This window comes from Oncorhynchus gorbuscha, linkage group LG04, assembly GCF_021184085.1.
Source record: "Oncorhynchus gorbuscha isolate QuinsamMale2020 ecotype Even-year linkage group LG04, OgorEven_v1.0, whole genome shotgun sequence".
NCBI classification, from domain to species: domain Eukaryota; kingdom Metazoa; phylum Chordata; class Actinopteri; order Salmoniformes; family Salmonidae; genus Oncorhynchus; species Oncorhynchus gorbuscha.
Window position 1 is genome coordinate 54,526,348 of NC_060176.1, and position 144,179 is coordinate 54,670,526.

Here is a 144,179-nt window from a genome sequence, read left to right on the forward strand (position 1 = left end):
GACCACCAAACACCGCCCGAACAAGGAGAGGAACTGACTTCGGCAGAAGTTGTGACAGTAATCCACAATGACCTGGTGATGGAAGTCTAATAATTACATTATCTTCCATATTCCTACGGATACCTTGCAACTGGAGATCCTTTCAAAACGATTGCCTACAGTTACTGTGTAGGGCACTGCACGGTTGGGTGACCAGGGCCATCTGGGACTGCCTCCTGGGGGCATTCAGGTGTGTGTGAAGGCTACCTGTGTCCTGCATAACTTCTTGAGGATGGAAACTAGGACCAGGATGGCATCTACAGCTTTGCAGACGTGTGCTAGAGGAGAGGTCTGCTGCTCTGCAGGATGTTGCCAGGATGGGGGCCAACAATGCAACACAGGAGGCAATCCGGGTGCGCGAGATCTTCACCTCCTACTTTTTCAAAGAGGGTGCTATTCCCCGGAAACAACAGACTACACTATGCACAACCAGAATACTTTTTTAAGAGCCATCCACATATCAATAGGAATATTCTTCCAGTCATTAAATTCCCAGTTCCTTTCCCTTTGATATCTACTTGTCAGGTGAGGGTGCTGTTCAGGTAAGGTTGATGTGTATACAAAACCAAACAGGCTCTTTTAAGAGTCACCCATATTGAAAAAATGTTGAACATGTAGACACCCCATAACCCACACCTACATACTGGTGCATTAATCAGAAAGCAGGCTCAGGTGTGTAGTTGTGGCTCCTTCCACACACATATTCTTGTTGAACACTGTTATTGAAAAAATAAGGTAGTTAAATGGACAGTCTCTCCCTAAATTATACTAGCCGTTTCGGTGAACCCCTTCCGCATCTAAAACCCTCCCGCATCTGAACTGGCTGAGACATAGAGGGCACAGCATGATTAGAGGTGAGAGGTCACTTGGTCGGATCAACAGGAAGTATTATTAAAGAGATGCTTTACATTGAAATACAGATAGAGATGTAGTAGTTCCAGAGTTAATGATCCAAGGTCAGTTTAGCATTTCACCTCCTGATGATTATGATGACTGAGAGTGTTAGAATAAAAAAAAACTCCATCTGCCTCTCGTCTGCAGGTATGTTTTGATGTGAGAGAGGATGCCAACCCCCAGTCCTGTCATCGCCAGCTCTTAAGATAACCTTCGGCTCAAGGCTGGTTAGGAAACACAGCTAAATACAGTATTATGTAATTGTAATGACATGAGAGAATATTAAGTTTAGTAGCACTATAATTAATTAATCATATGTTGTCTTCCCTGTTCTTACCTCTTTCCCTTTTTGTATTTTACACTCACACCTCTCTCCCTACCTCCTCTTAATTCCTCCGATTTTATAATGCACACCAGATGTGCATTGAAGTAAAAATTGAACTTCTATGTATAATATATTATAGTTAAAATATTTATAATGCATGTATTATGTATTTATAACACTTGGATAATGAACTTCTTTCAATAAAGCAATTCACATTATCTACTGGAATGGGTCCACATTCTCTACTTGGTTGAAATTAAGTCTTTCATTTGATGAAATACTACACCTATCATGTGTCCTCAGATCAGTGCTGATATTGAAGAAAGTCTCTGGCGATGGTTCGCATAGTGTCAAATTCATCATGGGAACCACTCGATATGATTGACTGGATCGGACTACGTTTGAGTTTGTCATTGCCCAGTGGTCATAAAGTTGGGAAATGTTGAACTTTTTCACCCCCCCCCACACCACGTTCACCCACCCCAACGGTCCCACCCACTCCGCTTCTCACCGTATTTAGCAGGTAGAGTAGGGAACTACATTTACATTTACATTTAAGTCATTTAGCAGACGCTCTTATCCAGAGCGACTTACAAATTGGTGCATTCACCTTATGACATCCAGTGGAACAGTCACTTTACAATAGTGCATCTAAAACTTAAGGGGGGGGGGTGAGAGGGATTACTTATCCTATCCTAGGTATTCCTTAAAGAGGTGGGGTTTCAGGTGTCTCCGGAAGGTGGTGATTGACTCCGCTGTCCTGGCGTCGTGAGGGAGTTTGTTCCACCATTGGGGGGCCAGGGCAGCGAACAGTTTTGACTGGGCTGAGCGGGAGCTGTACTTCCTCAGTGGTAGGGAGGCGAGCAGGCCAGAGGTGGATGAACGCAGTGCCCTTGTTTGGGTGTAGGGCCTGATCAGAGCCTGGAGGTACTGAGGTGCCGTTCCCCTCACAGCTCCGTAGGCAAGCACCATGGTCTTGTAGCGGATGCGAGCTTCAACTGGAAGCCAGTGGAGAGAACGGAGGAGCGGGGTGACGTGAGAGAACTTGGGAAGGTTGAACACCAGACGGGCTGGAACATTCAGGGTTGTGAGGTCGAATGCACAATATTTTGAAAAATTGTTTTATGTGAAACCACACTCTCGGCACTGTTGTTCAAATAATTGGTTTTGTTTGGTATTGTATAAGCCTCTGTCTTGTGCATCTGAAATAATACTATAGATTCAGTTTTGAATAGCAAACTTCAAGGTAAAACAGTGAAGCATGATGTAAACCCGGTCTTCCAACTGATTGTAGGCTCCTAAAGCCAACGATTTACCGCTGCGCCACGAAATGTAAATAAAAACAGCGGAGAAAAAAAAACGATCTGATAATCAAACCTATTGCTGTCTAGCACATGTCATGTGCATTGTGAACAGACAATGACGCTCCAAGTACTGAACCGTTTCCCGGAACAATTTGCTGAAAGCATGGAAGCTTTCAGAAAGCCTCGGTTTCCCATAAGGCCCAACAGAAACATCTCTTGACCGACAAATTACTCTCTTGCTACATGTGCAGTTAAAGGGGAATTATACGCAAATATAGTTTTTTTTATACCTTAAAAAAACATGGATTCAGAACATAAGTTCTCGATGTTTCTCTTTGAACAATTTAAATCATGAGAGCAAGCATATTTCTTTTTTTCCAAAACCAGGACATTTTTTAGTGAGAGAACCGAGTTCAGGAAATACTACATTTAATTGGGCCTACTTTGTGTTGTTTTAACCATTATTTTACCAGGTATATTGACATAAAACACCTGTTGTACACCAAGGGCCCGGGGAAGAGTAGCTATCATGCTAGAAAAGGTTAGAGATCCCTGTTGTAGGATAACCTGCAGTGTATGCTGGGAACTGTTGGCCTAGGAAACATGGCGTCTCAGCTGTGGTATTTCGAATATCTATCCGGTCACTAATAAACAGGGGTTGGACCATTAACGGAGCCATTTTTCCTGCTTTCTTTTCGTGTTGTGGTTATGCTCAGACTTTGTGTTCAGCAGGAGAAGGCAGTCATTTATGAAACTTCGCTCTAAATATTACGGTTTACAGAGTGTCACATCCACTCTGCACTGTAAAGACGGTACAGTACGGTTGATAGCTAGCCTCCGCTAGATAAAGAACCTGTCCCACACAGTGCAATCAGCTGGCCGACCTATGTTAGCCAGCTAGCCACTGTAGTAAAGCAGTACGAGTGACATTAGTTAGCTAACGTAGCTGGATCGGACTACGTTTGAGTTTGTCATCTGACTGACAGCATGTCTGTCGGGTAGTGTTGTTGTCATTTCGGATATTGAATTTGTTTTGATGTTCGACCTCTCTGGCATTTTTCTCGGGGGAGAGAGAGATGGGCTCCGGGGCCGTGGATTCGTCCCAGTGGCTGTCAGTGAAGGAAGAGACTATTTTCCTTCACGATGGACTGATTCGGGTCACGGATCTGGCTGAACTTCCCAGTGAAATCGGGGTGTCTGAGCAGGGGGACACTGAGCAGGAGGTGAGTCTACTCTGCATCAACGTTTGCCTTTCGAATGTTTTCTTGGCAACAACAGAGTGTAGTTAACGTTAGCTGGCTAACCGACTATAGTTAAACTAAATAGCCGAAAGCTAACGTTACCTAGCTAGCTCAACATTTGATTCCATAAGAATAAAGTCACATTTGGCTGTAGAAACGGATTCTATTTTGAGCTAACAATGTTCATGAGTAAGGTGCCAACCCCGGCTTGACAAGCAGGTCATGACGTTAACAGTAACAATAGCAGGCTAACTGTTAGCCAACGTTAGCAGACAGTCTAACGTTACCTTTTGAAGAGGTAGTTAGCTATAACTAGGTACGTTATTCATGTGAATTGAAATTCTTATTGCCAGCTAATACTCAATGTGGTGATAACGTTGTTTCCTTTCCTGATTGATCTGAACCAGCTGCTGTAACGTTAGCTACATCTCACTGTATAGGCATGATGACTCACGACGTAGCTAGCTAGGTAGACTTAACATGTCCTGGCTTTTAAATCCCCACCCTTTGTGGGGAACCCCTTGTCATTTTTGGCCTAGACATTGGGTGCTCTTGAGTGGTGGCTGGCTATGGTTGTTGTGTTCATCAACTTATGCATTACATTCTTCAAAGCACATTGGCATACAAACTAAACAAATATAATTGGAAAAGTAAACAAGGTATGCTTGCAAGCTCCTCAAACCAGTATGTAGCCAGGGGGTCTTAACGTTCAGAGTTCAGCACATAGAAGCACAGTATACTTCCTCATTGGCACACTTGACAGTATTTAAATGAACTGCCACAATTCAATAAATTTATTTTTTACTTGTGGCCTTTTACTCAACCATAAACACAAAAATATTGACTATTAAGCTAGCTAGCCTATGTGTGTGACTCTTAAAAGGCCTTTTCTGGTCAACCTTGACATTAAGGTTCAGAATAAGTACTGGATGAATGGACGCTTGAATGATCAATCCCGTTAGCTGTAGGAATCCATTGACAAGTGTGCTAGGCATATCAGAGACTAGGGCGGCAGGTAACCTAGTGGTTAAGAGTGATGACCCTGTAATTCAAAAGGTTGCAGGTTATGCATTCTTATTCCAGATTAGATTTGACTTAGATTTGTGTGTATTAGGTATTTGTTGTAGATTTTTTTTTTAGATATTACTTGTTAGATATTGCTGTACTGTCAGAACTAGAAGCACCAGTATTTTGCTACACTCACAATAACACCTGCTAACCGTGTGTATGTGACCAATAATGATTTGATTTGAATCCCTGAGCTGACTAAGTGAAACATATGTAATTGTGCCCTTGAACAAGGCACTTAACCTATAATTACTCCTGTATGTTTAAAAAAAAATGAATATGGACTTTCTCTAGTTCCACCTACTCATACTGGAATATAATTGTGTTAACAACCAGAAAATGGTGGAACGGGGGAATAGAGAAGGTGAGAGCAAGTCAATTGTGGTTTGCAACTGAGGGTGCACAGATGGAGAGTGATGTAGATAGATAAATAAAGGGGTCACAGATTGATGGATGGTAAATGAGTGAGTCAGACAGATTACATGCTACAGATGGACACAGAGAATCAATCAACCTGAGAGGACTAGACTTTACTGTGTACATTTCCTGCTTGTGAAGTTTTCTTATTTTTTGTAAGAGTGGAGCAATGACTGGGGGGATAGAGCAGCTGTGCCAGCTATCCCTGTGCCCCAGGTGCAGTAGTTTGGCATCCTGATTCTACTGCTTCATAGTGGAACAGGCTTAGCTTTGGATCTGAGAGGTGGAGGTCAAAACAAAGGTCTTATTGCCCGTGTCACTTCTCAGAATAGCCCGGTACCATTAGTTCAATAGCAGTACAGGACATGGAAGTGTTGCTTGTCCTTTCTGCAGTGGAAGGATGGATGGCATGTAACCTGAGCATCTGCAGTGTGCCTCTAGTTATTGTACTGTCACCACCATCCACCCTTCCCCCTGCTCTCACTAACCTTATTCTTCTTATGTAGGGCTCACGAGTGGCACAGTGGTCTAAGGTGCTACATCTCAGTGCTAGAGGTGTCACTAATCCTGGTTAGATTCCAGGCTGTATCACAAACGGCCGTGATTGGAAGTTCCTTAGGACGGCGCACAATTGGCCCAACATTGTTAGGGTTTGGCTGGGGTAGGCCGTCATTGTAAATAAGAATCTGTTCTTAACTGACTTGCCTAGTGAAATAAAAATGATGTGAGGAGGTAACGTAGTGCAAAACTCATTGCTGTAGGATGTGTTGGGGTTATTAGGGGCTCTGTGGACATTGTAATTTCCCTATCAGAGAGTAGTAGAAACATTAAAACGTGTGGTTTGGTTAAGTTCTCCAGCCTCTCCAAGCAGCTTCCTCTGTCTTTATGGAGGCCATCTACAGGGGCCATTAGCACAGTGGGAATGTTTCCATATGCATGTCTCTTTTGGGTTAATGTAGCCAAACTCACGATTGATCATTTCATCCAGCAGCCCATGGGCGCTTCGATGCAGGCTATTTTTATCAGCATCACTAACCACGTTTCCATCCACAGTTTTTTATGCGAGTAAAGTCATACTGTTTAAAAAAAAAAGACATCATGACAGCTGTGATGAAAACAGGAAGTTTCGGTACAATTTTGTAAAGATAATTTGTTTGTTCAACATAGTGGGATACATTTTGTGTCTGTAAAATTAATTATGCATAAAATGGCGGTGGGAACGCTTTTATGTGCAGATATTGATATAATAACCATCATATCGAAGTAAATTTGGAGTCACACAATCATATGGTGTGTGGACCTCTCACTACGACTTGGGAAACCATGCAGTTTATTATGCTACAGATGAAATACATTACGATGAACTTCACAGGGTGGTGGAAGTGCACGGTGATGAGCTTGATGCTCCTTTCCAATATCTATGGTCTTATTCTGGTGACATGATGATCGATGCTTGACTGCCTTTTGACAAATAAAATATTTTTGCTCTTATCCATAATAATGTAGACTAGCCCACCCACACTATATCTGTATCTGCGAGCTGCTGAGTAGTCACATTTGGTATTTAACGTAACAGTTTTAGTGACATGTATCGGTGCAGTTGAAAATGTGTTGGGAACATATTGAAAATGTGAGTTTTTTGGGACATGAAAACTTAAACGAAAAAGAAAATGTTGTGCCCTATGTTGTCAGGCACTGATCTTTTTCTGCAACAAGTCCATTTGGTGAAACACCACTGGTGGAAAAATTTGCATATTTTCTTTATGCAGCTTCTAGAATATTTGGATGAACATCTTTCTCCAATTGGATGGAAATCTAGCTGTAGAGGAGCATCCTTTCTGCAGAGTAAGGTGGAGAGTGTCGGTGAACAATCCCAGTCTCCAATGAAGGGATTTTACCGTAACATTAGTCACATATCTAAAGAAAACAACGTGCCTGCTAAATGGTGTTATGGAGTCTTAGAGTAGACACTGTAATCGATACCTGGTTGAAATGCTGCATAAGTGCAGATGATGCACACCTCTTCTGAAATAACCCCACAATCTCTCTTTTTCAAACTGCTTATTTTGTTCTTTATGTAATGCTGTATCTGTCTGTTTCTTTTGGTAAGAACATCTGCACCATGAATACAATTTAAATGTGAAATGACTGTGGGTTATAAATACAACAAGGAGTATCCCAGGTTATTTCCACACATGTATTTTGATTCTTTAATGACTATCATTAGAATTAAAGGGTCTAACCTCCTTTTCCTCCCTCATATTCAATTTAGCTACACATTATCTCATAGTGAAGCCGTGCTCTGTTGTAAATTGTATTTTAGAGGTTGCCAGACCCCAGCTAGATGGTGATTTACAGTCAGTGCACTATACTGGATGCCGTCATCGCTTTGAGATCTCCACCCATTGTCTCCCCAAGGATTAAACCAACTCCTCTTAGTTACAGATCTTCATGGCTATTTTCTGTATCCCTCACATTTTCGCACTCTTCCTTTCTATCTCTTCTAGATCCTCACATTCGAGACAAAGAACCCTGCAGAGCTAGCCGAGCGTCTCCGTGCAGTCTGTGGTAACCAAAGCAATGCGTATGCCCGCCTGTTGGAATACCGTCTGAATGCTCTGCGGGGCCTGTGGGGGGCTCAGCGTCAGTTGGCCCTGGAGGAGCAGCAGGACCGGGAGGGGGCTGGAGGGGGCGATGAGGAGGCCCTGGCCCTGCTAAAACGACAAGGTCTGCTGCAGCAGCCTGAACAGGCTCCTTTCACCTCCCGCATGGGGCTGCTACTGGTCTTCCCCCTCCTGCAGTCCCAGACACGCAGTGACCCGGCGCTCTGTGGGGTCACGGCGGAGGTACTGCTGTCTTGCCTGCGTGACTGCCAGCCCCTCAGCCTCAGCAAGGAGCCTGCTGACTGCCTCAATGGCCTAGAAGGGCTGCTCTGCTCCTGGCTGGAGGAGGGGGTCCAGCAGACAGCACAGACTCAGCAGGGCCAGGCTCCTACATACATGCTCCACGCACACAGGCAGAGGGAGAATGCTGCCGCTGCCCTGGTAGCTCTCGCTTGTGCCAGGTGAGACCACACGCTTAACGGAGCACACCACACATAAAGACGAGAGAATAGTATGCCGGGTCACTTGAGTCTGCTTAGCCGTCTGGCTCATTTACTCCAGCTTCCTAATACTGCTCAAATGGTGATTAGGCAAGCCCTCAAGTGTCATCCCATTTCTGTTTCCACTTTCAGTGACCTAGCTAGCCACAGTTTTTCACTAAATATAATCTTCTCTTTCTTTATCTTTGAAAAAGGTCTTTCAGTTTTTGTTTGCTATGTCAGTGATGCTTGTTGAACAGGGGTCTTGTTGGTCACCTAGGTCAGGGGTTTTCAGACTTTTCTTTCCTAGGGACTCCCACCCAGGCAAACTGGCAACCCAGGGACCCCCATCATATTTTAGCAAAAAATATATATAATCCCGTATTGTCTCAGGTGAATGATAATGGCAAGTAGCAGTAATCCACATTTTAAAATGAATAGATTTGGAAGACAGTTTCATTGTTTTAACCTCCCCACAGTTCATTGGAAGAGGAAGTGTAAACTCTCATAACATATTCTAGCTAGAAATGTAAAGGCATCATGGCGACATAGACAACATTTAGCTGTTGTAAAGAACCTTTTTGCAATGCTACTATTTTTTCCTTTTAGCTGAGAGAAAATGTCCTGTCAATTCTATGCATTTTGCCATGGCTATTGCTGTGTTCCTATGCTCAATCATCATTGGTGTGCCCTGAATGCTGGGGTATTAGAATGTTCTATTCCTCCTGACTGTCTAGCTTTCATTTGATTGTTAGTTCTCAAAGATGCTATTGCTATTATCAAAATACAATCTAATTTTCTGGTCACCTACACATATTTACATACCTACACATATTTGGGGCGACAGGGTAGCCTAGTGGTTAGAGCGTTGGACTAGTAACCGAAAGATTGCACATTCATATCCCCGAGCTGACAAGGTACAAATCTGTCGTTCTGCCCCTGATCAGGCCCAGACCCACTGTTCCTAGCCCGTCATTGAAAATAAGAATTTGTTCTTAACTGACTTACCTAGTTAAATCAAGGTAAAAAAAAAATAATATATATATATATATATATATATATATATACCTACACATATGAACCGAGCAACGTCGGAGTGGCATTGACTAACAGTAGAATATTTACAATTATATCTTTTCTGCATGCTTTCTATCTGGTTTTGGTTGTTTATTTAAGTTGACACACACTGTTTTTCCATCCCGAAAAGTGAACAGTATACAGAAAAACCCCTGTTATTAGCTACAATGAATGTAAATAGCATCACACTAGCATCACATTGTTCCTGAAGACTTAGTCATTGCGCTAACGCTATTGGCTTGTGAAACAACCTTTTTAACTTCCTTCATACTGGACGCAGAGACATGAACATGGTATCCGTGGACCCCAGTTAGAAAACCCCTGACCGAGGTCACAGAGGAAAGCACTCTTTTCTTTCACCTGTGGCTGCAACCCGGCTTCTGCTGTTGACAACTGAGCTTCACTTGTTAACCAGAACCCTCTGCCCTTTGTGTGCCCTCTGTAGAGGCATAGAGCCCATTGTGTTGGGGAACCATCCAGCTCTGGTGCCCTCTATTTCACCAACAGTGGTGGGAAGTTAAAGAGCTTGGCTATCCTCTGTCTCCCCTGATGGTTCGGGTGTGCCTTATCGCTGCGTTCTTTTTTTTTTTTTTTTATGGTCAAAGTAGCTTAACTGTTTCTTGTCAGTGTGATGTCACCAGCTCGCCACACTCACAGGCATAAACACACAACGTCAATGACAAATGGAATGTCTTTCAAATATATTATATGATGACGACACTAAAGCAGAAAGTACATGTGATATTATACTGTAAACAACACACAAACTGAGTCTGGTAAGAGTGCTTAACTATGCTGTCCCATCGTCCTGGAACACTTTCCAGAAGGACTTAAAATTAGATCATTTTATTCCAATTGATTTTAAATTCTGGATTGGAGGGCTGCTGACCAGACTGCACATGTTTTTAAACCTGCTCTCTTTTGCACCATTTTATCTTCCATTCATTTTATATATTTTTTTGTCTATTGTTGAACTATATGTAAGCTTCTTTCTTGGCCAGGGCTCAGTTGTGTTAAAGGGGAAGTTTCTTTTGGTATTTGTTTAATTTGTCCATTGTTGATATACACTGTGTACAAAACATTAGGAACACCTTCCTAATATTCAATTTCACTCTCCTTTGCCTCCGGACTTGCCTCAATTCATCGGGGCATGGACTACAAGGTGTCAAAAGTGTTCCACATGGATGCTGGTCCATGTTGACTCCAATGCTTCCCACTGTTGTGTCAAGTTGGCTAGATGTCTTTTGGGTGGTGGACCATTCCTGATACACAAGGGAAACTGTTGTGTGAAAACCCCCATTCACCCTCTGAATGGCACACATACACAACCCATGTCCAAGGCTTGGGAGTCCTTCTTTAACCTGTCTCCCCCCTTCATCTACACTGATTTGAAGTGGATTTAACAGGTGACATCAACAAGGGATCATAGCTTTCACCTGGATTCACCTTGTCTGTCATGGAAAGAGCAGGTGTTCCTAATGTTCTGTACACTCAGTGTAGTTCCAAAAAGTTTTCAAGACATACAGTACCAGTCAAAAGTTTGGACCCACCTACTCATTTCAAGGGTTTTTCTTTATTTTTGACTATTTTCTACATTGTAGAATAATTGTGAAGACATCAAAAAAATGAAAGAGTTAAACAAATCCAAATTATAATCTATATTTGAGATTCTTTAAAGTAGCCACCTTTTGCCTTGATGACAGCTTTGCACACTCTTGGCATTCTCTCAAACAGCTTCATGAGGGATGCTTTTACAACAGTCTTGAAGGAGTTCCCACAAATGCTGAGCACTTGTTGGCTGCTTTTTCTTCACTTTGCAGTCCAACTCATCCCGAACCATCTCAATTGGGTTGAGGTCGGGTGGTTGTGGAGGCCAGGTCATCTGAAGCAGCACTCCATCACTCTCCTTGGTAAAATAGCCCTTGCATAGCCTAGAGGTGTGTTTTGGGTCATTGTCCTGTTGAAAAGTAAATGATACCCCCACTAAGCGCAAACCAGATTGGATGGAGTATCTCTGCAGAAGGCTGTGGTAGCCATGCTGGTTAAGTGTGCCTTGAATTCTAAATAAATCACTGACTGTGTCACCAGCAAAACACCATCACACCTTCATCCTTCACGGTGGGAACCACACATACGGAGATCATCCGTTCACCTACTCTGCGTCTCACAAAGACACGGCTGTTGGGACCAAAAATCAGATTTCCACCGGTCTAATGTCCATTGCTCGTGTTTCTTGGACAAGCAAGTCTCTTCTTCTTATTGTTGTCCTTCAGTAGTGGTTTCTTTGTAACAATTCGACCATAAAGGCCTGATTCACGCAGTCTCCTCTGAACAGTTGATGTGACTGTTACTTGAACTCTGTGAAGCATTTATTTGCGCTGCAATATCTGAGGCTGGTAACTCTATTGAACTTATCCTCTGCAGCAGAGGTTTTTTATTAAATTTTTTATTTGACCTTTATTTAACCAGGTAGCAAGATAAATAAATACAGTATAGGGATGAGGTAGATTGGATGAGCTATGTGTAGTGATCTGTGAGCTGCTCTGACAGCTGGTGCTTAAAGCTAGTGAGGGTGGTAAGAGTCTCCGGCTTTAGTGATTTTTGCAGTTCGTTCCAGTCATTGGCAGCAGCGAACTGGAAGTAAAGGCGGCCAAAGGAAGAATTGGCTTTGGGGGTGATCAGTGAGATATACCTGCTGGATCGCGTGCTACGGTGCTATGGTGACCAGTGAGCTGAGATAAGGCGGGGCTTTACCTAGCAGAGACTTGTAGATGACCTGGAGCCAGTGGGTTTGGCGACGAGTATGAAGCTAGGGCCAGCCAACGAGAGCGTACAGGTCGCAGTGGTGGGTAGTATATGGAGCTTTGGTGACAAAACGGATGGCACTGTGGTAGACTGCATCCAATTTGTTCAGTAGAGTGTTGGAGGCTGTTTTGTAAGTGACATCGCCAAAGTCGAGGATCGGTAGGATGGTCAGTTTTACAAGGGTATGTTTGGCAGCATGAGTGAAGGATGCTATGTTGCGAAATAGGAAGCAGATTCTAGATTAATTTTGGATTGGAGATGTTTAATGTAACTTTGGAAGGAGAGTTTACAGTCTAGCCAGACATCTTGCTCTTTGTAGTTATCCACATATTTTAAGTCCGACCCGCACAGAGTAGTGATGCTGGATGGGCGAGTAGGTGCATGCAGCGATCGGTTGCATTTAGTTTTACTTGCATTTAAGAGCAGTTGGAGGCCACAGAGGAGCGTTTCATGGCATTGAATCTCGTCTGGAGGTTAGTTAACACAGTGTCCAAAGAAGGGCCAGAGGTATACAGAATGGTGTTGTCTGCGTAGAGGTGGATCAGATAATCACCAGCAGCAAGTGTGACATCATTGATGTATACAGAGAAGGTAACTCTGGGTCTTCCATTCCTGTGGCCGTCCTCATGAGAGCCAGTTTCATCATAGCGCTTGATGGTTTTTGCGACTGTACTTGAAGAAACGTTCAAAGTTCTTAACATTTTCTGGGTTGACTGACCTTCATGTCTTAAAGTAACGATAGACTGTCGTTTCTCTTTACTTATTTTAGCTGTTCTTGCCACAATATGGACTTGGTCTTTTACCAAATACAGCTATCTTCTGAATACCACCCCTACCGTGTCACAACACAACTGATTGGCTCAAATGTATTAACTTTTAACAAGGATCACCTGTTCATTTAAATTAATTCCAGGTGACTATCTCATGAAGCTGGTTGTGAGAATGCCAAGAGTGTGCAAAGCTGTCATCACGGCAAAGGGCTACTTTGAAGAATCTAAATAATAAAATATATTTTTTTATATATTTGTTTAACTTTTTTTGTTAGTACATTTTTCATGTTAGTACATGTGTTATTTTGTAGTTTTGATGTCTTCACTATTATTCTACAATGTAGAGAATAGTAAAAATAAAGAAAAACCCTTGAATGAGTAGTTGTGTCCAAACCTTTGACTGGTACTGTATATAACTTTATACAGAAATACAGCCGGTACGATACATTTTGTATTTCCAAAGTTTGTCTTAACTTGATTGCTGACATGCAAAACATTTTGTGACTATATCAATGATGGACTAATGAAACAAATACCAAAACAATCGTTTTTGGATGGAATTTTTCTTTAACACTATTAGGCCTACCTGGTACCTTAACTTCACTGACTTTCCCTCCCTCCCATTCCATGGTTTAACACGTTTTGTGTTTCCAGAGGGTCCCTGAAGACCTTCATCCACACAGTTCACCTGCTGCAGAAACAGACAGACCTGGGCCAGCTCCCCTGTGGCTGATGTGCTCTACAGGTGAGTCTAGTATCCTTATGTCTGGATGTGCTTGGTGAGACACCGTTGTCCCTTTTCTGTGTTGTCTTCATTGTGAACTCTTTCTCTCCCGATCTGTCCCACCCAGACTCCTGGTACTGGAGGGGGGCCCAGGCTCCCCGTCCTGTCTGCTCGGGGGCAAGCACAGGGTCTCCTGGGGCTTTGAAGACATGCTGCCTACACCTGACAGCAGCGCTGGAGGGGCAGAGAGCAAAGGTGTGTGTGTGTGTGTGTGAACAAGAGCTCCATTGGTCTTGGGATAGGGTCAAACTTCCTTTGAACCGGACCTGGGGGGGTTTCAACGGAGGTTGCTTTTTTTTCTAAATATATTCCAGTCTAGTGATCATATTTTATATATATATATACCGGGCCACCTCATTTTCACAGTACCATTATAGAGTCATGTGTATGTGAGTGCACTGCAAGTGTAGTTGTAAGTAGTAGTGTTCTGGTGATAACAGCAACCAGCCTAAGTCCTGTTGGCTCTGATAATCCTTCCTCTCACTTGGATGATGATTTATTCATTCACCTCTAGATCATTTCTATTTGATCCTTTGTCTGGAGCCACTTAGTACTCCCAACATTAAGCCAAGGGCAGACATGGAGTCATCCTTCTGTCTCATTGGCTGAGTCTTCTGAGGAGGGCATCATGTGTTGGTTATAGGGCAGGGTAATGACTAGCAGAAGTTTGAGGGAGAAAGAGGGAGGGTGGGTGATGGCTTGTTTCCTCCAATCGATGGGCTGACCTTGGAGAGCCCTGTAAGGTGATAGGACCTCATCAGCTCTCCTATAGGAAGCCAGTTGAGAGGCAGAGAAATGGCAGCTAAAGAATCTAGTAGAGCTGGCAGGCTGTGGGCTGAGGGGCTTATCCCTCTCACCTGCCAAGTGCAAACTACAGGCAGGTTCAGCCAAAAGTATTTTTCCCTACCTTGTTGATTGGCTGACTAGTCTCCTTTGAATCTGTTTGGCCAATGCTGCGGGTGTGTGAGACCATGTGTACACTTACTATGCTATCTTTCAGTAGCTTAATCACACCCCTTCTCCTGTTATCCCCTCTTCTCTATACTGTCCTCCCTCTCCCCTCCGTTCCTGTTTGTTTTGCTCCCCCTTCCATTTGTCTCCCCCTCTTCTGCTGTTCCTCACTCTGTCTATATCCTCCCTGCTGTTGCAGACACAGACCTAGGGCGCTGCCTGGCCACAGATGGGCTCTATCTCTACACCACTAACTCCTTTGGGAGAGGGATCAGCAAGCTGGGCTCCGGTTTGCATGGGACACTGAGGTAACATGACACCCCTGCCTATATCTGCAGAGAGAAAGAGTGAGAGTGCCTCACTTAAAATACCCTCAAATCCAATTTTACTTGTCACATGCTTCGTAAACAACAGGTGAAGACTTACAGTGAAATGCTTACGGGCCCTTCCCAACAATGCAGAGAGAGAAATTGAGAACTAATAGAAAAATAATAACATGAGGAATAAATGAGTAACGATAACTTTTCTATTTACACGAGGTACCAGTACAGAGTCGATGTGCAGGGGTTCACTGTCATTCAGCCACGAGCATTAGTGAGGTCGGGCACTGATGTTGGGCGATTAGGCCTGGCTCGCAGTCGGTGTTCCAATTCATTCCAAAGGTGTTCGATGGGATTGAGGTCAGGACTCTGCAGGCCTGTCAAGTTCTTCCACACCGATCTCGACAAACCATTTTCTGTATGGACTTTGCTTTGTTGTTCCGAGACTCCCACTTCACAATAACAGCACTTACAGTTGACGAGGGCAGAAATATGACGAACTGACTTGTTGGAAGATTGGCATCCTATGACAGTGCCACGTTGAAAGTCACTGAGCTCTTCAGTACGGCCATTCTACTGCCAATGTTTGTCTATGGAGATTGCGTGGCTGTGTGCTCGATTTTATACACCTGTCAGCAACGGGTGTGGCTGAAATAGCAGATTTCACTAATTTGAAGGGATGTCCACATATTTTTGACATGTAGTGTATATACTGTACATATAAGTAGGGAGCCATCGGGCTACCTCATGTCCTGTTTTAACTCTCCTGTTCCCTCCTCCTGACCTGAACTTAAAAACCCCTCTGCCCTACTATATTCCCCCTCTGATTTATTTCACTTTTTGAGCAAAATATCAGTGGAAATGGAGATCATTATTTTGTGTGTTTGTGCAGGGGGTTTGTGTACTGTCGGAATGAGGACTTGGAGCCCGGCTGGGTGGTGTTCAGCAGTGGCCGCCTTCTTCACCGCTCCGCCTCCTTTGATGCCAAGCCTCATCAGCTGTGCCAGGTCATCGACCCCTTCACCCTGCAGGTACAGCAGCTGGCACCTAGCAACAGGCCTCAATTACACTAACTCAGTCCAGCACCACACATTGGGTGATCCAGTACTGTATCTCTTCCAAAAGACTGACCTTTCTACCTGTCTCAGGTGTGCCAGGTCGTTCTCATGCCAGCCCACCACTTCCCCGTGGGCAGCAGCATGTCCACGCTGCACCTGTGCTCAGATGGAACCTACCTGTACTGGGTGTGGTCTCCTGCCAGCCTCAACGAGAAGACCCAGAAAGGCCACTCGGTCTTCATGGATGTCTTTCAGCTATCGGTGAGGATGTTTCTCCAAGCCTTTCGACCATGCTCAACAAGGCTCTCCCTCCTTCCCATCTCTCACCCCTCTCTCCCTCCTCCCTCTGGTGCAGACAGAGACAGGATTGTGTGTGGCAGACGTCCTGCAGGAGAGAGTGATCCTGATACGAAAGGAGGGCGAGTCGTCCAAGTGTCTGAACGAGCTGCTGCTGAGCCGCATGTCACGCTTTCGCGCCTCCCACTCCGCAACGCTTGCCGCTCTCACCGGCTCTGCCATCACCAACACTGTCAAGGAGGAGCAGTCTGGTAATGACCTCACACTATTTAGATATATAAACCTTTTTTTTACCCTGTAAACTCCCAGTCCTTAACAATTTAAAGCATACCCATAACATGATGCAGCCATCACTATGCTTGAAAATATTGCAAGTGGTACTCGGTAATCTATTGGATTTGCCCCAAACATAACACTTTGTAATCAAGAGAAAAAGGTAATTGCTTTGCCACATTATTTGCAGTATTACTTTAGTGCCTTGTTGCAAACAGGATGCATGGTTTGGAATATTTTTTATTCTGTACAGGTTTCTCCTTTTCACTGTCATTTAGGTTAGTATTATGGAGTAACTACAATGTTGTTGCTCCATCCTCCGTTTTCTCCTATCACAGCCATTAAACTCTAGCTGGAAACCATTGGCCTCGTGGTGAAATCCCTGAGCGGTTTCCTTCCTCTCCGGCAACTGAGTTAGGAAGGACGCCTGTATCTTTGTAGTGACTGGGTGTATTGATACACCATCCAAAGTGTTACAAATAACTTCACCATGCTCAAAGGGACATTCAATGTCTGATTATTTTTACCTATCTGCCAATAGGGTCCCTTTGCGAGGCCTTGGAAAACCTCCCTGGTCTTTGTGGTTGAATCTGTGTTTGACTGAGGGACCTTACAATTACCTGTATGTGTGGGGTACAGAGATGAGGTAGTCATTCAGAAATCATGTTAAACACTATTATTAAACAATTTAGTATGTGACTTGTTAAGCAAATCTTTATTCCTAAACGTATTTAGGCTTGCCATAACAAAGTTGTTGAATTCTTACTGACTCAAGACATTTCAGCCTTTAATTTATAATTAATTTGTACAGATTGCGAAAAACAAAATTCCACTTTGACATTATGGGGTGTTGGCCAGTGACGACATCTCAATTGAATCTATTTGAAATTCCGACGAACACAACAAAATGTGGAAAAAGTCACGGGGTGTGAATACTTCCTGAAGGCACTAACACAACAGTTTTTGTATCACCCCCAGTTAAATGTGTGATATCCAGGCAGTGAAAAATATGATTGAATCTTCATTATCCTCATCACATTGCTCATTGTGCGATTCACATTTCACATCCCTCATGTCTGTGCTCCTCTTCCACAGCAGTAAACACTAGCTGTGGCCTCCCTCTAAAGACACTGAGGAAGACTCCCATGTATGTGTGTGGGACGTCCCTGGTGATGCTGGCATCTCCGCCCGGAGTGTCTGGCAGCTCTGCCACACGCTCCCTGTTTGGAGGGACCAGCGGCTTGTCCTCCCTGAAGAGTAAGAGCAGATGTTCCTCGCCACTGTTTTTCTCTGTTGTGTTTTAGGCAAGTCTCCTTTTGGTATATTTGTTGACTGTTTTCCTTTGTTTCCCCCGACCAGTCCTCTCATCCAGTCTGGCATTCAACCTAGTTGACGGTCAGTTCAGTAGCCGGGCAGATCTCATTGATGCACCTGGCAGTTCTCTAGGCAGGGGGGCCCAGGTGGCAGGGCTGGGTAAGCTCCTGTTCAGGAATTTGGCTTTTTAAAATGTATTTCTAGATAAGTGCACCGTTCTCAAAGTAGACCTTGTGACATTTGTGTTGTAGGAGCCTGCTATGACTCCCTCAACAACTTAATCTGGAGCTGCTCCAGTGACTACATGGACCAGTGGTCTAACCCTGGCAACCAGGCCTTCCATCACGTGTGCCATAGGCTTGGCGTCAGTCATGTCATCAAGGAACCCAAAGGTAACCAAAACAGTTTTACTCTTGTTTAGAAAACAATGCTGACCTCAAATTATGTGCTGCAGAATTATAGGCTGAAGAGTGTCTCAACCAGCTTCTTCCTTTTAAGTCAAATCATACCGTTAAGAGTTGACTTACCCCTCGCTCCCTGCTGCAGAGGAGACCGTGGCCACCGGAGAGGTGATCAACCAGCTGCTTCACCATGTGGGCGCCATGTGCATCCACCAGCTCAACCTTCTGGCAGCCAGCAGCAGCAGCTTTCCCCTGGGCGCCCTCATGGGCAAGCAGCACCCCATCGAGGCTCGCCACTTCAGCAGCATCTGCGACATCATGGAGAAAGCCATGGTCAACAGGGACACCTGCATCATCCGCTGCATCCTGGTGGTGTTCCAGGTACAGTGGAGCTGGAGAATTGATCACATACACGTGTTTAGCAGATGTTATTGTGAGTGTGGCAAAATGCTTGTACTTCTAGCTCCGACAGTGCAGTAATATCTAACATTTTCACAACATATACCCAAAATACACGTAAATCTAAGTAAGGAATGGATTAAGAATATATACGTATGTCAGAGTGGCATTGGACTCCGATACAGTGGCGTAGTATAGAATACAGTATATACATATGAGATGGGCGATGCCATATTTACACACAATTAAAGTGATTAAGATACCGTAGAAAAGTATAGAGTGCAGTTTATACATATGAGATGAGTAATGCCAGATACCAAGACATTATTAAAGTGGCCAGTGATTTCTAATCTATGTCTATATGCAGCAGCCTGTAATGTACTGGAGTTGGCTGTTTAACAGTCAGTGGTGTAGTATACAATACAGTTTATCCATATGAGCAAATTACTCTCGCTGGAGTATCTGACACAGGTGTTGAAAAATCTCCCATGAATAGGCTACCAGTGTGGCAAATGGCTGGTGCTGGTCAGCTTTCATGACTTTTCCATTAATTTTGCCAACGCATGGTTAAACTTTGTTCAAACAGCTGAACAGCTGATATTAGTGAAAATGTGTTTGGAGTTACCTTTCTAGCTAATAGGCTAGGGTAGAGTACACTTCCTCTTCCAATTTATAATATGGGGAGGTCCAAATAATACATCATATTGGTTACTTCTCCTTGCCATTATCACTGATAAGACAAGACGTGATTTTATTCATTTATTGTTTTGATTAGCTAATGAATGATTGGGTCCCTGGGTTGCCGGTGTCCCTTGACAAGTTCAGTTTTAAGACCCCTGTGCTGCTATGATGCTACATGGAGTCCAACTGATGTCTAAATCATTCATTTTTACACATTGGTGTTTGCCGTTCAGGTGGTGTTCAGGTTCTTCAACCCTCAGTCGGAGCAGAACAGGGAGAGCGTGCGGCGTTCAGGTCTGCTCCTGTGGCAGCTGCTCATGGCTCCTGTGGATCAGATCGGACCAGAGATCCAGGGAGAAGTGTGCCTGGCTATCAGGTAAACACAACTCCGTACAGAACAAAACCATAAACACAGGACACACGTAAAGACATGATCTTACAGATGTGATTGACACCTACTGTCATTGTCTGTCTATCCATTCCTCTCTATAGCTCGGGTTTGAATACTTTGTATCAGGGGGAGTCTGAACTCAGCAGCCTGCTGAGGCTGGTCCTGACAGAAGGTGATAGTTGCGACCTACTCGTTGGGTTTTATGAACACTCTTAACACAAACATGATTAGAGTGTGTATCTCAAATATCTGATACACTGGAAGTATTGAAGGAGTTGTGTGTGTGATCTTCAGGGGAGAGGAACAGTGGTCTGTCTCAGCTCCGTGATGTCATCCTCACCAACCTGGCTGACCAGCTGCAGAAAAATAGATTTGGGAGCGACGAAGATGACCACTACAGGTAGAGTCCAGCTTTTGCAGACATTTTCTCAACAGTTTTTCCAATGTCATGTATTACTGCTTGAAAAATAACTCTCAATTCCTCCCCTAACCAGAGCTGAGTGGTTTCACTGAGTAACCTGATGCCATAAAATGTAGCCATGATGAATAATAATGCAATATGACTCTGCTCTCTGGTATAACAGGGTTGTTCAGCTGAATCACTCTCATTATCTCGCCTGTGTTTCCCCTCCAGACTAAGTGATGAACTCCTGCACTGCATCCTGAAGACCGTTGTCCGTGAATCCTGCCTTCTTATCACTAAATGTCAGACTGTCGCAAGGGATGACTTCCAGAAGCTCCTCTCCACTGTGCCAGTATGTGTATTTGGCTTTGTCTGGTCAGACTGTCTGTTTAGCAATCAGCAGTAGATGAAGTGTGTTAGCTGTTCCATACTGACTTTTAGTCCCCCTCCCTCCTTCCCCTCTACCAGGTGGCCTCATCAAGCCTGCGCTACCTCATGGCCGTTCAGAACCACCTGCTTAGCAACACTGTTCTGATACGCCCCGACGACAATGACGACAGTGACAGCTCCCTACAAGGGGAAACAATGAAGGTACAGGTAAACACCCCTTTTAAATATCCCTACTGCTGTCTGTCCATGTGGTGTGTGTGTCTGTCTCTCTGTCTCTCTGTCTCTCTGTCTCTCTGTCTCTCTGTCTCTCTGTCTCTCTGTCTCTCTGTCTCTCTGTCTCTCTGTCTCTCTGTCTCTCTGTCTCTCTGTCTCTCTGTCTCTCTGTCTCTCTGTCTCTCTGTCTCTCTGTCTCTCTGTCTCTCTGTCTCTCTGTCTCTCTGTCTCTCTGTCTCATTTCAATTCAAGGGGCTGTATTGGCATGGGAAATATGTGTTAACATTGCCAAAGCAAGTGAGGTAGATAATTATACAAAAGTTAAATAAACAATACACATTTATAGTAAACATTACACATACTGAAGTTTCAAAACAATAAAGACATTACAAATGTCATATTTTATATACAGTGTTGTAACAATGTAGAAATGGTTAAAGTACACAAGGGAAAATAAATATGGGTTGTTTTTACAATGGTGTTTGTTCTTCACTGGTTGCCCTTTTCTTGTGGCAACAGGTCACAAATCTTGCTCCTGTGATGTCACACTGTGGAATTTCACCCAGTAGATATTCTTTGTGGATCTGTGTAATCTGAGTGAAATATGTCTCTCTAATATGGTCATACATTGGGCAGCAGTTTAGGAAGTGCAGCTCAATTTCCACCTCATTTTGTGGGCAGTGAGCACATAGCCTGTCTTTTCTTGAGAGCCATGTCTGCCTACAGCGGTCTTTCTCAATAAGCAAGGCTATGCTCACTGAGTCTGTACATATTCAAGGCTTTCCTTAAGTTTGGGTCAGTCACAGTGGTCAGGTATTCTGCCACTGTGTACTCTCTGTTTAGGGCCAAATAGCATTGTAGTTTGCTCTGTTTCTTTTGTTAATTCTTTCCAATGTCAAGTAATTACCTTTTGTTTTCTCATGATTTGGTTGGGTCTAATTGTGCTGCTGTCCTGTGGGGTGTGTTTGTGAACAGAGCCCCAGGACCAGACTTTATCTCTGTAGGTGATGGCTTTGTCATGGAAGGTTTGGGAATCGCTTCCTTTTAAGTGGTTGTAGAATTTAACGGCTCTTTTCTGGATTATGATAATTAGTTGGTATCGACCTAATTCTGCTCTGCGTGCATTATTTGGTGCTCTACGTTGTACACGGAGGAATTTTTTGCAGAATTCTGCATGCAGTCTCAATTTGGTGTTTATCCCATTTTGTGAATTCTTGGTTAGTGAGTGGACCCCAGACCTCACAACCATAAAGGGCAATGGGCTCTGACTGATTCAAGTCTTTTTAGCCAGATCCTAATTGGTATGTTGAATTTTATATTCCTTTTGATTGCATAGAATGCCCTTCTTGCCTTGTCTCTCATATCGTTCACAGCTTTGTGGAAGTTACCTGTGGCGCTGATGTTTAGGCCAAGATATGTATAGTTTTTTGTGTGCTCTATGTCAATGGTGTCTAGATGGAATTTGTATGTGTTGTCCTGGCGACTGGACCTTTTTTGGGACACCATTATTTTGGTCTTACTGAGATTTACTGTCAGGGCCCAGGTCTGGCAGAATCTGTGCAGAATATCTAGGTGCTGCTGTTGGCCCTCCTTGGTTGGTGACAGATGCACCAGATCATCAGCAAACAGTAGACATTAACTTCAGATTCTAGTAGGGTGAAGCCGGGTGCTGCAGACTTTTCCAGTGCCCGTGCCAATTCATTGATATATATGTTCAAGAGGGTGGGGCTTAACCTGCATCTCTGTCTCACCCCACGGCCCTGTGGGAAGAAATTTGTTTGTTGTTTGTGTACATGGATTTTATAATGTCGTATGTTTTACCCCCAACACCACTTTCCATCAATTTGTATAGCAGACCCTCATGCCAAATTGAGTCGAAGGCTTTTTTGAAATCAACAAAGTATGAGAATACTTTGCCTTTGTTTTGGTTTGTTTGGTTGTCAATTAGGTTGTGTGTAGGGTGAATACATGGTCTGTTGTACGGTAATTTGGTAAAAAGCCAATTTGACATTTGCTCAGTGCATTGTTTTCATTGATGAAATGTACGAGTCTGCTGTTAATGATAATGCAGAGGATTTTCCCAAGGTTGCTGTTGTCGCATATCCCACGGTAGTTATTGGGGTCAAATTTGTCTCCACTTTTGTGGATTGGGGTGATCAGTCCTTGGTTCCAAATATTGGGGAAGATGCCAGAACTAAGGATGATGTTGAAGAGTTTTAGTATAGCCAATTGGAATTTGTTGTCTATGTATTTGATTATTTCATTAAGGATACCATCAACACCACATGCCTTTTTGGGTTGGAGGGTTTTTATTTTGTCCTGTAGCTCATTCAAGGTAATTGGAGAATCCAGTGGGTTCTGGTAGTCTTTAATAGTTGATTCTAAGATTGGTATTTCATCCTGTATATGTTTATGCTCTTTATTCTTTGTTATAGATCCAAAAAGATTGGAGAAGTGGTTTACCCCATACATCTCCATTTTGGATAGATAATTCTTTGTGTTGTTTGTGTAGTGTTTTCCAATTTTCCCAGAAGTGGTTAGTCTATGGATTCTTCAATTACATCGAGCTGATTTCTGACGTGCTGTTCCTTCTTTTTCCGTAGTGTATTTCTGTATTGTTTTAGTGATTCACCATAGTGAAGGCGTAGACTCAGGTTTTCCGCCTCTCTGTTTTTGGTTGGATAGGTCTCTCAATTTCTTTCTTAGATTTCTGTATTCTTCATCAAACCATTTTTCATTGTTGTTCATTTTCTTCGATATTCTATTTGATATTTTTAGTTTTGATAGGGAAGCTGAGAGGTCAAATATACTGTTAAGATTTTCTAATGCCAAGTTTACACCTTCACTATTACAGTGGAACGTTTTACCCAGGAAATTGTCTAAAAGGGATTGAATTTGTTGTTGCCTAATTGTTTTTTGGTAGGTTTCCAAACTGCATTCCTTCCATCTATAGCATTTCTTAATGTTAGTCAGTTCCTTTTGCTTTGATGCCTCATGACTGAATATTGCTCTGTTCAAGTAGACTGTGATTTTGCTGTGGTCTGATAGGGGTGTCAGTGGGGTGACTGTTAACTGTGGTCTGATAGCGGTGTCAGTGGGCTGACTGAACGCTCTGAGACTCTGGGTTGAGGTCAGTGATAAAGTAGTCTACAGTACTACTGCCAAGAGATGAGCTTTTGGTGTACCTACCATAGGAGTCCCCTCGAAGCCTACCATTGACTATGCACACACCCAGCGTGCGACAGAGCTGCAGGAGTTGTGACCTGTTTTTATTGGTTATGTTGTCATAGTTGTGCCTAGGGGGGCATATGGGGGAGGAAATGCTGTCACCTGCAGGCAGGTGTTTTTCCCCCTGTGTCATGAGGGTGTCAGGTTCTTGTCCAGTTCTGGCATTTAGATCACCACAGAGTAGTTCATGTCCCTGGGACTGGAAATGATTGATTTCCCCCTCCGGGATGGAGAAGCTGTCTTCATTAAAGTAGGGGGATTCTAGTGGGGGGATATAGGTAGCACACAGGAGGACATGAGTGCCGCTGGGCTTGGGGTTCTTCATTTGTCTGTTCTGCTGTGATGTAGACTCTGGTCAGTGTCTGGTGTGGACTGTTCTGCTGTGGTGTCGAGACTTTTGTCGGGTGCTGAGGTGGGCTGTTCTGCTGGCTTCTCTGCGGGGGGTGGCCACCTCTCTAGTGGATTGTTCTCTGTCACACGCCATCCCCCTCGACCTCTCCTCCAGCGATCTGATCCTCTCCTCTAGTGCTCTGTTCTACTCCTGCTCTTTCTCCTGTTGAAGTTGTCTCACCTTTGTCCTGAGTGCAGATGTGTCTCTCTCCACCTCCAGCACTCCGGGTCTGGTGAAGAGAGTGTTGTTGTGCTGGACTGTTGTCTGGGTCTGTGCTGTCTGGAGTGTAATCACCTGATGTTCCAGCTCCACCTGCCTTACCTCCAGCTGGGTAAATGTATCCTTCATTTCAATGAGAGGGTAGTACTCTGTGCTGGGAGGTTGACTTTTCGCTGGTGGTGGCTCGTCTGTGGGGTTATGTAATGAAGAGGTCTGGTCTGACCCTCTCGGGGTGGGGGTATCTTTCTCAAGGTAGAGCTTCACCTGCTGGTCTAATTTTTTGATAAGGTGAAAGTCCAGCTGAAACTGTTTGGGGTTGCCCTGTACCATTACTGTTCCAGACTTATAGAGATTTATATTAGCGGACTCAGAGTTTCCACCCCTTGTTATAACACCCCCTCTCTTAACAAAGGGGTAGTGTGCTAATATAGCGCTGTGCCGTGCCAGGGGATGGTTTGTGTGGAAGATAAGGTTGCTGATATTCCCATTTTTGTAATTGTCAGCAAAAAGTGTCTCTTGATTTTCCATAAGGAGCTTCATTTTGTCATCTTTTCTTGCCTTATCATTCTTTACATACATAAGAGTACTGTATTTTAATTACATCTGAACAGCAGGAGGCAGCTTCTAAGGCCTCTCCATTTGGTTGGAGTAGACTATTTGACTCTCCTGCCATTGTTGGGCTAAAGAGCTTTGACACCTCTCACGTCAGTGCTAATTGAAGCTGTATCAAGCTTGGCAGAATTATGTTAGCGTTCAGTCCTTATAAAGTAATGTAGTATATTTTTCTTCTTGGCTTTTGGAAATAAAATATAGTTTCAGACTAAACATTACTCACTCAGTTCCAGGTTGGATGGTGTTTTCAGGTTTCTGTTGTTTTCCAGAGAATTTGCTGTATAGAATAATAATCATTGGTAGTTGAAAACCTTCCAGGTGATTCTGTAATTCCATCCCAAATCAGGTTGTAGGTTTTGAGTTTTGATTTGGAGTGAAGGTTATGGTGTAGAGGGTAGCATCCTGTATATGTTCCTGACAAAAAATCAAATTTATCTAAATCTATCTTTTTTAAAGAAAATGCTGAAAAAAGCAGAAGCTCATCTGATCATGACCTCTAGCCTTCTGTCTCTGTGTCTTGTGTCTTTCTCTCTCTCCTTTTTTTCTGTCTTTGTGTCTCTCTCTCTTTTTTTTTTCTCTCTCTCTGTCTCTCTCTGTCTGTCTCTCTCTCTCTCTCCTTTTTTTCTCTCTTTTTTCTCTCTGTCTCTCTCTGTCTGTCTCTCTCTGTCTGTCTCTCTCTCTCTCTGCTTTTTTTCTCTCTTTTTTCTCTCTGTCTCTCTCTGTCTCTCTCTGTCTCTCTCTGTCTCTCTCTGTCTCTCTCTGTCTCTCTCTGTCTCTCTCTCTGTCTCTCTCTGTCTCTCTGTCTCTCTCTGTCTGTCTCTGTCTGTCTCTGTCTGTCTCTGTCTGTCTCTGTCTGTCTCTGTCTGTCTCTGTCTGTCTCTGTCTGTCTCTGTCTGTCTCTGTCTGTCTCTCTCTCTGTCTCTCTCTCTGTCTCTCTCTCTGTCTCTCGCTCTCCCTCCTTTTTCTGCGTCTCTGTTTTTCTGCGTCTCTGTTTTTCTGCGTCTCTCTCTCTCTCTCGTTCTGTCTTGTGCCTCAGTTTCTGCAGCAATAGAGCAAGGATATTAAATCATGACAGCATAGCCACTGTATTTAGCATGTTCAACAGTAAGCCCTTTTTTATTACAAACACCTAAACTTGTTTTTGTTTAACATTTGTTATAGTGTTGATTGTAAACCAGTTTAGTTGTGTGGTCGTTTTCCTGTTAGAATAAAGTTAGCACTGTTACGGAAGCGTTGCCTTTTCTCTGTGTGTGGTTCCCAGGAGTTGCAGACAAGCATCCTGTCGCTGGCCACCAAGATCCTGATGGGCTGTGACGAGGTGCTGGAGACCCTGCAGCAGGTGACCGCCACTCTCATCAACAGTGACATCACTGACCGAGAGACCAGGTGACCCTCACCCCTCTACCATTGCTTTTCCTGTTACCTGTCAACTTGTCATTTTACGTGTTGTATGCCTACCCCTAACTCTCTTGACCTTTTGTCTGTGTATCTGCATGTTCCCCTTGTATGCATATGAATCCCTTTCTATGCATTTCCCTCTCTGTCTGCCTCGAACTCTCTTCCACATACCTCTTATCCCACTTCTCTCTTCTCCTCATCCCACCTCTTCCTCTCACCTTCCGGTCCGCAGGCTGAAGGGCCTGGAGCAGATGACCAAGGCCACCATGCTGGGCCACCTGCTGCCAGTGCTGCTCACCTCTCTGATGCACCCCAACCTGCAGACACTCAATCTGGCTGACGCTCTCATGCCCCAGCTAGTGCAGCTCGTCCTCTATACCAGCCAGGTGGGGGCTCTCAAACAAACACCCCCGTCTCACCTCAATGTAGATATTCTTCTCTAGTTTAGAACGTCTGTCTGTCTTTGCTTTCTGTGGTGGATGATGGGTAGACGTGTTGTGCTTGTTAATTGAAAGTTGATGATAGTTTGGAAGGAGAATTAGCATATATATTTATAATATGGGTTTCTCCTGGTTATTTCCCAGACTGCTCTGCTGTTGAAGACCCAGTCTCCTCTCTTCACTGACAGCATTCCACTGGTAGGAGGGCCGCTGGGCCAAAAGGCGCCTGCTGCTGATGATGACCGGTAAGAGTACACACGGTCCTCTGTAGGCAAGATTTATCAGGACCTTAATCCTGGTTTTCCAAGTGTGTTTGTGTTTCTGTCCCTGATGACTTACTGACTTCCTCTGTCCTACTCCAGCTTTAGAATCTTAGATGAGCGGGAGGAGCCAGGCTTCCTGACAGGCCTGAAGATCCCTGCCCCATGGGCTGCTGGGAAGACGGTGGAGACGGTCCACCCAGTGCGAGACAACTATAAGTTCAAAGAGACGGTACACATCCCAGGGGCACGCTGCCTCTACCTGCGCTTCGACTCCCGCTGCTCCTCACAGTACGACTACGACAAGGTGACCAATCCCTGCACCTCTCCACCCCACATCACATTTCCATGTTAAAGCTATGTCATAACATGTCTAATCTAGTTTATCATTGCAAAGCTCTATGAGGAAGATATTGACTTGGTCTTTTCTCGCTGGTGTTCCAGTTGGTGATGTATGCCGGGCCCAACACTAACAGTCGCAAGGTGACCGAGTATGGAGGCAACACTCTGGGCTATGGCAGTCGTAGTGTCCTAGGGACAGGTTGGCCCAAAGACCTGGTCAAGGTGGAGGGGGACACAGTGACGTTCTCCTTTGAGATGAGGAGTGGGCGCGAGCACAACACCCCAGACAAAGCCATGTGGGGGTTCTCCTGCACTGTCCGAGCGCAGGTACACACAGCTGTGGAGTTAGATCACTGCACTGTCCGAGCGCAGGTACAGACAGCTGTGGAGTTAGATCACTGCACTGTCCGAGCGCAGGTACAGACAGCTGTGGAGTTAGATCACTGCACTGTCCGAGCGCAGGTACACACAGCTGTCGAGTTAGATCACTGCACTGTCCGAGTGCAGGTACACACAGCTGTGGAGTTAGATCACTGCACTGTTGTGAATACAGTATGTTGCTGCCATGTTTAACATGCACACCCAGACATTGTTACGTAGAATCTGTCTCTGTTTTCCCGCTACAGGAATCATCAGAGGATGTCTCTGGGGGTCTCCCCTTCCTGGCAGACCTGGCGTTGGGTCTGTCTGTACTGGCCTGCTCCATGCTCCGCATCCTCTACAACGGACCTGAAGTAACCCGAGAGGAGGATGCCTGCCATGACCTGCTCTGCTCCAAGCTGCTCCAAAGGTGACTCGGCATATATGGCGAATGATACAGAGCACACACTATAGATGGCACGAATGCACTGCAATGTCGCAGCACAATCATATACAGCTATAACCAACTAAATAGTAACACCCTAGTAAAATAACACCGGTGACACCATGGCAGAGAGCGGTTACCAGGACAGCCGAGACTAAATGCTATCCATTTCCTCCAGGTGCCAATGGCAGGTGGAAGCTAATGGTGCCATCTCTCCAGCCCTAACCCCCAGTCCCTCTCCGCTACCCCTCACCATCGAGGAGGACCGGGAGTTCACCTACCCCTCTGACGTGCTCATCCCTCCCCCGGGCCTCATGCCTGGGGCCTACTTTGACCTGCCCCGCATCCGCCTGCCTCCAGGCATCATGAGCCGGCTCCGAGAGGTGTCCGGCAGGGGGCGACCACAGTTTCGTCCCAGCATCAAGTAAGAGGTGGTGACCATATATACCACATATTCAACTGCCATTCCAATTCTATTTTAACCAGTCATTACTGCCCATCCTCTCCCCCTTTTCTCTCTGACTTGCCCGTGTCAGGGAGGTGATCAGGCCAGACGTTATGGAGGAGGTCATAGTGTCGTGTGTGATAAAGCACCTGACGCTGGTGGATGCTCTCCAGTCACTCGTCAACTTCCAGTACCGCGAGGAGCACGCTGAGGAGTACGACCTGCTCTGTAAGATCATGGCCGAGACTTTCAAGAAGATCAACGCCATGGAGCGCCAGCTGCAGGTACACAAGTGGCTATTATAGTCTGCTTTTCCCTCTCCGTGTGTGTGTATGTGTGTATAACTGAGTTTTTTTTGCCATCCATCAGAGTGTAGCAGAGCTGGAGCAGAAGTGGCAGAACGAGGTGGAGGAAGCTCAGCAGGGAAAGCTGGAGAACAATGCTCCTTTCTTCCACGACTATCACTTCTTTGAGGTACACATCGCTTCACCTCCGATTCTCATAAAGTTATACACTGTTCAGCAAATATAATTAGTTTTTGTTTTCCCAGAACAAAATGAAGGAACTAGAATTGCTGTGTTCACTAAAGGAGGTCCCACTGGACTGGGGTGATTTGGAAAATGTTGTCCTCACACTGAGGTAAGACATTGGAGAAGAGCCACGTGACAATGCCAATGTTAAGACTGCTGAGACTAACATCTCTTCCTCCGCGTTGTCTTCTGGTTTGTGGTCTACGTTTGTCCACAGGGAGAAGTTCTTCCAGGAGGTGAACTCTGTCCACCTGAAGAGTGGTGTGCCGCTGGCCAAAACCAAATCCCTGGTGAAGAGCCTGATGAACCGCACAGAGCTGCTGCTCCACGTCACCATCGCTCCTCACTGCAGGAGCCTGAACACCACGCCTGCTGGCACGCCAGGTACCCCTCAGCTTACACTTCCTTACATAACTACCTCCCCAGTCTACTCCACCTCCCTAGCTTACACCTGCTTCTCTGTACCCCTCTCCTGATTTACTTTGGCTGCCTGGATGTAGTTTGATAAAATAGAGGTGACTGATTCTGTCTTTTTGTTGTTGTGTGGCAGCCTGTAAGTCTGTGTCAGACACTAAGACGGTGGTTCCCGGGGTGAAGCAGCCAGTCTTTCTGCGCAGCATGTCTGCGCCCTCTGACCTGGAGATGATCGCCAACCAGGACCTGGAGTTCCCACACAGCAGCCAAAGGTTCACTGTCCACAAAAATCTCTTTGATACAGAGAAAGTGTATCACAAGCATAACAACACTAAGTTGATGATGGATTGAGAGAGTACTCACCCCTCTACGTTATTCTTCTCTATTGCAGGAGGCGACACCACCCCACCAGTCACCGCAGCAGCTCCTTCACCCTGCTGCAGTCTCTAGCCATGGAGGACAGCCGGGACAAGCCAACGTACAGTGTGCTGCTGGGGCAGCTCTTTGCTTTCATAGGGACCTTGCCCGACCAGTCTGTAAGTGCAGCCGTCCGCCACAGTCACCGCACATTGAATTCTGTGTTTTTGGTGCCAAACAATTAGAGAAGTTGAGTCTATTCATATTTTACCCTAGTTCTGCCTCCTCCAGGTGTCCAGCAGCAGTTTCCTGTCTGCGGCTCAGACACGGTGGAGGCGGGGCAGCACGAGGAAGCAGGCCCTCGTTCACATGAGGGAGCTGCTCACTGCCGCAGTCAGGGTAGGTGGGGTCACTCACCTGGTGGGACCTGTTACCATGGTGCTGCAGGGAGGGCCCAGGTAAGGCATGGACACACACTCTCACACAAACCCACCATTAATATATCTTCATGGTATGTTTACATTTGGGAGAATTTATTTTACAATTATAATTGTTTCCTTTCACAATATAACAATGCGATTGAATTATAATTAACACTAAACAATAACTTGACAGACATTAATATACAGTTGAAGTCGGAAGTTTACATACTCCATAGCCAAATACATTTAAACTCAGTTTTTCACAATTCCTGATATTTAATCCTAGTAAAAATTCCCTGTCTTAGGTCAGTTAGGATCATCACTTTATTTTAAGAATGTGAAATGTCAGAATAATAGTAGAGAGAATGATTTATTTATTTCAGCTTTTATTTCTTTCATCACATTCCCTGTGGGTCAGAAGTTTACATGCGCATACTTTTCCTTCCTCATGACACAAGTAATTTTTCCAACAATTGTTTACAGACAGATTATATCACAATTCCATTGGGTCAGATGTTTACATTAAGTTGACTGTGCAGCTTGGAAAATTCCAGAAAATTATGTCATGGCTTTAGAAGCTTCCGATTGGAGGTGTACCTGTGGATGTATTTCAAGGCCTACCTTCAAACTCAGTGCCTCTTTGCTTGACATCGTGGGAAAATTCAAAGAAATCATCCTAGACCTCAGAAAAGTCTGACCTCCACAAGTTTGGTTCATCCTTGGGAGCAAGTTCCAAATGCCTGAAGTTACCACGTTCATCTGTACAAACAATAGTACGCAAGTACAAACACCATGGGACCACGCAGCCATCATACAGCTCAGGAAGGTGACATGTTCTGTCTCCTAGAGAAGAACGTACTTTGGTGCGAAAAAGGCAAATCAATCCCAGAACAACAGCAAAGGCCCTTGTGACGTTGCTGGAGGAAACAATTACAAAAGTATCTATATCCACAGTAAAACGAGTCCTATATATACAGAACCTAAAAGGCCGCTGAGCAAGGAAGAAGCCACTGCTCCAAAACTGCCATAAAAAAGCCAGACTAGGGTTTGCAACTGCACATGGGGACAGAGATCGTACTTTTTGGAGAAATGTCCTCTGGTCTGATGAAACAAAAATAGAACTATTTGGCCATAATGACCATTTATGTCTGGAGGAAAAAGAGGGGGGCTTGCAAGCCGAAGAACACCATCCCAACCTTGAAGCACGGGGTGGCAGCATCTTGTTGTGGGGGTGCTTTGCTGCAGTAAGGACTGGTGCACTTCACAAAGTAAATGGCATCACGAGGCAGAAAAATTATGTGGATATATTGAAGCAGCATCTCAAGACATCAGTCAGGAAGTTAAAGCTTGGTAGCAAATGGGTCTTCGAAATGGACAATGACCCCAAGCTTATTTCCGATGTTGTGGCAAAATGGCCGAAAGACAACAGTAACAATGTGATGAAAGAAATAACAGCTAAACTAAATCATTCTCTCTACTATTATTCTGACATTTCACATTCTTAAAATGAAGTGGTGATCCTAACTGGCCTAAAACAGGGAATTTCTACTAGGATTAAATGTCAGGAATTGTGAAACTGAGTTGAAATGTATTTGACTAAGGTGTATGTAAACTTCCGACTTCAACTGTGTGTGTGTGTGTGTGTGTATATCTAAATCTTGTAGATTTAGGACAATCACTTCAACCTTTTTATTATTATTATTGTGTTTTACTGTCTTTTTTTGCCATGTATGAATTTGTTATTCAATGCGTTTCTATGGGCTTTCGTAGTGAAGGCCAAAACCTATATTTGATCCCCCTAAAATATATACCTAAAGGGGTCCTCAAAATCAAATAGCTAAATGATCCCATATTATGACAATCTTAAAACAATTCCATTTGCCATGCTTCGCCTTTCCCTTCCCCAATGTCTTAGACTCTAAAGAATGAAATTGAAGAATCAGCGAGGACTGGGCATCTCTCACGGGGAGGAGCATCTGTTGCACTTTTTTGTTCCATTCCTCCTCTCAAAATGTAACTTCAAAGTATTTTTCCCATACAACCTTTAGGCCCTTACAAGTTCCTGCGGTATGTGGTAATTTGCAGAGGATTTCTATCTTAACACTTATATTAGAATGTACAGGGAATTTGTTTTTCTGTCTATCCTTTAACATACAATCTCTAAGCTGGAGATATCGCCAAAAGTTTTGTTTCTGTAAAATCTACTTGTTCCTTAGTTGTTCAAAAGAGGTTCTTGATATAGACACGTAATGTTCTTTATCCCTTTTCTATACCAATCTTTCCAGAAAACCACGTGTCCTCTTATTTTCAATTTAGGGTTATTCTATAACGAAGCAGAGTTTGTCAAGAAAGGTGACATTGTTTTTTCCTCCTATGAATCTGACTCCATATATTTTTTTGTATGGGACATTCTGTAGTGCCACCTTTTTGTTGACTCAAATAATCTGATGCTCCAAATGGGGCATTAAGTTCTTCCATGTCCACCTACATTGGCCTCAATAAAGAGGTCTCAATAAAGAAAGCATATTTGGGCAGTTATAAAAGGCTTCTTGATATAATTTCATGTTGGGCATCTTTAATCCTCACTCCTCAGTCTTTGCCTGTAAATCTCACTAGTTTCATCCTGGCCGTGTTACCGGCCCAAATAACCGGAGTAATAATTTTACATCCACAGGTACAGACTGGCATGGACAGCATGCTGATGACGTAATTGAGTTTAATGACGTAATTGAGTTTAACCTGTATCGTAACCCATAATGACATTTATATATTATCCCAGTTCTTAGCTTTTAGGTTTTTAGGGACCCATTGAAATCCCAAGTTGACGAGGTCACTTCTCAGACAATGTTTTGATGGGGCATTGCCTTTATCTATGAAAATATATTTACTAGGTCCAGTAAAGGCAATATGGAGAGTTGGCGGGTCTGACATTAATGGTAATATATTGTCTGCATAAAACAGTTGTTTATTCTCCAAACCTCCCATAGTAACCCCTTTGACTGATGCAGCCTAAAAGCTTTGGCTAATGGTTCTAGTGCTATAATAAATATTGAGAGACTGTGACCTTCGTGCTTCGCCCTACTGTAAATGGAGATGATTGTAATCCGTTAGTGACTACTATGAATGAGGGCCCGTTGTACATAAGTTAAAAAATATTCTGAAAGCCCTGTCCAATATCCAAATGTATTTTAGTGTATAATGCAGGATAAATTCAATTTTCTAAATGTATCTGTGTCCTCTGTGCAGGATCGAGGAGCTGACCTGTGGGGGAATGGTGGAGCAGGTGCAGGAGGCCTTTGGGGAGACTATGACGTCTGTAGTGTCACTATGTGCCCGCTTCCCCATCGCTTGTTCCAACAGTATTGGCATGCTCTGCACCATCCCCTATACTAGGCAAGACAATTATTCTCTATCTTCCGAAATCCTCGTGTTACTCTTGGAAAACGGCTTTGTTTGTTATCAGGAACAAACAATTCACCTCATTCTCCTGGCACCCAAAAATGACTGACTTCCTAGAATTTCCATTCTCTAAACCCCCACACGTCTGCCCATGTGTTCCTGTAGGAGTGAGGAGCAGTGCCTGGTGCGCAGTGGTCTGGTCCAGCTCATGGACCGCCTGTGCAGCCTGAGTGGCCAGAGGGACTGCAGCTCCAATGAGAAGCAGACCAAGAAGCAGAAGGTGGCCACCATGGCCTGGGCTGCCTTCCAGGTGCTTGCCAACCGCTGCATCGAGTGGGAGAAGGTGGAAGGTATGCAAGATCGTTTTTTTGGGGGAATTTATCAGCTTGTGAAATGGGTAGCCCACTCCAAGAAATGAAGAGAACCTCAACGCTGAAGCAGAACATATGAGAATCATTTTCACCCAGACGTTTCCAATGTCTTGATAGTGCGCTGTGCCTTTTAGCTAAAGAGGAAGGTATGAAAGGCTGTCTTCATGTCTTCAGGGTCTACTAACAAAGTGAGGACAAAACACAGAAGAATAGTTGGAGGTTAAAGTTAGGCAAGCTTGGCAAAAGTAGATTTTAGGCCAATAATTCAGAAACCAGAGGAAATATTGGTATTTTCATGACCTTTGAATATAGATAATCAGACTTTAGGATGCAACCTCACATCTGTGTTTTCTACAGAGAGTACAGTGTGCGATAATTCTTACTACTGCAGAAATCCCTCTCCCCCTCTCTTAAGGTGGTTCAACAGATGCGGTGCACTCAGGTCTGGCCCGGCAGGTGTCCAGCCTGCTGACCAACCACCTGGTCAGAGCCACAGAGTGCTGTGGGAACCAGGCAGCAGGGAACGATGCTCTGCAGGACGTCCTCAGCCTGCTCAACGACCTGTCCAGGTAACCACTAGCAAACAACAGGTCAAATACACATCACCGTCAGTCTTCTTGTTCTGTGTTTGTGAAATGACCGTTGCCGCCTTCTAATTTTCTATGATTGTCTGGCGTTCCTCCAGGAGCCACATAGGGAAGGCTATCCTGAGCCAGCCAGCCTGTGTGTCCAAGCTCCTGTCTCTGCTGCTGGACCAGCGGCCATCTCCCAAGCTGGTGCTGATCATCCTGCAGCTGTGCCGCGCTGCCCTGCCCCTGATGAGTGTAGAGGACTGTGGCAACGTGGCGCTGCCCGCCTGGAGCTACTCCATCAACACCCTAGATGCTGAGCAGCAGGACGCCACCGACCCCGCCTCGCGCATCGCCGCTCTGCTGCTGGCCAAGCTGGCTGACTACGTAGTACCAGGTAGGACATTTTATTTCATTTTGGTCATGAGATATCTGGCTTCTGTTAGACTGCTGTCTCTAACACCGTGTCCCTCACCAGGTTGCCAGACCCTGCTCTCCCCCAGCTCCTCAGAACCAGACACCAGCCTGAGCCGCTCCAGCCCCAAGGGAACCCTGAAGTCAGATAAGGACGCTGGGGAGGAGGGCGAGGCTGTGGATGGCAAACTGTCCATCTTTATCCACAAGCGGGAGGACCAGTCCTCTCATGAGGTTCTACAGCCACTGCTCAGGTAAGACTCATCGTAATACCTCCTGAGACCTTGTAACTTCATGTGTGCCAAACCAACCATGCAGTCTCTCTGACACCTGTGCTTTTCCTCCCTGGTGGCCTGCAGCAGCTCAGAAGGCCGGCCGTTCCGCCTTGGAACTGGAGCCAACATGGAGAAGGTGGTGAAGATGGATAGAGACATGACCAAGGTCAGGCCTGTTTTTAAAGTTTTCATGTGGCTGCAAAAGTCATTGAGGTGTCACCAAGTGAAAGAAGAATAGTGAAGAATTAAACCTAGTCAAGGCATATGTTCAAGAATAATAACATTTATTCCTGGCTGATCTGCTCCTTCCTCATTCACCTCACCAGAGTGGTAGCTGTGAGGTGATCACAGAGGAGGCTGCTGCCGCCCTGAGGAAGGCCAATAAGTGGGCCCAGTCTGGGCTGATAGTGAGCGTGGGCCCGCCTGTGGAGGCTCTGGTCCCAGAGGCTGCTGGAGGAGTCACCACGGGGGACAAGAAGAAGAGCGCTCAGACCGCTGTGTGTCGGGACAGGAACTCTGAACTGGCCAGGTTGGTGTGACACTCAACCTGTGCAAGATTTATATTATTACTTTTGTATAACCGTAATACCAGTGGAATTGAATCTGCTACACTAGTTCTAGTTAACCAGAGCGGAGAACGGTTCTAACGGGTCTCCTTTCTCCTTCCACTGTTCAGGTCCGACCCGATCAGGCCCTTCATCAGTGGACATGTGGCCAACAGTATGGCTGCTGAGGTCATCGCCCTGCTGCACAGCCTGCTCACAGCTCCTGAGTCCAACACCGCCCAGATCTGGACCAGCACTGCAGAGAAGGTAAAGCACCATTAGAATGCGTAGGTTTTAGAGGCAGCTGCAGCCATTCTAAGGTCTACTTGCAGATGCTAGAGCCATGTAATTCTAAGAATATACTGTATATGAAGATCATAGTGATAACACATGGACTTACCACTACTGATGACTGTGCCAGGTGCTGTCCAGAGCACTGATGTTCATCCCACAGCTGGGGAAGTATGCTGAGAGCATCCTGGAGAACGGTAGCAGCAGCGGCAGGAAGCTGGCTAAACTCCAGGCCATCGGCAGGCAGGCTGTGGCGGCACTCTGCGCCCTTGGAGGCTTCAAGGAGACCATCAAGATTGGCTCAGAGGTCCAGGTTGGTTAGGAGAGGAGCACAAGTTGATAGATCCATTAGAAGACTTAGCAGTACACCCTTAGCAACATGCATTGTACCTGTCTCTGTGGTGAAATTAACATGCTGGGTACCTACAACACTATACCAGGCCAACAGTGCTGTGGGCAGGAAGAGCTATAGCAGTGATTGGTCAGTGCATGTTTCTCATCATGGTCCCTCTGCTCTCTCAGGTGGTGGGTAAAGGAGTGCTGGGCAGCGTGGGTGTGGTCATGTCCATCAACGAGCAGGAGGGCATTGCCACGGTGAAGTTCCCTTCCTGCGAGTACAGGAAGGCCTGCAAGGCCTCAGACATCCTGACGGTGCCCATCTCCCGCCTCTGCACTCCCCGCTCTGAGGTAAGAACAGGGAGGGTGAGGGAAGTCAGACACGCATAACGTAACTTGACTGAAAATGATGAAAGTGCTTTAATGTTCGCTAGTAGGCTAATTTAATGTTCTCTTCTCATCCCTGTCCCTCTCCCCTTCCCCTCTCTCTCTCCCAGGCGATGCCCCTCTACAAGCTGTCCATCACAGAGAAGGTGGTGCAGGCGGTACAGTCCATGCTTCTGCCACAGGAGGGCAGTCTGTCCATCCACTCCTCCCTCCCCGCCTCAGGAGATGGCTCCAGTCCTGTTATGGCTGCTGTTCGCCTGTTGGCTGAAATCAGGACCAGGTAAATCACTATCGAGGACATTATCTTGGTCATAATGTTTTTGTGCTCCGAAAAGTGTGTGTCTGCACTAGGGCTTTGGCGGTCGTGACATTTTGCCGGTTATTGTCGTGCAAAAGAGTGCCGGTCTCATGGTAATTGACCGTTAATTAACGTAAACACGTTTTGCTTTCCCAGGCCTCCACGCATACAAGCAGCATACAAGCAGCATACAAGCAGCATACAAGCAGCATACAAGCAGCATACAAGCAGCATACAAGCAGCATACAAGCCGCTGAAGGCGCGTTTGGAACATCTTAATTTAAAAAAAGTCTAAATCAATTTAATAATATACACATCACAATAAATCCATTATTGATTTTAGGCAGGTCTAAAGAAACATTATGATATGAAGAATGAACAGAATATGAGTTGGCCAACTGTGTGTTATCTGGCTATGCACCATGCTGTATGCTTGCTTGTTCATTTAGCAGACAAAACATGCCTATGAGTTCTGTGCCTTTATTTAATATTATATGATTTTATAGTAAGAACAATATAATTGAACTTAAAGGATATTTTTCCCATTCCGGAGCAGGTGCACATATGAAGTGGTTATGTTGTGCGTAAAATACATCATTTGAAACTGGTCCAATACACTAGATTTAGAGTTATTTGTCAACTTTAGTTGAATGATACAAACCTTAGAATGTGAAATAACACATATATATGGAATCATGTAGTAACCAAAAAAAGTGTTGAACAAACCAAAATATATTTGAGATACAAAGTAACCACCCTTTGCCTTCACAGCTTTTCACACTCTTTGCATTCTCTCAACCAGCTTCATGAGGTAGTCACCTGGAATGCTTTTCTAACAGTCTTGAAGAAGTTTCTACAGCAGTTGTTGGGATAAGATTGTGTGATTGTGGAGGCCAGGTCATCTGATGCAGCATTCCTTCACTCTCCTTAGTCAAATAGCCCTTACACAGCTAGGAGGTGTTTTGGGTCATTGTCCTGTTGAAAAACAAATGATAGACCCACTAAGCGCAAACCAGATGGGATGGCGTATCGCTGCAGAATGCTGTGGTCACCATGCTGGTTAAGTGTGCCTGGAATTCTAAATAAATCACTGACCGTGTCACCAGCAAAGCACCATCGCACCTCCTCCTCCATGCTTCACGGTGGGAACCACACATGCAGAGATCATCCGTTCACCTACTCTACGTCTCACAAAGACACAGAGGTTGGAACCCAAAATCTCAAATTTGGACTCATCAGATGAAAGGACAGATTTCCACCGGTCTAATGTCCATTGCTCTTGTTTCTTGGCCAAGCAAGTCTCTTCTTCTTATTGGTGTCCTTTAGTAGTTTTCTTTGCATCAAATCAAAATCAAATAACATTTTATTAGTCACATGCACCGACTAAAATAGTGAAATGCTTACAAGCCCCTGAACAACAATGCAGTTAAAAAAATACAAATAAGAGTAACAAGTAGTTAAAGATCAGCAGTAAAATAACAATAGCGAGACTATTTAGAGGGGGTACCAGTACAGAGTCTATGTGCGGGGGTACCGGCCGACCATGAAGGCCTGATTCACGCAGTCTTCTTTGAACAGTTGATGTTGAGATGTGTCTGTTACTTGAAGTCTGTGAAGCATTTATTTGGGCTGCAATTTCTGAGGCTGGTAACTCTAATGAACTTATCCTCTGCAGCAGAGGTAACTCTGGATCTTCCTTTCCTGTGGTGGTCCTCATGAGAGCCAGCTTCATCATAGCACTTGATGGTTTTTGCGATTGCACATGAAGAAACTTTCAATGTTCTTGAAATTTTCCGGATTCACTGACCTTCATGTCTTAAAGTAATGATGGACTGTTGTTTCTCTTTGCTTATTTGAGCTGTTCTTGCCATAATATGGACTTGGTCTTTTACCAAATAGAATACCAAATCTTCTTTATACCACCCCTACCTTGTCACAACACAACTAATTGGCTCAAACGCATTAAGAAGGAAAGAAATTCCACAAATGAACTTTTAACAAGGCACACCTGTTAATTGAAATGCATTCCATGTGACTACCTCATGAAGCTGGTTAAGAGAATGCCAAGAGTTTGCAAGCTGTCATCAAGGCAAGGATGGAATCTCAAATATAACATATTTTGATTTAACACTTTCTTACTACATGATTCCATATGTTATTTCATAGTTTTGATGTCTTCACTATTATTGTACAATGTAGAAAATAGTCAAAATAAAGTAAAACCCTGGAATGAATAGGTGTCTACTTTTGACTGGTACTGTATATAGATAGAGATGTGCAAATTGGTGTTTTGAATGAATCATCAACTTAAAAAGCACGGTCAATTTCTTTCTTAGGCATTGAAACAACATCCAAAATGACCATGTTTTCCGATAGAGCCTTGAGTACCAGGCCATTAGCGACCTGATGGTCATTAGCGAGTTGGGTAGGCTACGACCAACGCATGTCCTGAGTGCATAAGAGGAGGTTACCGTGTCTCAATAGTCATGTGGAATTTTGCTGCGGTCATGACTCATGACTGCTGGTAATACGGTCACCTCAACAGCCCTACTCTGCACCTGTGTTTCATACAGTGCCTTCGGAAAGTATTCAGACCCCTTGACTTTTTCCGCATTTTGTTACATTACAGCCTTCTAAAATTGATTAAATATTTTTTCCCCCTCATCAATCTACACACAATACCCCATAATGACAAAGCAAAAACAGGTTTTTTGAAATATTTGCTAATTTATAAAAAAAAATTAAATTAGTATTCAGACCCTATACTCAGTACTTTGTTGAAGCACCTTTGGCAGCAAATACAGCATTGAGTTTTCTTGGGTATGATACCACAAGGTTGGCACACCTGTATTTGGGGAGTTTCTCCCATTCTTCTCTGCAGATCCTCAAGCTCTGTCAGGTTGAATGTGGAGTGTTGCTGCACAGCTATTTTCAAATCTTTCCAGAGCTGCTCAATTGAGTTCAATCTGGGCTCTGGCTTGTCCCGAAGCCAAGACAATGCAGGCCAAAGAGTTCAATCTTGGTTTTTTTCAGACCAGAGAATCTTGTTTCTCATGAACTGAGAGTTTTTGGCTGCCTTTTGGCAAACTCCAAGAGGGCTGTCATGTACCTTTTACTGAGGAGTGGCTTCCATCTAGCCACTCTACCATAAAGGCCTGATTGGTGGAGTGCTGCAGAGATGGTTGTCCTTCTGGAAGGTTCTCCCATCTCCTCAGAGGAACTCTGGAGCTTTATCAGAGTGACCATCGGGTTCTTGGTCACCTCCCCCACTAAGGCCCTTCTCCCCCGATTGTTGCTCAGTTTGGTCGGACGGGCCAGCTCCAGGAAGAGTCTTGGTGGTTCCAAACTTCTTCCATTTGAGGGTGATGGATGCCACTGTGTTCTTTGTGACCTTCAATGCAGCAGACATTTTTGGTACCCTTCCCCAGATCTGTGCCTCGACACAATCCTGTCTCTGAGCTCTACGGACTGTTCCTAGGACCTCATGGCTTGGTTTTTGCTCTGACATGCACTGTCAACTGTGGGACATTATATAGACAGGGTTGTGCCTTTTCAAATCATGTCCAATCAATTGAATTTCCACAGGTGGACTCCAAGTTGTAGAAACTTTTCAAGGATGGTCAATAGCAACAGGATGCACCTGAGTCTCATAGCAAAGGTTCTGAATACTTATGTAAATGTGGCATTTCTATTTTTAATTTTTAAAACATTTGCAAAATTTCTTAACCTGTTTTGCTTCATAATTAAGGGCTATTGTATGTAGATTGCTGAGGAAAATGTTTTATTTAATCCATTTTAGAATAAGGCTGAAATGTAACAAAATGTGTAAAAAAGTACTTTCCCGACGGCACTGTATATTTGTTTTGTTTAGTTAACATTGAGGGTTAAATGTGTGTGTTCCAGGGCATGTCTGGTGATGGCCCAGCTCCTGGAGGACAGCTCGTTCTGTGAGGAGTTCATTCAGCAGTGTCCTGCTGCTGTGGAGGTGCTCAACCTAGTGGCCCAGGAGTGCAGTCCTGGTGAGTGACCACCCAGTAGCATAGTGCTCAATTACGAGACCACTTCTGCAATGCAGCATGACTTTACTTTCCTATATTACAGTAGTATTGATTGTGTGGAAGGAAGTAGGGCTGCTGTGTGTAACAGTGCGCCTGTGTTGTGCAGGGGAGCGTCTCGGCATGGTTGAAGCACAGTGTGAGCGAGTGAGGATGCTGTACCGAGACTGCGCTCGCCCGCCACCCCCTCCCCTCCAGACAGACAGGCGCCAGGTGGGTGTCACTGTAGCCTTTCGACTCATTTATCTACTAAGTTCTACTGATTTTTAATAACGGACATAAAACCGTATTAGGAATTTTTGATTGATGAAGGGATTCTGATTGAGATTTGTAGGGCCAGTCTCCTAACTCTCTCTGTTCCGCTCTGTACCTCTCCCTAGCCCAAGGAGATGACGTGGTGTCCATCTAGGGGGTTCCCTCCAGTGCGTGCCTGCGTATTCTCATCCCGTCTCACCTCCGTCACCTTCCTGGCCGACCCCAGTGCTGGAGGAGGCCTGCCCAGGGGAACCTTCATCTATGCCACCTCACCTGTTCCTGTTCAGGTGGGCGCCGCTACGCTAACTGGATGTCTTGGGAATGGCACTGGGTTTTATATGAATGAAAATTCAGTTTTGCGTGCTTATGAAGCAGGCTGACTAATTTGGAATCTTAAAATTCCTCTCCCTCTTTTTCCTGTAGGCGCCTTCCTTTTACTGGGAGATAGAGATAGCCTCCTATGGAGACTCAGAAGATGACAGTGGTCCTATTGCATCTTTCGGCTTTGCCACAGAAGCAGAGAAGAGAGACGGAGCGTGGACCAACCCTGTTGGCACCTGCCTCTTTCACAAGTATGTGTTCATATGGATTTTATAGCTGTAATCTCAGAGGTTTCCCACTGCCTTGTCTCTGACTGAGTGCTGACCTTTCTCTCTTTCCTTTCTGTTTCATCCTACCTCTGTCTCTGTTTTTCACCCTTTCAGTAATGGTAGGGCTGTGCACTATAATGGTTCCAGTCTGCTGCAGTGGAAGAGTGTGAGGCTGGACGTGGCCCTACTTCCTGGTGAGATAGGAAACAGTCCTTTTTATCTAATTTCATAATATCACCTACGTCCTATTTTTTCCTGTCATTCATTTTACTTTTTTATTTATTTATTTTTGACACTTATGCCAACCAATGTGTATTGCATATTTAACAGATATTGGTGAAACATCTGATTTTGAACTCAATGTATCTTGCATGGTGACCATTCTCTTACTGCCTATAGGGGATGTTGCGGGCATTGGCTGGGAGCGCTCAGAGGGCACCCCTCCACCCCCCGGCCAGGCCCCTAAAGGGCGGGTCTACTTCACCTACTGTGGCCAGCGCCTCAGCCCCATCCTCGAGGACGTAGCAGGGGGCATGTGGCCTCTGGTGCACATTCAGAAAAAGGTGGGCCTTTATGCCTGGACATGTCAAGTAAGATTTAAAGTCTAATGAATGCAGCTTATGTTTGTCATGGTTTGTGTTGTATTTTGTTTAGAACACAAAGATTCGTGCCAACTTTGGTTGCCGGGCGTTTGCGTACGCAGAGGGCCAAGCACACCGCAACGCTGCTGACCTCTGTGTTGACTTGGCAGAAGAAATCAGCGCTAACTTTGAGGCCCTCCCCTTCGCCATGGCATCTGACAGCGACAATGATGCGGGTGCTAGTGTGGCATCTGACTCTGGCTCCCACGGACCCCCATGTCGGATCGCCGCAGTAGCAGTTGCCCAGCAACGTATGTTCCTATCACCTTCCCCCTTCCTGCACCAAATGAATGTGTCTTAGTTTAATCCTTTTACCTGGTTTGGTGTGCTTGATGTTCTGGTCTCATCCGTTCACCTAAAATATATTGTTTTACTTAAACTGGTGTTATTTCAGTCCTCTGTTATGTTTGCTGTTTGGTAAACCCCACTACAGCTAACCCTCACCCTCCTCACTGTCTGGTCTGTGTGTATGTGTGCGTCCCAGTTGGTAGCGTTTGTAAGAACTGGCTTTGTTGTTTGTCCTCCCCTGTCGGGACAGAGTACAACAGTGACTCATCATGCCACTACAAGGTGGAACTGAGTTACGAGAACCTGGTCACCTCAGGGCCTGACGCACACCCCCCGCCTATTCCTGATGACGAGAGTGATGACGAAGATGATGACGATGTCCCACGGGTGAGTTGAAAGTCAAATACCATATTTGCTTATCTTTTTGGTATCCAGATTTTTCAGTGGGCATGAATGTACTGCTGTCCACCCCCTCCCAGGAGGACCACTATGCCCTGCTGGTGAAGGCCTGGGAGACAAAGGTGTTCCCCACCATCCGCCGACGCTTTCGCAACGAGGCAGAGAGGAAGTCTGGTCTGGACCAGATCAAGGGAGCACTGCAGCTGGGTGATAATAATATTTTTTTCCCCTCACCCATCTACACACAATACCCCATAATGACAAAGTGAAAACATATACATTTTTTTTACATCTTTGCAGATTTATTGAAAACAAAATATAAGTATTCACACCCCTGAGTCGATACATGAGTCGATACATGTTAGTCTTTCTGGATTTGTCTCTTAAGAGCTTTCTACACAAGATTGTACCATTTTTTAATTTTTTTATTATTCAAGCTCTGTCAAGTTGGTTGTTGATTATTGCTAGACAGACATTTTCAAGTCTTGCCATGGATTTTCAAGACGATTTTAATCAAAACTGTAACTAGGTCACTCAGGAACATTCAATCTTGTCTTGGTAAGCAACTCGAATGTATATTTGGACTTGTGTTTTTAGGTTATTGCCCTGCTGAAAGGTGAATTTGATTTCCTCTAGGGTTTTGCCTGTAGTCAGCTCTATTCTGTTTCTTTTTATCAACAAAAAAAACTCCCTAGTCCTTGCCCTGTCATGTGGCCTCATGGTGAAATCCCTGCTCGGTTTCCTTCCTCTCCGTCAACTGAGTTAAGAAGGACTTCTGTATCTTTGTAGTGACTGGGTGTATTGATACACCATCCGTAGTGTAATAACTTCACCATGCTCAAAGGGACATTCAATGTCTGCTTATTTTTACCTCTTCTACCAATAGGGGCGGCAGGGTAGCGTTGGACTAGTAACCGAAAGGTTGCAAGTTCATATCCCCGAGCTGATAAGGTACAAATCTGTCGTTCTGCCCCTGAACAGACAGTTAACCCACTGTTCCTAGGCCGTCATTGAAAATAAGAATTTGCTTTAACTGACTTTCCTAGTTAAGTAAAGGTTAAAAGAATAGGTGCCACGCTTTTCGAGACATTAGAAAACCTCCCTGGTCTTTGTTGTTGAATCTGTGTTTGAAATTCCCTGCTCGACTGAGGGACCTTACAATTATTTGTATGTGTGGGGTACAGAGAGGAGGTAGTAAATCATAAATCATGTTAAACACTTATTGCACACATGGTGAGTCCATGCAACTTATTATGTAACATTTTTACTACTGAACTTATTTAAGTGTGCCAAAACAGAGGGGTTGAATACTTCGTGATTCAAGAGATTTCAGCTTTTTCATTTTGTATTAGTTTGTTCAACTTGTGTCGGCCAGTATCACAATAAATTCAGGCTGTAAAACAACAAAACGTGGGAAATGTTTGGGACACTCACTGAAAACTAGGTGGTGAAAGAAACCCTGTAGCTCCGTTTTAAAGGGCAAGTCCCTATTGACTCCACTGTTTGACCTTTTTAAAACAAAGTGAAAGATGTTTAAAAAAAATTTTTTGTGGTGTTTTTATTCTAAATGTTTTGCAGGCATGGTTGACATAGCCCGGCAGACAGTGGAGTTCCTGTATGAAGAGAACGGGGGCATCCCCCGGGACCTCTACCTCCCCACCATCGAGGACATCAAGGAGGAGGCCAACAAGTTCACCATCGACAAAGTCCGCAAAGGTCCCCTGCACTTGCACCCAACGCAATGCTAGAGGCCTTAGTTATTGAATCATTTCAGTTTTTTTCCTTCTGGATCAAAAAGGGACTTAGGTGGTGGGTGTGGCAGGGGGCGCGGTACGGCGGGTGAATTTTAGAGAACATTTTAGAGGCCCTCATCTTGGAGATGTAGAGAATTATTTTCATTTTTAAGACTATTTTCCTGCAGTTTTACACTTTTCCATGGAGCGTAGAGAAAATGTGGCAGTTCTATGCATTTTGAGATGACTAATGCAGTGTTTTTTTTATTGCTCAAATTTAATAACAAAGTCAATACTGCTAAATTCCTTGTTTTGGGAATTTTACGTTTTCCCTGATTTGTCTAGCTTTTATTTGAGTGATTCTTAGTTCTCAAATATTTTATTATAAAATAATATATATAGGTCCATTTAATCTTTTCTACATAATTTATATCTTGTTTAAGTTTACACTGAAATAGTAAAAAAAAAATGTTTAAAAAAAATGTTTGCACGGTTTGTTCTTAGATGACGTAGGCGGCCCACCCAAGGATTTCAATGGCAGAAAAACCCCTGCCTTTATCTAACATTATCTTTGACCCTTACTTTAAATACATTAGTAAACACAGGAATTTTCCCGATAGCTGGTTTAAACATGTTTTTTTTATTCAACCTTTATTTAACTAGGCAAGTCAGTTAAGACATATTCTTATTTACAATGACGGCCTACACCGGCCAAACCCGGACTACGCTGGGCAAATTGTGCGCTGCCTTAAGGTACTCCCTATCACGTCCGGTTGTGATACAGCCTGGAATCGAACCAGGGTGTCTGTAGTGACGCCTCAAGCACTGAGATATGCAGTGCCTTAGACTGCTGCGCCACTCAGGTCCACAAAGAGTACTATTTTATTTTTAGCAATATAGATGTCTAAACATTCATTATGTACAATGATATGCTCTAGTGTTACCCGGCTTTGCCTTACATATGTGTCCTCTTCTCAGGTTTGACTGTGGTCATCCGCTCTCCAGACAGCAACAACACCAACAGCACCACAGGTGGAACAGCCCTGCCCAAGTTTGCCATCCGAGGCATGTTGAAAACCTTCGGCCTGCACGGAGTGGTTCTGGATGTGGACTCTGTGAGTGTAGAACAGCCGAACTTCGCAGTTCATAGAAACAAAACGATGAGAAGTTGAGCTTTGTCTCTTTTGACAGTGTGTCAATGATCTCTCTCACTCTACTGTGTGTATGTCCAGGTGAATGAGCTGGTGCAAGTAGAGACGTACCTGCGCAGTGAGGGGGTGCTGGTGAGGTACTGGTATCCCATTGAGATGCTGGAGCGCCCCCCTGTTGGATCCCGCCGTACTGCTGCCAATGGCCTTGTCAATCTAGACAGCAGTAACATCCAGATCCACAGGTAACACGCCATCACTTACACTCCTACACACATCCTGAAATAACACGGCTAAGAACTATAAATCGTCCTCCATGGCCTGCTGTGTTTCAGGGAGCTTCTGCGCTGTGAGAGTGCCCTGGCTAGGCTCTACTGTCGCATGGCTCTACTTAACATCTTTGCCCCCAAAAGACCCCACACCTTCACCCGCCTCTTCCATATCCCAGCTGTTCGAGACATCACCCTGGAACACCTGCAGCTGCTGTCCAATCAACTTCTGGCTCCTCCTCTGCCTGGTAAGTGGGCTTTCTCCAGATGAGATGATAATCCACAGAAAATAATGGTTTAAATAGAATAAAGTTAGAGCAATGAATGGAATAAGGTCTACAGTGAAATAGATTTTTAAGTGTATGTTGTGATTTTGAGGAGCTCTTTCCATGATCAGTGTGCTATGTTGTTCTCTTTGTCCTGCAGATGGCACCATCAGCTCCAGCTCCATCCTGCTGGCCCAGTCTCTACTCCACAACCTGCAGGGCCAGAGCTGCTCTCCCACAGACCTGTTCTACCAGGGCAACGCACAGCCCATCAGGGAGTGGCTCACCGTGGCCATCACCCGTGCCCTGCACCAGGGGGAGGAGAGCCTGCTGGAGCTCACCAAGCAGATCTGCTGCTTCCTACAGGTTAGCTCCCGATTCTGTGGCTCAATGTATGTTTCCCCAGGGACGAAGATATTTAGCTTTTAACGTAGTTAATCTTGGTTTCCCTTGTTCCATTGTGTAGAATTCACCAGAGCAGTTCATCTCAGAGGACTTCCCAGTATCAGAATCAAAGGTCAGCATGGATGTCAACTTCCCGGGTGCTGCCTTCGTGATCGTCTCCTGCAAAGAGACCCAACTAGGCTGTCGTAAAGAGTAAGCTAATTTAACACAATTACCTTTGTTCTAAGTTAAACCCATTAACCTTTATGCCCCTAGATGCCTTACAGTGACCCATTTTCTGCCTCTCTACCTACACTAGCTCCTCCCTGTACAAAGCCCCATGGGCACGGGTCATGGTTTATGGCCTGGGTCACAAGGTGCGCAGGAACGGCCAGCTCAATTTAATGGAGGCGGTGTGCTACCCTCTGGATGCCTCGCCCTCCAACACAGGCCTCACCCCCCCTCCCACCACCAACCAATACCCCACTGTCATCATCCCCACTGACAAAGTGCACATCAAACTGGGTAAGTGCTTGATCTCCCTTAGTCCTGGCTTACAGTATTAGCTTCTTTCAGCTTGTCTATGTTCTAATTAGGGCTGGCACAATAATTGCGTAACTGACAATTATGGACAATAACCGGGAACATAATCATCTTAATACATAAATTTTAGGCGAAGGGGGATTCAACTTCGTATTCAAGTAGATATTGTTTACCCAATAGCAGTTTTACATTTTTACATGAAGTGGGTAAAGTGGGTCATAATTTTACGAGCAGAACGGCATGGCCGGGAGGAGAAGCTTGATTTCCAAGGGTTGCAAAAGGTCAAGACTATTTGTTTTTTAAACTGGGGTGTCACCAAAGCTGTGTTGTATTCATTAGGTGTGTCGTAGCTCATTTTCAAAGATGTATTACAAGCAACAAAATGATGACAATGACCGTGGCCATTTCCATGACAATCACGACCCAAAATTCCATAATCGTCACAGCCCTGGTTCTTATGGTTTCTTTCTGTTTCACATGATTACCATGTATTTCTAATAGGTTGTTTTACCGTCTCTCTCTGTCTCTCAGGGGTGTCGCCCCCTCCTGGTGCGGTGCTGGTGCTGCACTCCCTGCCGCTGGAGTTCCCCCTGGCCATGGCGTTTGCTGAGCAGCTGCTGACGTGGAAGCTAGGAGAGAGCAGTGAGTGCTCTGAGGAGGAGTTAGACACTGTGCCCTCCTCTGTGCTGCTGCAGGTAGTGGAGCTGCTGGGTAAGTGCTACACTTCCAGAAAATCTCTTCTCTTTGAAATGTCTGCATCCATGGCTTTAGGTGTCCAACATGTCTGCACATTTATTTCCATAACCCTTGTTGTGACTAATTTTGCATCCTGTTTTGTGCTTGACAACAAGTTGGTCTCCATTTTCAAATAGTTTAATTTACCCCTCTCCCTGTCTGTGGTGTTTTAGGTGGGCTGCTGTGGACCACAGATCTGGCACCCTGCATCAAGGAACTCTCCTTCCACCTGCTGGCTGAGCACTTCCGTAAGATTCATCACCTGGAGCAGCGTAAGAGCCCTGCAGGCCTGTCCAGCTCCATCGCCCTGCTGCTCAACCCCTGCCTGGCCGTGCTCATGGCCCTGCAGACGGAGCTCCGCAAGCTGTACGACCGGGAGACCCAGGGCTGGGTGGCTGCAGGGGCCGGAGCAGGGTGCTCCTCTGGTGGTGGTGTCCTGGCCTTGGGGGCCGAGCAGAGCAGGTTCTCCACCTACTTCCACGCCCTGATGGAGGTGTGCCTGGCTGTAGCTGAGGTCACCCTCCCCCTCAACGTGGGGTGCTCAGGAGTGGGAGCTCTGTCATCCACCAGTGCCCCTAATCTCAGCGACTCCTCCTCATCCTCCTCCTCCTCCCCAGGCCAGACCCCCCAGAGCCCCAGCCTGCTCTCTAAGCGTAAGAAGGTGAAGATGAAGCGAGAGCGTGCAGCAGCAGTGGCGGCGGCCTCAGGGAAGAGGGGTTCTGCTGGAGGGGCTCGCCTGTCAGAGAGCGACAGCGCCCTGCTCAACATGGCCGGTAGTAAACCTGAGGACATGCTGTGGTTCCACCGTGGCCTCACCCTGCTCATGATCCTGCGTCACCTGGCCAACAAGGACCCCCAGGGGCTGAGTGTGACAAATGATGCTGTGACTGACGCCTGCCAGGCCCTGGTTGGACCTACCTCTCACAGCCGTCTGCTGGTTCTCTCTGGCATCCCCACCCACCTGGAGGAGGCTGTGGTGCGCAGCGCTATCCGCAGGGCCTGCAACGCCCATGGGGGGCTCTTCAAGGATGAAATCTTCATCCCCCTGCAGGAGGACGAGCCCAAAAAGTCCAAGGCAGGAGCTGGGGTGTCCACCCCTCTGGATGGCAAAGCAGCCCCCGGGCCTGAGCGTCCCTTCCCGAGCAACGAGAGCCCAGACAGCTCCAGCAGCGTGACTCCAGCCATGAGTGTCTCAGCCTCGGCCTCCACGAGCCAGACCTCCATCTGCAGCTCCTTGCAGGGGGGCGTTTCCCGCACTGCCAGTGAACTCTCTGTGGACCAGGAGCTGCTGGCTGCCCCACCTCTCACCCCAGCGGCTGCAGCATCGGCTGTCCCCTCCCCACAGCAGGGTCTACTCGATCCCCACACGGTGTCCAGCCAGGAGAGCCTAGATATCTCCCTGTGCAGCACAGGGAGCCTGGGCAGTCTGGGCAGCCTGGGGGAGCCTTTGGACAGTGCAGAAACAGCCTCTGTTTCAGACGGGGGCTCCATGTACACAGTCACCTCTCTGGACAACAACGCCATCTTGGCCCGGCCCATTAAGGGCTATGCCGTCATAGAGGTGGGTCGCAAGTGCATTTTACACTGAAAATGCAATATATTGTTTATAATTTCTTTCTTTGCGCTTTGATGGAGACAAACTTGCATTGTCCTTCTGTTGTGCATATGCTGAATGTAGGTTCGAGCCCGGGCCAAAGTGGAGAAGATTCGTGCTAGCCTCTTCAACAGCAGTGATTTAATTGGCTTATCCACCCTGGAGGGTGAGGAGGAGCTGATGGAGCTGACTAATGAGGAGATCCTCACAGCCTCCAGTGTCAACCAAAGCCTGTTTGACACACAGGGTAGCTCCGCCCTCGAGGACTACTTCCTGGACAAGTCTCTCAGAGGTTTTTAGTAGTATACTCTCTACCTATGTTTAACCACCTGTACTCTACCAATACCGATTAAAGTGGTCATCATCTTTTCTCCTCCTGTGTTACCAGGGGACAAGTTGGTGCCAAGTGCGCGAGACCTACTGACGGACATCTATAAGAGTTGTGTCCACTCAGAGCAGATGCTGAGCCTCACGCCAGCCAAGCCTGTCAAAGTGTCAGACATCTACCTGAGCAAGGAGCAGATCAACTCCCAGACCCCTGGAAACCTCCTCCATGTCTTCTTCACTCACATACGGCCACCTAAGAAGATGCTGGAGGACCAACTGACGCAGGTTGGTACACCACCCATGAGAGTGCTTGAACACACAAACTTGAAATATAGAAATTATATGCTTAATTGACCCTGCCTCATCCACATGATTACACACATACTCACATCTATATGCATCTGCATCCATGTTTGTCTGAGCATTGCTATATGTTCCACAGATTCTGCGTAAATATGGCACCACCAAGCCCAACAAGAACAAATACAGCAAGGTGGGTAAGGAACAGCACGCAGTCAAGGTGGTGAGCACCAAGAGACCCATCACCAAACCACCCAGCAAGGAGAAGTCTGTGCTCAACAGCGTCAGGTGAATTTTAGCCCTCGCCACACACACAATGCCACCCTGAAAGCCATTTTCCTAAATAGTTTCCACCCACACTTTTAAATTAGAGGCTTTGTAATTGCAGAAAGTAATGGGTTTCAATAATTATACTCCCCCTAAGATGCTTTTCTCAACGCTTCCCACGCTCAAATGTGTTACTTAAATAGCGAGTTTTTCAAATTAACTTCTCATATTTAGGAACACGAATTGCAATAAAGACTATAACCTGTGGTTTCTTCATCCACTTACAGAAGGAAAGTTGAGTGACTAAAGTTGGCTTATTATGCATAATCATCATATCAAGATTCATTCAGTATGCTGCCATGTCATCCATGACATTTGTCAGTACTCATTTAGACAGACATTTTCCATTGGCCTCTGTCCCTGACTTCTTTCCATGTCTCTATCAGGACTGCACTGAGTGAGAAGAGTGTACTGAAGCCCAAGTCCCCTGAGAAATCCAGGCCTGATGAGAAGGACACAGAGAAATCTCCTGCCAAGAAGCCTGAAGGTACTGACGCTCTGTTCCCTCTCATGTTACCTACATGTATCTCTCACTTGAGTTGATTAAAACCTGTAATGGCAAGGCGATCCCCAAGGGGAACTCCACCCCCCCATTCAGCTGAAAAGGTGGCGCAGGGAATTCTAAAATATTATTTAGAAATATTTAACTTTCACATATTTACAGGTCCAATACAGCAAATGAAAGATAAACATCCTGTTCATCTACCCATCATGTCCGATTTTTAAAATGTTTTACAGCGAAACCGCAACATATATTTATGTTAGACCACCACCAAATCAACGGAAAAACACAGCCATTTTTTTCCAGCCAAAGATAGTCACAAAAGCAGGATTAGAGTTAAACAGCGTCCTGCTACTCATGCCAGGAATATAGAATATGCATATGATTAGTATGTGTGGATAGAAAACACTGACGTTTCTAAAACTGGTTAAATCACGGCTGTGACTATAACAACGTGTGTTTCATCGAAAAGCGGAAGAAAAACTGATCACCAAAATCTGGAAAATATATCAATGCGCCATTTGCATGTATTGTCTATTGGAAAGCAAATGACATGGGGCTGAGATTGCAAGTCCTACAGCTTCCACACTATGTCGCCAGTCTTGTCAATTGCCTGGGCTTTGTTTCTTGGTCAAACGAGTGAGAGAGAGCCCATTCCTTCCGGTCTCCGACAGGATGTTTTGGATGAGAAATTTCCGAACATGATTTCAAGACGTGGAGCTATTGAATACACATCGCCCCATGATCAATTTGATAGATTATTAACGTTTACTAATACCTAAAGTTGGATTACAAAGGGTATATATGGACCGATTTTAATCGAAAAAAAGACCCAATAGTGATATGTATGGGACATCTAGGAGTGCCAACAAAGAAGATCGTCAAAGGTAATGAATGTTTTATATTTTATTTCTGCGTTTTGTGTAGCGCCGGCTATGCTAATTATTTTGTTTACGTCCCCTTCGGGTATTTCGGGGTGTTGCATGCTATCAGATAATAGCTTGTCATGCTTTCGCCGAAAAGCATTTTAAAAATCTGACTTGTTGGCTGGATTCACAACGAGTGTAGCTTTAATTCAGTACCCTGCATGTGTGTATTAATGAACGTTTAAGTTTTAACGAGTGCTATTAGCATTTAGCGTAGCGCATTTGCATTTCCAGATGGCTAGATGGGACGCATCGATCTATGAAGAGTCTGTGATCCAGGAAAACGCAACGTCATTTTTTAAAATTAAAGTCGATGATAAACTTTCACAAAACACTTCGAAATACTTTTGTAATCCAGCTTTAGGTATTAGTAAACGTTAATAATCTATCAAATTGATCACGGGGCGATGTGTATTCAATAGCTCCAAGTCTTGAAATCATGTTCAGAAATTTCTACTCCAGAACATCCTGTCGGAGACCGGAAGGAATGGGCTCTCTTACTCGTTTGACCAAGAAACAAAGCGCAGGCAATTGACAAGACTGGCGACATCGTGTGGAAGCTGTAGGACTTGCAATCTCAGCCCCATGTAATTTGCTTTCCAATAGACAATACATGCAAGTGGCGCATTGATATATTTTTCAGATTTTGGTGATCAGTTTTTCTTCCGCTTTTCGATGAAACACACGTTATGTTATAGTCACAGCTGTGATTTAACCAGTTTTAGAAACGTCAGAGTGTTTTCTATCCACACATACTAATCATATGCATATACTATATTCCTGGCATGAGTAGCAGGACGCTGAAATGTTGCGTGATTTTTAACAGAATGTTCGAAAAAGTAGGGGGTAGACTTAACAGGTTAAACATATTGCAAATGGACAAGAGTCGCCAGCAAGTCACCGTCCATCAGTCAATTGGATGTCATTCTGACACCAAACTGATACCAATTGACACCAAACCCACTTTTTCCAACTCATTTAGAAGCCAACTATCACATATTTCAGAGCAGGCCCATAATTCACAGCGCCTTCAGTTTAAAACATAATAAAAACGTAAAACACATAGTTACGTTCTAGCTGCGGGTCCAGTTCGGACATTATGTGTAGGCCTATGTGAGGCGACCCCAAATCCCGAGTTTCGGATCGATAGGTCATTCGGTGCCTGAGCAAGACCCTAATTGGTGAAAATCCACTTTTTTCCATGCCTTGCTACGGGTTCTTTGAATGAGCTATCGGACAGAAACATTGGGGTCCGTCTCTATGGGCCGAGCCGGTTTCAATGCACCTAGTCTTGCGTCTCTGAGACTTTTCTAAATGTCGTCATTTTCGTAATGGTCAAAATGAATTGAAGTCATTGCAAATGTACGAGGCTGTTTCTCGGTCCGAGAACCTTCTAGAGCCACCTAACTGACCGCCACCTAACTCACCACGCACTATCGACTTGAGGTCTAGAACAGGTTTCTAAAGTTTCAGAACTCTAGGACTGACAGTTCTTTTTTTAGCTCGAACAAAGGTAACTATTGCAGACACGGTCTGTCTCTACGCACCCCAATGGGTCCCTCCTACTAAGCTGTGTGTGTGTGTGTGTGTGTGTGTGTGATTTTAGTTTTTCTTTGACATTTTATGGGTCATGACTGATTTACAGTTCATGGGGGGTTGCCTAATCACACATATGAAGCTTTGAAAAGGTCTGACCATTTTAACCCTTCAAAACAGCCACTATGACACCATTTAAGGCACTTCCGGTTGGCACAGGAAGCTATAAATAAACTCATATCCTGATTGGGGTATGCCTTTACAGAATCCTGAGTTTGAAGTCTTTACGTTAAGAACTGAGTTATTTATGGAGGGTTTAGTGAGTGTGTGTTATTTCAGAAAATCACAGAAATCTCGCAGAGCTCCACAGCACACTTTAAAAAGATTCGTATGAACACCCTGCAACTGGATCTGTAACTGTGTAAAAAATAAATAAAAAATTGTGAACCTCACCAATTTGACATTGTACGATAGATAAATGTCTGGTTCTTGTTTTATTGACACCGTAGGTTCCTTTACTTTGACGTGAAGCGGAAAAATTATTGCTCTATTTTCATTTTGAACCTTTAATCCCAGAAAAATGGCCATAACTCAAAAACCGTTGAGGCTTAGACGCCATCTTGTTCGGGGCCAACTGCCCATTATGCCAAACCTACACTCACCAAGTTTCGTCTTCGAAGTCTTTTCCGTTTTGGAGATAAGGCCACGTCGTGATTCGTTATGTTTTGTACATTTGCCCTCTTGTGGGATTTATCGGGACAGCGGACAAATGACCAAAATTTGATTATTTTATAAAACGGAAACCGAATGTCCGAGAGTTCGTTTGATGACTTCCCGGTAGATCCGGCCCTGCCGCACGGCCCGACGCCGTCCACAAATTTTACAAACGTTTTCGGATGTCTGGTAAGGGACCGTACATTTGCAATATGGACTTTCTCACTAACCATATGGCGAATGTCAAAATGTTCCCTTAAGGTATGTTAAGATTTCCCTCAAGTTATAATATACATGTGCAAATTCATGTATTTATATATTTCTTATATCCTCCCTCGCCCATCTCTCTGACATAGTCCCAGAGGAGAAGTACCTGACTCTAGAGGGATTCCATAAGTTTGCTGTGGACCGGGCCAAACAGGACATCCGTAGCATGTGGAGGGCCATTCTGGCCTGCGGTTACGACCTCCACTTTGAAAAGTGAGCTTGGTGACACACCCCCTTCTAGCCCCTGCAGTCAGCCTATGGTAGATCACCCCCCCCCACCCCCAAGCCCCTGCAGGCAGCCTGGGGATGGTAGGTCACATTCCTAGCTGAGTGGGGAACCGAACACACATGGCTGGAGCAGGTTGTACACATTCAGAGCATGGAACACACTGTGACTATTACGTCAACACATCACATGTTTACACATGATGTACTCTAAGAAAATATTTATCTGCATCACACTACTACACTGTATAGTGCGTAATCAGAGAAAGTCAACTGAGGTAAGATTAAGACATATGTATGAAGAGGGTCTTTTCATATTTAGTGGCTGTTCCCCTTCTCTTCTGATTTCAGGTGTACCTGTATAGACACGCGTCACGCCCAGAAGGCCTGTAGGAGGTGGAGTCTGGAGATGGACGTAGCGTTGGTTCAGTACATCAACAGGCTGTGTGGTCACCTGGCCATCACACCTGCCAGGCTGCACCCGCACGAGGCCTACCTAGACCCCAGTGACATCGCTGATCCACGCGTGGCCTGTCTCCTCAGTATGTGACCTACTCACTGACAGACCGCGTCATCAGTTTACATGTTTGTATGGTATCGAATGTCAGTAAATTAGATTGTGAGTGTGTGTGTTTACATGTACATGGTTAGTGGGTGGGTGTGTGGATGGGTATGTGTGTCGCTGTGTTCACATTTCCCTTCTCTCTGATGTATGTGTAGATGTGCCTGTGGAGAGCTTGCGTCTACGCTTTGCTCTACTGCAGTCTCTCAACAACACCCTGGAGAGTTTCTTCCTGCCCCTGGTGGAGCTGAGACAAACACACACCTACCAGAACAGCATCGCAGCACTGCTCTGTGGGGCCAAAGGTGACACACACACATAACAATAACTTCTCAGCACAGCTTTGTCAGGTCAAAGGCACACTGTGTGCTGTATGTGGGTCATTAAGGACTGGTTTTGTATCAGGGCATTGACCTGTTGATAAATCTTTTAAACGTTTTACATTGTGACTGCCTCTGGGGGTCGAGGTGGGGCATATGAACTAGAGGTCTTCATGGGTCCAAAAAGTTCCAAAATGGATCCGTAGCTTTCCCACCATACCCATAAATAAATAAATAAAGTTAAATGGAGAGCTGTTCCAAATGGACCCGAGGACAGTCCGACATGTTCCGAAAAGGACCACAGAAAACAGACCCGTGCTTGTTCAGCTCTGAGAGTAGAAAAAGTGTGAGAAAGAAACCTCCAACTGGGTGCTGCCAGCGCCATCAATTAAAAAAAACGATATTGGCCAAAATATCCACAGTTAATTGTCTTTAAAAAATACTTGTTTCGATGTGTACCATATTAAAAACTTCAGTCTTATTGTTTTTCTTCCTAAAACAATAATTGTTCATCTGTCAAAGATCTGACCACTAAATGCATCAGGGCATTGCATGCATTATAAGTGTCGACTATATGGTATTCATATGGAAGAAAAAAAATATATATATACATACATACATACATACATACATACATACATACATACATACATACATACATACATACATACATACATACATACATACATACATACATACATACATACATACATACATACATACATACATACATACATACATACATACATACATACATACATACATACATACATACATACATACATACATACATACATACATTAACCCTCTAGTGTCTAAGCCGGGGGAGGGGGGTCTAAGCGAACATGGAATTGTTTTAAGATGGTCATACCAAGGATTATTTAGCTATTTAATTTAGAATTTTAAGACTCACTAAGGTCTAAAAAAATATATATATTTACAACAATTATTGGATGAAACATTGAATTTGGCATTACTGCTATTAGCTAACATAAACGCATTGAATAACAGATTAACTACAACAGATAGTCCCCCCCAAAATCTAAAGGAAGTTTGTTCTGAAGTGTCTGCCATATACAGTGCCTTGCGAAAGTATTCGGCCCCCTTGAACTTTGCGACCTTTTGCCACATTTCAGGCTTCAAACATAAAGATATAAAACTGTATTTTTTTGTGAAGAATCAACAACAAGTGGGACACAATCATGAAGTGGAACGACATTTATTGGATATTTCAAACTTTTTTAACAAATAAAAAACTGAAAAATTGGGCGTGCAAAATTATTCATCCCCTTTACTTTCAGTGCAGCAAACTCTCTCCAGAAGTTCAGTGAGGATCTCTGAATGATCCAATGTTGACCTAAATGACTAATGATGATAATTACAATCCACCTGTGTGTAATCAAGTATCCGTATAAATGCACCTGCACTGTGATAGTCTCAGAGGTCCGTTAAAAGCGCAGAGAGCATCATGAAGAACAAGGAACACACCAGGCAGGTCCGAGATACTGTTGTGAAGAAGTTTAAAGCCGGATTTGGATACAAAAAGATTTCCCAAGCTTTAAACATCCCAAGGAGCACTGTGCAAGCGATAATATTGAAATGGAAGGAGTATCAGACCACTGCAAATCTACCAAGACCTGGACGTCCCTCTAAACTTTCAGCTCATACAAGGAGAAGACTGATCAGAGATGCAGCCAAGAGGCCCATGATCACTCTGGATGAACTGCAGAGATCTACAGCTGAGGTGGGAGACTCTGTCCATAGGACAACTATCAGTCGTATATTGCACAAATCTGGCCTTTATGGAAGAGTGGCAAGAAAGCCATTTCTTAAAGATATCCATAAAAGTGTTGTTTAAAGTTTGCCACAAGCCACCTGGGAGACACACCAAACCTGTGGAAGAAGGTGCTCTGGTCAGATGAAACCAAAATTGAACTTTTTGGCAACAATGCAAAACGTTATGTTTGGCGTAAAAGCAACACAGCTCATCACCCTGAACACACCATCCCCACTGTCAAACATGGTGGTGGCAGCATCATGGTTTGGGCCTGCTTTTCTTCAGCAGGGACAGGGAAGATGGTTAAAATTGATTGGAAGATGGATGGAGCCAAATACAGGACCATTCTGGAAGAACCTGATGGAGTCTGCAAAAGACCTGAGACTGGGACGGAGATTTGTCTTCCAACAAGACAATGATCCAAAACATAAAGCAAAATCTACAATGGAATGGTTCAAAAATAAACATATCCAGGTGTTAGAATGGCCAAGTCAAAGTCCAGACCTGAATCCAATCGAGAATCTGTGGAAAGAACTGAAAACTGCTGTTCACAAATGTTCTCCATCCAACCTCACTGAGCTCGAGCTGTTTTGCAAGGAGGAATGGGAAAAAATTTCAGTCTCTCCATGTGCAAAACTGATAGAGACATACCCCAAGCGACTAACAGCTGTAATCGCAGGAAAAGGTGGCGCTACAAAGTATTAACTTAAGGGGGCTGAATAATTTTGCACGCCCAATTTTTCAGTTTTTGATTTGTTAAAAAAGTTTGAAATATCCAATAAATGTCGTTCCACTTCATGATTGTGTCCCACTTGTTGTTGATTCTTCACAAAAAAATACAGTTTTATTTCTTTGTTTGAAACCTGAAATGTGGCAAAAGGTCGCAAAGTTCAAGGGGGCAGAATACTTTCGCAAGGCACTGTATCTAAGAGAAATATCCCCATATTTTAGGCTCTAAACTATCTCCATATATACTTCCATAATTACTTTAAACTGGTACTGGGGACCTTCAGACGAGTCTTGTGAGGCTTGTGGGCGTCCTAGAGAATACAATTGTGTTTCAGAGTCTCGTTTTTCAATCCAAACTTTCAATAGTCCAAACTGTTTCGACGCTACATGCGATTTAGTGAAAAGACCAATTTTCGTAGATGTCTCAAGGTCTGACAAACACCGCTCTACAGTTGCTCTGCCACCTTTCACCGCAGATGCGGAAGGTCGATATCGGTGGATGCGGTTTATTGAGACGCAGGCCCATGCAAAAAATAACATATCTCCAGCTTAAACAGACAGATTTTGATGGGTATTTTTTATGTTAGTTAGATTTTCGCGGGGGCTAAGGGTTAAGGGAGACATGCTTACGCATAGCCCTAGAGTGACTGAAATACAGATGGAGATATGCCAGCGCTATATTCCCAACATCGACAGATTTCTTTATACTTTTCAGATATGCTACTACTGCTGTACATACAGTGCCTACCGAAACTATTTAGACCCCTTGAGTTTTTCCACATTTTGTTACGTTACAGACTTACTCTAAAATGGAATAAATTCAAATTAAAATCCTCGTTAATCTACACACAATAACCCATAATGACAAAGCGAAAACAGGTTTCAATTATTTTTTGCAATTGTATGCATAAAACATACAAAGAATTAAATGTATTATTTACATAAGTTTTCAGGCCCTTTGCAATGAGACTCGGAATTGAGCTCAAGTGCATCCTGTTTCCATTGATCATCCTTGAGATGTTTCTACAGCTTGGAGTCCACCTGTGGTTGTTTCAATTGATTTGACATGATTCGGAAAGGCACACAACTGTCAATATAAGGTCTCACAGTTGACAGTGCATGTTAGCGCAAAAACCAAGCCATGAGGTCGAAGGAATTGTCCGTAGAACTCCGAGACAGGATTGTTTCGAGGCACAGATCTGGGGAAGGGTACCAAAACATTTCTGCAGCATTGAAGGTCCCCAAGAACACAGTGGCATCCATCATTCTTAAATAGAAGAAGTTTAGAACTACAAAGACTCTTCCTGAAACTGGCCGCCTGGCCAAACTGAGCAATCGAGGGAGAAGGACCTTGTTGAGAGAGGTGACCAAGAACCCGATAGTCACTCTGGCAGAGCTCTAGCGTTCCTCTGTGGAGATGGGAGAACCTTCCAGAAGGACAACAATCTCTGCAGCACTCCGCCAATCAAGCCTTTATGGTAGAGTACGCCAGACGGAAGCCACTCTTCAGTAAAAGGCACATGAAAGCCCGCTTTTGTTTGCCAAAAGGTACCTAAAGACTCTGACCAAGAAGCATGGTGGTGGCAGCATTATGCTGTGGGGATGTTTTTCAGAGGCAATAGAATAAGGCTATAACCTAACAAAATGTGGAAAACGTCAAGGGGTCCAAAGAGCCTTCTCTTGTTAGATTAAAGGAAACTGTCAGAGTCAGTTGGAGTGCTGTTGAGCACGCATTGCCTTCACAGGCCTGCAGTAGCAAAGGCTAATGATAGCCATAGCACACCAAACCTTCACCAAGTGTCTTAACTATATATAATACGAACAGGTTATTTTATTGTGGCATTCAATTAAGTTTAGCATCTTTTGGTTTTTCCTTTTCATGGTTTGAATCCGAGTAGCATAGTGGGCCTACTGGTAATTCTATTATATTGTGGCAAACACATTACAAATGGAACTTAATTTGGCCAACAAATGTCTCAACAGAATAAAACCGTCTAAAAAGTTTTAACAGGCTAGGCCTATATTGCGGCTATAACCAACAACAGCGATTGCTTACTGTAGGCCTACCTAACAAATGACAGCAATAGGCTACTACTACTCATTTTACAACAAGCCTGCTTTTAACCTTAAACTAAATACAAAGCACAAAATTAAAAAGACAGAACATGATTTAGCCAACGAAAATGTCTCAAAAAATGAAAAACACTTTTTGCGTAGGCTGTTTAGAGAACTGGTTTAGATTATTAAATAGGCCTATAATAATAATGATTTACAATGATGATGATGATAGTAATGACTAAACATTTGACAATAAATAAAAGGTAGAAAATTGCATAAAACCTGAATTGCGAGTTGTGCACAGTCCATTTGGCCGCACCAATATTCTTCTCATCTTTGTCCACTACAATATTAAAACATCCCCGGGGACATTCCCTTTGTCGGTTTCTTTTCACTCTACTCTTTCTTTAACTTTTGGTTTTACATCAATGAAAAAGCACTTGGCAATCAACAGTAGCCAAGGCCCCTTTTAGTCTTCTTTCTACCCCCCCCCCCCCCCCCAAGCAGTAGGCACACATGAGGTGAGCATCCGGAACCAGTTTCAGCTGGGCATAAGCTATATGTTTTATTGAATTACAATTGACTGACACTGATAATAAGGCAGTTGTCATCACACAAACACTAAATTAACAGAGTACAGGGCCAATTGGGTCCAGTTGTTAAATCAATTTGATTTGCACATACCTGAGGCTCATGGTAATTATATCAGACCAAATACGAGACATAATTCTGAATTTATTACCCGGACCTGCTCTGGTCCTTGGTCGGATCTCGGAATTTCGTGTTTGTTTAAACCTTGAATATCTAATATGAACTGGATTAAAGCTTGCTTACCTTCCACCCATTCTACCTCCACCCTATCTCTATGCAGGATTGGTGTTCTATGATACCAAAGTGATAGTGATGAACCAGGTACTGAACGCCACAGTACAGCGGACTGCAGACCACGCTGCCCCCGAGATCACACTGGACCCCCTGGAGATTGTAGGAGGTGAGCTCATAGTGCTGTTTTACGTTCATTCACGTTATGCCCTCTACTTTGAGTGTTGATGGTGTGTGTGCTTCTCCAGGAGAGATCCCTTCGTCAGAGAACACCTACTTCTGCCAGGCGGCACGCCAGCTGGCCTGTGTGCCCTCGTCCCAGCTGTGTGTGAAGCTGGCCAGCGGTGGAGACCCCACCTATGCCTTCAACATCCGCTTCACTGGAGAGGAGGTCCACGGCACCAGTTAGTATTAACCTTCTTCCCCTAACTTTGTCCGCTTGGATCAGACTGCAGGTGAAACATTGTCTGATCCCTGACCTCTGTGTCTCCCCAGGCGGCTCTTTCCGTCATTTCCTGTGGCAAGTGTGTAAGGAACTCCAGAGCTCTGCCCTCTCCCTGCTGCTCCCCTGTCCCAGTGTAGCAGCCAACCGCAACAAGGTATTGTAGTGACACGCCAATCTGCCTTCTCCCTCAGTAAGCCCTGGTTGCAGCACCATTTTAACACCAGGGAGAAAATAATGTCCAAATAGTTTGTGTACATTTGTATTAATCCTGCTCCCCACAGTATATACTAGGAGTATGAACCATGTCTAGATTGCAAACCAGTTGAGCACTGCATGAGCAATGATCACATCTTTACTGATAGGCTAGAAGGGTCTAACTTGATTGTGGTGCTTTTGTGCCGATTTCTTCCAAAGGGGAAGTATATTCTGACGCCCTGTCCGATCAGCTATGCGGAGGAGCAGCTGCTGCACTTCTTTGGCCAGCTGTTAGGCATCGCCATCCGAGCAGACGTGCCCCTGCCCCTGGACCTGCTGGGCTCCTTCTGGAAGGGCCTGGTGGGTGAGCCCCTGGACCCAGAGCAGGACCTGCAGGAGGCCGATCTGCTCACATACAACTACGTCAAGAAGATTGAGAGTGTAAGAGACATTCGTCATATAGACAGTCATTTGGGCAGTGTCATTGATACGTGTAATGTAGTGACTCCTCTTTCTGGAAAAAGGGTGATTTTGAAAGCTCTGACCAGAAACAAATCAAATGTATTTATATAGCCCTTCGTACATCAGCTGATATCTCAAAGTGCTGTACAGAAACCCAGCCTAAAACCACAAACAGCAAGCAATGCAGGTGTTGAAGCACGTTGGCTAGGAAAGGCCAAAACCTAGGAAGAAACCTAGAGAGGAACCAGGCTATGAGGGGTGGCCAGTCCTCTTCTGGCTGTGCCAGGTGGAGATTATAACAGAACATGGCCAATATGTTCAAATGTTCATAAATGACCAGCATGGTCAAATAATAGGTCTGGGACAGGTAGCACATTCGGTGAACTGGTCAGGATTCCATAGCTGCAGGCAGAACAGTTGAAACTGGAGCAGCAGCACGGCCAGGTGGACTGGGGACAGCAAGGAGTCATCATGCCAGGTAGTCCTGAGGCATGGTCCTAGGGCTCAGGTCCTCCGAGAGAGCGGAAGAGAGAATTAGAGAGGGCATACTTAAATTCACACAGGACACCGGATAAGACAGGAGAAGTACTCCAGTTATAACACACTGACCCTAGCCCCCCGACACAAACTACTGCAGCATAAATACTGGAGGCTGAGACAGGAGGGGTCAGGAGACACTGTGGCCCCATCCGATGATACCCCCGGGCAGGGCCAAACAGGAAGGATATAACCCCACCCACTTTGCCAAAGCACAGCCCCCACACCACTAGAGGGATATCTTCAACCACCAACTTACCATTCTGAGACATGGCTGAGTATAGCCCACAAAGATGCCACGGAACAACCCAAGGGGGGGCGCCAACCCAGACAGGAAGATCACATCAGTGACTCTACCCACTCAAGTGACTTACCCCTCCTAGGGACGGCATGAAAGAGCACCAGTAAGCCAGTGACTCAGCCCCTGTAATAGGGTTAGAGTCAGAGAATCCCAGTGGAAAGAGGGGAACCGGCCAGGCAGAGACTGCAAGGGCGGTTCGTTGCGCCAGAGCCTTTCCGTTCACCTTCACACTCCTGGGCCAGACAACACTCCATCATATGAGCCACTGAAGAGATGAGTCTTCATCTAAACAACTAATCAGAACTGGTGAAGCAGGTTTTCCATGGTTCAGCAAGTAGCTAGCCTATTGACCAATCCCTTTCTACTGTAACTCTATACTGTCCCTACGGTCACTGCTTTCTACAGTTCACATCCAGACTGTAGTTTCTCCATTCCACTGTCCCCTCTTGTCCCCAAGGTCAGTGTTCCATTGACCTCTACACAACCCTTGCCCTCTGCCCCCAGGTGAGTGAGGAGGATGATCTGGAGGCCCTGTGTGCAGAGATCTCGTCCCAGCACCACTCAGGAGAAAGCCCCGACTCCCCCAGCCGGCCCTGCTGCACCTTCACCTACATCACCATGACCGGAGAGGAGGTGGAGCTGTGCCAAGGGGGACACAACCTCAGTGTCAGGTATAGGGACATTCTGCCTCTATGGCCAGGCGATTTGTTCAGTTCACATGGGTCTCTGTTGATGTACTATGATTCCCTTTACCCATCAGTTCTTCTCTAAAAATAATTTTGCTCATGTGGTCTACTTTCTGACTTTGACAGAATGTGTTCTCTGTTTAACCCCTCTATCCCTCTACACTGTGTGTGTGTGTGTGTGTGTGTGTGTGTGTGTAGCTGGGAGAATAAGGATGTGTATGCGCGAGCAGTGCGGGGCCTGCGTCTGCAGGAGCTTCAGAATGTGGAGTGTATGACAGCGGTGCGAGCGGGCCTGGGCTCCATCATCCCCCTGCAGCTCCTCACCATGCTCAGCCCCCTGGAGGTGGAGCTACGAACCTGTGGCCTGCCCTACATCAACCTGGAGTTCCTCAAGGTAGCTGACTCATACACCTTCCAACTCAAACCTGCTGTACAACACCCCCTTCTGAAACCCTAGGACGCTCCAATCAACACCCCACTGCCCTCATCCTTATCCACCAGTAAGAAGTAATAGTCACAGCCAGGGCTCTAAAGTGCGACCAATTTGGTTGCGTATGTGACAAAATATTTTGCTGTGCGACCTGTAGTTTTATATTGGGACGCCAGTGTGACTTACAGAAAGTCCCCCAAAAATTCAATGCGTAACAATATTTGGCCGCAACACTCTTCTCTAAACTGCTAAAAAAAGACAGACTGCCTCCCACGGCTGCTTGCTTCCAGTTCCTGGGCCACACACCTGAGCCCCGCCCCATGGCAGTCAAGCAGCCAGCACATTTACTCCTTACTGTTTGTTTTCTCAACATGTTGTCAATTCATGCAATCAATATATTTTTCCAAAACAAGAATGATGCTGCTTTCCAAGTTGCTTCTAAATATGAATCTACATGTTTTCTCTATCTCTGTTAGTTGGCATGTGCCTAAAATAATACTAATCACAAATGCTTATTGCTAACTAGCTTTTGGCTAACTAAATGCCATTTAGATAAATGTACTAGCTAGTGCAAAGCAAATGTTAGCTATAATACAGGTTGCTACCGGTGGTGGTGTAGATCAGTGTGTTTGTGCAAAGGCATGTTCTGAATCTGATAGATTATTCTAAAATGTTTGTCTAAATGCAAAATCTATTCAAATGTGTTTAGAGCCCCCTGGGAAACACTGACCAACACTTTGGTTCCTACCCTCCTATCTGGCTTTTTCATTTGTTGTCATGCCAAACAACACCAACCATAGAATTAGAATAAGCATTCTATTTCTATGATTTCAACAGTTCACCAAAGTGTTTTGATCTATATCGCAAATCAAATCGCAAGATTTGGTTAAAAAAATCAGTTCTATTTTTTTGCCCATATCGTGCAGCACTGGTAACTTTTATAAGTATATGCAAACTTTTGGTGGCACAGAAAGAAAGGAAAATTAATATTTTCCTCAGGAGATGTGCTTTAAAAGTAAGCAGGATTCATATAGGCCCAATGTCGGCTATATCTCAATATTTTTAATTTAAATTACTTTTCTGGTGCTCCTACATTTTGTGGTGCTCCTAACTTCTCTAAGTTAGGAGCACCAGTGCTACAATTATTTGTATTTTTTTTACCCTGGTCTCGGTATAGAGAAATGCGAAGAAATCACTATATTTTTGGACGGCAGTAATAGTGAATGTCTTTACCTAGGAGAGTCTCATCATTGGCCCTTTTGCCTGAACCCCTGTTCTCTCTCCCTTCGTAGGCCCACACCATGTACCAGGTGGGTCTGATGGAGACTGACCAGCACATTGAGTTCTTCTGGACGGCCCTGGAGATGTTCACCCAGGAGGAGCTCTGCAAGTTCATAAAGTTTGCCTGCAACCAGGAGCGCATCCCCTTTACCTGCCCCTGCAAGGACGGGGGCCCGGACACCGCCCACGTACCCCCCTACCCCATGAAGATCGCCCCTTCGGACGGGGCAGCAGGTAAGTGCTGGGAAAAGTCTGCGTGTGGTGTGTGTGTGTCATAGAGAGATACAAGTCGGTCACTCGTGTTACTATCTGATCTGTTGTCTTCAAACCTTGGAATTATTGAATAATTTGTTTGCTATTTTTTACCCTTCCTGGATTTATTATGTCTGGAAATTAGTAGGGGTTGTTCTATGGGGAGAAGATACAGAGCGGTTTTCTTAAAACAAATTACCTCACAACTCTGCTGTGTGCATTAGGCCTACTGTATAGGCTTCAAGTAAGGGAACTGTTTATCGGCTTGTAGTTTATCAGGCTCCAATGAAGATTTTTGCAACTGCTCAAAGGACTTTTTACCCCACATTTTGGACACGACTCCCAAAAACATTTTACACCAAGTCAGACTCCAATCACAGCAGTATGAACTGCACATTTAGATTAAAGCACATGTAGCTTCTGGGTTAGGGGCGGGTTTGTCCGGGGTAGGCTGTCATTGTCATTGTCATTGGAACTGCCGATCTGCAGCCAACAAGGCAGAGTTCATCTCAGCCTATGCCTCCCTCCAGTCCCTCGACTTCTTGGCACTGACAGAAACATGGATCACCACAGATAACACTGCTACTCCTACTGCTCTCTCTTCGTCCGCCCACGTGTTCTCGCACACCCCGAGAGCTTCTGGTCAGCGGGGTGGTGGCATCGGGATCCTTATCTCTCCCAAGTGGTCATTCTCTCTTTCTCCCCTTACCCATCTGTCTATCGCCTCCTTTGAATTTCATGCTGTCACAGTTACCAGCCCTTTCAAGCTTAACATCCTTATCATTTATCGCCCTCCAGGTCCCCTCGGAGAGTTCATCAATGAGCTTGATGCCTTGATAAGCTCCTTTCCTGAGGATGGCTCACCTCTCACAGTTCTGGGCGACTTTAACCTCCCCACGTCTACCTTTGACTCATTCCTCTCTGCCTCCTTCTTTCCACTCCTCTCCTCTTTGACCTCACCCTCTCACCTTCCCCCCTACTCACAAGGCAGGCAATACGCTCGACCTCATCTTTACTAGATGCTGTTTTTCCACTAACCTCATTGCAACTCCCCTCCAAGTCTCCGACCACTACCTTGTATCCTTTTCCCTCTCGCTCTCATCCAACACTTCCCACACTGCCCCTACTGGATGGTATCGCGCCGTCCCAACCTTCGCTCTCTCTCCCCCCGCTACTCTCTCCTCTTCCATCCTATCATCTCTTCCCTCTGCTCAAACCTTCTCCAACCTATCTCCTGATTCTGCCTCCTCAACCCTCCTCTCTTCCCTTTCTGCATCCTTTGACTCTCTATGTCCCCTATCTTCCAGGCCGGCTCGGTCCTCCCCTCCCGCTCCGTGGCTTGACGACTCATTGCGAGCTCACAGAACAGGGCTCCGGGCAGCCGAGCGGAAATGGAGGAAAACTCGCCTCCCTGCGGACCTGGCATCCTTTCACTCCCTCCTCTCTACATTTTCCTCCTCTGTCTCTGCTGCTAAAGCCACTTTCTACCACTCTAAATTCCAAGCATCTGCCTCTAACCCTAGGAAGCTCTTTGCCACCTTCTCCTCCCTCCTGAATCCTCCTCCCCCCCCCCCCTCCTCTCTGCAGATGACTTTGTCAACCATTTTGAAAAGAAGGTCGACGACATCCGATCCTCGTTTGCTAAGTCAAACGACACCGCTGGTTCTGCTCACAGTGCCCTACCCTGTGCTCTGACCTCTTTCTCCCCTCTCTCTCCAGATGAAATCTCGCGTCTTGTGACGGCCGGCCGCCCAACAACCTGCCCGCTTGACCCTATCCCCTCCTCTCTTCTCCAGACCATTTCCGGAGACCTTCTCCCTTACCTCACCTCGCTCATCAACTTATCCCTGACCGCTGGCTACGTCCCTTCCGTCTTCAAGAGAGCGAGAGTTGCACCCCTTCTGAAAAAACCTACACTCGATCCCTCCGATGTCAACAACTACAGACCAGTATCCCTTCTTTCTTTTCTCTCCAAAACTCTTGAACGTGCCGTCCTTGGTCAGCTCTCCCGCTATCTCTCTCAGAATGACCTTCTTGATCCAAATCAGTCAGGTTTCAAGACTAGTCATTCAACTGAGACTGCTCTTCTCTGTATCACGGAGGCGCTCCGCACCGCTAAAGCTAACTCTCTCTCCTCTGCTCTCATCCTTCTAGACCTATCGGCTGCCTTCGATACTGTGAACCATCAGATACTCCTCTCCACCCTCTCCGAGTTGGGCATCTCCGGCGTGGCCCACGCTTGGATTGCGTCCTACCTGACAGGTCGCTCCTACCAGGTGGCGTGGCGCGAATCTGTCTCCTCACCATGCGCTCTCACCACTGGTGTCCCCAGGGCTCTGTTCTAGGCCCTCTCCTATTCTCGCTATACACCAAGTCACTTGGCTCTGTCATAACCTCACATGGTCTCTCCTATCATTGCTATGCAGACGACACACAATTAATCTTCTCCTTTCCCCTTCTGATGACCAGGTGGCGAATCGCATCTCTGCATGTCTGGCAGGCATATCAGTGTGGATGACGGATCACCACCTCAAGCTGAACTTCGGCAAGACGGAGCTGCTCTTCCTCCCGGGAAGGACTGCCCGTTCCATGATCTCGCCATCACGGTTGACAACTCCATTGTGTCCTCCTCCCAGAGCGCTAAGAACCTTGGCGTGATCCTGGACAACACCCTGTCGTTCTCAACTAACATCAAGGCGGTGGCCCGTTCCTGTAGGTTCATGCTCTACAACATCCGCAGAGTACGACCCTGCCTCACACAGGAAGCGGCACAGGTCCTAATCCAGGCACTTGTCATCTCCCGTCTGGATTACTGCAACTCGCTGTTGGCTGGGCTCCCTGCCTGTGCCATTAAACCCCTACAACTCATCCAGAACGCCGCAGCCCGTCTGGTGTTCAACCTTCCCAAGTTCTCTCACGTCACCCCGCTCCTCCGCTCTCTCCACTGGCTTCCAGTTGAAGCTCGCATCCGCTACAAGACCATGGTGCTTGCCTACGGAGCTGTGAGGGGAACGGCACCTCAGTACCTCCAGGCTCTGATCAGGCCCTACACCCAAATAAGGGCACTGCGTTCATCCACCTCTGGCCTGCTCGCCTCCCTACCACTGAGGAAGTACAGTTCCCGCTCAGCCCAGTCAAAACTGTTCGCTGCTCTGGCTCCCCAATGGTGGAACAAACTCCCTCACGACGCCAGGACAGCGGAGTCAATCACCATCTTCCGGAGACACCTGAAACCCCACCTCTTTAAGGAATACCTAGGATAGGATAAAGTAATCCTTCTCACCCCCCCCCCTTAAAATATGTAGATGCACTATTGTAAAGTGGCTGTTCCACTGGATGTCATAAGGTGAATGCACCAATTTGTAAGTCGCTCTGGATAAGAGCGTCTGCTAAATGACTTAAATGTAAATGTAAATGTAAATAATTTGTTCTTAACTGACTTGCTTAGTTAAGTAAAGGTTGAATAAAAAACGAATGATTAGAGGTATGGGCCATTATTGACATGGAGAACATGGGATTGATTGAAAATAACTTTCTAGACTACATAATACTCTCTGCAGATTAATTTGATGGTAGAAGTGTACTTGAGATGTTACATTTGTTAAAGGTTATATTATTATTAATTAATAATATATATATGTGACATTTCCACCTGCAAAATCCATGAAGAAATACAATTTAGGCCTAAAATATTACATGTTGCTCCTTTTAATGTTTAAGCTGCTTTTTCTTCCTACAGTATTTTTACCTATTTGTGTGGTTTCCAGGTTCGCCAGACTCTCGCTACATCCGGGTGGAGACCTGTATGTTTATGGTGAAGCTGCCCCAGTACAGCTCCCTGGATGTGATGCTGGAGAAGCTGCGCTACTCCATCCACTACCGTGAGGACCCTCTCAGCGGCTAAAGGGACCTGATGGATGGAGTACACCACCTCCATATAATAATAATGCAGCTTCAACATCAACCCTACTATTTCTTACCCATACAGCCCAACCCTTTCATCACCCCATCCCCCACCCACCTTTACCCCCGCCCTCTCCTGGACCTTCAGCTGGGACTACCCACAGAACAGAAGGCCAGCCTGCTTTACCAAGAACACACTGAAGCTTTTCCTTTCTCGGCTTGTTTTATGTTTGGCTTTGTACCAGCGCTTCATTTCAATAACATTGTAATCAGGTTGAGCCTTTCAGGAGTGTGTTTTGACTCATGTTTTCAGACCTGATGTAGGGGAGTTCAGCCCCACTTGCCTTGACACTGATGTTGGTGTCTCTTCTGGTTGCACTGAGTTTTGGAGTGACATTGAGGTAACTCTTTGATTACTACACCGAGTGGGAGGGAGCTGTGACAGGGCACATACCATTATTCTTTATTAGGGAAGTTAATCTCTTCCACCTTATTTCCCCTCACTTTTCTTTATTCTTCCTATCCTCCCTCTCTTTCAGAGGTCCTTACAGTTCCCCTCCCACTCACTACCAGAGGGGACTATCTTTCTAAGGCATGCCTTTACCACAAGCAGCACTTCCTCAAAAAGGTGAGAGGGAGGCTCTGTGTGAAAAGGGAACCCTAAATATTCCTCTGGAAGCAAGAGTTGAGTATTGTTTGATGTTAGAGTTCATTTTAGATATTAAGTGGACTACTATGATGCTGCCTATTTATTACCAGTTCAGCTCTCTGCATTCAAAACCTTGACAAGCGCTGTATAGGACATTATATAGTTACTGCCTGTAAAGTTGGACTGCTAAAGGACAAAACTAGCTATCTGCCTATATTATACAGTGAATATATTTTATTCAAATCTATTAAGAGGGTATATAAGTCATGTAAAAAATCATTTTAATCTATTAAGTTGCAGTTTTGAGTTTAAGGTATCCTAGTAGCTGTGGCAGAAGGGTAAGGTCACGTACACTGAAGCTGGAATACCAGACTAAAGCTGGTTGCCGGATCTGGCCTTCTGTGTTTCCAGATCTCCTATACTTGCATTTCAGGTTGTGAAACCTGTGTTTCTTTGTGAAATGAGAGAGAGATGTTCTCCTGAGCTGCTTGTGTGCTACTCCTACTGAATGTGGGCTGACTCCCCTTGCCCAACACACAATACACACACCAGGGGGTCGAATTCACTTTCATTTTGCCTTTTTATAGATTTCCTGTGATGAATGAGCAGGATTTCTGTTTGGTTTTTTGTTTTATTTTACCCATAACCAAAATGTTTAGCTGTGTAAAGAAAACATTTAAATATACTTCTACGTTATATTTGATGGCAGTTTTTTAAATTGTTGCATCACTTCACCAATTATTATTTATTTTTTTCTGCACTATTCTTCCAGGGAAAAAGTATTATTTAAAAATGAGCTAACTAGGATATTCTTTATTGGATATCCAGTTTGTTGGTTTTAAATTTTTTACAAATTTTGAAATTACCAGTAATATATCACCTTAATGTCTTGCAGGGCCGGATTACCGAATGGGCACACAGGGCAACCCCCCCTCCAAAAAATAGCATATGATAGCAAAATGTGTAGAATTGCAGGAAATTAGCTTTAAAATGGGAAAATCTTATCTTAGCCCCTTGGCAAAACGTGTAGAATTGCAGGAAATTCGCTTTAACACTGCAAAAAAAAATCTTAGCCTCAATGTGTAGAATATCATTATAAAACTGCACATTTTTCTCTGCACCATGGCTTACTGTGTGGAAATGCATTATGTTTTTGGGGACGTCGGTTCCCCCGGGGCCCCAAATGCAGTCGTCCGGCCCTGATGTCTTGTAACTCAGATGGATTCTATCACTCATTCTCTTCTACTCCATGGTGAAACATGTTTTCTTGTGTGAGTAAAACAGCCGTTTGACTTGGACAGGACCTGAAGAACACAACGACAGTTACCGCAAAATATTTGAGATGGATGTTTGGATTGCTTGCCAATTTAGTTTTGGTTTTGTTCTTTTAAAGGGTAAATCGCTGCTAACAAGGACGCTCCTTCTATTCCGACCTCTTTTGGAGGAGTAGAACAGACCATTACAAAGGACATTCATACGAAGAGGTGTTGAGATAAGAAAATGTGTTCTGTACATTTACTTGATATTTATTACAATTATTTATGGTTGCATTAAATTAACTTTTACTGTCTTACCTCTGCACATCAAACATAACACAGATCTTTAAAATGGACTATACATGGGTAAAGGATAAGATGGAGTTTGAGATTTCTGTGTCACAATAAAACATGTCTTGATGTAAGCATGTTTTGTTGACTTATTGCTCTTGTCAGGACACACACGAAAATTTAAACAAACATAAGACAGGCGCTGGATGACAACCCACATGGAAAGAGAACATCCTGGCAAGAGGCAAAAGCCCTCTCGCTGAAAAAGTTGAAGTGGAGAACCATGGTGGATGCCCCGACGCTCCCAAGGAGGTCAAAAGGTTTGTCAGTATTTGATATATTATAATTTCTTCTATTTGAGTGTTTTTTTCCCCCCAGCCACATTCACTGGCATTTAATCAGTGTAAATCCACTTAATCTGACATTCTTTGCTCAAATGTGTGTTTGCCAAAGAATAGCCTGTCAGATAAATTGTGATGCTTTTCACACGTCAACAAAACCTCAAGCGTTTGTCGAAAGGGTTTTGAAAGATCAAGGATCTGGTTATCTTATGTCCCCACAGACCATTGTGTGAAAGACTGGGTGCTGACCATGACAGATGAAGCTGGCTACTCTGCTTCCTTATTGCCATCCTTCTGATGTGTGTTTTATCTAAGGGCCCTAGCTAGTCCCAACTCCAACACATGTTACATCACCCAAGCCTGCGAAATAAACCAGACACCTTTTCAGAACAGCAAGTGCCAGGCCAGTTCCAGCTACATCTGTGCCTGTGACAACTGTCACCCCCACTCCACCCTTTGGTACGCTACATATTGTGCTCTGTTGCATGCTATATAAAGCCCAGACTGCGTGTATCTTGGGCTGCATGTTAGGAATTCTGAGAATGTTTCGTGCCGGGACTCTTAAGGTAGTTTGGGTCATTTGAAAGGGGGAAGGAAACCTGTCATCAGAGGGCCTCTTTCACAGTTGGCTGATCACCTCAAGACCCAAGGCCTGCTGCCTCCTTTTAACGACCTGTCAGCCAATGAGGAAAGATAACTGGGTCACAGCCCTCTGACCGGCCAATTGGATGAGGGAGGGGGAAAAAGTTTGACTTCCAGCGTATTCCGTCATCTCTGGCAGGGACATATAGGATTAGAGGAGCAACAAGGTCCATACTGACCTGGCCAAAGCACATTCTCACTAAGTGTAACCATCCAGACCCAACTGAACATTTGACATAATTTGTGCATGATACTTCTAACTAACTCACTGTATCACAATTCCAGTGGGTCAGAAGTTTACATACACTAAGTTGACTGCCTTTAAACAGCTTGGAAAATTCCAGAAAATTATGTCATGGCTTTAGAAGCTTCTGATAGGCTAATTGACATCATTTGAGTCAATTGGAGGTGTGCCTGTGGATGTATTTCAAGGCCTACCTTCAAACTCAGTGCCTCTTTGCTTGACATCATGGGCAAATCAAAAGACATCAGCCAAGACCTCAGAAAAAATAATTATAGACCTCCACAAGTCTGGTTCATCCTTGGGAGCAATTTCCAAATGCCTGAAGGTACCACATCTGTACAACAATAGTACGCAAGTATAGCACCATGGGACCACACAGCCGTCTTACCGCTCAGGAGGGAGATTCATTCTGTCTCCTAGAGATGAATGTACTTTAGTGCGAAAAGTGCAAACCAATCCCAGAACAACAGCAAAGGACCTTGTGAAGATGCTGGAGAAAACGGGTACGGTTCCTATGTCGACGTAACCTGAAAGGCCGCTCAGCATGGAAGAAGCCACTGCTCCAAAACCGCCATATAAAAGACAGACTAGGGTTTCCAACTGTGCATGGGGACAAAGATCATACTTTTTGTACAAATGTCCTCTAGTCTGATGAAACAAAAATAAAACTGTTTAGCCAAAATTACCATTGTTATGTTTTAATGAAAAGGGGGGAAGCTTGCAAGCGGAAGAACACCATCCCAACCGTGGAGCACAGGGATGGCAGCATCATGTTGTGGGGGTACTTTGCTGCAGGAGGGACTGGTGCACTTCACGAAATAGATGGCTTCATGAGGTAGGAAAATGATGTGGATATATTGAAGCAACATCTCAAGACATCAGTCAGGAAGTTAAAGCTTGGTTGCAAATGGGTCTTCCAAATGGACAATGACCCCAAGCATACTTCCAAAGTTGTGGCAAAATGGCTTAAGGACAACAAAGTCAAGGTATTGGAGTGGCCATCACAAAGCCCTGACCTCGATCCTATAGAAAATGTGTGGGCACAACTGAAAAAGTGTGTGCGAGCAAGGAGGCCTACAAACCTGACTCCGTTACACCAGCTTTGTCAGGAGGAATGGTCCAAAATTCACCCAACTTATTGTGGGAAGCTACCTGAAACGTTTGACCCAAGTTAAACAATTTAAAGGCAATGCTACCAAATACTAATTGAGTGTATGTAAACCTCTGAACCCCCTGGGAATGTGATGGAAGAAATAAAAGCTGAAATAAATAATTCTCTCTACTATTATTCTGACATTTCACATTCTTAAAATAAAGTGGTGATCCTAATTGACCTAAGAAAGGGATTTTTTATTTTTATTTTTTTATTTTACCTTTATTTTACCAGGCAAGTCAGTTAAGAACATATTCTTATTTTCAATGACAGCCTGGGAACAGTGGGTTAACTGCCTGTTCAGGGGCAGAACGACAGATTTGTACCTTGTCAGCTCGGGGGTTTGAACTCGCAACCTTCCGGTTACTAGCCCAACGCTCTAACCACTAGGCTACGCTGCCGCCCCACTAGGATTTACTAGGATTAAATACCAGGAATTGTGAAAACTGAGTTTAAATGTATTTGGCTAAGGTGTATGTAAACTTCTGACTTCAACTGTATATTCAATGGGCACACTACACTATTTCGATACATTTGTCTTATCAAGGGCATCAGGAAAACTCTCCATTCAAGCTGGTGGACTTCAGGAAACAGCAGAGGGAACACCCCCCTATCCACATCGATGGAACAGTAGTGGAGAGGGTAGCAAGTTTTAAGTTCCTCGGCATACACATCACAGACAAACTGAATTGGTCCACCCACACAGACAGCATCGTGAAGAAGGCGCAGCAGCGCCTCTTCAACCTCAGGAGGCTGAAGAAATTTGGCTTGTCACCAAAAGCACTCACAAACTTCTACAGATGCACAATCGAGAGCATCCTGTCGGGCTGTATCACCGCCTGGTACGGCAACTGCTCCGCCCACAACCGTAAGGCTCTCCAGAGGGTAGTGAGGTCTGCACAACGCATCACCGGGGGCAAACTACCTGCCCTCCAGGACACCTACACCACCCGATGTTACAGGAAGGCCATAAAGATAATCAAGGACATCAACCACCCGAGCCACTGCCTGTTCACCCCGCTATCATCCAGAAGGCGAGGTCAGTACAGGTGCATCAAAGCTGGGACTCAGAGGCCTGAAAAACAGCTTCTATCTCAAGGCCATCAGACTGTTAAACAGCCACCACTAACATTGAGTGGCTGCTGCCAACACACTGACACTGACTCAACTCCAGCCACTTTAATAATGGGAATTGATGGGAGATGATGTAAATATATCACTAGCCACTTTAAACAATGCTACCTTGTATAATGTTACTTACCCTACATGATTCATCTCATATGCATACGTATATACTGTTCTCTATATCATCGACTGCATCCTTATGTAATACATGTATCACTAGCCACTTTAACTATGCCACTTTGTTTACATACTCATCTCATATGTATATACTGTACTCGATACCATCTACTGTATCTTGACTATGCTGCTCTGTACCATCACTCATTCATATATCCTTATGTACATATTCTTTATCCCCTTACACTGTGTATAAGACAGTAGTTTTGGAATTGTTAGTTAGATTACTTGTTGGTTATTACTGCATTGTCGGAACTAGAAGCACAAGCATTTCGCTACACTCGCATTAACATCTGCTAACCATGTGTATGTGACAAATACAATTTGATTTGATTTGATTTGGTCGTTTATAAGGGTTTTATGACCCTGTAAATGTAGGGATCTGTCACGCCCTGACCTGAGATATCTCCGTTTTCTTTATATTTTGGTTAGGTCAGGGTGTGACTAGGGTGGGTACGCTAGTTTTTGGATGTCTAGGGTTTTTGTATATCTAGGGTTTTGTAGGTCTAGGGGGTTTTGTAATTCTATGTTGGCCTGATATGGTTCCCAATCAGAGACAGCTGTTTATCGTTGCCTCTGATTGGGGATCATATTTAGGTAGCCATTTTCCCTTTGGTGTTTGTTGGGATCTTGTCTATGTGTCGTTGCCTGTCAGCACTTTTTTGTATAGCTTCACGTTTCATTAGTTTGTTCAGTGTTCATTCTTTAGATAAATAAGAATGTACGCATACCACACTGCGCCTTGGTCCGATCTTTATAACGAACATGACAGGATCTTAGAGGACACCTGAACCAAGATATATTGATTCTAACTTTAAGCTAGACTTGTCAAAATAGTTTTGCAGCGTAACATGCCTTCTTACTAGACACTTTTGTTATGTCATACCAGAACTGGTTGTGACCAGATATCACCAAATTTCTCTTTAGAAGACAATGTAATTACACTGTAATTTAATTTCACCTGCCATGGTTATTAGCAAAGTCAATCAGGCATGGTATGGTGTTATTTTGGTATATCAATGATAAACGGTTTAAAAAGCCACATGTCTTCACAGTGGTGGTCATGGATAGGTCTGTGATATGTCATACCTTCAAATGCTGAGTGCTTCAATATATAATTTTTAGGATTGATCCCCTGGCCTGCAGTGAACCATATGACGGTCCAATTAAATGCATCTAATTATAACAGATTATAAGAAAAGTTGTTCTAGACAGGATATTCAGGAAAAAATACATATAATTTATTTTTAAATATCACTCATACAGTACAATAGAGGGAGAAGAAAATACAACCAAAGGTATATTTTGCATGAACATAAAACATTCTAAATACAAACAACAATACAACTCTACTTGATTAACTTAGTTAAGTTAATCATCTAGGTCAAGGGTATTCAACTCTTAACCTACGAGGTCTGGACTACTGCTGGCTTTCAGTTATACTGGATAATTCATTGCACCCACCCGGTGTCCCAGGTCTAAATCAATCCCTGATTAGAGGGGAATAATCATTTTATAAAAGCAGTTGAACTGGCTTCGAGGTTCAGATTTGAGTTGGAGGGATCGAGGCACAGGAGGCTGCTGAGGGGTGCACGGTTCATAATAATGGATGGAATGGAGTCAATGGAATGTTATCAAGCACATAGAAACCATGTGTTCTATGTGTTTGATACCATTCCATTGATTCCGTTTCAGCCATTACTATGAAACCGTCCTCCCCAATCAAGGTGCCACCAGCTGCCTGTGGATCTAGGTTATTCAATTCAAAGACTACTACTGCCAGAGTAGTAGATTATCTGTATGCCTATCAATACGTATCTACCGTAGCATTAGGCTATTGATGAATCCATAGTCAGTTAATCCTTCAGTCAGTCAGCCCCTTTCAGGAGTTCAAGAGTAGCCCTATACTGCACACAATCTGGAATGATTTGGCCCCATGGAGTTCATGACTCCTGTTCGGATGCCCTTATTGGTAGTGCCCAATGGAGTAGGGGAGCTTTAATTGGAAGGATCGGGGGAATGGAGTGATGGAGAAAGGATAAGCAGGACGCAAAGCAGTCTGTCTGTCTAGCTAAATGACATGCCCAGCTGCTTCTTCAGTTTCTGGAGCTGTCACACCACGATCACCACAGGTCCCAGGTCCCGCACCAGCTTGCCCTCCTGCAGTCTGGGGATGATGTCACAGTACACAGCTGCCAGGGCAGCACCACACGCAGGCTCCACCAGGACCTTCTCATCGTCTGGAGGAGGAGGGAGAAAGAGGAATTTTGTGTCAGAGAGGCTTGTGGGCATGTCTAGGTATAGTAATCATATGACCCTCTACACAGCTGTAGCCTACGTTATGTTATACTCACCAACAAAGCGCTCGACAGCTTTGACAGCCTCCTGGTCGGTGACCAGCTCGGAGTAAACTGTGTGTTCACTAGCAAGTTTCAGGGTCTGTGCAGATACTCTTGTCAGGCCCAACGTGGTGGCAATGCTGTGGAGATGAAAATGATAGAATTGTTATTGTGCACAGGGATCGCCTTTTTGTGCTAAAATATGACTGTTTGGCTGTAATGTTTCAGTGACTCTGGTTTCTCAGTGTGAGGGTGACTCTTACCTTGTGATCTCAGGCAGAGTGATCAACTTCCCAGCCTTCATAGCAGCATTGATACTGTGTGCCCCCACAGTCTCCATGGCTATGACTGGAACATCGTTCCAGCCGGCACGGCGCAGTCCTTCAACAACTCCGTTCATGAGGCCTCCACCGCCAACAGACAACACCATCGCACCAGGCTTCTTCTGCAGCTCGGACTCCAGCTCCTTCACCAGAGACATATGGACCTCCCTACACACACATTGAAAAGACATTGAGTGTTCATTCACAAAGCACGTCATGATGCATTGCAAAACAGTCCTTAGAATCTGCTTTGTATACAGCGTTCTATGTTGGTTGGAATGGAACACTATCTTTCAAAATGATCTACGTTGTAAATTGTTCATGAAAAGACATAGGCTGCAGGTTCCACTATAATGCTGCTGATAACAATGAAGTGTATTCAGCTGAGGTGTATAATTAGTGTTTGGCTATGAAATAAACCAGAAATATCTGTCTGCCATAAAGGGTTCAGTAACCTTGTCGGATTAAATGATCTGAAATCCCTCCTCTTGTTAGCACCAGCACACAATTGCATGATAAGATATCCTGCTCCATTCTGCCAATCATCCTATCATAGCATAGAGAATGATGTACACGTTTTACTCAGTAAAGCATGCTAACACTCAGGATACAATGCATCATAAATGTACATAACAAAATATACCTTGATGCAAAGTTTAATTTTGATTGGAATAGAGTGGAATGTTTCTTAACCCTTATTAGCTTTCCTCATAATTTCATGGAAAACACTCTTACTATGACTAAGATTACACACACAGAGGACAGAGCAACACTGATGTTGTGGAAGTGTATTGAATATGGCATCTGTCACTCACCAGATGAGAGGATCATCAAAGGGAGAGATGAAGATCCATCCAGGGTTGTTGGCCACAAGCTGTTGTCCATATTCAATGCTCTCATTCAGCGTCTTGCCATGAATCACCACATTGGCGCCCTCGTCCCTCAGCCTCTCCACTATTGGTTTTGGTGTGACACTGGGCACGACGATGGTGGCAGGTACACCAAGCTTACGGGCAGAGTAGGCTGCAGCCATACCAGCATTTCCTCCTGTGATGGAGCAATGACACCGGCCACTTTAGGAAAATGGATACTATACAGATAGTGCTTGTCTGAAAGAGCCCATAAGCTTATGGAATTCTGAGATAACGTTACGCTTCTTGTATTGTGACAAAACATTTAATGGTGATTTCAAGGCAAGGCTGTGATCAGTTGCTCACCTGAACAGCAGACGAATCTCTCACAGCCTCGCTAGGCCCACTGAAAGACAACAATGAGCACATGACATGACTCACAGTTCTGTTCCCCTTTACGAGAAGAAGAAGAACCCCACATTACAAATACTACCTCCCCCCGCATTGCCATGATAACCCGGTGTTCAGACTTGGACTGACCTCAAACTGGTCTGGACTGGTCCTACTGGGAACATGCTATATATATATACACAATCCCCCTCACCATCCACATCCCCAACCCACAACTGATTTGCTGCGTACTAGCACAACCTATTATGTAACACCATCCCCCAGTCTTATCACAAGCCTACCCTCCCTCCACCCACATCCTTTCCCTCTCCCAACTCATGAGCCGAAGCTGTAGATATGGGTGATTCACTCACTGTCTTGCAAATGTGTCCAATGCCCATGATTTTGAAGGATCCAGTGGGCTGGGATGAGTCAAGCTTCAGATAGACAGAGGTGCCTGCCACTTTGGTTAGGGCAAGGCTCTCCCTCAGTGGGGTGGCCACGTGAAGAGCTCTCTCCTGTGGGTTCTTCATTTCTCTAGCTGAGGACAGACAAGTTGAGGAATTCATCTCTGTTCCAAGTGTGAACAATGAATACGTACACACAATTCATTCAATACATTCAATAATTGTATACTTTACTAAAAACAATGGATTAACCCCCCCCCACCAAAAAAAAAATATATATATATATATAGAACTATGGAGGAAGAGCTTAACATCAATAAACTAAGTTTGTGCACTTAGTGTTTATGTTTATTCACAATGATCAGCAGTGGATACAAGCATCAGAGGAAGAGCTCCATATCAATGAACATCACCCTCATTAAAGGTTGAGTTCAATATCACTATATTAGCACTACAGAAAGAAGATGAACATAAACCTATATACAAGCAAGCAAGGAAGTAGACTGACAATCTATCTAAGACATAATAGAAACTCAGGGATGAATACTGAAAAACAACTGGTGGTAAATGTGTCTTATAACAACCAGACAGGTGATTATAATAGCATAATTAATTACATGACTATTTCCTACTAAAATTCATTCTGTGTTATAATTTTCTTTCAATGCACTTACAATGTATAAAATCACTGACCCTATAAACAGAAAATATGAATCATTCAAACAAGCACATCTGTTTCAGGCTTTACGACCAAGAAAATCAAAGCAAGAATCATTTTCAAAACGTTTTACTTTACCTTAATAGAGTTTTCCCTGATGAGAACTAGTAGGTGGATTTATACCTACAGTAGAGGGCTAGGCAGCAGCGACCTCCCTCTGCAACCAATCACCATTGGGCACTCCTCCGCTGTCACAACACCCCAAATTCCTTTAGACTAGACAGGTGGGAATGTAAGACCTTATGACACCGAATAAGGAATTTTACCCCCTTTTCCTCTAATAAGTAGGCCTAAGTATAAGACAAAATAATATATTGTATATTTCTGGCAAATGTTTTGATTTAAGATACCAAGGTGATGTGGTCAATTTCATTAACTAAAATTGATCACCTTGACCTCAAAATGACAGCAAAATAGGGTTTTATTATAATGAAACAGACATATCTTTGGACATTAATTTATTTTGTAACTGTCCTGCATATTAAGATACATTAAATGTAGAGTTGCTGGGCCTATAGGAACTGTATCATAACTCTTAAATGGACACCTGAACTTACATCATGCCAGGCCTACAGTATGTAATAGATCAAACAGATACAACATTGCTAATGCTGAAATTATGATGCTCAGAATTTGTATAATGGAAACAACGTTATCCTCGACTTATTTCCACTCCCTATATTAGGAAAGCTTTTATTCACAAATGCACAAATGCACGGTTGTGTCTCTTGCTTTTATGTCCCTTGCTTTAGTTTTATTGACATTTTACGCACGTTATTGACTACTCCACTAATAATTTAATCATGGGATCAAAATTTTGGGCAGTCAATCTATAGATAAATGTTGCAAGCAGACAATTTTTACACTGTGTCCTTTGCTCTGGCTTGTTGCAGGGGTCCACACCATCCGCATTGCCAAAAGAGTCACAACTATTTTGACTCTGCACCGCACTACCAAAAGCGGCGGGTTCGACTGTGACATATCCACGAGTGGAATCTGCTCAGCAGCAGCAAATGTCATGTTGACAACTCAAACCTGCCTGATCCGACGCTAAACCGGACCAGGCAGGTTTAAATTGTCGTCAACATGACATTTGCTCCCGCAAGGATATGCATTATAACAAGTATATTCACAGACATTTTTGATGACAATACATGAATAAATGATCCGTATGAACCGTAATATCGCTGTCTGGATGGACAACTCACAGTAAAATAGCCCATTGCAACATATGAAAGTTAAATAGACTATATATCATGCTCTTAAGAAATGCATTGCTGGACACTATTGAACTACTTTCAAACACATAGCACCAACATATTTTAGACCAAGCATTATCTTTAAAGTTATGCATGGACATCTAAATACAAACATTGAAATATAGTTTTTATATCAAATAACATCTGAAAAGTGTCCAAATGGTGAAATTACAGCCCTTCTACGCTAGGCTATTCAACGATTACGCACATTATTGTAGTCTTCTACAAAGCCTTTACTGTCTCAGCATAAAATGTACGAGTCTCTGTCGATGAACGAGAAGAAGAAAAAAACATGTTGGAAACGCGATCAATGTCTAAAATCCCAACTCGTTATGTGCAGTTCGAACTAATAATATAGGTAAACGTTACACACTTCACGTGCTTCTGGAGAGGTTCATGGTCAGAGGACAAAATATAAACCACCACTGCCAATGATGGGCATTCTGTCAAATACTGTCCCCATGGTGAGGACATTAATAAAACAATAGGACTGTGTAAAAGTTGCGGACTGATTGTATATTATAGGCTACACCTGTAATGACACCAATAGACCTAAAACAAAACGCGATCTACAATGTATATCTCTTTGTGATCTCTCTATGATTGTGTAGTGCGCGCAATACCCAACCGTGTCACGCATCATATAGGCTATAAGTTTCAATATAGGAAAGTCTAGAAGCATACAGATCGCAAACTGTTTCATGAACAATTCATGAAAATAAATGTTCAATCTGATGTGTCTACTTTAAAATGTGCAGCCTAAATGTCTGAACTCAGTGAGCCGAGTAGCCTAGACATCTGAACGTTGTGAACTAAACTGGTCAGAGTAATAATCTGAATCTAAACTAATATGTTAAACTAATCTTTTTCTCAAGTGTTTACGACAAGACATTATTAGGACAGATAGTGACGATTTAGATAATAGAGTGTTACCTGGAGCGCGCGCAAGTTGCGGTCGCACAGCGTGCGTTGTCTGCATTATCATGGAATTTGCAACATTTCCAGGGGTTAGACACCCACTACATTGAGGTGGCATGCTGACCCTTAAACCCTTTTAATTAGGCTATGTGGAGGCATATCTTTATTCAAAGCCCTTTTATATTAGGCCTGTTGTATAAATGTTTAAGGACTAATTCTATCTTTATCTTGAAGTTGTATCAGTGCAGTTAATTAACACACAAGATGGCACATTGAGAGAGGGAGTCCAGGCTCAGGACAGAGACATCTACGACAGGTCTACACGTATTTTGGCAGCGTCCTCTGGTGGCCAGTGTACTTTATCCACTGGAGATTAAATAACGGAGTGCTGAGACAGTATTGGTGGGACCAAATTTAGGTTTATTATGGGCATACCACGTAGGCCCACGTGTGTTGAATATACTTAACATACCCAAATAAACATGATTTTTCTAAAATATGCCCAAAAGCAAATAGGCTATGCATGCGTAAATATAGACCATTTCAATTGTGGACAACAACATTACATATAGTAATGTATGCATTCACTACTGTAAGTTGCTTTGCTAAACTACTAAAGTGTAACATAAAATATGATATAGGATAATACACAAAGGAAAAAAGGCCTATGGACTATTTCCTATGAGTAGCACAACTTCGAGTGGCAGGCTATTTACATTGAAAGGGTCAATTCTAGACTCCTTAGGTTCCTGCAACATAGGCCAGTAGGCTATAGGGCAGGGGTGGGCAATAATTTTGTCTCGAGAGCCACATCGGGATTTCAAATTTCAGCTGTAGGCCAAACAGATTTTTTTCCAGAATGATTTGCTTGTCAAAATCAATTTGCGGTCCAGAAAAGGGGAAGTTATTTTAAAACTTTTAGGTCCATTATAATTTCTACATAATTTGTATATAGTTGTATATATTCAAGAGTGACCTGGGCTCGGTTTCCATGACCTGGAGTGTTTTTTAACCCCAAAATAATACCCCCACCCCTGCTATAGGCTAGCTATGCCGATATGCATAGCAATTCCTCAATATTATACTGTCAAAAAACTCTACAGGCAATGGCAGAAAGTATCGAACTGTCCGGCATGCATGGGGACATTGAACAATTCAACACATATTCAGTATGTATTGAGAAGTGTTGCTGGTCATGGAAGAAAATCTGAAAAGAGCATTTCCACTGAGGGTAGGCCAATCAAGGGTGAGAAGGAAGCAGTAACATTCCACAGAGTGTTGAAGACTCTTTATATATTCAAAATCAACGTGGTTTAGATTAGAATAAACAAATACAATTAAACAATTAAACAAATACAAACACAGGTGTAGGGAATGAAGACATGGTAGGCAAACTCCCCACTGTCACTAGGTAGCCTCCCTGCTAGCACATAATGTTCTGAGAACCATATGTTTCTTAGAGCTTGGTGAGAGTGTGGTTTTCCTATGGTTATTTTGCATAGCCTACAACCTTCCCACAACTTTCTGGGAATGGTGCAGGATAGTTGCTTGGCTTTGGAACATTCTCAGCTCATTTAAGGAATTGTCTTGGTATTTCATTACTTTAACAGAAGGTTTCCAAAAAGTTCAAACGTGGTTACATTTAATTTCAATATTGGTAATGTTCTAGGAACTTTCTCCAACCCGTTTCACATTAGGAATGTTCTCAAATAGTTCAGAGAACATTAAGAAACAATGTTGTTCTGTGGGAATTTCAGTGCTTCAGCATAACGTCTCCTACAGGTTTCCACATGGTTCTATTTGGTCTTGTTCTCACATTGTTATGAGAACGTTAAGAAGCAACATTCTTCTGTGGGAATTTCAATACTTCAGAAAAACTTTTCCTACAGGTTTCCTCAAGGTTCTATTTAAAGTAATGTTCCCAAATTGTTCTGAGAACATTAAGACAACTTTCCATTTAAAATTTTTAAGAAAGCTTTAGTAATATTCAGAGAACGTTAGAATAATGTTATTTAAAAATGTACATTCTGTTCTCAATATAAACAAAACTCTGTCTATCCTCTATCATGTTAAGTGGCTTGCCTAGTTAAATAAAGTTAATATATATGTATATAAGTGTGTTCTTAAAGAGTGCTTGTTGGGATCTATTTGAATAGACTAAAATGAACACTTTGTATGAGTAGAAAATAAAAACATGGAATGCTAGGTCCATCCTGGTGGCGCAGTTGTATAATTCTGGGGTTAAAGAACAGAAGATCACAGGTTTGAATCTCACTGATGCTATGCCACAATAAAAAAGGAGTGTGTTTGCATGATTAATGCCTAAGTAAATAAAATTCCATGTGTTCTATCTGTGCTTGGATTTCAAAACAGTTAAACTAAGCTAGTAGCAGTGTTATTAAGTCTTATTGAAACATCTTCTGTGAACGTTATTTAATTCATTTCCATTCACAGAACTTTAATAAAACCTCCCAGGAAAAACTTTCAACGAACCATAGTAAAACATTCTCAGAATCTCCCTGCAACCTAACAAATGCATGTTCCCTGAACAGGCAAAACGTCAAATAAAAAGGTTCAGGTTTACCGGTTAGAAACATATGGCTTTGTTCCCAGAACAAATGGGAAACCAAATACTGACGTTCCTACAACTTCTAAGGAACCAAATGTGCTAGCTGGGCTGGCTGCCTATTCAATAAAACTGGCTCAATATACGTCTGCTCCACTGAAATCCGCTATGGCAACAGGGGATAAGGCGAGAAAAAAAAAGGAACAAGAATTTGACAACATGGCGCACTTTCCTTGAGAAAAGTTTCTCTTGAACGCAAACAAACCACGTTTAAGGTGACATTTTTACAGTTTCTCGACTATCTGACTAAAACCGACAGACTTTGGAAAGAATTGAAGACTTGTTGGTGGTGAAAAAACTAACTTTGCATTACATTTAGTGGCGTTTATCATGGGATGAGAGAAGCCCGTTGCAAAAGCCAAGTAACCTACATACACACAGGATGGAGAAGCAAGCAACTTTAAAGGAAAAGGTAAACAAACAAGAGCACAAAACTGCTGTAAAGTGATATGACTTTAAAAAATATATGGCCTACCATACTCGTTAATTTTGTTAGTGAGTCGTTTTCAAATAATAATCACGTTCACTTTTGCTCTGTCGACTGGATATGGTCACTGCAAGAACGTCATAAACTCTATCGATTTTCCAGTCATGCTTAGCTATTAGGCTCCAGATGAAGCGAGTCGACAGTCAGCTTTTAAACAAAAGGATGCCGGGTCAACGCTAATGATGGTATCGAACAACATCCTGAATGACGCTATCAATGCTGCAAATCAGAATTCAAGACCTGTCCCACTTTACAATACAGTGGTATTTTAACTACAGTGCAGAGAAGCTTTTTACAAAGTAATTACACGGATGATGCATGGAAACATTGTTACACACATTGTTACTAATTTAATGCATTTAAACCTAATTCAGTTTAATGCATTTCACTATCCCAGTATTGTACTATGATGTAGGCCTATTGTGAGTTAATTTGGAAATCTTTGAATTTAAGTACTGAAACTCTAGGCAGGTAACATTTGTAAGTAGGCCTATTCTCTGTAATAATCATATATTTGTATATTTATACATGTATATATTTTTACAAGATGTATATATTTATTTTTACACTGTATATCTTTCAATGTTAATAAAATGTAGAAACATAGTGTCAGTGAGCCATATGCATGTGGGACCTTTGATCCTACATGCAACATTTATCAGCTATGGAATTATCATAATCTCTTAAAATGAAATGTTATTCTTATACTAATGGCAAAAAAATGCATAAACTCTCTAGTTTTCATGCCCTGTAACTTGTTGCGGATCAAGTGATTGCTGGCATGTGGCATGTTTTTATTTTGGTCAGAAGGCATAAACCACCACACTGGTGCTCTGGTGTTACTTACCATGATATTTGAATAGATGTCTCTCACTGATTCCTGTTGTGCATTTGTGTGTGTGTGTGTGTGTGTGTATGTTTTCTCTCATTCTGTTCTGCAGTCCTTGTGAATTACATGTTAGGGAGTTTTCCCCATCTTCTCTATAGGGACACCTAGGAGTTTAGGCTCTTCATTATCTTCACTCTCTCTCCCTCAATCGCCACCCTTCCTGCCCAGTGTAGTGCCGACACAGATACCTCAGGATGTGACAGGCCAGAGATCAGAACGTACCCTACGCTCTTAGAAAAAAAGAGTTCTATGGTTTCTCCATAAGATAACAATTTTGAAGAACCCTGTTTGGTTCCAGGTATAACCCTTTTGGTTTTATGTAGACCCCTTTTGGGTTTCATTTACAGCCCTTTCAACAGAGGGTTCTACATGGAACCCAAACGGGTTCTGCCTTGAACCAAAAAGGGTTCTCCTATGGGGACAACATAAGCCTTTTTTGCAAGAGTGTGTCTAGATCACAGAGGGGACCTTCACTCACACATCTATCAGCCAAAGTGGTTGATATGAATAGAATGACAGCAGACGTTATTTGTCATCAGTATTATTTTTGATGTCACTAGATTTGAACTCAAACCTGCCAATCCGCCTCCTCCGATGATGACTAAGCATTTAAATCTGACTCCACAGCTTCCAGTTGTCCACCTCCCCTTAGACACTCAGAGAAACACTCTCATGTTCAAGCTCACAACATAAATGAATTGACATGCACCCAGACATAAAAAAACAGCCCCCCCAAACCACACCAGGGCCCAGTCTGTTATTTACCAATGGTTGATGTGCATTCTTAGATCATAACCAGCTCTTATCTTAAACCATGTCCTTACCAGTGGGTGGCTGCACCAGCTATGCACACTCCCAATTAGCCTAGATTTACCCCAATCCCATTATTTATCCTACTACAACATGCTTTCTCTCCAACACTCAAAGGCGGCATGCAAAACAAACAACACATAGCGAAGGAGGACATTTAACAGCAGACATTATTTAGCATAGGGGTTGTTCAGATCAGAGTTCTCTTGCATTTTTACTGCCCTATGTGATGCTGTAATTGCAGTAATTACATTTTCAGAGGGAAAGGATGTAAAGTAAGGAATAGCACAACCACACTTTCCACAATAGTGTGATGTTGACTGTAGTTCACTCATAGCCAATGTCTATCCTTCCTCCTGTGTTACCCTTTCACTCTCTCAACCTCTGGAAGTAATTACCAGGCCGGAGGCCGGCGCTATCCCAGAATTCAGCTGGAGGAGGTGTGGTATGACTGTAGTATTGTGGAAGTTGCTCCATCAGATGGACAACCCAGAGGGTTTTGTCATAGAATAATGCTTAACAAAACATCTCTGGTCAGCTGACACATTTCCGTACTAGTCATTTTCTAATAAGACTTGGATCTCCTCTGCTACCTAAACAGAGCTGTATTTTGGGGATCTGCAATGGTAATGGAGTAATTCTAAATCTTGAGTTGGTTTATAGTGAACTACTGCCTGAAGATATTGACTTTGTTTATTTAATGCTGAGTCAGGGGTTTCTGCTGGTCTGCAAACATGGCTTTGAAATGGGCTGAATCAATGATAGGACAAGTTCTGTCTTAGTGTTTATATTATACCCAAATCCTCTGTAAAAGCAGAAAACTATTTCATTTCTGCTCTCATCTCCCTCTTTTTAAATGTTGTTTAATGATTTCACTTTGCACTGCTTTTGACCTGCCTCACTCTATAAGGTTATCATTTTCAACCTTCCTCATTATGGAACTTCTCCACCTCTTTGCCCTCTATCTCCAGTTTTCAATCTTCGGCTCCCGGACAGTGGGCAGAGCTGCACAGCGTGAAGCTGAAGAGAAAGGGGGCCGATGTGGCCTCAACAAGGCAGAGTTCATGGAGAGAGTTCAGCAGAGCAACGAGGCCTGCCAACGCGGTGACTTCCAGGCTGCCGTGAGTCTCTATGGCGACGCCCTTCGAGCCGACCCACAGAACTGCATCCTCTACAGCAACCGCTCAGCAGCCCTTCTCAAATTGGGACGCTACCAGGCTTCCCTGGACGACGCTGTCAAGGCCTGTCTACTCAATCCCAAGTGGCCCAAGGTGAGTCCCTCTGAACCACCATCTTCACCTCATAAGTAAGGATATGTGAAAATAGAAATGGCTAAATTCATTCCAAAACAGAATAGTGCATCGTTTTTCACAGGTACCGTTCATGGGTTTAAGATCTGGCTCACATAACCTGATTGAACTGAAGATTTGTGGGAGATTTGTGCACAAGTCTGAGTTACAAGAATGGGTGTCCACTTGGTGTTGGGATCTATGTGCTATGGTTTGCTGAATAATTCATTTGTTTCTCGTTTTGATTGTGCGTCAGTGGAGTTGATAAATGTAAGGTTGAGGAAGGTAAGGAAGAAGACTTGCTTGGTCTTATCTGTGGTCTTGTCTGAGGCATGTTTCTTGACCTACCATATATTTCACATTCCCCCCCCCACAGAGGCTGAGTAGGTGGGCCATTCCTCTCAGCACCCAACTAGAATCTTGGCTGAATGATTAGGCAGAAAAAGCAGGATTTTGACTGTATGTGTGTGTACATATGTGATTGCTCATTAACACACAAGTCGTCTGACTGAGGTCAAGGGAAGTATTTGATTGATATTCAGGTGCGATAAATCAATGTTTATTTTGTGAAACAAAAATAAACTAATGAAATCTAATTCTATTCAGAGCATGTGACAAATACATTTGATTTGTTTCTTTTTGTTTCACAAAGTAAACCTTGATTTATCGTATTGATGTTATCAATCAATTCACCCACACATTCTCACGGCTGAAGGATGTTGATACATTGTCGTCTGTAAACTTCTAAGTACCGAATTTAACAGAGTCCAGCAGCGTCTAAGCAATTTCCATGGTGGGAGTTGATGGTGAGGATGGGAATGGTGTGGAAGAGAGGGAACATTATGGTAGTTCTGTTTGATGTCAGATAAATCACAATACATCCGTGCATATAAATAAACAGTACAAAATAAATATTCAAAACAGACAACAGGCCGGATGCTGGACTCAAAAGCCATAGCCAAAAGCTATTTTAATAGGCCAGGACAATGAATGACCTCTTTGTGGTCTCTGATTGCGGGATTGTTAATACTGAGCCAGCCTATCCTTGTATTACACACAGTGTTACACCTGATGCTTTGGTTAGCTTCTGCTTGCGCTATGACAACACTGCAGCTTCTGTGTCGTCCCAAATCTGTTTGTCAAGGAGCAGTATTTTGTGTCAGGAGTGATTCAAGCAGTAGTTGAATTGTTATCCTGTCTCTGATCACCACTAGGGGACAGTCTTGTCACATATTCTTCAGAGCCATTATACAGTATATGGCTCTGAGATTAGTTACAAAATAAATGTATTCAATGTTATCTTTCAAATTGGTAAGAAAAAATGTAAATGGTTGGAATGCCTCCCACTTAGCCTTACCTATCTGTGTTTGGTATAGGGATATGACAGTCATGCAGTGATATAGTCGCTATGGTGATTGACTATCGATTATTTTTTAATTCTATGATGATTGCATAAAGAAAGATCAATGTTAATGTTTCTCTGGTCTGTTACAGACAAAGATAAGAAAAAAACTAAGATAGTGCTCAGCCTTAAAGATGCAATATGCAGAAATCGCCCTGCCATTTCCTGGTTGCTAAAATTCGAATTGTTCGCCCCATTTCAGTTTGTGACAAAACAAGCAAGTATAGTGTAGAGCAGTGGTTCTCAAACTTTTTATAGTCCAGTACCCCTTCAAACATTCATCCTTCAGCTGCGTACCCCCTTTAGCACCAGGGTCAGCGCATGCTCAAATGTTGTTTTTTGCCATCATTGTAAGCCTGCTACACACACAAGATACAATACATTTATTAAACGTAAGAATGAGTGTTAGTTTTTGTCACAACCCGGCTCGTGGGAAGAGACAAAGAGCTCTTTATAGGACCAGGGCACAAATAATAATATAATAACAATCAATAACTTTGCTCTTTATTTAACTATCTTACATAAAAACCTTGTTTTTTTAAATCAAAAATTAACCACAGGTTAATGAGAAGGGTGTGCTTGAAAGGATGCACATAACTCTGCAATGTTGAGTTGTATTGGAGAGTCTCACACTTAAATCATTTTCCACACACAGTCTATGCCTGTATTTAGTTTTCATGCTAGTGAGGGCCAAGAATCCACTATCATATAGGTACGTGGTTGCAAAGGGCATCAGTGTCTTAACAGTGGGGTTTGCCAAGGCAGGATACTGCCCAATCCAGAAATATGGCAGTGGCTTCTGATTGAAAACAATTTTCCCGGAACCGCTTGTTGCAATTTCACTGTGTCTCTCTTGTTCAGATATCGGTAAGTGGACAGGAGACAGTGCATGAAAGGGATAACGAATCCAGTTGTTTGTGTTATCCGTTTGTGAAAAGTACCTGCGTAATTGTCCACCCAACTCACTCAGATGCTTCGCTATATCACATTTGATATTGTCCGTAAGCTTGAGTTCATTTGCACACAAAAAAATCATACAATGATGGAAAGACCTGTGTGTTGTCCTTGTTAATGCAGAGCTCCAACTTCTTAATCATAGCCTCAATTTTGTCCCATACATTGAATATAGTTGTGGAGAGTCCCAGTAATCATAGATTCAGATCATTCAGGCTAGAAAAAACATTACCCAGATAGGCCAGTTGTGTGAGAAACCCGTCATCATACAAGTGGTCAGACAAGTGAAAATTATGGTCAGTAAAGAAAACTTTAAGCTCCTCTCTCTCAATTAAAAAAAACAGGTCAATACTTTGCCCCTTGATAACCAGAACAGTTCTGTATGTTGTAATAGTGTTACATGGTAGCTGCCCATATCATTGCTTAGTGCAGAAAATACACTAGAGTTCAGGGGCCCTGCTTTAACAAAGTTAACCATTTTCACTAGTGTCCAAAATGTTTTTCAAGCTGTCAGGCATTCCCTTGGCAGCAAGAGCCTCTCGGTGGATGCTGCAGTGTACCTAAGTGGCATAGGGAGCAACTTCTTGCATGCGTGTTACCACTTCACTATGTCTCCCTGTCATGGCTTTTGCACCATCAGTACAGATACCAAAACATTTTGACCACCAAAGTCCATTTGATGTCACAAAGCGGTCCAGTACTTTAAGAATATCCTCTCCTGGTTTCCAGAAGAGGATGTCTTCCTTAATTGACCCCCCCATAAACATAACTAACATATACCAGGAGCTGTGCCAGGCTCGCCACGTCTGTTGACTCATCCAGCTGTATCGCATATAATTCACTGGCTTGCATGCGAAGCAGTAATTGTTTCAAAAATCTCCTGCCAAGTCACTGATGCATCATGAAACAGTGTTGTTTGATGAAGACATTGTCTGTATAGTTTTTTGGGCCTTTTCTCCTAGCATTGTCCCAGCCATATCCGCGGCAGCAGGAATAATTAAGTCTTCCACAATAGTATGGAGCTTTCCTGTCCAAGCCACTCGGTAGCTCACCATATAAGATGCTTCTAAACCCTTCTTATTAATGGTATTTGTTGCTTTTATACATGTATTACTATTCTCGCTCCAAAAACTCCTGTAGCTTATTTTGCAAATGGCCATGTTTTGTTTCTAAATGTCTGCACAAGAGTGAAGGTTTTATTGAGTTGTGAGATAGTACTTTTGCACATATAACACACTGTGGCCGAGGAAAGGCACTACTCCCAATATAAATCAATGTAGTTTTCATCATATTTACACCTCTTCGATGGTTCAACGTCCCTGTCTGTTGTTCGGTGCTTTCCTGGGTAAGGGGGCAGTAGCTCTTCGGCAGCATCAGATTCACAACTGTCAGTGTCCATGCTAGCTGGCCTAACAACAAATGTAGAATTACTGATGCTAACATTGGATGTGCTCGTGGAAGCGGAACGACTTGTGTCGTCGACAGGTGCAGGTGTAGTACTGCTGGTAGTAGCAGTACTGTCATGTTTTGTCATTTATTATCTTGTCTTGTCCCTGTGCTTCCCATTCTATTCGTTTCCCTCTGCTGGTCTTATTAGGTTCTTTCCCTCTTTCTATCCCTCTCTCTCCCCCTCCCTCTCTCACTCTCTCGCTCTCTCTTCTCTCTATCGTTCCGTTCCTGCTCCCAGCTGTTCCTATTCCCCTAATCAATCATTTAGTCTTCCCACACCTGTTCCCGATCCTTTCCCCTGATTAGAGTCCCTATTTCTTCCTTTGTGTTCCGTTCCTGTCCTGTCGGTTCCTTGTCTAGAATTCACCGTGCTGTGTTTGTGTACCGCCCTGTCGTGTCGTGTTTTCCTCAGATGCTGCGTGGTGAGCAGGTGTCTGAGTCTGTCTGGTTCAAGTGCCTTCCCGAGGCAACCTGCTGTTCACCTGCTGTTCAAGATCGAGTCTCCAGTTTGTCCTCGTCATTTCGAGTGAAAGTTGTGTTTTTTGTTTGTATTTACTTTACTGGATTAAAGACTCTGTTTTCGCCAAGTCGCTTTTGGGTCCTCTTTCACCTGCATGACAGAAGGAACCGACCAAGGAATGGACCCAGCGACTTCAGACGCTCGTTACACTGCCGTCGAGATCCAAGGAGCCATGCTCGGCAGACACGAGCAGGAATTGTCTGCTGCTCGCCATGCCGTGGAGAACCTGGCCGCTCAGGTTTCCGACCTCTGGACAGTTCCAGAGTCTACGTCTCGTGCCACCTGTTACTTCCTGGCCTGCCGAGCCTCCAGAACCTAGGGTTAATAACCCACCTTGCTACTCCGGGCAGCCCACTGAGTGCCGCTCCTTTCTCACGCAGTGTGAGATTGTGTTCTCTCTCAACCCAACACATACTCTAGAGAGAGAGCTCGGGTTGCATTTCACTCCTTACTGGCCGGGCTTTATCTGGGAGGCAAGGGCTGATTGCTCTAACAAGTTCCAGAACTTTAAAGAGGAGATGATTCGGGTTTTTGACCGTTCAGTTTTTGGTAGGGAGGCTTCTAGGGCCCTGGCTTCCTTATGCCAAGGTGAACGGTCCATAACGGATTATTCTATTGAGTTTCGCACTCTTGCTGCCTCTAGTGAGTGGAACGAGCCGGCGCTGCTCGCTCGTTTTCTGGAGGGACTCCACGCAGTGGTTAAGGATGAGATTCTCTCCCGGGAGGTTCCTTCAGATGTGGACTTTTGATTGCTCTCGCCATCCGCATAGAACGATAGATCTTCGTCACCGGGCTCGTGGAAGAGAGCTCGCATCAACGGTGTTTCCCTGCTCCGCATCGCAACCATCTCCCTCCTCTGGCTCAGAGTCTGAGCCCATGCAGCTGGGAGGGATTCGCATCTCGACTAAGGAGAGGGAACGGAGGATCACCAACCGCCTGTGCCTCTATTGCGGAGTTGCTGGACATTTTGTTAATTCATGTCCAGTAAAAGCCAGAGCTCATCTGTAAGCGGAGGGCTACAGGTGAGCGCATACTCAAGTCTCTCCATCAAAATCCTGTACTACTTTGTCGGTCCATCTACGCTGGACCGGTTCGGGTGCTACATGTAGTGCCTTGATAGACTCTGGGGCTGAGGGTTGTTTCATGGACGAAGCATGGGTTCGGAAACATGACATTCCTTTCAGAGAGTTAGAGAAGCCTACGCCCATGTTCGCCTTAGATGGTAGTCATCTTCCCAGTATCAGATTTGAGACACTACCTTTAACCCTCACAGTATCTGGTAACCACAGTGAGACTATTTCTTTTTTGATTTTTCGTTCACCGTTTACACCGGTTGTTTTGGGTCATCCCTGGCTAGTATGTCATAATCCTTCTATTAATTGGTCTAGTAATTCTATCCTATCCTGGAACGTTTCTTGTCATGTGAAGTGTTTAATGTCTGCCATCCCTCCCGTTTCTTCTGTCCCTACTTCTCAGGAGGAACCTGGCGATTTGACAGGAGTGCCGGAGGAATATCATGATCTGCGCACGGTCTTCAGTCGGTCCCGAGCCAACTCCTTCCTCCTCACCGGTCGTATGATTGTAGTATTGATCTCCTTCCGGGGACCACTCCTCCTCGGGGTAGACTATACTCTCTGTCGGCTCCCGAACGTAAGGCTCTCGAGGATTATTTGTCTGTGTCTCTTGACGCCGGTACCATAGTGCCTTCTTCCTCTCCGGCCGGGGCGGGGTTCTTTTTGTTAAGAAGAAGGACGGTACTCTGCGCCCTGCGTGGATTATCGAGGGCTGAATGACATAACGGTTAAGAATCGTTATCCGCTTCCCCTTATGTCATCAGCCTTCGAGATTCTGCAGGGAGCCAGGTGCTTTACTAAGTTGGACCTTCGTAACGCTTACCATCTCGTAGAGGGGGACGAGTGGAAAACGGCGTTTAACACTCCGTTAGGGCATTTTGAGTACCGGGTTCTGCCGTTTGGTCTCGCCAATGCGCCAGCTGTTTTTCAGGCATTAGTTAATGATGTTCTGAGAGACATGCTGAACATCTTTGTTTTTGTCTATCTTGACGATATCCTGATTTTTTCTCCGTCACTCGAGATTCATGTTCAGCACGTTCGACGTGTTCTACAGCGCCTTTTAGAGAATTGTCTCTACGTAAAGTCTGAGAAGTGCTCTTTTCATGTCTCCTCCGTTACTTTTCTCGGTTCCTTTATTTCCGCTGAAGGCATTCAGATGGATTCCGCTAAGGTCCAAGCTGTCAGTGATTGGCCCGTTCCAAGGTCACGTGTCGAGTTGCAGCGCTTTTTAGGTTTCGCTAATTTCTATCGGCGTTTCATTCGTAATTTCGGTCAAGTTGCTGCCCCTCTCACAGCTCTTACTTCTGTCAAGACGTGTTTTAAGTGGTCCGGTTCCGCCCAGGGAGCTTTTGATCTTCTAAAAGAACGTTTTACGTCCGCTCCTATCCTCGTTACTCCTGACGTCACTAGACAATTCATTGTCGAGGTTGACGCTTCAGAGGTAGGCGTGGGAGCCATTCTATCCCAGCGCTTCCAGTCTGACGATAAGGTTCATCCTTGCGCTTATTTTTCTCATCGCCTGTCGCCATCTGAGCGCAACTATGATGTGGGTAACCGTGAACTGCTCGCCATCCGCTTAGCCCTAGGCGAATGGCGACAGTGGTTGGAGGGGCGACCGTTCCTTTGTCGTTTGGACAGACCATAAGAACCTTGAGTACATCCGTTCTGCCAAACGACTTAATGCCCGTCAAGCTCGTTGGGCGTTGTTTTTCGCTCGTTTCGAGTTTGTGATTTCTTACCGTCCGGGTAGCAAGAACACCAAGCCTGATGCCTTATCCCGTCTGTTTAGTTCTTCTGTGGCTTCTACTGATCCCGAGGGGATTCTTCCTTATGGGCGTGTTGTCGGGTTAACAGTCTGGGGAATTGAAAGACAGGTTAAGCAAGCACTCACGCACACTGCGTCGCCGCGCTTGTCCTAGTAACCTCCTTTTCGTTCCTGTTTCCACTCGTCTGGCTGTTCTTCAGTGGGCTCACTCTGCCAAGTTAGCTGGTCATCCCGGTGTTCGAGGCACTCTTGCGTCTATTCGCCAGCGCTTTTGGTGGCCGACTCTGGAGCGTGACACGCGCCGTTTCGTGGCTGCTTGTTCGGACTGCGCGCAGACTAAGTCGGGTAACTCTCCTCCTGCCGGTCGTCTCAGACCGCTCCCCATTCCTTCTCGACCATGGTCTCACATCGCCCTAGACTTCATTACCGGTCTGCCTTTGTCTGCGGGGAAGACTGTGATTCTTACGGTTGTCGATAGGTTCTCTAAGGCGGCACATTTCATTCCCCTCGCTAAACTTCCTTCCGCTAAGGAGACGGCACAAATCATTATCGAGAATGTATTCAGAATTCATGGCCTCCCGTTAGACGCCGTTTCAGACAGAGGCCCGCAATTCACGTCACAGTTTTGGAGGGAGTTCTGTCGTTTGATTGGTGCGTCCGTCAGTCTCTCTTCCGGGTTTCATCCCCAGTCTAACGGTCAAGCAGAGAGGGCCAATCAGACGATTGGTCGCATACTACGCAGCCTTTCTTTCAGAAACCCTGCGTCTTGGGCAGAACAGCTCCCTGGGCAGAATACGCTCACAATTCGCTTCCTTCGTCTGCTACCGGGTTATCTCCGTTTCAGAGTAGTCTGGGTTACCAGCCTCCTCTGTTCTCATCCCAGCTTGCCGAGTCCAGCGTTCCCTCCGCTCAAGCGTTTGTCCAACGTTGTGAGCGCACCTGGAGGAGGGTGAGGTCTGCACTTTGCCGTTACAGGGCACAGACTGTGAGAGCCGCCAATAAACGCAGGATTAAGAGTCCAAGGTATTGTTGCGGTCCTCTTACGACAGCTTCTCGTAAGTTGACTCCGCGGTTCATTGGTCCGTTCCGTGTCTCCCAGGTCGTCAATCCTGTCGCTGTGCGACTGCTTCTTCCGCGACATCTTCGTCGCGTCCATCCTGTCTTCCATGTCTCCTGTGTCAAGCCCTTTCTTCGCACCCCCGTTCGTCTTCCCTCCCCCTCCCGTCCTTGTCGAGAGCGCACCTATTTACAAGGTACATAAGATCATGGACATGCGTTCTCGGGGAGGGGGTCACCAATACTTAGTGGATTGGGAGGGTTACGGTCCTGAGGAGAGGAGTTGGGTTCCGTCTCGGGACGTGCTGGACCGTTCACTCATTGATGATTTCCTCCGTTGCCGCCAGGATTCCTCCTCGAGTGCGCCAGGAGGCGCTCGGTGAGTGGGGGGTACTGTCATGTTTTGTCATTTATTATCTTGTCTTGTCCCTGTGCTTCCCATTCTATTCGTTTCCCTCTGCTGGTCTTATTAGGTTCTTTCCCTCTTTCTATCCCTCTCTCCCCCCTCCCTCTCTCACTCTCTCGCTCTCTCTTCTCTCTATCGTTCCGTTCCTGCTCCCAGCTGTTCCTATTCCCCTAATCAATCATTTAGTCTTCCCACACCTGTTCCCGATCCTTTCCCTGATTAGAGTCCCTATTTCTTCCTTTGTGTTCCGTTCCTGTCCTGTCGGTTCCTTGTCTAGAATTCACCGTGCTGTGTTTGTGTACCGCCCTGTCGTGTCGTGTTTTCCTCAGATGCTGCGTGGTGAGCAGGTGTCTGAGTCTGTCTGGTTCAAGTGCCTTCCCGAGGCAACCTGCTGTTCACCTGCTGTTCAAGATCGAGTCTCCAGTTTGTCCTCGTCATTTCGAGTGAAAGTTGTGTTTTTTGTTTGTATTTACTTTACTGGATTAAAGACTCTGTTTTCGCCAAGTCGCTTTTGGGTCCTCTTTCACCTGCATGACAAGTACTAACAGTAGAGCTGGTATGTGTCTCTATAGACGCAGGCCTTACTTTTTTTTAACCATTTATCCATTTTCGAGCAAACAGAATGAGCAGCAGCTACGTTTGGCTACATACAGACTGTTAATGGAATTCCCGCTAGAGAGTAACGGTGATTGGATGTTAATTACTCAACTAGGCTACCTGTATTTGACATTGTGTTGTTATTTTGCTGAACACTAGATGGTTTAATTTTATTTTTGGCAGTGAAACAAGCCTACTCAGGTGAGGGAAAAAACTCACCCAAATTTATAGCCCCGTTGGAGAATGTGAAGAAATAAAAACAAATATATATATTTTTAAATGTGAATCACATTTTTATTTGGCGTACCCCCGACGGCATTGCACGTACCTCTGGGGGTACGCGTACCCCAGTTTGGGAATACCTGGTGTAGAGAATCATTGTACCATCTAAACCACTGTGAAATATCTTTTCCATAACCAAAAATATTGTATTTTCAGCTGTTTGAGGCTGGTGTACAAAACCAAAAGTAAGATGCAAAAATGGAAGCATACAAATAACCCACATAGAACAGATCTACCGCTTCTTAGACTTGCATTTCATGAGAATGACAGATCTATTACTCACATTTTTATGTGAATTTGGTCAGGACACCCAAAAAGTTACATATTCCAGCTTTAAGTTCTATAAGTCAGGTATATGAAATACTGGCTTGCCTGAATCTATTTCTTTCACATGTAGTAATAATGGCCTCAAATTGTTGTTTGAATGACATGATTATAGAACAGATAATTTTATATATTATTCTTTAAAAAATTTAACGTTATTTTGAGTCATTAAGCAGACACTCTTATCCAGAGTGACTTACAGTTGGTGCATTCATCTTAATCGCTGTGTTTACACAGGCAGACTAATTCCGATGTGAAAAGATCAGAATTGGGCTGCCTGTGTAAACGCAGCCAATACAGCTGAGAGTCAACTGCATATCAGGCTTTTTTCCCCCAAAGTCAGTGCTAGTAAGAAATGGGGTTGTTGAATCAATGGGCTAATGAATCAATAAGTCAGTAAGTAATGTACCTTTTGTAAACTCTGTTACCAACCAGTCTAGATGACCTAAAAGCTTTGTGACTATTATAATGGCAGTCCACGGTTGTAGGCCTGATAACCAACAATGACGAGTCAACCTATAGGGAGGAGGTAAGTGAACTGGCATTGTGGTGTCATGACAACAACCTCTCCCTACACGTCAGCTAAACAAAGGAGTTGAAGCAGAGGAGTGAACATACCCCAATCCACATCAACGGGATTGCAGTAGAGTTTAAGTTTCTCTGTGTCCAAATCACAGAGGACTTGTCATGGACCAACAACACCACCACTCTTGTCAAGAGGGTTCAACAGACTCTCTACTTCCTAAGGCGGCTGAAGAAATTTGGCATGCTGCCCAGAGTCCGCTCCAAATACTACGGCTGCACCATAGAGAGCGTTCTGACGGGTTGCATCACTGCCTGGTACGGAAATTGCTCCGTCCACGACCGCCAGGCCCTCCAGCGGGTGGTGAAGACAGCCCAGTACATCACAGGGATCGTCTCCCAACCATCCAGGACATCTACTCAAAACAGTGCTTGAGGAAGGCACACATCATCAAGAACCCCACCCCCACCAGCCACGAGCTGTTCTCTCCTTTACCATCGGGCAGACGGTATCGGAGCATGACGTCTGATATAAATTGTCTCTGAGCCTGTTGGTATCTACAAACCATCAGACTGCTGAACACTTTAACTGGACTGACCACCTGCTCTGATTCTCCACACCTTAGCACACATGCACTCACTCATGCACACACCCAGACAGACAAACACACACACACACACACATCACAACTGCTGCTACCAGACTCTTATTATACTGCTAAATGTATACACCCCCCCCCCTATAACCTTAATTTAACTAGGCAAGTCAGTTAAGAACAAATTCTTATTTACAATGACAGCCTACCCAAAGGCAAAACACCTGTGGGGATGGGGGCTGGGATTAAAAATACATCACGTCAAGAGACGCCACAACACTACATAAAGAGACCTAAAACAACATCATAACATGACAGCAACACATGACAACACAGCATCATAGCAACACAGCAAGGCAGCAGCACAACATGGTAGCAGCACAAAACATGGTACAAACATTATTGGGCACAGACAACAGTACAAGGGGCAATAAGGTAGAGACAACAATACATCACGCGAAGCAGCCACAACTGTCAGTAAGAGTGTCCATGATTGAGTCTTTGAATGAAGAGCTGGAGATAAAACGGTCCCGTTTGAGTGTTTTTTGCAGCTCGTTCCAGTCGCTAACTGCAGCGAAGTGAAAAGAGGAGTGACCAAGGGATGTGTGTGCTTTGGGGACCTTTAACAGAATGTGACTGGCAGAACGGGTGCTGTATGTGGAAGATGAGGGCTGCAGTAGGTATCTCAGATAAGGGGGGTGAGACCTAAGAGGGTTTTATAATTAGGCATCAACCGATGGGTCTTGCGACAGGTATACAGAGAAGACCAGTTTACAGAGGAGTATAAAGTGCAGTGATGTGTCCTATAAGGAGAAGTTATGACAAGTCTGATGGTTGACTGGTAAAGAACATCTAGCCGCTCGAGAGCACCTTTACCTGCCGATCTATTCATTTTGTCTCCGTAATCTAGCATGGGTAGGATGGTCATCTGAATCAGGGTTAGTTTGACAGCTGGGGTGAAAGAGGAGGGATTACAATAGAGGAAACCAAGTCTAGATGTAACCTTTGTCTGCAGCTTTAAAATGTTCTGAGAGAAGGACAGTGTACAGTCTAGCCATACTCCCAAGTACAGTACTTGTATGAGGTGACTAGCTCAAGCTCTAAACCCTCAGAGGTAGTAATCACACCGGTGGGAAGAGGGGCATTCTTTTTACCAAACCACATTACCTTTGTTTTTGAGGTGTTAGGAACACGGTTAACATCTTGGTGAAAGGGGGCAGTATTTTCACGTCTGGATGAAATGCATGCCCAAAATCAACTGCCTGCTACTCATCTCCAGAAGATAAGATATGCATATTATTAGTAGATTTGGATGGAAAACACTCTGACGTTTCTAAAACCGTTTGAATCATGTCTGTGAGTATAACATAACTTATTTCGCAGGCGAACATCTGCGGACAAACCATTCAGATTTGTTTTCGAGGTCACTCTCTTTTCAATGGGTTTTCATTGGGAATCCAGATTTCTAAGGGACCTTCTTGCAGTTCCTTTTGCTTCCACTGGATGTCAACAGTCTTTAGAAATTGGTTGAGGTTAATCCTTTGTGTAATGAAGAAGTACGGCCATCTTGAACGAGGGTCACTTTAAGTGTACTGTTAGAGGCGCGTGACCAGAAAGCATGCTTCAGTTTGTTTTCTTCCTGTATTGAACACAGATCATCCCGTCTTCAATTTTATTGATTATTTATGTAAAAAAATACCTAAAGTTGTATTACAAAAGTAGTTTGAAATGTTTTGGCAAAGTTTACAGATAACTTTTGAGATATTTTGTAGTAGATTTTGTAGAACCAGTGTTTTTCTGGATCAAACGCGCCAAATAAATTGACATTTTGGATCTATATCGACGGAATTAATGGAACAAAAGGACCATTTGTGATGTTTATGGGACATATTGGACTGCCAACAAAAGAAGCTCGTCAAAGGTAAGGCAGGAATTATATATTTTTTTCTGTGTTTTGTGTCGCGCCTGCAGGGTTGAAATATGGTTTCTCTCTTTCTTTACTATGGTGCTATCCTCAGATAATATCATCATTTGCTTTCGCCGAAAAGCCTTTTTGAAATCTGACATGTTGGCTGGATTCACAACAAGTGTAGCTTTAATTTCTATCTTGCATGTGTGATTTAATGGAAGTTAGATTTTTATAGTAATTTATTTGAATTTGGTGCTCTGCATTTTCCCTAGCTTTTGGCCAGGTGGGACATATCCCAGAGAGGTTAAGGGCAAATAAATCTTGTTGGACACTAAGAAAGCTATGTTGTAGAGTGTTTACCACAACATCTGGGGAGGGGCCAGCTGAGTATAAGACTGTATTATCTGCATATACATGGATGAGAGAGCTTCCTTCTGCCTCAGCTATGTTGTTGATGTAAATTGAGAAGAACATGGGGCCTAGGATCGAGCCTTGGGGTACTCCCTTGGTGACAGGCAGTGGCTGAGACAGCAGATGTTCTGACTTTATATACTGCATTCTTTGAGAGAGGTAGTTAGCAAAGCAGACCAAAGAACCCTCAGAGACACCAATACTCCTTAGCCGGTCCACAACAATGGAATAGTCTACCGTATCAAATTCTTTGGCCAAGTCAATCAAAATAGTAGCACAACATTGCTTAGAATCAAGAGCAATGGTGACATTTAGGACCTTTAGCGTTACATTGACACATCCATAACCTGAGTGGAACCAGATTGCATTCCAGAGAGAATACTATTGACATCAAGAAAGCAAGTCAGTTGATTATTGAACAGTTTTTCCAACACTTTTGATAAACAGGGCAAAATAGAAATAGGCCTATAACTGTTAGGATCAGCTTGATCTCCCCTTTAAATAAAGGACACACTGTGGCTTCCTTCCAAGCAATGGGAACCTCCCCAGAGAGGAGAGACCCGTTAAAAAGGTCAGAGATAGGCTTGGTGATGATAGGGGCAGCAACCTTAAAGAAGAAAGGGTCTAAACCATCTGACAGATGTTTTTTTGGGGTCAGGTTTAAGGAGCTCCTTTAGCACCTCAGAGTCAGTGACTGCATGCAGGGAGAAACTTTGTAGCAGGGCAGGGGGAAAAGAGGGAGGAGCATCGGGGCTAGTTGCATTACAAAGGGTGGGAGGTTAGGAAATGGGCAAAGAGGCATGGCTGAGTCCAATCGCAATCCTGACTTAACAAAGTGTTGATTAAAGAGCTCAGCCATGTGCTCCTTTCCAGTAACAACCACATCATCAACATTAAGGGACATGGGTAGCTGTGAGGAGGAGGGTTTATTCTCCAGGTCTGCAGGAACTGCTTCATGAAGTAGCTAACTTTGGCTTTCTGGATAGCCTGAGTGCACTTATTTCTCATTTGCCTGAACGAGAGCCAGTCAGCCTGAGTGTGTGTGCCGAGCCTTTCGCCAAATGGAATTCTTGAGGTGTAGTCACTCTGCCAGATCACGGTTGAACAAGGGGCTGAACCAGTTTTTAATTCTTATTTTCTTTATGGGGGTGTATTTATTAACAATACCACCTAAAATCAAATTAAAAAATGTCTAATTGTTTTCAACAGAGGGGATCAAGCTGATTTTATACCAATTTACAGAGACCAGGTCATGAAGGAAGGCTTGCTCATTAAAGTTCTTTTAGCAAGCGTCTAAGACAAATCGGGACAGTTTGTTTCACTGAGCAGCCATTACGAACACAGGTTGTAGACCAGCGATCACTAAGGTCATTACAGAAAACACCAGACTGATACCCATCAGGATAATTTGTGAGATTAACATCAAGGAGAGTAGCCTCTGAGTGTTTGGAGTCATACCTTGTGGGATTGGTAATAATCTGAGAAATATTTAGGGAGTCCATTTGCTTTAGGACTTGGTCAGGTGGTTTAAGCATGTCCCAGTTTAGGTCACCTAGCAAGACACATTCAGACTTAGTGTAAAGGGCCAGGAGAGAGTTTAGGGCAAGTAGGTTACAGGCCAGTGTTGATGGTGGATGATAACACCCAGCAACAGTCAACAAATAGCTATTTGAAATTTTGATGCTTAAACCCAGCAAATCAAATTGTTTGGGGACATATTTGGTGGAGACAACCGATCACTGAATGTGTTCCTTGGTAAAGATTGCCACTCCACCAAGTTTAACATCAGTGTTAAAAACACTCTTTCTTAACCACATCTCAGTGATCACCAACACATCTGGATTAGAGCTGTGAACCTACACTTTCAATTGATCAATTTAAGTTATAAAAAACCCAGGCATTTATGAGAGCAGAAATCAGTGAATCAAATATCAGAGCACAAGTCAGAATTGGGGCTAGCAACAGTAGATGGGCTAGGGTGTACATGCACATTTTGAATGTGCATTAGATGGCAACAACATCATATTGTACAGCAATTTCATCAGGTAACATGAATACAAAGCCAGCGAGAGGTGGTTAGAATAGGATGGGAGGCCAAGAGTCTGTGTAACCAATAGAGAGTCAGAGTCCCGAGGGTGGGAACAAACAGCCTGTCCCAAAGTTGTGTAAAAGCAAGTTCATAGTCAACAAAGCACGCAGAAGTCATGAGGTAAATAGCATAAAGCACAAGAAAAAAATATAACGACTTCAGGCTAGTCATTGTAAGTTCAGAGTCACTCGCCCGACAGTGCATGTGTGCGAGCGAAAGCTCGGGAGAGAGGGGGAAGTGTGGCGGGGGTAACTGTACCAAACAAAGGGAGACAGGCCAGATGGTGAACAGATTGCCAGGTGGAATCCAAGCAGCAGTGCAGCAGGTAACAGGAGTAGGTGTCACACCCACTTGTCACACCCACTATTCTATTCTACTGCCATTTACTTTATGTTTGTATTCGTATCTTTTATTATTTCTAATTGTTGTTGCGTTGTCGAGAAGGAACCTTCAGGTAAGAAGTTTGTTGGACGATATACAGTGCCTTTAGAAAGTATGCACACCCCTTGACTTTTTCCACATTTTGTTGTGTTACAGACTGAATTTAAAATGGATTAAATTGAGATGTGGCCTACACACAATACCCCATAATGTCGAATTGGAATGAAATGTTTACAAATTAGTTACAAATTTAAAGCTAAAATGTCTTTATTCAATAAGTATTCAACCCCTTTGATATGGCAAGGCTAAATAAGTTCAGGATTAAAAATGTTTTTAACAAGTCACATAATAAGTTGCATGGACTCAATCTGTGTGCGATAATAGTGTGTAACATGATTTGTGAATAACTACATCATCTCTATACCCCACACATACAATTATCTGTAAGGTCCCTCAGTCGACATTGAATATCCCTTTTAGCTTAGTGAAGTTATTAATTTCTTATGGCTGGGGGCCAGTATTGAGTAGCTTGGATATATAAGGTGCCCAGAGTAAACTGCCTGCTCCTCAGTCCCAGTTGCTAATATATGCATATTATTAGTATAATTGGACAGCCCCTATCGAAGATACAGTGGGATATTGGTCATGTTGCACTTCCTAAGGCACTTAGGATATTGGATATTGGTCATGTTGCACTTCCTAAGGCACTTCCTAAGGCTTCCACTAGATGTCAACCGTATTTAGAAACTTGTTTGATGCTTCTACTATGAAGGGGGGCTGAATGAATGAGAGGGGAATGAGTCAGAGGTCTGCCAGCAGTCACACGCATTCACATGAGAGGTATCTCCCGTTGCATTTGCATTTCTGAAGACAAAGGAATTCTCTGGTTGGAATATTATTGAAGTTTTATGTTAAAAACATCCTAAAGATTGATTCAATACATCGTTTGACAAGTTTCTTCGGACTGTAACAGAACTTTTTGACATTTCGTCTGCAACGAGTGAACACGCTTCATTAGTTTTGATTTGTTTACCAAACGCGCTAACAAAAGTAGCTTTTTGGACATACATTATGGACATTATCAATCAAACATTTATTGTTTATTATTGTGGAACTGTGATTTCTGGGAGTGCATTCTGATGAAAATCATCAAAGGTAAGTGAATATTTATAATGTTATTTCTGACTTCTGTTGACTCGAACATGGCGGATATATGTATTTGTTGTCTGAGTGCCGTAAACGATTTAATTTGATTGCTTTTCTGATTTTCGTGACCAGGTTGCCTGCTGCTAGCTAGTCATAATGCTATGCTAGGCTATCGATAAACTTACACAAATTCTTGTCTTGCTGTGGCTGTAAAGCATATTTTCTAAATCTGAGATGACAGGGTGATTAACAAAAGGCTAAGCTGTGTTTCAATATATTTCACTTGTGATTTCATGAATAGGATTATTTTCTAGTAATATTTATGTCTGTTGCGTTATGCTAATTAGTGTCAGTTGATGATTACGCTCCCGGACCCGGGATGGGTAGTATCAAGAGGTTAACGGGATTTCAGCCCTAAGAAGTTTTTAATTACACTTTGGATGGTGTAAAACCTGTTTTTTGTCTTAATTACATTTTCTTTGGTTCGTTCCCCTTTTTCTCTCTCCTTCCTCTCTCTCTTCTCTCTATGTTCCGTTCCTGCTAAAACCAGTCTTCCCACACCTGTTCCCGATCCTTTTCCCTGATTAGAGTCCCTATTTCTCTCCTTGTTTTCCGTTCCTGCCCTGTCGGATACAGGCATTCTTCCGTGTTTCCCTCAGACTCAGTTGGTGACTTTAAAACAGTTCCACAGAGTTTAATGGCATGGATTAAAGACTCTGTTTTCGCCAATATTCACCTGCATCCCAGTCGCTGCGATATGCAACTTTTCAGGGAAGTTAGGAAATAATATACACAGGCAGTTGGGAAAGCAAAGGCTAGCTTTTTCAAACAGAAATTTGCATCCTGTAGCACAAACTCCAAAAAGTTCTGGGACACTGCAAAGTCCATGGAGAATAAGAGCACCTCCTCCCAGTTTCCCACTGCACTGATGCTAGGAAACATTGAGACCACCGATAAATCCACTATAATTGAGAATTTCAATAAGCATTTCTCTACGGCTGGCCATGCTTTCCACCTGGCTACCCCTACCCCGGTCAACTGCCCTGCACCCCCCACAGCAACTCGCTCAAGCTTCCCCCATTTCTCCTTCACCCAACTCTAGATGGCTGATGTTCTGAAAGAGCTGCAAAATCTGGACCTCTACAAATCAGCTGGGCTAGACAATCTGGACCCTCTCTTTCTAAATGATCTGCCGAAATTTTTGCAACCCTATTACTAGCCTGTTCAACCTCTCTTTCGTATTGTCTGAGATTCCCAAAGATTGGAAAGCTGCCGCGGTCATCCCTCTCTTCAAAGGGGGAGACACTCTAGACCCAAACTGCTACAGACCTATATCTATCCTACCATGCCTTTCTAAGGTCTTCGAACGCCAAGTTAACAAACAGATCACCGACCATTTCGAATCCCACCGTACCTTCTCCGCTATGCAATCTGGTTTCAGAGCTGGTCATGGGTGCCCCTCAGGTCCTAAATGATATAACCACCATCGATAAGTGGCATTACTGTGTAGCCGTATCCATCAACCTGGCCAAGGTTTTTGACTTTGTCAATCACCTCTGTCAATTTTTTAAAAATCCTCTTTTCTCCCCAATTTCATGATATCTAATTGTTAGTAGTTACTATCTCGTCTCATCTCTACAACTCCCATACGGGCTCGGGAGAGACGAAAGTTGAAAGCCATGCGTCCTCCGAAACACAACCCAACCAATGCTTTTTAACACAGCGTGCATCCAACCCGGAAGCCAGCCGCACCAATGTGTCGGAGGAAACACCGTGCACCAGTGTCATAGCTCAAGGTAGTAAAATCTTGTGTTTTGTTGACCCCGCCTTCAACCAGAGATACATTAACAGTTTAAGCTTCTTACCCATGAGATTGGCTCAAATGCCAGAGGTCTTGGGTTTTGAAAACTCTGTGAAAGGCTGGTTCCCCCACTTCTTCACATCTGAGGAGAATCTACATTATAATGGATCTTATCCCAGCCCCGAAATGTACGGGTGTGATCAAATGTCTCCCAAAGAGCGTGAGAGATTCATGACATGGTACGAGACAGTAAGACATGGCACCTTTGATTTCCATAAAGATATGGAATCATACTGCGACAATGATGTGGTTATACTTCGTGAAGGAGAAGAGGTAATCTTCAGAGAAGAGGTAATCAAAGATGAGGCATTGACCCCTAGAGTTGTACAACTATTGCATCGGCATGCACAAAAACCTATCGTACACACTTTCTACCTACAGCATCTATAGCTATCCCCTCGCCTGACAACTACCGACACCAATTCAAGTCCGACTCTAGTGGGTCCATTCAATGGTTGGAGTACTTGGCCCAAGATAAAGACATTTTTATTCAACATGCTTTGAATCGGGGGGAGAATGCGTTTGGCTCTTACCATGTAGATGGATACACTCAGGTTGACCGGGTTGAGACCGGGGTTGAAATCTTTGAATTGTGGAACTTTTCCAGGAAATCAGACACTCTTTTTAAAAAGTACATCAAGACCTTCTTGAGATGCAAGCAAATGGATTCAGGCTATCCTGCATCGGTCACAGATCAAGAGAGCAAAGACCGGTACATTCAAGACTATCACAACAGAGAAGGCATACTTCTTGACCCTGACAGAATAGAGGTCAACAAAACCAAAAGAAATGTGTTGAAATTGTACTTGAACACGCTTTGAGTCAAACTATCGCAGGGATGTAATGTGCTAACAACGTCGATCATTAAGGACCCCAAAGAACTTTTGGAATTTGTTTTTTCAGACCAATACGAAATTTCACATTTTTCATTCTTGAGTCAAGACATTGCCCTGGTGCAATGGAGGCGCAACAAGAAGTGGGTTCTACCCCCGGGTAATGTAAATGTGTTTCGTGCAGCATTTACCACGGCCTATGGCCGACTTGAACTGTACTCCCGCATGGAGCAGCTTCAGAGGCGGGTTCTTTACATAGACTCTGTGGTCTATGTAAGCAAACAGGGCGATTGGAAAATCCCACTCAGCAACTATCTGGGTGGTTTAACAAGTGAACTCGAAGATGGTGACCATATCACAGAATGGTCCTCCTGTGATCCCAAAAGCTATGCTTTTAGGACTAAAAACAATAATGTGCTGTTGAAAGCCAAAGGCGTGACTCAAAACTATGAAAATGCCCCGCGTGTAAACTTGGATTCAATCACACGCTTGGTTGAGGGGTTCATAAACGACAGGAATAGTGACTTGGAGATTTTGAGCTCCTACAAAAAATTTGTTAGGGATAAAAAGGGCTTCCATCTAAGGAATGCCCCACTTACTAAAAGATTCAGGGTAGTCTATGACAAGAGACTGCTTTTGCCTGACAGGACCACATTGCCCTTTGGCTACTGACTTATGCTACAAGCCACAGTGTGTCTTAAAGCTTAAGATATAATGACTGCTGTAGAAGGTTTTGACCCCCGGTTGCAACTACCATTTTCTGCCTTAATCGCAGGTTCATCTAATAGTGGTAAAACTTGTTTTGTAAAAGGTATTTTAGAGAATTCTGAACATGTGTTATTTCAAAAGCCTGATAATATTGTGTGGTGTTATTCATGTTATCAACCTCTGTATGATGAATTGTTGAAGAAAATAAAAATCAAGTTTGTTGAAGGAATACCTGAATCCCTGTCTAATGATGAACTTCTCCCTCCTCATAAAAACAATCTGCTGGTTTTGGACGATATGCTATTTGCTGGTAGCGAACATCCCGAAATTGCCCGAGCTTTTACCCAATATAGTCATCATAGAAACCTGTCCGTGCTTTACTTGGTGCAGAATGTCTTTCACCAAGGTAAAAATAGCCGCACCATCCGTTTGAACGCCAATTACATGGTTTTGTTCAAAAATCCTAGGGACAAACTACAAATTAACACTCTAGCTCAGCAGATGTACCCGGGAAGGAAATCCTACTTTATGGAGAGCTATGAGGACGCTACCTAAGCGCCATTTTCTTATTTAACCGTGGATTTAAAAGCAAATACTCAAGAACACCTGAGGCTATGAACCGGTCTGTTCCCATGGGAGTGGCTGGCTGCGTACATTCCTAAAAAGTAACCGCTATGTCTCTGCGTTTAAAAAGAAACCTGCCCCTCTTGAGAAGCCTAGTTGGGGCTACATCTAATGAACGGAAGGCCATCTTGGGTCACTGTGAGATTGCTTTGAATCTTCTCAAAGGACGCATTCCACTCAGCCTGACCCAATTGAAACAATTAAAGAGACAAAAGACCGCGATCAAACTCTGCCAATAAAAGGGCCAGTCTTCAAAAGAAAAGACATAGCATACAACAGTCTGGGGGTTTTCTTCTACCTTTACTAAGTATAGCCGTGCCCTTCACCACCAGCTTTATTGCTGCCAGACGTAGGGGTTGAACACAGAGGGTGATGGCCAATAGAATGTATCTGGTGCCACAACAAGAGTTGGATAGACTTAAAAAACAGGGTCCTGAAAATATCAGACAAACAGCGGAAAATGATTTGGATACGGCCATGAAGGATATTTTGAACCGATTGAACCCCTATGATAAGGTCCAAAAATATACAAACCTATTGCAAAGATATTTGGCCTTGGTGAAACAAGGGGAGAGAGAGACCAACCATTTAACACTTTCCCTACCGGACCCTTTAAAAGATGACAAGCCTAGCGAGAGCCAAGCCCCTGTACCTGCGAGCTTACCGGCTGAAGATCAAATGTCTGTTGAAGATAAAGTTATGCAGGGCATGTTGACCCATGTTACAGGAAAAATGTTAGATAAATTATGAACAAGATAAAAGACTCAAAGGGGACCGCTACTTGGAATGACCAAGGAGAGTTTATCCTTCAGGGCGCTGTTGTCAGGGGTTGACATATGCTTGACTTGCTTAAAAGTACCACAGCTGCCCACAAGGTTGCTGATGACAGAAGACCTCCCGGGTGGCTTCAGTTTCTTAAGGCCCTGGCAATCCTCAACATTCCCCTCTCGGGTGTACCCAACTATAAGATTTGTCAACAGATTCAAGCTTTAAAACAAAAACCTTCGACAAGATACAGCACCCCTAAAGATGTCCCAACAACCCGCCCCCCTATGAAATGAATGATGATAACTAATTTACCCCCCTGAACGTCTCCGGACCTTTTCCTAATACCGATCTCTCTGGGTGGTTAGACTTTTGAATGATTTTTGAATGACTATGATTAAATTCAATAAATTTTATTTAAAAAATTAAGCCATTTAACATTTGTGGCATTCTTGAAACATTTGACGTGAGCATATACCTTGAGTACACGGTCTTAAAGGACACATATTTTAACACTTTATATTTTCTAACAAAACAAGCTACAACGTTATCATTACTTCTTAAATCATCCTTATAAAGAGACATAACATCTTCAAAAGAAACTCCCCGGGCTTTTGGCATAGGTAGAATACACAGTGGTGACTGCATGTAGTGGAAAGGTTATCTTGCACTTGTTTCATGCTGTAGTATATCTTTGAGCCGTTTTTGGTCAAACATTCTTTAATAGATTTGGGGAAATGTGAAAAACCGGGGGGAAAGCCATAGGTATCAAAAGAAGTTTAGATTTTTCTTCCACCTTCTTCTTCTAATGTCACAGCTAGCCAATGTTCACCCGGCATGTGTTCAGGATGGATATTGACAATAAACATGGCAGGCCGCTCCTGCCATTTCTCAATAGGTAATTCATCACAAGCCAACACTCCACAAAATTGTTTTCCAATCAGTCGGCTCATGAGCCCTTCCAACTCTTGGCTATTCATGTCTTTGCCCTACGATTTTTAATAATAATCAACTAAGACCTGTCTTTGGGTATTCACTTCCAAGATTGAATCAGAGCATGCATAAACAATCATGCTAACGGTACAGGCTAAAGGTGTACGGAAACGCATTTCCAGACTGAGGTTACCTTGGGACACCACTAAAAGATTTCCTGAGGTGTCATCATCAGGTGATAAATTGAAAGCATACAATGTGTAACCCTCTGCAAAATAATTTCTGTCAATAGGTAAAGAGAGATCTTTTAGATGCCTCCCGGTAGCCAGGAATAGATTGTAAAATTCTCGCACAGATATGTTGTTATTAAATTGCAGTTGGAAAGCCTTAGCAGGGACCTGACGCCCGTCCTGACAGAGAGCTACATACTCTGCATTGAAGTGTTGAAAATTAAATGGGTTTTTACTTAAGCTGCCCGTATTAGAGGCATGATCAACCAAACCTATAACCATGTATCATGGTAAAGGGCATAGAAATAGGTTTTCTTGACTGCAGATTCTACTGCCCACAGGTATGCTAAAAGTTTTCATGGTAATTCTTTGGAGAGGGTAAAGGGCATTTCCTTTCATCAAAGCCTGTGAGTGACCCAGACAATCTGCCGGAGATACAGACACTTTTTTAATAAAAAGCTTTGCCACCAACACTTAAACTAAAGTCCCCGTCCTGGGTAGACATCAGGCAAAACTCATCCTTGGCCCTGGTTAATTTTAGTCTTAAATCAACCCGAATTTAAGAGTAAAAGTTCTTGAAAGAAAATGTCAGAGTGTATAGGCCCTAGCAGATGAAACTCTCGAGATTCGGCACAGTAGCGAGCGTGTGCCTCCAGTCCTTTGTTTGCACCAGTGGAAGGGTCTGTCGATTCCATAGAGACTCCTGCAGTGTCCTTGCTAAACAGCCCAGCGCTGAATTGTATCTTGAGAGTGTCTTCGGAGTAGTTGAGTAAACACTCCATGATGGCACTATAAGGGTATGTGGCACTGCTTTGACTGATTAGGCGTTACCCCAAAGTCACATCCACTTGGGAAAAGATGGTGGCCACTGGGTAATTAATGAGACTCACTTTGGCATCATTTGCAATATTAGTACCATCTCTTTTGGTCACTTTTAGTCACAAATGCATCAAGGTGTTGTTGAGGTCCAGATAGTTGTCACCGTGGCCTGGTATAAAAAATTCTATAGGACCGTTGTCGGTAATGGCAGAGAGGGGGGCTATCTCCACATAACTGGATCTCTCTATTGAATGTTGGGTTAAGGAGAAACACTCTATAGGACCGTTGTCTGTAATGGCAGAGAGTGGGGCTATCTCCACATAACTGGACCTCTCTATTGAATGTTGGGTTAAGGGGGCCGTGAAAAGATCGAGCTCTGTCTTTATAGCTTCAGAGGACATGCGGTGTAAAAGAGCCATGTTGCCTGTTCTTTTAGAAAATACTTTTTGTCGTTTTTTGTCCAGACCTCCTCACTTTACCCCGTCTTTGACTTACTGAGTTGCTTTTAACTGTTAACCTCCGCTTTTTAGGGGCAAGCCTGCGCCTTATACCTGGATGTCTCTTTTTTTGGTCTTCGAGACAACATCATAAAGCCCTGAGCCTTCTTGATGCTCGGCATCTGGTGATGCCCTTCTGGTCATAGCATTGGCTACAACCTCACTTACTATATTTTTAGCCGCTGATTTTAAATGTGGTTTGGCTATGCTGAGGCCTCTTTTCATAAACGGTAAAACCATCCTAAAGAGGTTAGGAAATATGCCTCCTATCCCCGAACCGTACATGGTAGGAGATCCATACTAGCCGGGTAACCCATGACCCACTTGATCAACATAGTATGAGACATAGCGGTTAGGGTCGAGATGTTGGTGGTCCATAACCCTTTTTAATTTATTTTTATTATGTTCATAAAATATATAATACTAATATTATATATGTAGAGAGGTTTTGGTGGGTCTAAAGTGGAGTTTTACAATCATTTTACCATAACTAAATTCTATGTTTTCGTTCTGATCCGTTTTAAGCTCAACCAGAATGTTTTCAATATATTTCTTGCTTACAGGTACGTAGTGTGGCTTGTTGTGACTATGTCCCCGTCCTTTCCGTCTATATGAACTGTTCTCAGGAGAGGCACACAGTTGTCTCCAACCCTTTGATAGGATATGATGTTGGTATACACAAATATGTTGTAAAATCCTGCATGTATATCCGCAGGGAATGGGAATAATTTATCTTTCACATACGTCCATTTATTGGAACCCATCCCCAACATGTAGGCTAAATTACCACTGGTCTTTATACCCCCGTCAGCATCCCCTGAGATTTGTACACGTTTATGTATAGGGTTGTAGATCAGGAGTATTTCCATATTGTTCAGGGTTAGGAGTTCATTCAACTCTGAGACGATCCTGTCGACGGTTCTATAGAACCCTTTTTTAAGCTTAATAAGTTTCGCAGGTTCCGATATCCTTTTGCAATAAAAATCACAGTCCTTACCTTTGATATTATACCAACTATGGGGGTATGTATTCTCGCTGAGACCTACTTCCCAGGCCTCTGATAACTCTATAGGCTTTGGAAAATTGGTTGTATAAATCGAACTCTGATTATTACGATATACAGTGGGGCAAAAAAGTATTGCACAATTGGTGGCTGACTAAATACTTTTTTGCCCCACTGTATATGTGCAGACGCATTACTGGGAGTCGGGTAGAAGCCGCTGTGTTCCATGATACACTCCTGTGTACACGCAAATTATGGTGTATTTATCATGCATGAGGGTTTAAGTTAACCCCCGAAGCCTCCACCACATCGTGCTCTAATACCCAACTGTTGAACTTTTGGGGACAGTTTTTCCAGCGGACCAGCACCCATTTTTTACCCTTTTCTCTCTTTTGATCTCGAATCTCCTCCACGTGAAAGACTTTGTCTTTACCCAACTGTACCTTCTATAATTCCTTCTCATAAAAAAGATCCCTCTTTAAGTTCCCCATCATAATCTTTTAATTTGTAGACCGTGGTATGCGCGGCAGACATTTGGTAACCGTGAACAACTCATCGATGTAACCTTGCTCATATTTTTTGTCGAAAAAACCCCTCAACTTGGATATACGCACCAAGTCTCCCACTATGAATTTAAAATGTTGTTTTTTTCTTGAAAAGACTTGAAAAGAGTTTTCAGAAGAGACCTTGGAGGGTTTCATACAGATACTCTTATGGTAGCTGTTGTTGTACCCCTTCAGTAAATCTTGAACTATATCTATATATCTCTGCGTGTTGTGAGCTGGAGAATATCGCCACATCCGCTCCTTCAGAGTTCTGTTAAAGCGTTCAACAACTGAAGCGTTCAAATCTGAGCCTGTAGCAAAATGTACTATATTGTGCTTCTTCATGAGTTTCTGAAAAGTATTATTAAAAAATTATTTTCCGCCATCAGTTTGCACTTTCTTGGGGGCGCCTCGTTCCTTCAAGATAGAGTCAAAGGCCCGGGTCACTTCTGCCCCGCTCTTATTTTTTAAGACTCTTACAAATGCTATTTTAGAGAAAATATCTATAACCGTTAGCATGTAGTGATTTCCATCATTTTATCTGCAAGGGCCTGCATGTCACATAGATCTGCCTGAAATTGGGACAATGGTTGAGTAGAAAAAACTATATTTCTCGGAAATTGTTTTACAGGTTTATGTAGAGTGTGACCATCATGCTCTGATAACCGCTCATTCACTTTAGCAGCGCTTAACCGGCTACCGGTTTCTTCGGCTATAGCTCTCCATAAACGTTCCTTACCCCCATAAGACCCGTGGTTAGAGGGATTATAATAAATGTTTTTCAACATTTGCTCCGCCATCCTTCTTGCCTCTCTGAGGTACAATAACGTTAATGAGCCACTTTCAAATAACGATAACATTTCATTTTCATTTTTGAATTATTTTAAGCATACCCCAAGTATTACGTATACAGACAATTCAGAATTCATTGCAGGATACATGTCACCATTTTCTCAACGATCACAGCATGCAACACCCTGTATATTTGGTTTAGATTAACAGGCTTGTGTCGCTGAATTTTTAAAACACACACATCCGCTATATAAGTGTATAAACAACAAATATGATACATGTTACAATTAAATGGTGTTTCAAACAAATAAAGTAAAATCTTAGACAGTTGTTTCTAGTTTTTCAGAATCATCCACAAGACCGGATACCAGTGGTGTCCATCGTAGACTCTCGCCCGCATGTCGGACATGATTCATGATTTGTTCCATTTTCAGCACACGCTCTACATTAGCCCAGGCATTGTGGGTTGTGTCGAACGATACATTGCTCACTTTATTTTCAATAATGTGATGCATAACATTTGTAAGTTCTCTCAAAATATTTTATTTATTTATTCTCTCTAACATCGTATACACATAGTTACCCATTGCTTTACATCTAAATAACAAATTGTCACTCGTTCTCTTGAGCCAGAAAGTCATCACATCAGCCACCACAGCTTCCCTGTATTTATTGTCGTCCACCAGGGTGTGTCGGATTTCTTTGAGTTTCTCGTGGATGTAGATTTCCTCCTTCAGTTTATGTAGGAAAGCCTCGGTTACCCCGTAAACTCTGGGAATAGATGGCACAAGACCCATAGACACCAGGGCTCTGACCAGCGATGGTATAAACCTACAGGACCAAAGTCTTTTCTCCAGCGCCTCAAAATGGTTGAAGAAGTAGTATCTTAGGGGGGTCAAATAGGCACGGATGCCGGCGCTGGCTGGGGTGATTGTTCTCACAACCGATGCATTTTTCTCTTATATACTCTCCAATCACCACATCTAAAAGCGTGGCTACAGAGGCCTCGATGGTGTCCACAAAAATAGTACTGACCACCCCATCAAACACATCCTCAGGCTGTGTACATGTAGGGGGTGTCGCAGGTCTTGCCAGGGGGGAAGTAGAATGTTGGGCTGCGAGGCATATAGTCCTTAGGGTCTGGCCCCCATGACGTTTCGGAGTCCTGGTATGTGGTATGAATATCCATGGTATATGCAGAAATGAAGAACTGGAGGCTTTAAGGGCCCTCCTTTTATTGTTGAACCAGTCCTTTGCGTATCAGGGCGAGGTTAACGCAGCCGCGTACTTAGTTTTCTTCGGGGGATGACCCTTCTGAGGATGACACTTCTTGGGGCTCCTTTGAATCATAATCCTCAGGATCCGCCCTTCCTTACACGAACAGTGCTCTGCCGCTGTTGGCTCTGTACAAAAAGAGCATCCAACAACTCTAACATTTTCAATTCCATTAAATCCCAACTTTTAAAAGGAATAAGCATGCACAACCTAAAATCCCCAGTCAGGCCTCCATCATGAATGTTTTGGTAGCGAGTTGCCTCGTTGCTGATATAGAACTCCACACAGCCACATAGAAGTCCATTCTTTCTTTGTATTTTCACCCTGTGAAATATTCTTCCTGAGGAGTCCGGGGTACCGTCCCAACGGGTCTCGTAGCCTGTGAACAAGCTATACCCCTTGGTGATAAGTCTCAGTTCGGGTCACACAACCTTGTGGAAAACCGTCCGGTCTTCAAGCCCATAGTCCACTTCTAAAGTCTGGTCGGTATATTCTTCTCCTCTGCTACCATATCGGCTACCGTTCACTCTACAGGCCAGGTAATCACACTAATACCCCCATTGATGTCCATTAGACATCAGCACTTGATCTTTCAGCGCAGTTGCGGGTTGTATTTGGGTTCTATACACACGTAGAAACCTCTTTTTTGGCGCATCGTATATTGTGGCTTTATAATTGGCCCTTTCTCCATGTTTCAGCCGCTTCCGTTGTCCTGCTTCCATTGTTACAGTCATCACAGCTTTGCCACTGATCAAAAATCCATGTTTATTTTTAAAATCTTGTTTAGTGTTCTGGGGCCGCATGTCTTGTTCTGGGCTTTATTTATAATGCGTATGCCACACCCAATACCCCCGGACATTCCTGTTTCATAGACAACAGCCCTAAGGTCAATACAACAGGGGGTGGGGGGGGCATACTCTTTGAAATGTTCAAACACATCCCCCCCCGTTCAAAGACCGAGACATCAATGAGGAGAATAGAAGGAATAGATGCAATATATGCATAAATTAGCACACCCTCTAACGTGTGAGAACTGGAACAGGATGTACATATATGGGCATAAGCACGTGATCACTTCCCACCAGGATGTCCTGACCGGATGCCCAAATATGGGCACGCCACGTCATCCTGACATAGGGTCATAAATCAAACAAGTGTGCGTGATTGATACTCAACTAGTATAAAGAAGGCCAGTTTTATTGCTTCTTTAATCAGCACAAGTTTTCAGCTGTGCTAACATAATTTCAAAAGGTTTTCTAATGATCAATTAGCCTTTTAAAATGATAAACTTGGGTTAGCTAACACAACGTGCCATTGGAACACAAGAGTGATGGTTGCTGATAATGGGCTTCTGTACGCCTATGTAGATATTTCATTAAAAATCAGCCGTTTCCAGCTACAGTGGTAATTTACAACATTAACAATATCTACACTGTATTTCTGATCAATTTTATGTTATTTTAATGGACAAAAAATATATTTTCTTTCAAAAACAAGGACATTTCCAAGTGACCCCAAACTTTTGAACTGTATTCTGGGTGTAGACGCATGATGTGTTAGGAATTCCATGATCACTACTCATGATCAGAATACATGGCATTATCCCTTCAAAAGTTGTAGGCTAGATGTGCACAATTGCACAAACATCACCCAGGTTGAGTGTAGATGCATTTATCAACAAAAAAACAGAGCGTATTCTTGTTACAAAGTCAATACATTTTATTCTGTAAATTTCATATTGATGTGCTTATAAGGACCGTATGCCTACACTACCTAGCAAATAACAATACGTTGTGTGTAGAGTACAACTTCAGCCGTCTAATCAGAACTAGAATGGCAAATTACATTTACATTTAAGTCATTTAGCAGACGCTCTTATCCAGAGCGACTTATAAATTGGTGCATTCACCTTATGACATCGAGTGGAACAGTCGCTTTACAATAGTGCATCTAAATCTTAAAGGGGGGGGGGGTGAGAGGGATTACTTATCCTATCCTAGGTATTCCTTAAAGAGGTGGGGTTTCAGGTGTCTCCGGACGGTGGTGATTGACTCCGCTGTCCTGGCGTCGTGAGGGAGTTTGTTCCACCATTGGGGGGGCCAGAGCAGCGAACAGTTTTGACTGGGCTGAGCGGGAGCTGTACTTCCTCAGTGGTAGGGAGGCGAGCAGGCCAGAGGTGGATGAACGCAGTGCCCTTGTTTGGGTGTAGGGCCTGATCAGAGCCTGGCAAATCTAACCACACACGTCTCCAGTGGGTGACGAAGTCCCTTCAATCTACAGTATGTAATGTAAAGCTTCCAGGAGGAAGTTTGCATCGGTCAGTAGCCTACAGAGTAATATGAGAAGAGTGCAATTGCTGGACTTATGTAGATATTCTAAACAAAGTGTTTTGATAACTTTCAATTGTAACAGTTCCATGTAGAATAAACTATCCTTCACATAATATTGTAGAAGCAGTGTTCTGCTAATATTATACCTTCCAGTATGGTCTCCCTGACATGTTTGAAGAATAGACAGGGATATCAGAACAGGCATGCCGTTTTGGGTTAGCAGCCCCCGAAGGCTAGCTACTGTAACTATCTAACTTGCAAATTCGGGTTAGTTATCATATCTGTGTCCGAGGTTAAATGAGTTGGCAACCGTTTGCTAGCCAGTTCGAGTTGAAGCATTACTAATAGCAAGCTGGCCACATCCTATGATAAGCTAGCAAGCTAGCTAGTATCCAAGTGCCTGCCCTGTATTTATTCTAAATGCCAATGCAATGGCTACAGTTAGCTGTTGTTAGCAAGCTAACGTGAGCCATGCACATCCTCTTCTGACATGCTATATCATATTACACATTAGCTAGCTTCAGTATCATTCCCCTTTCATCTGTGGTATCATAGCTAGCCTGGCTCGCTAGCATGATCAAGTAATGTATAAACAAAAGTAGCTATTAGCTAGCTAGTACCAGCTATCTACTTAGCTAAACGTACTCACCAACATTACTATAGTGGTTGACAGGAGCAGAAGTGACCATGTTGGATGTAATCCATTCCTGGCCATCTGGTAATATTGTTGAAAAGCTTTGGAAGTTTAACACCAACTTTATGGAAGCCCATTTTCACTCCTATTTCCCGGATCAAAATGTGCGTGTGTCACACCCTTATGCAGACTTAACGAAAAATGTCTACATGGCAGCTGTGGGCGGACCACAACGTGTTGTCTCTGGGCAATTGACAAAAGTGGGCATGTAAGAAATCCATACACAAACCTCCAGTAAATTACGAATAGTTTACTTATAAAATTTTGTTTTGGATGAGACTGACTTTAGGACCCAAATGATCCTATTTACATTTTGTAGTCAATTTTGACACTAAAATGAATGTTTTTGACTCGTAGGCCGTTTAGCTAGAGTGAATTACAGGACCAGTTAGGTTTAAGTGCCTTGCTCAAGGGCAGATCAAGAGATTTTTTCACCTAGTCGGCTTGGCAATTCGAACCTTTCGGTTACTGGCCCCAACTCACCACTAGGCTACCTGGCTCCCCAGAGAAGTTGGCTCTAAGGATTAGTTGACCTTTAAGATTAAATACAATGTGTGTGCGTGCCTATGAAAAGTAGAAACCGCACAGCTGTAGATGCGAGTTAGCACTTTGTGACCCTTTGCTCATGCACTGCTGTTGTCAGAGCACTGTCGGACTGTCTACAGCTGGCATGCTGCCCACAACCACAATCCCCCTCCATCTGGCCCTTCACAGACAACACTGCTGCTTCAGTGACACATTAAACAAACAGCAGCCCTCTGCTGCATCCCTCCTCCACTCCCTGTCTCAGGCTGTCTGCTCTACTGAGGACTGAGGCCAAGTGCCAGTGCTCTGTATCAAGGAATCCATCTCCATCTTCTGCATCTTTTATCACTACGTGTTATGATCTGACCATAAAGAGTCTTCAATTACCTACAACCTAAAGGGCTTGAATTGAACAATGACAGCACATCTTGACAATTGGAAGGATAGGATTGGATTGGTGCTGGTGCTGAAGTTGAGGCTTAAAGTGTTGGCATACATAAACCCAGTCATACTGTACATGTATGCACACACACACACGTGTATTCAAACATACATTTATTTGTATCCCTGTGGAAGGTGTATAAAGCGAGCTGAGACAATGAGCCAGTGTTTGCATTGGTAAAGGTCAGTGTGTGGGGAGGTGAGGGGAGGACTGTGAGGACTGTGAGGGGTACTTTAATTACAGCAGCACATCAGTAATTTTACAGTATGAGGAGTAGCCACTGGCCATTTGATTAGTTGTTCAGCTGTTTTATGGCTTGTGGGTAGAAGCTGTTAAGGAGCCTTTTGGTCCTAAACTTGGCGCTCCGGTACCGCTTGCCGTGCGGTAGCAGAGAGAACAGTCTATTACTTGGGTGACTGGAGTCTTTGAAAATGTTTTGGGCTTTCCTCTGACACAGCCTCACCCACGCAGTTGTGGGTGAACAGGGAGTACAGGAGGGGAGTAAGCACACACTCCTGAAGTGCTCCAGTGTTGAGGATCAGTGTGGCAGATGTATTGTTGTTGCCTATCCTTACCACCTGGGGCGGCCCGTCAGGAAGTCCAGGATCCAGTTGCAGAGGGACGTGTTTAATCCCAGGGTCCTTAGTTTAACCTCTTGCTCCTACCTGGCACGCAGGCGTCCCATCTAGAGCTCTGGAAATGCAAATGCGCTACGCTAAATGCTAATAGTATTAGTTAAATCTCAAACGTTCAATAAAATACACATGCAGGGTATTGAATTAAAGCTACACTCGTTGTGAATCCAGGCAACAAGTCAGATTTTTGAAAATGCTTTTCGGCAAAAGCATGAGAAGCTATTATCTGATAGCATGTAACACCCCAAAAGACCCGCAGGGGACGTAAACAAAATAATTAGCATAGTCGTCGCTACACAAACCGCACAAATAAAATATAAAACATTCATTACCTTTGACCATCTTCTTTGTTGGCACTCCTAGATGTCCCATAATCACTATTGGGTCTCTTTTTCGATTAAATCGGTCCATATATAGCCTAGATATCGATCTATGAAGACTTTTTGATAAACGGAAATAAATAGCGTTTCATAACGTAACGTCATTTTTAAAAATTCAAAAAGTTGACGATAAAACTTTCACAAAACACTTCGAAATACTTTTGTAATGCAACTTTAGGTATTAGTACACATTAATAAGCGATACAATTCATCAGGAGGCGATGTAAATTCTATAGCTGTCCGTCTCGAAAAAATGTCTGGAGAGAGCTCGACCAAAACATCCGGTCGGAGACCGGAGGGAATCGGTTCCCTTGATTCGGTTTGACCAAGAATCAAAGCCGAATCAAATGACAAGACTCTAGACATCGTGTGGAAGCTTTAGGCACTGCAACCTCGGCCTCATGTAATTCGGTTCACTTTGAACAATTCCTGGAAGTAGCGCAAGGATATTTATTTCCATTTTCAGTGATCAGATTTTCCTGCACTTTTCGATGAAACGCACGTTCTGTGATAGTCACAGCCGTGATTTAACCAGTTTTATAAACGTCTGAGTGTTTTCTATCCACACATACTAATCATATGCATATACTATATTCCTGGCCTGAGTAGCAGGGCGCTGAAATGTTGCGCGATTTTTAACAGAATGTTCGAAAAAGTAGAGGGTCGACTGAAGAGGTTAATGATGAGCGTTGTGGGCACTCTGGTGTTGAACGTTGAGCTGTTGTCAATGAACAGCATTCTTGCATAGGTGTTCCCTTTGTACAGTTGGGAAAGGGCAGTTTGGAATGCGATTGAGATTGTGTGATCTGTTGGGGCGGTATGCAAATTGGAGTGGGTCTAGGGTATCTGGGATGATGCTGTTGATGTGAGCCATGTCAAGCCTTTCAAAGCACGTCATGACTACCGACGTGAGTGCTACGGGGCGGTAATAATTTAGGCATGTTACCTTTGCTTCCTTGGGCACAGGGACTATGGTGGTCTGCTTGAAACATGTAGGTATTACAGACTTGGTCAGGGAGGTTGAAAATATCAGTGAAGATACTAGCCAGATACTAACCATCCGAGTATGCTTTGAGAACACCTCCTGGTAATCCGTCTGGGCCCGCAGCTTTGTGAATGTTGACCTGTTTATAGGTCTTGCTCACATCGGCTACCGAGAGCGTGATCTTACAGTCCTCAGGAATAACTGGTGCTCTCATGCATGCTCCAGTACTGCTTGCCTCGAAGTGAGCATAAAGGCATTTAGCTCATCTGGTAGGCTCGCGTCACTGGGCAGCTTGCGGCTGGGTTTCCCTTTGTAGTCCGTAATAGTTTTCAAGCCCTGCCACATCCGACGAGCGTCAGAGCCGGTGTAGTAGGATTCAATCTTAATCCTGTATTGATGCTTGGTGGTCCTTCTGTAGCTCAGTTGGTAGAGCATGGCGCTTGTAACGCCAGGGTAGTGGGTTCGAGTCCCGAGACCACCCAGAATGTATGCAATCTTAATCCTCTAAATGGCATATATGAATGCTTTGCCTGTTTGATTATTCTTCTGAGGGCATAGCGAGATTCTTATAAGCGTCCGGATTAATGTCCCACTCCTTGAAAGCGGCAGCTCTGCAGTGGAGAAGGTGGAAAGTTCCTCGGTGTACACATCACAGAAAAACTTAAATGGTCCACCCATACAGACAGTGTGGTGAAGAAGGTGCAACAGCACCTCTTCAACCTCAGGAGGCTGAAGAAATGTGGCTTGTCACCCAAAACCCTGACAAACTTTTACAGATGCACAATCGAGAGCATCCTGGCGGGCTGTATCACAGCCTGGTACGGCAACTGCACCGCCCTCAACCGCAACCGCAAGGCTCTTCAGAGGGTGTTGCGGTCTGCACAATGCCTCACCGGGGGCAAACGACCTGCCCTCCATGACACCTACAGCACTCAATGTCACAGGAAGGTCAAAAAGATCATCAAGGACAACAGCCACCCGAGCCACTGCCTGTTACCATCCAGAAGGCAAGGTCAGTACAGGTGCATCAAAGCTGGGACTCAAACTGAAAAAAAGCTTCTACCTCAAGGCCATCAGACTGCGAAACAGCAATCACTAACTCAGCTGCTGCCTACATTGAGACCCAATCCCTGGCCACTTTAATAAATGGATCACTAGTCAATTTAAACAATGCCACTTTAAACAATGCCACTTTAATAATGTTTACATATCTTACATTACTCATATCATATGTATATACTGTATTTTATACCATCTATTGCACCTTGCCTATGCCGCTCGGCCATCGCTCATCTATGTATTTATATGTACATATTCTAATTCGCTCCTTTAGATTTATGTGTATTAGGAATTGTTAGAGTACTTGTTAGATATTACTGCATTGTCGGAACTAGAAGCACAAGCATTTCGCTACACTCGCATTAACATCTGCTAACCATGTGTATGTGGCCAATAAAATTTGATTTGATTTAGGAATAGTTTAGTAGTAGATCCAGTGTGGTTGCTTTAGGGAATTTTGAAGAATTATTTGGCAGGAGTGTGTGTTTCTGCAGGATTGTGAACAGTGATTTGTTTGTTGGTATCCTCCTGCACCTGTTCTGAGCATCCTGTTTTAGATTGATTATCTGGATGTTTTTTGTGTAGGGAAAACAGATTATTGGTGCTTAGGTAGACATCTTGAAATGATTTATTTAATGTTGAGTAAATGTTAAAGGGGAAGCATTCAATCCACTGTGTGCTCTGGATAAGAAAAATCCCAGCCAGAGTCCCAAAGTCCCAGCCAGACCATGACATAATTTCCATACATAATTTCCATCATTTCCCCCAGTGCAGGCCCGGGTTTCCTGTGGCAGTGCCAGGGCATAGCGCTTTAAAAAGGTCTCCCCAATCTCTCAACATCTCTCCCCTTCTTTTGTGACCAATTCAGCCTCAATTGTTCCTTGACGATCAACATTCATTCTCACGGTCAATTAATTCTAATGTTATAACTTCTAATTGTAACTGTATCCACTGGCGAATTGGAAGAGAGTGGGGTGATTGTCATCTAAGAGCCAACACATTTTTTTGTGACAGTGCTGCCTGCCAGTGCTGCCTTCTCTGATTGATTGAACGATTCAAGGAGCTATCATCGTTAAGTAACATAGCAAATGCAATGCATTGAATCTTTACAGTGCATTCGGAAAGTATTCAGACCCCTTAACTTTTTCCAAATTTTGTTACGTAACACCCTTATTCTAAAATGGATTAAATAAAAAAAATCCTCATCACTCTACACACAATAGCCCATATTTACATTTTTGTAACTATATAAGAAAACTCAAACAGAAATATATTATTTATATAAGTATTCAGACCCTTTGCTATGTGACTCAAAATTGAGCTCGGGTGCATCCTGTTTCCATTGATCATCTTTGATGTTTCTACAACTTGATTGGAGTTCACCTGTGGTAAATGATATTGATTGGACATGATTTGGGAAGGCACACACCTGTCTATATAAGGTCCCACAGTTGACAGGGTGATGTCAGAGCAAAAACCAAGCCATGAGGTCGAAGTAATTGTAGAGCTCCGAGACATGATTGTATCGAGGCACGGCTCTGCAGCATTGAAGGTCCCCAAGAATACATCATTCTTAAATGGAAGAAGTCTGGAACCACCAAGACTTTTCCTAAAACTGTCTGCTCAGCCAAACTGAGCAATCATGGGAGAAGGGCCTTGGTCAGGGAGGTGACCAAGAATCTGATGGTCACTCGGACAGTGCTCCAGAGTTCCTCTGTGGAGCTGGGAGAACCTTACAGAAGGACAACCATCTATGCAGCACTCTACCAATCAGGCCTTTATGGTAGAGTGGCCAGACAGATGCCACGGAAGAGAGGATCTGCAGGGAAGAATGGGAGAAACTCCCCAAATACAGGTGTATTTGCTTGTAGTGTCATACCCAAGAAGACTCGAGGCTGTAATTGCTGCCAAAGGTGCTTCAACAAAGTAGTCAGTAAAGGGTCTGAATACTAATGTAAATGTAAATATATATTTTTTAAATAAATAAAACAATTGTTTTTGCTTTGTCACTATGGGGTATTGTGTGTAGATTGATGAGGGAAATCATTAAAAAAAATACATTTTAGAATAAGGCTGTAATGTAACAAAATGTGGCAAAAGTCAAGGGGTCTGAATACTTTCCGATATATACTGTGCATTCCTGCACTTCAAAATATATTTTGTGACTTTATCCCAAAAGCATTTAACTGCAAGGCACTCCCACATCAAATGAAGGAATGTGCCTGCCTAATTTACAGGACACTGTAAGGGATTTGGGGGCCAATTGCATCGTAAACCTTTTCCTTAGTGTGAAATACAGTCTTTGGAAAAACTTAAAATGTATAAGTTAATGGTTCGGATTACGGGATGCCAAGGTCATATTTTTCTCTATTCTGTTCCAGTTAAAGGGTTGTTCAGATTCACTTAGCTCTGTGGACCATACTGTTTTAATGGCTAGCAAAGAGTATGAGCTTTCCAAAGGTATGTTATAGAGACCAGTCCTTCCGGTAGCCCAGATAATTTATTTATCAATCCCATCATCAGATGGTTCGGTAGTTGGGTTTCCCAATGGACTCCATAGGCCAGCAAAGCTGATCTAAGTTGTAAATATAGAAAAAAGCAGTTGCCTGGTAATGGTACAGTATGTGTCTTTCAAATCTTGAAATGTTCTCAAACCATTACTGTCTATGATATCGGCAAGGGTACGGATTCCACATTTGCAAGGCATTATTTTTTTAAATATTGGAGTGTGGGCATTCCATTTAGATTCCCAGTTACATTGTTTTTAAATTTTGTGCTATATAGAAATTGTGTAAACAATAATAGAACCAAAATGTAGCCCTGGAAGAGGTGAAGACCACCTCTTCCAGGGCAATAGGAGACACCAAATTTCTCTCCATACTCCGCCATGTAGTGGAAAAATCATGTCTAAACCAATTTATGATGGGACAAAATACAATTTAATGTTTGGTATGGATAGTCTTCCTACGTCTTTCCCTTTTTGCAAGTTTGTTAACCTCTCTAGGGTAGGTGAGACGGAAGCGTCCCACCTCTTCAACAGCCAGTGAAACTGCAGGGCGCCAAATTCAAAAACAGATATCCTATCATTAAGATTCCTCAAACATAAATGTATTTTACACAATTTTAAAGATACACTTGTTGTAAATCCAGCCACAGTGTCCGATTTCAAAAAAGCTTTACGACGAAAGCAAACCAAACAATTATGTGAGGTGAGTGCCTATTCATAGAATACCACAGCCATTTTTCCAGCCAAAGGGAGAATTCACAAAAAGCAGAAATATAGATCAAATGAATCACTAACCTTTGATGATCTTCATCAGGTGACACTCATAGGACATGAAATTCCACAATACATGTATGTTTTGTTCGGTAAAGTTCATATTTATATCCAAAAATCTGAGTTTACATTGACGCCTTACGTTCAGAGGTTCCAAAACATCCTTTGATTTTGCAGAAAGCCACATCAATTTACAGTAATACTCATAATAAACATTGCTAAAAGATACAGCTGTTATGCATGGAATTTTAGATGCACTTCTTCTTAATGCAACCGCTGTGTCAGATTTTCAAAAAAGCTTTACGGAAAAAGCAAACCATGCAATAATCTGAGTCAGCGCTCAGAGCCCAATCAAGACACAAATATATCCGCCATATTATGCAGTCAACAAAAGTCATAAATAGCATTATACATCTTCACTTACCTTTGCTGATCTTCATCGGAATGCACTCCCAGGAATCCCAGAATAAATTTTTGTTTTGTTCGGTAATGTCCATCATTTATGTCCAAATAGTTACTTTTGTTAGCGCGTTTGAGACTATCAAAGTGCAGGTGCATTTATACGGAGACTTGATTACACACAGGTGAATTGTATTTATCATCATTAGTCATTTAGGTCAACATATGATCATTCAGAGATCCTCACTGAACTTCTGGAGAGAGTTTGCTGCACTGAAAGTAAAGGGGATGAATAATTTTGCACGCCCAATTTTTCAGTTTTTGATTTGTTAAAAAGGTTTGAAATATCCAATAAATGTCGTTCCACTTCATGATTGTGTCCCACTTGTTGTTGATTCTTCACAAAAAAATACTGTTTTATATCTTTATGTTTGAAGCCTGAAATGTGGCAAAAGGTCGCAAAGTTCAAGGGGGCCGAATACTTTCGCAAGACACTGTACACGCGCGCAAAAAGGACTACTTTTGCCCTGACGCTCAACTTGGAACAACTTCAAAAACTTCATTTAAAAAACTAGCCTAAAACCTTGTATAAAGACTGTTGACATCTAGTGGAAGCCATAGGAACTGCAATCTGGAAGGTGGAAATTAGATATTTTTATAGCATTGCATTGGAAGTCATACTGAGCCCCCAAAAAAAAAAATTCTGGAAAAATTTTCCACAGGTTTTTGCCTGCTATATCAGTTTTGTTAAACTCACAACATTATTTAAATAGTTTTAGAAACTTCAGAGTGTTCTCTCTCCAATTCTACCAATTATATGCATATCCTAGCTTCTGGGCCTAGCAGGTTGTTTACTTTGGGCACGTCAGACAGGCGGAAATTCAGGAAACTAGCCTTACTCACAGGGAGGTTAAAGAAAAAAATAAGCAAACACGTTTGGTGTTCGCCAAAAGGCATGTGGGAGACTCCCAAAACGTATGGAAGAAGGTACTCTGGTCAGATTAGACTAGCGCAAACCCAACACCTCTCATCACCCCAAGAACACCATCCCCACAGTGAAGCACGGTGGTGGCAGGATCATGCTGTGGGGATGTTTTTCATTGGCATGGACTGGGAAACTGGTCAGAATTGAAGGAATGATGGATCGCGCTAAATACAGGGAAATTCTTGAGGGAAACCTGTTTCAGTCTTCCAGATATTTGAGCCTGGGATGGAGGTTCACCTTCCAGCAAGACAATGACCCTAATAATACTGTTAAAGCAACACTCGAGTGGTTTAAGGTGAAACATTTAAATGTCTTGGAATGACCTAGTCAAAGCCCAGACCTCAATCCAATTGAGAATCTGTGGTATGACTTAAAGATTGCTGTACACCAGCGGAACCCATCCAACTTGAAGGAGCTGGAGCAGTTTTGCCTTGAAGAATGGGCAAAAATCGCCAAGCTTATAGAGACATACCCCTAAGAGACTTGCAGCTGTAATTGCTGCAAAAGGTGGCTCTACAAAGTATTGACTTTGGGGGGTTGATAGTTATGCACACTCAAGTTTTGATTTTTTGTCTTATGTCTTGTTTGTTTCACAATAAAAAATATTTTGCATCTTCAAAGTGGTAGGCATGTTGTGTAAATCAAATGACACAAACCCCCCAGAAATCCATTTTAATTCCATGTTGTAAGGCAACAGAATAGGATAAATGCCAAGGGGGTGAATACTTTCGCAAGCCACTGTACATTTCCATATACATTTTGAGACCGCACTATGGATTTTAATACAGAAATTAATCCGTGGCAATATATTCATTTTTACAATAGCTATTCTGCCGGATAAAGCAACTGGGATATTAGTCCATCTACTGAGGTCAGATTTAATAGATTTGAGAGTTCTGTTAAAGTTTCTGGCGATGGTTTTATCAAAAGAAGGAAATGTACTCCCAAATATTTAAAAAGTTAAATGATTGGTATTCCATAAGTAGAGATGGAGTCCTCCATCGGGGTCTTGAGAGGCAGTAAAGCAGGTTGGTTAGATGTATTTTATAACTTGAGATGGAGCTGCATTTGACTATGCTCTTTAAAGCTTTTGGGAGGGATTGAGATATGTTGTCTAGATAAAGTAAGATATCATTGGCGTATAATGAGATGACGTGATCTGTAGAATTGAGAGATATTGGTGTAATTTCTTTTGATTGTCGAATTACCTGGGCCAGGGGCTCCCTAGACAATAAAAAAACATAGGTGAGATGGGATCACCTTGCCTCCTACATGTAGTTATTTGAATGGAACAGAGCAGGTATTGCCTGTTATTATTATTGGTGAGGGATTGGCAGATAGTATTTTTATCATATTAATGAAATTGGAGCCAAATCCCATATTTTCCCAAACCAACCAAAGATATGATAATTCTAGTCTGTTTCTGCGTCGAGAGATAGCACTGCCCAAGGAGCTTTGGTTTCTAATGAACCATATAAGAAATATAATAGAAGATGGAGGTTATCCGAGGATAATGTTTTTTTACAAACCTGCTTTGGTCCGGATGTACCGATATGGGTAAGTACGTTTTGAGATGGGATGACAGAATTTTTGAAAATGGCTTAAAATCTTTGTTTATCAAAGATTGGGTGGCGTCCTTACCTTGAATTCTTTTTTTGCGAAATTAGTGCTGTATTTACATCCATTCCAAATAAATCTTTGTGCACGGCTGTGTTAACATCTCTCCCATTCTCACCTCTACTTCCCCATCTCTCAAACCCTCCCCAACCCACTCTCCACTACACATTCTATTTTATCCCCTCCCCTGCTATATATATATATATATCTAGAGAGAGAGAGTGGTTATGAACCACTAATAAGGGGGTTCCTGTTTGGCTGTGCCGAGTCGAGGGTTGAACTAATGAGCTAATCAAATGAATGTCATGTAATTACAGGTCAGAGAAAGCAGGACAGACAGAGGGTTGGCGCTAGTGGGCACAAACCTCAAATTATCTGTCTGGAAAAAGTGTGGAATGAGTGAACTAGCTTAGTGCTGTGTTTTGCTGTGGATGGCCATGTGTAGCAGATACTGTATATAGTACTCTATACATTTAGAAAAATATTAAAGTTGAGCAGGGTATATTTAGTAAGATTAAGCTGTAACCATACACTAAGTCTGCTATTTCAATTCACACTACTACACTGTCTGTCTGCTTGCCCTCCTGTCTGAAGCTCTATCTCCTCATTACCTCTCCTTCCCCTCTTCTTCTGCACTGCTTCCCCCTGTCTTGTTTTTTCTTCACTGAGCAGACCGGTTACATCACCTTTTGAAAGAGGCGAGTAAATTGTAAAATTGGACATGGTTGATGTCTGAATGAAATAAAACACAAGTGTATTAATCCACGGGAGCTTTCTGACACCCACCATCTTCCAGAGTGTTTTTTTGTGTGTCAGATGATGTCATGTGATTTGACGTAGTATGTGTGATGACCTTTCAGCCACCCCACAGCTGTCAGAGACTGGACTGTCCAGGGGGACATATGAGTCACAGAAGGGAGCTGATGTCATCCCGATGAGAATCTGTTTAGTCCTATAGCAGCGAAGAGTTGGCTGAGTAGCTTGATCTCCTGTCGTTTATAAAAGGAGGTGTTTGTTTTTTGCTTCAAGAATCTACTTTTCATTTCAGAGTGCATTCATGGTCCTTCACATACAGATATTCTCTATATTAAGAAGCTATGGAACATTGCAAGTCTATACAAAATTAGACCAAATCTGACATAGATGAGAGAACAATGCATTCAGTGCAGGAAGTGATATATTTTTGTTTGCTACTATTTGACCAGAACGATTGAATACAAGATGAATGCTGCTCAGTGCAGTGCTTGTGACATAATGGCCTGCCTCTGACAGTGGAACAGTTAACCAGGCAGTGATACATGGAGGATTTTAGGAAAACAATAGAAAGGAACCTGTTCCAAGTCCTGCTAGCCCCCTGGGTCCCTCGGATGCTCCCTTTTCTTCGAGAGGGTCTTTTTTTCATAAGCAAAATGTTGTGTTTGCCCCTCCCCTTGGGGAGCCTAGTGAGGCTGAGCTGAGGCCCCCAAACCTGGATGTCTAGAATTAGTACATCCTCTCTCTCTCTGGGCTGCAGGGAGGAGAGTTAGGGAGGGGGCCTCCCACAGGGGAAACAGTGTAGAGCGCAAGGCTATACAGAGAGTAGTACATTAGCATATACCCTGCATTAGCATGGCAAGACAAACAGGAGAGCTGAAATAATATAGTCTTACTAGGGGAGGAGAGGAGAGGAGAAACCCTGTCAGGTCTACAGTCGAAGGAACCAAACTGAGTTTATGTGGGTAGGACAATGAGCACTACACCCACTCTGAGACACATTCTGTTGATGCATGGTTTCTGTCTTTTCCTATTAACACTGTGTTCTTTATGGAGATGTAAGGTGGTGGTGCATGGGTTTGTCTGAGTGGAAAGTGTGCCTCTTCTCTCCTACCTCCTGGTCTTAGTGGCATGCAGCACCTATTCATTATGTTTAACCCCTTTACTTCCCTTTATGACTCATGCACCCTGTTTCTGGAGAGGGGAGGAGAAGAGGGTGGGAGAAGGGGAGGGGGAGGAGAGGAAGGGGTGAAGGTACTGCTAATTTCTTTTCCAGGTGTCAGGCTAGAGGCTACCCTCTCAGGAAGCCAGAACAAGACTCATTTGCCAACATTCCCCCACGTTAGTGACCTGCATAGAAATATTTCTAGTTCACTTTTACTCCAACAGAAATGCCAACAAACTCTCCCTTGCACTCCATTTTGCAAATCTTACTGTAACTCGATCCTCCTAATTCCTTTTCATGCAAAAACTCAAAACAGGAAGTACCAGTGACACTCTCAATATGGAAGTGTTCCGCTGAAGCAAATGCAAAGCTACAGGACTGTGTCGCTACCACAGACTGGAATATGTTCTGGGATTCATCCAATGGCATTGAGGAGTTTACCACATCAGTCACCAGCTTCATTAATAAGTGCATCGACGACGTCGTCCCACAGTGACCGTACGTACATATCCCAACCAGAAGCCATGGATTACAGGCAACATCTGCACTGAGATAAAGATCGAATCCTACTACACCGGCTCTGACGCTCGTCGTATGTGGCAGGGCTCGCAAACTATCACGGATTACAAAGGGAAACTCAGCCGTGAGCTGCCCGGTAACGCGGGTCTACCTGACAAACTAAACGCTTTCTATGCTCGCTTCAAGGCAAACAACACTGAACAAGGCTAGGTGAACCAAACGAGTGTGCTCGCAGACTCCCTTTAAAGACGGTCACTTGAAAAACAAAAAAGGGGATGAAAGCGGCAACATGACCACGGGACAGTAGAGAGCGAATAGCTGGTAATAGCCATTTATGGCCAAACTTGTAAGTGACGACACCCAAACAAGGAAGAGACGCGTGGGAAAATAAAATAGAGTGCACAGAGAGACACTTGACTGGTGAGAAAAAGTTTTGCCAATTCACGGGATCTACAAGATTTGATGTACCTAGCAACACATATGCAGTTCAAGTTGTAAGTTTACATACACTTAGGTTGGAGTCATTAAAAGTCATTTTTCAACCACTCCACAAATGTCTTGTTAACAAACTATAGTTTTGGCAAGTGGGTTAGGTTAGGACATCTACTTTGTGCATGACACAAGTAATTTTTCCAACAATTGTTTACAGATTATTTCACTTATAATTCGCTGTATCACAATTCCAGTGTGTCAGAAGTTTACTTACACCAAGTTGACTGTGCCTTTAAACATCTTGGAACATTCCAGAAAATGATGTCATGGCTTTAGAAGCTTCTGATAGGCTAATTGACATCATTTGAGTCAATTGGAGGTGTACCTGTGAATGATTCTCAAGGCCTACCTTCAAACTCAGTGCCTCTTTGCTTTAACATCATGGGAAAATCAAAAGAAATCAGCCAAGACCTCAGAAAAAAATTGTAGAGCTCCACATGTCTGGTTCATCCTTGGAAGCAATTTCCAAATGCCTGAAGGTACCACATTCATCTGTACGAACAATAGTACGCAAGTATAAACACCGTGAGGGCACGCAGCCGTCATACCACTCAGGAAGGAGACTCGTTCTATCTCCTAGAGCTGAACGTACTTTGGTGCGAAAAGTGCAAATCATTCCCAGAACAGCACAGGACCTTGTGAAGATGCTGGAGGAAACAGGTGCAAAAGTATATACTGTATATCCACAGTAAACAAATTCTATATCGACATAACCTGAAAGACTGCTTAGCAAGGAAGAATCCACTGCTCCAAAACCGCCATAAAAAAGCTAGACTACAGTTTGCAACTGCACACGGGGACAAAGATCGTACTTTTTTGGAGAAATGTCCTCTGGTCTGATGAAACAAAAATAGAACTGTTTGGCCATAATGACCATCGTTATGTTTGGAGGGAAATGGGGGAAGCTTGCAAGTCGAAGAACACCATCCCAGCCGCAGCACCAAGCATACCTCCAAAGTTGTGGCACAATAGCCTAAGGACAACAAAGTCAAGGTATTGGAGTTCACAGCAGTGTCGAGCAGCTACAGAATGGGTTCATCTACTGTGTGCAGCATTGTATTTGAGGTCTGCAAAGCTCTTTGTAGCCTCTCCCTTTAGCCTTTCCGACATTGTAGTCTTTCCTACAGGCGATCAGTGGGACCACGATTGCCCAAGACTTTTGGGGGCTCTGAAATTATCCAACCGTGTTGAATCGATTGATGGAAAGCATGTCCAGATCAGGGCCGTGCCAGAGCCGGCAGCGACTACTTCAACTACAAAGGCACCCACCTATTATCTTGATGGTGGTGTGTGATGCAGGTTGGCTACAGGTTGACAATGGTGGACGTAGGGGCATACGGCCGAGAGAGTGATGGTGGAGTGTTTCAAGAGTTCTTTTGGGTCCAAACTGCCCTCAATTTACCACCGCCAGTTGTCCTGTCTGGTACCACAATGCCAAGTCCTCATGCGCCCTTATCCAGGTATAGAATGCTGAAATAAATTCAACTTTTTCTGTTTCTAGTTTCCCTTGTTACTGCATACGTGTATGCACCTCTATATGAGAATTGCAATTTTATCAAAGCTTTTGGAATGTGGTTCCTGGAAAAGGGTATGGTGTTTTTTTTTAATACCAAATAGGCAATATTTTATATCTGATATATATTATCTCGTTACCTCTCATTCACAGGTGTCCATCTGAATGAATCTGGGCGTACCTACATCTACTGCCACTCTCGTTTTTGGAGAGTCATAGAGATTGCATTTTGGCATCATGGTTGCAAAGATAAGGATTCTTGGTTGTCGAATCAGGTGTACCCTTAAAAGTAGGACATTGGGAAGGCATATGGCCCCACACAACTACATGTCCTCCTTGGATAAAGCTCATGAACAAAATGTAAGATACGTGTCTCCCGCTTTTGCTGACACGCTCCTCCCTTCTGGCAACTACCAACCTGGAGAGTGATGAGAGATGAGTTCGGATTGGTCTTCCATGTAGCATGCTTCTGTCTATAGCATGTGCTGCTCTATGTGTAGGTGATTCTTTCTAACGCGGATATTTTGAAAGACATCACGAGAGACCTGCATAAGTGTTGCTAATGATCTGCACTGTCTGGAGGACTGAGTTTTGAAATAAGTGGAATGCCCAGTGGAAGCAGAGTATGATATCTAAGTAGATTGCAAATTATATGGAGGGAGTCGAAAAGAGAACACACAGAAGAGGGCTTTTGTATAAAACCCCTGTCTCCGGAAAGATAGTTCGTAAAAATCCAAATAACTTCACAGACCTTCATTGTAAAGGGTTGAAACACTGTTTCCCATGCTTGTTCAATGAACCATAAACAATTAATGAACATGCACCTGTGGAACGGTCGTTAAGACACTAACAGCTTAGGCAATTAAGGTCACAGTTATGAAAAATTAGGACACTAGAGACCTTTCTACTGACTATGAAAAAAACAAAAGAAACATGCCCAGGGTCCCTGCTCATCTGTGTGAACGTGCCTTAGGCATGCTGCAAGGAGGCATGAGGACTGCAGATGTGGCCAGGGCAATAAATTGCAATGTCCGTACTGTGAGACGCCTAAGACCGCGCTACAGGGAGACAGGGCGGACAGCTGATCGTCCTTGCAGTGGCAGACCACGTGTAATAACACCTGCACAGGATCGGTACATCCGAAAATCACACCTGCGGGACAGGTGCAGGATGGCAACAACAACTGCCCGAGTTACACCAGGAACGCACAATCCCTCCATCAATGCACAGACTGTACACAGTAGGCTGAGAGAGGCTGGACTGAGGGCTTGTAGGGCTGTTGTAAGGCAGGTCCTCACAAGACATCACCGTCAACAACGTCGCCTATGGGCACAAACCCACCATCGCTGGACCAGACAGGACTGACAAAAAGTGCTCTTCACTGATGAGTTGCGGTTTTGTCTCAAGGGGTGATGGTCGGATTCGCGTTTATCGTCGAAGGAATGAGCGTTACACCGATACCTGTACTCTGGAGCGGGATCGATTTGTAGGTAGAGGGTCCGTCATGGTTTGGGGCGGTGTGTCACAGCATCATCGGATTGAGCTTCTCATTGCAGGAAATCTCAATGCTGTGCTTTACAGAGAAGACATCCTCCTCCTTCATGCGGGCCCTTTCCTGCAGGCTCATCCTAACATGACCCTCCAGCATGACAATGCACCAGCCACACTGCTCGTCCGGTGAGTGATTTCCTGCAAGACAGGAATGTCAGTGTTCTGCCATGGCTAGCGAAGAGCCCGGATCTCTATCCCATTGAGTATGTCTGGGACCTGTTGGATCGGCGGGTGAGGGCTAGTGCCATTATCCCCAGAAATGTCCGGGAACTTCCAGGTGCCTTGGTGGAAGAGTGGGGTAACATCTCACAGCAAGAACTGGCAGATCTGGTGCAGTCCATGAGGAAGAGATGCACAGCAGTACTTAATACAGCTGGTGGCCACACTTTTGATTTTGACCCCCCCCCTTTTGTTCAGGGACACATTATTCCATTTCTGTCACATGTCTGTGCAACTTGTTCAGTTTATGTCTCAGTTGTTGAATCTTGTTATGTTCATACAAATATTTACAAATGTTAAGTTTGCTGAAAATAAACGCAGTTGACAGTGAGAGGACGTTTCTCTTTTTGCTGAGTTTATATGGGTAAGAGATTCTTGCTTGCTACATTTTATAATTTTGTCAAAGTCATTTTCATTGCAAGTTAAAGTGTACTGTTAGCTGGCTCGCTAGCTAACGTTACGGGTATAATCTGTATAGTAATATTATTGGTATCTCAGAGCCATTTGCATTATTAGTTATAGTCTAATGTTGGCTAGCTAGCTTACATTGAACCCAGCTAGTTGGTTAGATTTAGCTACCAGCAGATTCATGCAGGGTAGTAATGTTCTGAGTTGGGATTATGGTTCATTGTTTAGCTAGCTAGCTAGATGGCTACATGTATTAACAAAAGACGCCACTATGCAAGTAACCATTTCACTGTAACATTTACACCTGTACCCTGTGCATGTGACAAATACATTTATATTTGATTTGATATAGTGTGTGTTTACTAGAGACGATAATGTGAAGAACAACATGACCTGCACAACTGTCTGCAGACATGTCGATAGATGAGGTATAAACCAGCCTTTAGTCTTGGTTGTTTAGTACAATACCGTACTCACTCTGTATAGCACATGGCCTCACATGTGAATCGTTAAAGAGATGGATGGGGCTAAGGCTTAAGAGGGTGTGAATGATGCTGAATGATTGTAGACAAAGAATAGCGCTTCAGTAGGTGTACCAAAACATTCAAGGGCCATTTAAAAAACAATGTGCTTACAAGTTTATCAAGTTTCAAAGCAGAATTGCCTTCCCAGTGTTTCTCAACTGCAGTGTATGATATACCATTTTCTAACTCTGAGTCACTATTTTTATCCAATGTAAAAAATACCATTTCAAATTTTGCTACATAAGACCAAATCAAGCCGGTCGGTCACAAATAAACCTTTATTCTTGCTTCTGGGCTCTGAAAGTAAACCATAATACAACAGTATCTGCTGAGAACAGAAATGTAAACAACACATTTCTATGGAGTAAAACAAAAGTGTGAGAGTGTAGATACAAATATTTATGAACAATATAACTATTTTGGTGCAAAAGCTATGAACAGACATGTAAACACTGGTCACGATAACAGCACCCACCCGTAGCACACGTTCCAGCAGGTATATCTCACTGATCATCCCCAAATCCAAACCCCTCATTTGGCTGCCTTTCCTTCCAGTTCTCTGCTGCCAGTGACTGGAACGAATTGCAAAAATCGCTGAAGTTGAGACTTTTATTTCCCTCACCAACTTTTAACATCAACTATCTGAACAGCTAACCGATCGCTGCATCTAAACATTATCCATCTGTAAATAGCCCACCCAATCTATCTACCTCATCCCCATACTGTTTTTATTTGATTTACTTTTCTGCTCTTTTGCACACCAGTATCTCTACTTGCAAATCATCATCTGCTCATATATCACTCCAGTGTTAATCTGCTAAATTGTAACTATTTGCTCCTATGGACTATTTATTTGCCAACCTCTTCATGCCTTTCGCACACAGTGTATAGACTTTCTTTTTTCTACTGTGTCATTGATTTGTTTATTGTGTTATTGGCTTGTTTATTGTTTACTCCATGTGTAACTCTGTGTTGTTGTCTGTGTCACACTGCTTTGCTTTATCTTGGCCAGCTCGCAGTTGCAAATGAGAACTTGTTCTCAACTCTAGCCTACCTGGTTAAATAAAGGTGAAAAGAAAGTTTCTACGGAATAAAACGTAAGTGTCTAGTGTCGGACTCTTGAGATGTCTGAACAACAACATTATTTTAATTTATTTGACCTTCATTTAACTAGGCAAGTCCGTTAAGAACAAATTCTTATTTACAATGACGGCCTACCCCGGCCAAACCCTTACCAGGACGACGCTGGGGCAATTGTGCGCAGCCTGGAATCAAACCAGGGTCTGTAGGTATGCCTCTTGCTCTGAGATGCAGTGCCTTAGACCGCTGCTCCACACGGGAGTCCTAAACAAGTTATAGTCCCAGTCCTTCGATCCCCATGTCCTCTTCTTGAAGTCATGCACAAACTCATGCAGCTGGTGATCGAATTCCTCCCGAATATTGTTGAGAGTTCATCCATGAAATCAGCAATAGGTGCCAGGGCCCCGTGGAGATGATTTACAGAAGTGAGGAAAAGGGATCAGACTAAAGAAGGAGAGTCTGAAATAATTTGTATTTATTTACCTCTGGGACAAGCTGGTGGCTCGGTGCATGACGTTCTCCTGATCTTGAGATCGGTCTTCAATCATCTGCAATGCCTCCTTTCTTCTCACACCTCTGCTTCTTCTGCTGCTGCTCTGTGGGATTGGTGAGGAGCTAGCCAGTGGAGTAGGTCTTGGAGGTGGGTCCAGGATAGAGCTTCCCAGGTCCTGCATGGACATTGTTTCCAATTCTGCATTGCAGCTCAGTGCAGGAGATGGGCTGTACTATTGGACGTACTGCCAAATTTCTCTAAAATGATGTCCGAGACGGCTTATGGTGGAGACATGGACATTCAATTATCTTGCAACAGCTCTGGTGGACATTACTGTAGTCCTGTAGTCAGCAAACCTGAGACATCCTGAGGCATTGTGTTGTGTGACAAAACTGCACATTTTAGAATGGCCTTTTATTGTCCCCAGCACAAGGTACCTCTGTGTAATAATCATGCTGTTTAATCAGTTTCTTGATATGCCACACCTGTCAGGTGGATTATCTTGGCAAATGAGAAATGCTCATTAACAGGGATGTAAACAAATGTGTGCACATAATTTGAGAGAAATAAGATTTTTGTGCATATGGAACATTTCTGGGATCTTTTATTTCAGCTCTTTAAACCTGGGACCAACAATTTACATGTTGCGTTTATATATTTTTTTCCGTATAAAAAAAGCTTTAGTTAGAGCATGACCTAGATCTGCTGCTCTAAGTCAGATTTGCATTTAAGTTCACTGTAATAGTTAACTTGTTATGCCATATACAGTATGAATAATGACAGACTGCATAAAGTTTAGAATGTGTTATACACATCCGTAGCACTTTGTTAGATATGAGACCAAGGTTTCATGTTGACCTATGTCTTGCGTTGTATCCATATATGTGTTGTAATTCTTCCCTTTCCACCTCTAGTTGAAAATACGTAGAACTATTTAAGTGAAAAACCCTGAAAAATGAAACTCCATTTTGTGTAGTAATGTGTCTATGTACTGGCCTCCAGCCTAATCCATTCTTCTTAAGTGCTTCTCTCAGACCTTGCGCCTCGTTTTCAGACAGCAAAATTACTCACTTGTGTCAGGTTATTATAATTAGTTGTTTGAGTGCCTTCACTTTTGTGCCTTACCCAGATACTTGCCTCTAATTCTTTCTCCTCATAATGAGTTTTGCCGGGAAAAGCACCAGCTATAACAGCAGCATGGAAATGCCTGGGGAGACATATTAGCTGACAAACCATGGAATGCAGGTGGTGTGTTTGTGTGTGAGCTTGACAAATGATCTGCATGGTTATGGATACAATCTGAGTATTCAACCGAAGGCAAGTTCGTTTTTAGGCAATCATGCCGTTAACTTGGCAGTTTTCCACAGATGCAGCCCTGGGATGTAATTAATAAGTAATATTAATCATTGTTTATTGGTTGAATGTTCAGCTCCTAAACTTATTGGTTGTCATGGTTAGGTCTTTTGGGGCTGTTGCATTTGTGAGCAGAGACTTTGTTAAGAGGCTGTGGTCTTCATTTTCTCTGGAGTATCATCAATCCCAAACGTGCCTCCGTGGAATGGAGAATTGTCTAAACAATTTTTTAAAGATAGTTGGTCAAGAGGAATGTTCTTGACTGCAGATGTTAGCAGAAGGAATATTGTTCTGCTGTTTCGAAAAACCTGTCAAGGCGACATAGGTGATTTGTTGTCTTTCAGAAATTTACACATGCGCGTCTCACTAGGACAAACCCCCTTTGACTTGGTAGACAGAGGCAGTCACACTCCGCACAATGGAGCTGCCAATCCTCTGGCACACATTAGTCAGCCATCTGCCCACCACTGTCTCAACATGATGGTATATTTCAATCCTGGCGCTCATCTTGTGGTAGTCCATGCGAGACACTGTCTCAGAGACTGGGAGAGATTAGAGAGTAGTGGATCAAGGAGATAGGTGGTAGGGAGGGATGGAGCATGGAAACACATAGTCAGAGGGGAACAAAGACATTTTAGTTGTCATCAAGTTATTGACATTATATGACTAATTATTTAAGATGATTATGTAATAAGTGTGTTGTTCCGGCTAGTTATTTAGGAAGCAGGTTTGTTAGGGGTTCATCTTAATTATTTTTTATTAACAGTTAATTGAAGGTAATTGAAGATGCATTTAAATTCATTTTTTTCCCGTTGTCAAAACTAGAATCCATTCCATTGCTAAGTAAAGTTAATTTAAAAGTCAGCTGACTCTTAAAACTGGTAGTGAACTCCAGGTCTCTTCTCGTGTTTCCACCTCACAAGGCCATGCTAGATGATTGACCCCAGGAGGGACCTAAGCCTGAGACTTTCTCTCCAGGCTTTCACAGTTCTGCAAAAGTCATGTTGCACAAGCAAGTGAAAACAGGAAACTGTTTGGGAAGTTTTTCAACAATTTAATTTAATTGCTGAAATTCCAATCTTCAAGTTATGGATTTAAATTTAAATGAAACTGTTTGGACTGTTTGAATTGGAATTGAATTGGAATTGTAAAAACATTTCATCTTTGGAATTCAATATTTTTAACATTTCCCAGTTAATGGAATGAATGCACTTAGGATAAAACATTTACTGCAGGATTTATTTGAAATAATTTAAACTTGTATTTATACATTTCCAGTAAAGCTAGGCTGTCTGAACAGTGGCATGATCAGCCTGAAAGCCTGAGGGATTTGAATTTGTGGAATTGTTGGGGACAATATTGAATTGAGAAATTATTAGTTATTGGAATGTACGTAACATTATCTCTGAGTTCAAAGACTGACCTGGAATTAGAATTTAATTTGTGAAATTAATCCCAAACCTCGTGTGAATATGTATTTTTGGACCACTGCATCTACATCTACTGTACCTCAGTGGACTGTAATATACAGTAATATACAGTGGTCTGTGTAAATGGTGTGTTTTTTAAATGCATTTTTGATGTGTACACATGCATACTTAAATACTCATGTTAAGCCTATATCAAGATATTTACAAAGATGTACCACTTACTGTAATTAAAATACTTGTTTGTGGACTAATAGGCCTTTGTGTGAGTTCATTGAATTGCGTCTCTTCATGAGGGTCTGCCTCTGTGCACAATAAGATATCAATGTGTATTAGCATTTAATGTTCCAGCTTGTATTTTCTCTTTTATTTGTTTACACTCATGCAGTGGCTCAGTAGCACAGATTATATGAATACATCACATATCAGAATGCTTTTGATTACTTCCACAGTTTTCATTGACTCTAATAAATATAATAAATGACACATTTAGCCTAAGCCCGGGCATGTTTATTTATGACACTGTCTTTCGATTTCATCTATGTACTTCACATAAGTGAATATTTGCATCCGCAGTTCCACAGCTCTCATTTTACACGGACATCATCCATGTGTCTTAATGCTGGAAAGTTTTCACTTCATGTTGTGGACCAAAATATGGAACATGAGCAAGTTTGAAGTAGTCTGACTTGGTGCTTCCCTCAGAACTTAGGCGTGTTGTTGAATTATAAACACAGTCAGAGGCCCATTAAGTAAATTAATATCTGGTATTGATCTGCTCTAGTCCTTCTGTAACTGATAATTACAACAAACAAGGCAGGTCGATATTCTTCTACAACTGTTTAAGGTTCTTGCCGATCATTAATATAATACACCCTTGGTTCCCCACCAGTGTTTTTGTGTGCATGAGTGGCTGTCAGTCACCTTGCCTTGAAGAACATGACAAATCTTATGTCTCTAGAGTCCTTGGAATCCTTGATGTTAACCTGATGCACAATTAAAGGAGAGGAGGCCCTTACGTAGTCATGCACAGACCTCAGGGAGATACATCTGTGGTGTGGCTGACAGGGTAAGGTAATAAATGAACATGGTGGGCAGATTGGGGAAGGAGGGTACAGCTGGAGGAGCGGGAGGGGGTTAGTACTGCCTATAGTGCGTGTCTATTTCCAAATAAATACTACTGTACTGATTAACTGTGAATTAAAAGATGGACAGTGTTAAAGCTGCAATATGTAACTTTTTGGGTGACCTGACCAATGTTCTATGTGCACTATTTCTATACTTCCGTTCTTAAGTTTCATTTTTGCGTCTTACTTTCGGTTTTGTACAATAGCTTCAAATAACTGAAAATACAATGTCTTTGGTTATGGAAAATTATATTTCACAGTGGTTTAGATGGTACAATCAATGTTCACTAATTCCTTTTGCACTGAGCAAATTTCAGGTCTGCTGAGCGCAAACTTGAATATTATAACTTCTGGAATGCGTTTACTGTGAACACTGTGGCTGTAACCGTTATACGGACTGCTTTAACAGTGGCCAAGTAGGCTACTGTGGCTATTTGATCATAATGTAGGTCCACCATAGTGGCCTACAGTACCATAAAAAACAATGGAGCAAATGCATCACATGACATTTTAACATGGAAATAGTTGTCACGTTCGTCATTAGGGGTAGACCAAGGCGCAGCTTGAGTAGAGTTCCACATATTTTTAATAAACTGAAACTCAGCAAAACAAACAAGCACAAACTAAACGTGAAGCTACTGGTGCACACAGCAACTATCCGTAGACAGGATCTCACGAATAACCATGGGGAATTGGCTACCTAAATATGATCCCCAATCAGAGACAATGATAAACAGCTGCCTCTCATTGGGAACCGTATCAGGCCACCATAAACATACAAATTCACCTAGATGACCCACCCAAGTCACTATCACGCCCCAACCAACACAGATAATAAACAGCTTAC

At 43.6% G+C, this 144,179-nt stretch overlaps 2 protein-coding genes and 1 pseudogene across 2 annotated transcripts; 2 read left to right on the forward strand and 1 right to left on the reverse strand.

Annotated features, from left to right (window-relative positions):
- Positions 1–3,142: 3,142 nt before the first annotated feature.
- Positions 3,143–72,759, forward strand: LOC124034307 (probable E3 ubiquitin-protein ligase HECTD4). Its single transcript, XM_046347316.1, is given in 76 exon segments — positions 3,143–3,785; positions 7,796–8,352; positions 13,677–13,743; positions 13,745–13,767; positions 13,874–14,001; positions 14,957–15,065; positions 15,970–16,108; positions 16,226–16,396; positions 16,491–16,683; positions 17,804–17,962; positions 18,065–18,178; positions 18,271–18,411; positions 18,566–18,801; positions 19,734–19,876; positions 19,993–20,063; positions 20,186–20,291; positions 20,526–20,646; positions 20,763–20,891; positions 26,609–26,733; positions 26,978–27,131; positions 27,330–27,430; positions 27,548–27,752; positions 27,890–28,114; positions 28,414–28,577; positions 28,771–29,016; positions 29,129–29,321; positions 29,407–29,511; positions 29,588–29,676; positions 29,785–29,951; positions 30,118–30,253; positions 30,373–30,517; positions 30,630–30,796; positions 34,007–34,153; positions 34,325–34,509; positions 34,946–35,099; positions 35,216–35,496; positions 35,578–35,767; positions 35,873–35,954; positions 36,115–36,317; positions 36,465–36,600; positions 36,755–36,937; positions 37,147–37,311; positions 37,458–37,627; positions 41,549–41,664; positions 41,810–41,913; positions 42,081–42,242; positions 42,379–42,527; positions 42,660–42,739; positions 42,945–43,108; positions 43,200–43,437; positions 43,725–43,861; positions 43,954–44,080; positions 45,452–45,589; positions 46,585–46,721; positions 46,839–46,999; positions 47,090–47,271; positions 47,450–47,655; positions 47,756–47,886; positions 47,993–48,198; positions 48,748–48,927; positions 49,125–50,512; positions 50,630–50,837; positions 50,934–51,157; positions 51,315–51,460; positions 51,886–51,986; positions 55,534–55,657; positions 56,021–56,211; positions 56,390–56,536; positions 61,987–62,106; positions 62,186–62,341; positions 62,433–62,536; positions 62,797–63,018; positions 64,382–64,548; positions 64,762–64,957; positions 66,286–66,508; positions 70,294–72,759. Coding segments are annotated over 76 exon segments (13,344 nt in total). The 5' UTR covers positions 3,143–3,638; the 3' UTR covers positions 70,431–72,759.
- Positions 72,760–78,374: 5,615 nt separating this feature from the next.
- On the reverse strand, positions 78,375–82,901 carry LOC124033008 (annotated as a pseudogene).
- Positions 82,902–86,230: 3,329 nt separating this feature from the next.
- Positions 86,231–109,448, forward strand: LOC124033009. Its single transcript, XM_046344937.1, has 5 exons — positions 86,231–86,550; positions 89,296–89,595; positions 89,990–89,996; positions 100,119–100,327; positions 109,374–109,448. The coding sequence occupies exons 1-5, from the start codon at positions 86,521–86,523 to the stop codon at positions 109,446–109,448; spliced, it is 621 nt and encodes a 206-aa protein (XP_046200893.1). The 5' UTR covers positions 86,231–86,520.
- Positions 109,449–144,179: the final 34,731 nt, after the last annotated feature.

Excerpts from the sequence above, each read along its gene's own strand:
- LOC124033009 (XM_046344937.1), top strand. The coding sequence starts at position 86,521 with ATGGAGAAGCAAGCAACTTTAAAGGAAAAG. Across the intron at positions 86,551-89,295 it reads AAGCAACTTTAAAGGAAAAG|TTTTCAATCTTCGGCTCCCG; the intron begins GTAAACAAACAA and ends CTCTATCTCCAG. Across the intron at positions 100,328-109,373 it reads GCCAGGCCCTCCAGCGGGTG|CATTTACCACGGCCTATGGC; the intron begins GTGAAGACAGCC and ends TGTTTCGTGCAG.